General features: G+C 44.9%; 1 protein-coding gene across 1 annotated transcript; it reads left to right on the top strand.

The window, feature by feature from the left end:
* Positions 1 to 5,234: 5,234 nt before the first annotated feature.
* Positions 5,235 to 64,594, top strand: RNPEP (arginyl aminopeptidase). Its single transcript, XM_073666626.1, has 11 exons — positions 5,235 to 5,690; positions 12,925 to 13,065; positions 41,521 to 41,666; positions 41,781 to 41,897; positions 47,238 to 47,473; positions 48,184 to 48,297; positions 51,940 to 52,052; positions 58,431 to 58,539; positions 60,343 to 60,567; positions 62,942 to 63,084; positions 64,239 to 64,594. Exons 1-11 carry the CDS (start codon positions 5,250 to 5,252, stop codon positions 64,386 to 64,388), a joined length of 1,935 nt encoding a protein of 644 aa, XP_073522727.1. The 5' UTR covers positions 5,235 to 5,249; the 3' UTR covers positions 64,389 to 64,594.
* Positions 64,595 to 121,896: the final 57,302 nt, after the last annotated feature.

The following is a 121,896-nucleotide window of genomic DNA, read 5'->3' as shown; positions in this document are numbered from 1 at the left end:
AAAGTTGACGCGCCCCCTGGGCCATATTCTTTAGGGGAATACCCGGAGCCGGATCAGATGGGGGTTGTAGTCTCCGAGTGGCTGTGACCCGGTCCGTGCCCAGGGTGTCAAGCTCAGAGTATGTGGCAGTCCTACAGATGTTACAAAGTTCGTTATGTCGACTATGCCACCCGTTGGATTGCGGTCACTACGGCCGCCGCTGCAGCAGGGTCCGCTGAGGCTGATGGTGTTGGTGCAGCTTTAGATAGTATAACCCCCAACGGGAGGGGTATGGCCTCAGGGGGTCAGGTGCAGAGGATGGGGGTTGTGGTGGTGCAGCGTAGATGATAATTAAAGACAGAGTCGGGTTGTGCAGTTCAGGGTGTTTACTTACTGCAGATATTCCGGTCACTCCGGCCTTGAGTGACCACCCGAGCCGTGCTGCGTTCACCAGGTCCTGGATTCAGCCAACCCCCAAGCAAGTCCGGAGCGTGTCCCTGAGCCCTCCTTCTTGTCCTTTCTTCTGGCCGTCCCCACCAGGGATCCACCTAGGTCCAGCTCCCTCGGGCCTTCTGTTGGGAGACCCTTGGCCTTGGGTTCCCTGACCCTCCACGTGGTTTGCCTTCAGGGTGGATGTGGTGGGTGGCCGTGGCAGATCCTGCCCACGGCCTCCAGTCTCTGGCTGAGGTATGCTTTAGCCCCCACCAGTTTGGGATCCGGTACCCTGTTGCCAACTCTTCACCCTAGGGTTGTACTTGGGTTCTCAGAGTTCCTTCTGTCTCCCCCTCTGGGTCTTTCTTTCTCTCCTCTCTCACTCTTGCTCTGGGGCTGCTCTGCTCTTCTGCTTTCTTCCTCTGACTCTGCAAAAGACTGACTGACCTCTCACAGACTGACTGACCCTGATCTTAGATGGTGCCCACCTTATATACTCCCTCTATGTGTGAGCTCAGGTGACCAGCACCCAATGAGCTCCTATCTTTACCCAGGCTGCTCCCCCTATCTGCCCCTACACTACTGGGATGTACCACCCCCCTCCCACTCCAGCCAGGAACAGACTCGGTCGTACCTGCACATTTCTAAGTGGGAGTACCGTTGGTCTGTTCCTCGGAAATGGGATGTGTGTAGTGCATGCAGCTTTCTGAGCTCAGTTCCACACTCCATCCTTACCCGGGAGTGGAATACCACACCTCTGGGTTGAGGTGCAATACCCCTGTAGCAGCCGAATCCTCAGGGTGCTACATTCCCCCCTGGTAAATCACAGCACGTCCTCGGGCTGTAAGATATAAAACATCATCCAAACATACAAATTTTTTTTTTTCATAAACAACATAATAAAAACATATAAAACATATATATTAGCAGCATCATAAAACTTTTCATATTAACATTCTTGTTTCTGGTTCCTCCTCCGGACACTGTGCAACGTGTGCCCGGGAAAACTGCAACAGTTTCTCTAGAAAACCGGAAGGGGGCGCTTTAGGAAGCGCAACTATATACAAGGGATATGGCCGCTCTCAGTCCTCGGCCAGGTATTAGGAAAGGGATGACCGCTCTCAGTCCTCGGTCAGTGGGAATAGGGACACACGGGATTAACAGTTCAATTCGCTGGTCCCAACGGGGACTATATTAGCAACAGTTCACTGTGCCCCGACGGGCAACTATATACAGCTTGTACTCTGCTGTACTTAACGACGGCGTCCTCCTGCTCTTTCTTTGTGGTTACCTTTAGCTTCAGACCCGTCCGGGTCCTCTTGCTCCTCCTCACACCGCAGCTCCTCCTCTGTCAGGCGATGCACATGGAGGGCGTAGGGTCCTTTGGCACACTTGTGCCGGGTGAAGGTGACCTCGTCCCCTATATACAGGTCACGTCCTCTGTGTCCCTCCGGTAGGTGGGACTCAACGTCTCTCCTGGTCACGAAGACGTCGCCTGGGGTGCGGTGATCCCTGATGAAACCCCACCCATGCTGCAGATTGAACTTTATCACAGTCCCGATGGTACGGGGACCATGCGCTGCACGGGGGTTTCTCCTGGTCCGGCTCTTCTGCTCCGCGCTCCTTATTTGGGCTTGTTGTTCCCGGACCCGCCTCTCTCTCCGCTCCCTCTCAAAGACCTCGAGCTGCTGGCGGCAGCACTCTGCACGCTCCGCTGCGGCTGCCCGAGTCTCCTGAGTGAACCCCATGAAGTCTTCTCCGGTGGGATCCCACTCAAACTGGGTCTCCTCTAGCGGGGGCGAGATCCTTTTTACGGGCTTTGGAACCGGAATCAGGGGCTCGTCTAAGGGTCTCTCTTTCCGGAGTCGGGGATGGTGAAACTCCGGTGGCCATATAAAGGGCTGCCCATCCGGGCACGTATGCTGGGCGAACAGATCTTCTCCCAGATGCGGCACTCTTGGTTTTATGGGCGCGGTGGTGGTGGCGCCCGGGTTGCCCAGGCCTTGCGGCCAGGCCTGGGGCACCTGGAAAGTGAAGGGCACCGTAAGGACGGCGGCGCCCTGGGCTACTTGGCCCTGCGACCAGGCCGGTGGCTCCGCGGAGGTAGGGGGCGCTGTTGGTATTGCGGCGCCCGGGGGTACTAGGCCCTGCGACCAGGCTGGTAGTACTTCCTGCTTGGTCACGCTCGGGGTCGAGGCGTGTGACGTCACAGGGGTCGCGGCTGCGGCTTCCGGTTGAGGCCTGGTCTGTGGCGGTGACGTTGCGGTTACGGGCACGGCAGGGGGTACTTTGGGCTCTGCGACGGGGAGCTGGGGCAGGTACGCGGTTTCCCGGTTTGGGGTAGAGACGTCCCCTTTACCTGCCTCCATTCGTTCGGCTCCCTTCTCGGCGCCGTCTCCGGCCTTCAGTCCTCCTGCGCCATCCTCAGAGGCGGTCTGTCTCCTCGTCTCGGGTGGCGTGCTCCGCTGACGGGTTCTTGTCTGCTGGGCCATCTCACGGCTCCACTCCGCCAACGTCTCCCGCTGTACCCGGGCCATCCTCCGTGCGAGGCCCTCCAGCGCAGTCTGTGCACACTCCCGATCTCGGGGGAGCTGTGTTAGGACCTCCACTAAGCCTAGTGGGGTCGTTGTTTCTAGCAGGCTCCTGACCAACGGGTCGGTGCTGCTCTGCTCTCCTTCCGTTGTCTCCAGCAGGCTCCTGGCCAGCGGGCTCGTGCTGCTCTGCTCTTCTTCCATCTCCGGGTAAGCTTCTTCTCGACTCTGCTCTAGGCTTCTTGTCTCCGGGTGCGCTCTCTCCAGACTGCTCCAGGCGACACCCATCTTTGCTCTCTCCTTCTCAGTCCTCCCACTTCGAGGGCGGTCCCGGGGCCACTTGGTGATTGTCAGCTCCAGGGGCAGTTCTTTCACGCTGACAGACACCTCTAGCATCACAGTCTCTGTTGGTGGGGGCGGTTTCCACTTTTGGCGCCATTTTCGGTCCTGGCCCACGATGGGAGGCGGCCTCTTGCCATCCTCTGGCACGCCCATCATGGCGTCCGCTCTTCCAAGGCGGGAAACCTTTGGAAATGGCGGGAATCGTCTCCCAGTGGCGGGAAACTCTGCAGATGGCGGGAAAAAGCTGTTAATGGCGGACAACCGGCGGGAATCGACCTGTGATGGAGTCCGATGGCGGGGACCCTCCGGAACCGGCAGGAGACTTCTTTTTGAGGTAAACTTGTTCTTTTCTTCAGGCACGCAGTACCCGGGTGTTGCGGGCACGTTATCCTGCCGACTACGCCAAAGTTGACGCGCCCCCTGGGCCATATTCTTTAGGGGAATACCCGGAGCCGGATCAGATGGGGGTTGTAGTCTCCGAGTGGCTGTGACCCGGTCCGTGCCCAGGGTGTCAAGCTCAGAGTATGTGGCAGTCCTACAGATGTTACAAAGTTCGTTATGTCGACTACGCCACCCGTTGGATTGCGGTCACTACGGCCGCCGCTGCAGCAGGGTCCGCTGAGGCTGATGGTGTTGGTGCAGCTTTAGATAGTATAACCCCCAACGGGAGGGGTATGGCCTCAGGGGGTCAGGTGCAGAGGATGGGGGTTGTGGTGGTGCAGCGTAGATGATAATTAAAGACAGAGTCGGGTTGTGCAGTTCAGGGTGTTTACTTACTGCAGATATTCCGGTCACTCCGGCCTTGAGTGACCACCCGAGCCGTGCTGCGTTCACCAGGTCCTGGATTCAGCCAACCCCCAAGCAAGTCCGGAGCGTGTCCCTGAGCCCTCCTTCTTGTCCTTTCTTCTGGCCGTCCCCACCAGGGATCCACCTAGGTCCAGCTCCCTCGGGCCTTCTGTTGGGAGACCCTTGGCCTTGGGTTCCCTGACCCTCCACGTGGTTTGCCTTCAGGGTGGATGTGGTGGGTGGCCGTGGCAGATCCTGCCCACGGCCTCCGGTCTCTGGCTGAGGTATGCTTTAGCCCCCACCAGTTTGGGATCCGGTACCCTGTTGCCAACTCTTCACCCTAGGGTTGTACTTGGGTTCTCAGAGTTCCTTCTGTCTCCCCCTCTGGGTCTTTCTTTCTCTCCTCTCTCACTCTTGCTCTGGGGCTGCTCTGCTCTTCTGCTTTCTTCCTCTGACTCTGCAAAAGACTGACTGACCTCTCACAGACTGACTGACCCTGATCTTAGATGGTGCCCACCTTATATACTCCCTCTATGTGTGAGCTCAGGTGACCAGCACCCAATGAGCTCCTATCTTTACCCAGGCTGCTCCCCCTATCTGCCCCTACACTACTGGGATGTACCACCCCCCTCCCACTCCAGCCAGGAACAGACTCGGTCGTACCTGCACATTTCTAAGTGGGAGTACCGTTGGTCTGTTCCTCGGAAATGGGATGTGTGTAGTGCATGCAGCTTTCTGAGCTCAGTTCCACACTCCATCCTTACCCGGCAGTGGAATACCACACCTCTGGGTTGAGGTGCAATACCCCTGTAGCAGCCGAATCCTCAGGGTGCTACACCTGCACTGCCCCATACACCTTCTTTGAACCCCTCCCCACACACCGCCCTCATATGCCTCCAGTCTACCCCACACCTCTTATGTGCACCCTCGCACTGCCCCTGAACCCATTCTGTAAACCCCCACAATTCTCTCCTGTACCCCACTACCAACGAGGCCCTTCCTCTAAAGCCTCCATTCTAGTCTGCTGTATAGTGTACGGACTCTCACATCCCCATTCCAGCCTGCCCTGCTCTGTAGTGACTCAGCACACTATACTGCTGACTGCAGGAGGTAGAGGAGCGTCCTCTAATGACCCCCTGTAGAGCACACTGTGAAGAGGCAGCGTTAGGACCCAGGAGGATGCAGGGCACGTCTCATGCGGAAGTCATAAGCACAAAGCGCCGAGCATTCCTTCTTATTCCCCTTTCCTCGAGTGGCAGGATGGCCGCGCTGCTGGTGGAAGATGTGGCGACCGCCTCCAGTTACCGCGAGTTCCAGCTGGAGCACTTTCACCTGGACCTGCAGGTGGACATGGAAGCCAAGAAGCTGCTGGGCTGTGAGCGGCTGGAGCTGCGGGTCCTCTCCGAGGCTGCTGAGCTGCGGCTGGACTCCTTCCCGAGCCTGCGGGTGCAGCGTGTGTGGCAGGAGGCGGCTGCCGGGCAGCGGAAGGATCTGTCCTGGGAGGAGAAGCCTTTCACCAGCTATGGCAGCGCGCTGGTCATCAGCCTGCCCGAGCCCGCAGCCGCCGCCGGAGCGCAGCTTGTGGTCGGTGTGGAGTATGAGGTCGGGGACAACCCCGGGGTGAGATTCTTCTGTCCTCAGTGTAATGTGTAGGCCAGTCATGGCAGTCCCGCTGTAGCCACACTGGTTGGCTCCTTTATTCACTGCTTGCACCAGGTGGGGGTCTGCACCTAACCTTTGCCCACTGCATGCACTATGTAGGGTTGGCCTCTACCCTTTGCCCACTGCATGCACTGTGTAGGGCTGGCCTCTACCCGTTGCCCACTGCATGCACTGTGTAGGGCTGGCCTCTACCCGTTGCCCACTGCATGCACTGTGTAGGGCTGGCCTCTACCCGTTGCCCACTGCATGCACTGTGTAGGGCTGGCCTCTACCCGTTGCCCACTGCATGCACTGTGTAGGGTTGGCCTCTACCCGTTGACCACTGCATGCACTGTGTAGGGTTGGCCTCTACCCTTTGCCCACTGCATGCACTGTGTAGGGTTGGCCTCTACCCTTTGCCCACTGCATGCACTGTGTAGGGTTGGCCTCTACCCTTTGCCCACTGCATGCACTGTGTAGGGCTGGCCTCTACCTGTTGCCCACTGCATGCACTGTGTAGGGTTGGCCTCTACCCTTTGCCCACTGCATGCACTGTGTAGGGTTGGCCTCTACCCTTTGCCCACTGCATGCACTGTGTAGGGTTGGCCTCTACCCTTTGCCCACTGCATGCACTGTGTAGGGTTGGCCTCTACCCTTTGCCCACTGCATGCACTGTGTAGGGTTGGCCTCTACCCTTTGCCCACTGCATGCACTGTGTAGGGTTGGCCTCTACCCTTTGCCCACTGCATGCACTGTGTAGGGTTGGCCTCTACCCTTTGCCCACTGCATGCACTGTGTAGGGTTGGCCTCTACCCTTTGCCCACTGCATGCACAGTGTAGGGTTGGCCTCTACCCTTTGCCCACTGCATGCACTGTGTAGGGTTGGCCTCTACCCTTTGCCCACTGCATGCACTGTGTAGGGTTGGCCTCTACCCTTTGCCCACTGCATGCACTGTGTAGGGTTGGCCTCTACCCTTTGCCCACTGCATGCACTGTGTAGGGTTGGCCTTTAACCTTTGCCCCCTTCTTGCGCCATATACATTGACTCTCAGCACTTTTTTGCTGATTTGACTCTTCAGTGAGTTTGTTCCTTATTTCTTACTCATTACAACCTGCCTGTGGAGCGCTGACAAGAAGCTGCAGGGTAGAAATAAACATGTCTTTAGTTATTATCTTCTACTTAAAGAGAACCTGTCTGCAGGATTTAGCCCTATAAACTAAAGGCATGTCTATAATGGCTCTGTGATGCTGATTAATCTGATACCTGATGTGAAGGGATCTGCTCAGTGGCTGTTGTTCACCTTATGAAATTTTCAGATAATTACACCTTCTGTGCTTCGGGGTGGGACGTAGGGGCAGGGTCTTCTTATGGTTCTCTTCACCCACCTACCATACTCCTCTGTTTCTTTAAAATTCTGCACCACCGCTGTCATTATGTGGGCGGTGTCCTGTGTGCACGACTTCAATAAAATGGTGGCGCATGTGCAGATCCAGAGTTCAGCTCAATTCTGAATGAATGAGGCTTTATTTTCTGTTACACTGTAGAAACCTAATAAACAAATGAAGAAAAATAAATAGAAATCTTGCAAAGTTCACACTGGTCACTAAAGCAATTTTAGACTTGTGCCTCCTATTCTTTATAGTAGTATATATGATTTTTTTATAAAAATCGGGGTTACAATGACAACGATACCTCAGTATAGGAAGTACAAGTTAAGAATAGTCCAATGGGTCAGTCTGAAAGTTGTGAGATTTCTTATTTCTTCTTAATACAGAATGTGACATGGAAAAAGAAATTATTATTATTTTTTTAATTTCACTTGAAAGTGAAATGTTATGTTCAGTATCATTCAATGACTTTATTCCCACTTTTTCCCATTACCATATTGCTAACATTCTCAATTAAAGGGTAATTTCTGGAGGACATTTCATATCTTTCTAAATTTTAGAAAATAATTGAGGCAAAAATTAGGGGACAAAATGCCCTTGGGGCTCATTGACTCTTGGGCTGCGTGCCCACGTAGCATCTTTCAAGCGTTTATGCTGCGGAATTTCCGCAGCGGAAACGCTTGTGAAACGCTAGGTAATCCGCACCCCATGGTCCCCAAGGGGATTCCGCATGTTCTATGCACATGCTGCGGATTTTTCCGCAGCGTTTATGCTGCGTACAAAAATCCGCAGCATGTCATTTAATTTTGCGGAAGCGCAGCGGAATTCCCGCCATTGACTTGCATTGAGACGCATAGAAACCGCGACTGTACATTTCTACAAGCGGCTTCTATGCGTTTCTATGTGCGGATGGTACCCAGTTATGGAGGAGAGGAGACTCTCATCCAGACCTGGGTACCATTGTACCTGTAAAAAAAGAATAAAATAACAAATAAAGTTATATTCACCTGTCCGGCGGCTTCTCTCTGAATGCCGGCATCGCTTGAGGACCTGCGGTGACGTCACAGTCATGTGACCGCAGGCCCTTCACCGCTCTGTCTCGCGATATGCCAGCAGCCGGGAACCAGACAGGAACGAGCGCTGCAGCCACGCCGGGGCCTCGGGGGTGAGTATAGCTTTATTTGTTTTATTTTTACGGTCACACTGTATAAATCCATGCTGTTTGCATGGATTTATACAGTGTGACCTAGTTGTCAAGCACTTTCCAAGTGATGCTATCGCCTGGAAAGCGCTTGTCAATCTGCATGCGGAAACGCATGTGGATCCGCATGTATTCTGCAGGAAAAACGCATGCACAATCTGCATGCGTTTTTTCTGCCAGGGAGATGCAGAAATGCTGCAGAAATTTTCTGCATCGTGGGCACATAGCCTTAAATGTAGTCTGCATTTAAAGATGTTCAGGGTGCCAAAGCAGAAATGCCTTTTAAATAATCACTGGTGTTGTCAAAACGCTCATTATTAACCCCTTCCTGACAGGCTGTACCAGGTCGCAACGTGTTTTGTTCTGCTGGTCATGAAGGCACAGGAATCTGTTCCTATAACTTTCTATTTTTACAGAGCTGTACAATTGGTTGTTTTTTTTACATAATGAGCTGTACTTTTTTTGGGTTGCATCCATTAGACTGTTAATCTGCCCCCTTGGGTGGCTTTCATAAAAATATGCACTAAATAAAACTGCCCATTTCTCTGGAACCATTTGCCGGGTTTAAAAAAAACTAAGGGTGCCTTCCCACGTTCAGGATTTCCTGCGGTTTTGACTCTGCGCATTTATTCAGTGTCAGAACTGCAGCGGCCAGATGTTACAGCACGGTTTCTAGAAATCCCATGTTCACTATGCGTCTCTGTGCTCCTGCTGATCACCCGCGGACACTGACATGCGGCTCGTCTTATAGACCCGCAGCATGTCAATTTCTCTTGCGGGTCCGCATGCAGATTATCCCCATACACTAGTTTAGATAAAGAAAATCTGTATGTGTAAAAAAACTAATCTGCATAAAACAGCGTGGACGTTGTGTGACAGTTCTGCAGCATCGGGGGCCGCAGCGGGTCCTGAACGTGGGAACGCACCCTAAGCGGAATACTGAGGAGTAAAAACTGTCCACTTTTATCTTGGAGACAGGTCCTCTTTAAAGATGCCCTCCCGTGAATTTTTTTTCCATTAAAAGGATTTACTCCAACAGCCACTTCTCAATCCGTATGTTTCTCCCTTTTAAAATAACACTTGTTCTCCCCTCTGATGTGGGCGCTGTTCCAGCGGTGTCTGCACGGTGTCTCTTGGCAATTGTGTAAAAATGGCTCTGGAGTTGGTAAGCCAAACCTCCAACTCCCCAATTTCCCTAAATCCAGACTCCACAGCCCGGCCTCACTACTGAGCGTGTACATAAAGTGCAGCACAGATTCATCTCACTGCTGAGCATGTACATAAAGTGCAGCACAGATTCATCTCACTGCCTCACTACTGAGCGTGTACATAAAGTGCAGCACAGATTCATCTCACTGCCTCACTACTGAGCGTGTACATAAAGTGCAGCACAGATTCATCTCACTGCCTCACTACTGAGCATGTACATAAAGTGCAGCACAGATTCATCTCACTGCCTCACCATGTACATAAAGTGCAGCACAGATTCATCTCACTGCCTCACTACTGAGCGTGTACATAAAGTGCAGCACAGATTCATCTCACTGCCTCACTACTGAGCGTGTACATAAAGTGCAGCACAGATTCATCTCACTGCCTCACTACTGAGCGTGTACATAAAGTGCAGCACAGATTCATCTCACTACTGAGCGTGTACATAAAGTGCAGCAGATTCATCTCACTGCCTCACTACTGAGCATGTACATAAAGTGCAGCACAGATTCATCTCACTACTGAGCGTGTACATAAAGTGCAGCACAGATTCATCTCACTGCCTCATTACTGAGCATGTACATAAAGTGCAGCACAGATTCATCTTAACTAAACGCCGAGATCCTTAGATCAGGAGAAGAACAGACATTTACAGGATCTTTCATAACTCTCCCAAATTCTTATGAACAAATTTACAGCACATACTGCATTGTACTAATATACTAACTTATTATATATTTTAGGAGTTGGTCCATTTTATACAGAGTCCACAGCCCTGTTAACAGTGGGATGTCACATGAACCCTGCGGCCAATCAGTGGCTGCTTCACTGTCCCTGCCTTTAAACGAATCCCTTAAATCCGAAAGAAGTGAGTGCTGCTGCTCTTTCTCTGGATGTATGTGATGTGTTCGAAGGCAGGGAGACTGAAGCAGCTGCTGATCGGCTGCAGGGTTTGTGTGACCTCACACTGTTATGCAAGCCCCGGGAGAGACAGTACCGATAGTGCTAGACCAGCATCAGAGATGAGTTATAGGTGTTATTTTAAAAAGGGAAAAATGGATTTAGAAGAGGTTTGTGAATAGTGCTGTGTGAGTGCATAAATATACTCCCATACCACCGCCTTCTCCAGGATCCAGTGCTGCTTCGCTGCTTTTCTCAGTGATGCCATCACACTTCAGACTGTTTGGCTCACTTTATGTTCTATGCGTGAGTCTGAAGTGTTTTACAATGAACCTATGAAGCCTCGTTCTCACGCTCCATGTGCTTATATTTTAAAAGCCACTTCCGGGTCACCGAGTGCAGTGTGATCCAGAGAGTGTGCAGAGTGGTGACGTCACTGAGAAGCGGAGCAGAACGGTGCTGGATCATGGAGAAGGTGGCGGTAGGTGAGTATACAGTATTAAAGAGGTGGTCTGGAGGCAAAGTACATTTAATTCTAAATCTCTGCCTATATAGTGCCATAATCTAAACTATTTTCTATACTTACTTTAAGGCTGCGTGCCCACGATGCGTTTTTCATGCGTTTCCGCAGCGGAAACGCATCAAAAACGCATGGTAATCCGCACCACATGGTCCTCAATGGCATTCCGCAATGTCAGTGCACATGCTGTGGATTATTCCGCAGCGTTTCTGCGGCGCTCAAAAATCTGCAGCATGTTCATTAATTTTGCGGAAGCGCCGCCATTGACTTGCATTGAGACGCATATAATCCGTGTCTCTACATTTGTACTCACTTATTATATGCGATTCAATGTGCGGGGATGGTACCCAGTTCTGGAGGAGAGGAGACTCTCATCCAGACCTGGGTACCATTGTACCTGTGAAAAAAAGAATAAAATAATAAATAAAGTTTATATTCACCTGTCCGGCGGCCCCTGCAGCGCTTCTCCTTCCAGGACCTGAGATGACATCGCAGTCATGTGACCGCAGGCTGTCTCGCGAGAATCCGGCAAGCCAGGAAGGAGCGCGACAGCACACGCGGCGGCATCGGAGGTAAGTATAGCTTTATTTTTTTATTTTCACGGTCACACTATATAAATCCATGCTGGTTGCATGGATTCATACAGTGTGACCTAGTTGTCAAGCACTTTCCAAGTGATGCTATTGCCTGGAAAATGCTTGTCAGTCCGCATGCGGAAACACGTGCGTTAACGCATGTGGATACGCATGTGAATCCGCATGTATTCTGCAGGAAAAATGCATGCACAATCTGCATGCGTTTTTTTCTGCCAGGGAGATGCAGAAATGCTGCAGAAATTTTCTGCTTCATTTCTGCATCGTGGGCACATAGCCTAAAGGAGGTTGTCCAGAAAGCAAGTAGGGGAAAAAAATAGAATGAAAGTGAAATTAGATGGTGTAGTTGGGGAACGGTAGGGAATTTTTAATGCAAGTATAATGGAAAATAGTTTTAGATTATCACACTAAATAGATAGGAATTTAGAATGAAAATTACTTTGCCTTTGGACTACCCCCTTTAATAGTCGGTCTACACATTATACACACTTAAGCTGTGTGCCCACTATGCGTTTTTTAAGCGTTTCTGCAGCGGCAATTCCGCGATTCAATGTGCTGATAGTACCCGGGTCTGGAGAAGAGGAGACCATAGTACCTGTAAAAAAACAAACAAAAACACATTATACTTACCTTCTGATGGCCCCCGGTCTTTTCTCCGCTGCGTCCGGTCTCTTGTACGGCTCGCGGTGGTGTGAAAGGACCTTAAATTATGTAATTTAGTCATGTGACGGGTCACGCGACTGCTGACGTCAGCAGTCGCGTGACCTGTCACATGACGTCATGGAAGGTCCTTTCACACCACCGCGAGCCGGAGAAGGAGACTAGGGGCCATCGGGAGGTGAGTATAATGTTGTTGTGTGGTTTTTTTTTTTTTTTTTTTACCATTTACAAGCACTTTCCAAGTGATGCTAAAATCACTTGGAAAGCGATTGTCAACCCGCATGCGGAAATGCAAGTGAAGAACTCTTCACATCCGCATGTCCCTGGCAGGAAAACGCATGTACAATCCGCATGTACAATCCGCATGCGTTTTTTCTGCCAGGGAGATGCAGAAACGCTCAGGAAAAATCCGGAGCATTTCTGCATCGTGGGCACATAGCCTTAATGAAGAAAATCTGCATGTGAGGGCATCATTAAGTAGTTTTCTCAGTGCTATACATTTGCAGAAGTGTGGTATTAGTTGAAAGCTGCATTCCCACTATAATTGGATAGCATTCTGTAACAATTGTTAAATTCTAATATGGTTCCAGTTAAATGGTGTATATTGTAAAACTGCACTGTATGTCCTGTACCTGGAGATTTGATGCATGTGTTTTTTTTTTTTTTTTTTCAAATTGCAAATTACTATAGTTTCAGGTAACTTGAAGTAATATATATATTTGTTTCTCCTTTTTCTAGGTATGTTGGTTAGAACCTGAACAGACTGCTGGAAAGAAGAAGCCATACTTGTATACACAGGGTCAGGCTGTTTTAAATCGTTGCTTTTTCCCATGTTTTGATACACCTGCTGTTAAAAGCACTTATTCTGCAAACGTCAAGGCAAGTATGTAATGAAAATATTGTAGGCGAATGAACTATTGTTTATATTACTAGATACTTCTATTTCTTTACTCATTCTTATTTTCCCCATATTATTATAAGGGCTCATGCTCAGTGATGTTTAACCCCTTCCCGACATGAGCCGTATATATGGAGCTGCGTTCCCGCAAAGTGCCTTATATATGGCGCCACGATCAAGTGCGGGTGTCTGCTCTGTGTGAGAGCTGACACCCCGCAGCAATGGCCACAATTAGTTCTGGCATCGATGCGATCGTGTTGTGCTGATGGTCTCCATGGTGACCTCCGGTCCCAAGATGGCCGCAGGGTCTTCAGGGAAGGTGACCTGTCAGCGCCTGTTCAGAGAGCAGAAGCTGAGATGCCTCCTTCCTGTCTGTCAGATGCTGATCTGATGCTCTGCAGTGCAGATGCACTGCAAAGTATTAAATCATGGCAGGGAAAGTTGATGTCCCATAAATATAAAAAGTCACAAAATAAATATTAATCCAGTAAATATATTCACCTGTGAAATAAATAAATAAACAGAAAAAGTACACTTTTGGTATCGCCGTGTCCAGAACAACCCGACCTATAAAACTGTCCCACTAGTCAACCCCTTCAGTGGAAAAACAAATAAATGAAAAACAAGGCACAAAACGATGCTTTATCATATTTCCGAACAAAAAGTGGAATACAACGCAATCAAAAAGACTGATATAAGTAAAAATAGTATCTCTGAAAAACGTCATCTTGTCCCACAAAAAACAAGCCGCCATACAGCTCCATCAGTGGAAAAATAAAAAAGTTATAGCTCTCAGAATAAAGCGATGCAAAAATTCTATTTTTTTTTTCTGGAAAATAGTTTTTGTGTAAAAGCGCCAATACATGAAAAACTATATAAATGTGATATTGCTGTAATCGTACTGACCTGAAGTATAAAGCTGCCTTATCAATTTTATCAAACGCGGAACGGCATAAAAAAAATCCCCAAAAAACAATTCTTGAATTGCTGGTTTTTGTTTATCCTGCAAAAATCGGAATAGAAAGCGATCAAAAGATGTCATTTGCACAAAAATGTTGCCAATAAAAATGTTAATTCGTCCTGCGAAAAACAAGCCCTCACATGACTCTTTTAGCAGAAATATGGAAAAATGATAGTTATCAAAATATGGCGATGCAAAAATTTGTTTTTGCAATAAAAAGCGTTTTTTAGTGTGTGACAGCTGTCAAACATAAAAGCACGATAGAAGTCTGGTATCGCTGTAATCGCACAGACCTTATAATAATGACCCTAAGAGTAGCGTAATCTAATCACTTATACCACACGAGGAACCGCGTAAAAAATAAAACCAACTCTTCTGCTGTTGATTTGTTCATTCTGCCTCTCAAAGATCGCAGTAAGGCTCTTCTCACATTTATCCTGGTCTCTACGCTGAGCGCTTACACCGGGATTTCCGTGTAAAGCTCTGAAATGTGTGCTTCAGACCGAAATCCCAGCTGAAGATTCCCTGTTACGAGACAGAGGGAGGCACTGTGGACGCAGTTTGGCCTGTGATCCGGCAGTGTCTGTCTTTTTAGGTGTGCATAAAAGCATGGTCCGCCACAGTTTTGAACAGGACACTGTCTGGCCTCTGTTCAGCGGAGTCCAGAGTAAAGTTGCTGCCTCATCTAGCCATCAAGGGCTTCATCTGAATCACGTCACGCAGAGATTTAGATGGAAACCCCATATAAGTGCTCAGCCTAGAGTGCTGGATAAATGTGATCTAAAATGTTATGTAATATGTTCCCAATAAAAGCTTCAACTCCATTCACAAAAAAAACAAGTCCCCACTTATGTCTCTCATCTGTTCACGGAAATATAGGGGGCTACCACGTTACTAGTAGTACAAAGGCTCTGGAAAAGCGAAATGGCTCCTTGTCCTGCGAATTCTGCGCTCCCAAATTCAAATGTCCCCCTCCCTTCTGAGCTCCGCAGTGTGTCTAAACCACCTTTAGCGTCCACATGTTTGGCATTTCTGTAGTGATGAGAACCCGCCTAACTTATGCGTCCTTGTCTCCAGAAGCACAAGCTGGGCATAACTTACTGGTCACTACTACAGTTTGAAATTTTCACTCGGCAACATCCACTACTACTTGTTTGTGGAAAACACCCATGGAATCAAAATCGTCAATACACCTGTAGATTAATTCCCAAAGGGGTATAATATTCAAAATTTAGTCACTTAAGGGGGGATTCTGCTCTTCTACCACTTAGGAGCTCTGTATATTGAGTTCGCCAACCATTCTAGGAAAATCTGTGCTCCTTCCCTCCCGAGTCTCGCCGTGTGGCTAAGCAGTAATGTACAGCCACATATGGGGTATTTCTACATTCAGCTGAAATTGTAGCACAAATTTTGGTGCCATTTTTACCCATTTCCCAGTGTGAAAATGTAAAATCTGGGGCTAAAACAAAATTTCTCTTTCCCCATGACGGCACCACGGAGAGGGGATCCGCCCTTCAAGGACAGGAAACCTACAGATAAAAAGGGCGGCACCTCTCTCCCGCATCAGTTAGTTTCCTGTCCTTGACAGGGACCTACGGATGAAATCCTGAAGAAAGAAGATTTTACTTACCAGGCCCGACCAGTCCGGCTCAGGCAGCGGGGGTTCCCTGCCTCGGCTGGTGCGGTGTCCTGAAGCGCCACAGCTGGGGTCAGCGGGCCTCTAGGGTGGCAGGGAGACGCGAAGCAAGCCGCGGTCTCCTGTGGCGTCGGGCCCAGGCGGTAAGTATAGAAGGCTCAGGTTGGCCTGAGCCCTGGGTCAGGGTCTGGGCCTTGTGCAGCGCGCGCCCCGCATGCTTGCCGGATAGCGATTCGGCGTTTGGGCGGGTGCGCGCGCTCACCGACGCTCCCCCTCGCGCGCGCGCCGGAAGTGACGCGGGAGGCGCCCGGAAGTGACGCGGCCGCAGGAGCGGCGAATTCAAACGCGTGCGGGAAAGGCCTAACATGGAGGACACAGCGGTGTCCTGGCCAGAGGGGGGCGCTCCCCACAGCGGTGTTGGAGGGGGAGGGGGCGGACACCTGCATAGCTTAAATTGCCAGGGAAGCAAAGGGAAAATGCTTCCTGGCATACGTGAAAATCAGCAGTATGAGTGACCAGGAGCCCCAGGAGGTGCAGTCCCTGCGCCCCCACTCACCATCTCCATCACCATCGCCTCAGAGGAAACGCACGAAAGGACCCTCCAACGGCCCTCCGCGTCAATATAATCAAGGTGACGGAGGAAGCGGTCGGTCCGGCAGGTCTTCTCAGCGTGGCAAAGATTCCGGCACGGCATCAGCCTCGGCGAAAGACCCAGCTACCAGAGCAGGTTCCTCTTCGAATGCGGTATTCCCTCTCTCTCTCTTTCGTATAGGCGGTAAGTGATCTTCGTGAAAGTTCACTTGTAATTTGGACCCTCCCCTCTCTCTGTTCTTCTTAGGGAAGGAAGAGCACGGGGAAGTTTAAAAACAGGGCCTGCGCAATTTGCGCAGCAGGTCTACCCACCACATGGCAAAAGAGACTATGTAGCTCATGCATCGAGCAAACCATCTGTGAGGAGACCCCTAAGTTTGCTACCGAGCTCAGATCCCTGATAAAATCACAAGTCGAAGATGCCTTCAAATCCCTCCAAAAGGGGGGGAAGAAGCATAAAAAAACTAGGCACCTTTCCCCGGAGTCAGAGTCTAGTAAATCAGATGAGGAAGTTGCGGGGTCTGAATCATCCTGTTCATCATCTGCTTCCTCATCTTCAGAGGACGGTGGTCGTAACTGTTTCCCTATAGACGGAACAGATAGCTTAATCAAAGCAGTTAGGGCCACCATGGGGTTTGTAGACCCTCATCCCAAAAAGTCCATCCAAAACATAATGTTCAGTGGCTTAGGTCAGAAAAGAAAGAGATCCTTCCCTCTTAATGATCAGGTTCACAACCTGATTAAGAGAGAATGGAAGAAGCCAGAGAGAAAAGGGTTGTTGACCCCAAAAAGGAAATACCCCTTTGAGGACCCTGTATGCTCTTTCTGGAATAAAGCGCCAAAAATTGACGTGGCGGTAGCCAAAGCCTCTAAAAAATATTCCCTGCCGTTTGAAGACATGGGGGTACTCAAAGACCCTATGGACAAAAAAGCGGACTTCTTTCTGAAAGGAGCCTGGGAAGCGGCAGGGGGGGGGTTAAAACCGGCAGTGGCAGCCACTTGCACAGCCAGATCCTTGATAGTTTGGCTGGACCAGCTGGAATCTCAGCTAAAAGACAAGGCTTCAAGGGAGGATATTATAGGGACCATCCCTGTGATGAAAGGCGCAGCGGCTTTTCTGGCAGACGCCTCAGCCGACTCCGTCAGACTGGCAGCCAGAGCAGGGAGTTTTTCAAATGCAGCTAGGCGGGCCCTATGGCTCAAATGCTGGCCAGGCGACCTCCAAACGAAATCCAAACTGTGCTCCATCCCGTGTGAAGGAGAATTTTTGTTCGGACCTACCCTGGATGACATCCTGGATAAAGCCGGGGATGACAAAGAACGATTCCCGGTCCTCTCCGGTTCATCATTCAGGAAGGGTTTTCGGAGCAAAAAATTAATGCGAAAGAGGCCCCCCAAAGATCAGGACAGGTGGGAAGATAGGAGACAGAAGAAAGCCAAGGGGTTTATGTTCAACAGGCCCCTTAGTGACAGCAAGAAGCCCGCCCAATGAAACGCAGCCCCAGGTGGGGGGAAGGCTGCTCCATTTCCTCCCAGCCTGGGAAAAGATTTCAAATGTGGGCTGGATTTTGGGCCTGATAAAATCAGGGCTAAAACTCCAGTTCCTCTCCACTCCCCGAGGAAATTTCACAGTAACCCCCGTAAGGTCCTCAGCGGTAGAACAGTTGGCTCTAGAACAGGAAGTCCTAGACCTAGTGGACAGAGCAGTCCTGCAGGAGGTCCCAGCTCAGGAAGCAGGCGAGGGGTTTTACTCCCCACTATTCCTCAGGAGAAAACTGGATGGTACACTCAGGACTATCGTGAACCTGAAGAAATTAAACAAGTTTCTAAATATACAACCTTTCAAGATGGAATCAATAAACACTTGTGTGAAATTACTGTTTCCAGGCTGTTTCATGACGGTCTTAGACCTAAAAGACGCCTACTATCATGTCCCCATTCACAGGGACTACCAGAAATTCCTGAGGGTAGCCATACCAATAAGGGGCACAATCAGACACTTCCAGTATGGGGCTCTTCCCTTCGGGTTAGCAATAGCCCCCAGAGTCTTCACGAAAGTGATGTCGGAAGTCATGGCTCATCTGAGGGAGAGGAACATCCTGATAGTCCCATACCTGGACGATCTACTGGTTATAGGCAACTCGTTCAGCCACTGCAAAGACAAGCTAGCAGTAGTCATGGATTCTTTGACAAGTTTGGGATGGCTTTTAAATCTAAAAAAATCGAGTGGAGCCAGTTCAGCTACAGGAATACTTAGGTATCCTGTTAGATTCAAGAAGTCAGGAATGCCGTCTTCCGGAAGAGAAAGTCCAAAATATGATAGCCCGTGTGTCCTATGTGAGGAAGCATCCGGTTATGACACTAAGGGGAGCAATGTCCCTCCTCGGTTCTATGACTGCCTGCATCCCGGGTGTCCGCTGGGCTCAGTTGCACACCAGGGTCTTACAATGGGAGAATTTGAGGGCGGAAAAATCTCTAAGAGGGCACTTAGAAGGGCGACTGACCTTATCCTCAAAAACTTTACTTTCCCTAACATGGTGGACAAAGGAAGAAAATCTAGGCAGGGGCGTCCCATGGACAATACCGTCACCCCAGATTCTGACGACAGATGCAAGCCCCAGGAGGTGGGGGGCTCATCTAGACGACCGAGTGGCTCAGGGAGTCTGGGCAAAGGGGGTGGAAGGTTCTTCCTCCAACATGAAAGAACTTCTGGCGGTGAAGTATGGCCTCTTGGAATTTCTAAACGTGTTAAAGGGTTACCAAGTGAGAGTGTTCTCTGACAACCGAGTAGTGGTGGCATATCTAAATCACCAGGGGGGTACCCGGTCCATCTCCCTTCTTCAGGCGTCAAGCTCCATCCTCCACGTAGCAGAGAGGAATCTAGAGTCCTTATCAGCTCTGCACATAAAAGGGTCAATGAACGTCACGGCGGACTTCCTAAGCCGTACCCAGTTGAGACAGGGCGAATGGGAGTTGAACCAGCTAGTGTTCAAAAAAATCACGAGGGCTTGGGGAATCCCATATATAGACCTATTCGCCAACTGGAAAAACAAAAAGGTGGACACGTTTTGCTCGATCGACCCCAGGGGGAACCCAGTAGCACTAGACGCTTTTTTGATTCCATGGGGCCACCAGCTAGTATATGCCTTTCCTCCGATTGCTCTCATTCCGGCAGTTCTGAAGAAGATCAGGGAAGACGAGGCGAATGCGATCCTGATCGCCCCTTTCTGGCCAAGAAGGCCTTGGTTTTCCTGGCTGAGGATCATGTCCGTCTCCGACCCCTGGGTCCTTCCGGAAGTTCCGGACCTGCTGTCTCAGGGTCCAGTACTACACCCGCAGGTAACAAACCTGCACTTGACAGCTTGGAATTTGAGAGGTCACTCTTGAGGGATAAAGGGTTTTCCCCCAATCTAATCTCTACCTTGCTGCAGAGTAGGAAACCTGTAACTACTAGGCTCTACGGGAAAACTTGGAAGAAATTCCTTTCCTTTGCAGGTACGGATATAGTAGGGGAGGCCCCCGTGGTTACCATTCTGGAGTTCCTTCAGAAGGGGTTGGAACTGGGGTTGGCCACGAGCACGCTGAAGGTTCAGGTGGCAGCTCTGGGAGCCCTGTATAACTGCAACCTGGCAAGGGATAGATGGGTCTCCAGGTTCATCAGAGCATCTCATAGATCCAGGCCCATCCCCTCCCGGAAGGCTCCTCCGTGGGATTTAAATCTTGTCCTTTCAGCCCTGACCAGAGGCCCCTTTGAACCTCTAGGGGAAGCGTCCCTTAAAATCTTGTCCCTTCTGGTAGCCCTCACCTCGGCTCGCCGCGTTAGTGATATCCAAGCACTATCCGCAGGACCCCCTTTTACACAAATACTAGACGACAGAGTGACGCTTAGGACCGACCCTGCGTACCTTCCTAAGGTGGGATCCCTTTTTCACAGGTCACAGGAGGTTACCCTCCCTTCCTTCTGCGCAGCCCCAAAAAACAAGGGGGAAGAGGCCCTTCACACCTTGGACGTCAGGAGGTGCATTATGCAATATTTAGAGGCCACACGGGAGTGTAGGAAGGACAGGGCTCTTTTTGTGTGCTTCCAGGGATCTCGGAAGGGACAGAAAGCTTCCAAAGGAACCCTGGCAAGGTGGATATGGGAAGCCATTTCCCTGGCTTATTCCTCAAGCGGGGAAACAGCGCCGGTGGGCTTAAGGGCGCACTCGACAAGGGCAGTGGCAGCCTCCTGGGCGGAGAAGGCCGGAGCTTCAATCGAACAGATATGTAGAGCGGCGACCTGGTCTTCTCCCTCCACGTTCTTTAAACACTACAGGCTGGATCTAACATAGTCTTCAGATCTTACCTTTGGCAGAAGGGTTCTGGAAGCGGTGGTCCCTCCCTAATCTTCACTGCTCTGCAATCTCTCCGTGGTGCCGTCATGGGGAAAGAGAAAGAGTAGTTACTTACCGGTAACGAAATTTCTCGGAACCCATGACGGCACCCGTACATTCCCTCCCCTTTTTTCTTACACATGGGTGTGCACAATCGTTACTACCTGTTGTTTAGTCACAGGGTGTGTCTGAAAAAAAAAAAAAAAAAAATATATACATATATAGTATATATAATAAAAATGCCATATTTGGTGTTACTAACCTGGCGGTCCTCTCGGTGCTCTGTAAACCAACTGATGCGGGAGAGAGGTGCCGCCCTTTTTATCTGTAGGTTTCCTGTCCTTGAAGGGCGGATCCCCTCTCCGTGGTGCCGTCATGGGTTCCGAGAAATTTCGTTACCGGTAAGTAACCACTCTTTTGGTGGTACATTTAATTATTTTTTCTTCACTGCTCAATGGTATAAAATTCTGTGACACACCTGTGGTATCAACTTGGTCACTGCACCCCTAGATTAATTCATTGAGAGGTGTAGATGGTAAAGTGGGGTCACTTATGGGGGATTTGGCTGATCTGGCATGTCAGGGGCTCTGCCAATGTGACATGGCTCTCTCAAACCAGTCCTACAAAATCTGAACTCTAATATGGTGCTTCTATCCTTCTGAACTTTGTGTTGTGTCTCAAAAGTAGTTTTCACCTGCAGATGGGGAATTTACTTACTCAGGAGAAACTGCACAACAAATTTTGGGGTCCGTTTTCTCCTGTTACCCTTGTGAAAGTGAAAAAAATCGGTCTAAAGTAACATTTTTGTGGTAAAAAAAAAAAAAAAAAGTTACATATTTTTCCTTCCACATTCCATTAATTCCTGTGAAGCACCTGAAGGGTTAATAAACTTCTGGGTATTTTCTGTCATATAGACCACTCAGTTACTTCAAATGTGATGTGGTTTCTTACAAAACCATTTTTTTTTTTAAATTTGTTGTAAAAATGGAAAATTTGCTGGCCAACGTTTAACCCTTATAACTTCCTAACCCAAAAAAAGTTTCCAAAATTGTGCTGATGTAAAGTAGACATGTGGGAAATGTTATTTAAAGAAGTTGTCCAGTACTTTATATTACCCCCCCACCCCCCACCCACCAATGTATCCCCCTGGGGCCCCTAAGGATTTTTGTAAATACCTTACGTTGCTGTTTCTGCCTGTGAGTGGCGCTATCCTTGGCTGCTCACAGGCATCACGTGACCCCACGCTGACGTCACAAGTGAGGCGTGACTCAGCGCTGGGGTCCCCGCGGTGGCTGTTGGGTTGTGGGCGGGGCTACCTCCCGCGTCACACCCGGCATCCACCGCGCGCTTTCCCAATGAATGGGGAGAGGCAGAGTGCGCGATGGATGCCAGGTGTGACACAGGGAATAACCCCGCCCACAACCCAGCAGCCACCGGTGGAAAGCGGAAGAGGGACCCTCGGCTGCAGCCTCGATTTGTCAGGACGTCAGCGGATGTGAGCGCTGGCTGCAACCGGGGGTCACGAGATGCCTGTGAGCTCCAGTGATAGCGCCACTCACAGACAGTATCTGCAACGTAAGGTAATTACAAAAATCCTTAGGGGCCTTGGGGGGGATACATTGGGAGGGAATATAAAGTACTGGACAAACCCTTTAACCATTTTGTGTGACATAACTCTGATTTAAGGGCAAAATTTTTACAATTTTCTCTTAAATTTCCTTTTTTTTTTTTTAATTTCACAAATAAACGCAAGTCAAATCAAAGAAATTTTTACCACTATCATGAAGTACAGTATGTGACGCAAAAACAATCTTAGAATCACTGGGCTCTGTTGAAGTGTTAGTTATTACCTCATGAAGGCCTGGTCATGAAGGTGACAACAGGCTTCACAGTGAAAGGATTAATGGCTCCAAACTAGCAGATTGTGCTGTGCTGCAGTCTGGTGTTCATAGCAGTTTTCGTCTTGCGTCTGAAGCCGTGCAGCACTTTTGTTTTTCCTGTTCATACAAAATGTGACCAAAAAAATAACCTTGTGACTTGATTATGTCTTTTGTCATTCCTTTGTATGTATGCTACACTATCAACCCAGGAAGGGAAATAAAAGTGGGATGCAGAAACCCATAATCATGCAATTAGAGAAAGGTATACACTGCACAAACATGTATGCTGAATATTCTTATATAATGGTTTAATACCGTCTCTGCATGAGAATACGGCCCTGATCAGATTTACTCACATGGAGGGATAAGTAACAACTAAAGCCGTTGTCCCAGTGTTAACATAAGTCTTGTTTGTTTTTTTGTTAAAATGACAAGACATTTCTCCTCTGTTAAATGTTTGTCAGTCTAGTGCTGACGCTGCTGTAGAAGTCCTGCACATGACTGCCGGAGCCAGTTTCTAATCGTGGTTGTAGGTTCCTGTTCTTCTCAGTCCGGAGTGGATGTCTTAACTGTCCTGAAATCTTTCTCCGTTTCTGTAACCCATGCTAACCCTTATCTTGCTACCTTTTTAAAGAGGATCTTTCACCAGTGTGTGCATATTAAACTGACACATCATGGAATAGTGCCTGCAGAGCTGAATAAAATGTCGTTTTTACTTTTTTTTTTCCATCTCCGTTGCAAAGATATTGGCTGGTAGAGATTAGGTTCTAATTTATGTTAAACCCAGCTGGGTGTTACCAGAGCTTTTTCTCTGGGGGGGTGCACTTCACCCCCTGTATGATGTTGACCAATCATAAGCAATCAGCAACATACAGGGAGAAACAAGAACATGTTTCCACATTAGCTGAGAGGTTTTCCCCTTGGTGAGACATGTAGTGACAGTCTGATCTCGCTGCAGAGCGATTACAAGTGCTCAGAGTAGAGATGGGCGAGAATACTTCTTCAGCTTTCATCTCACAGGAGTCAATGTGGGGAAGGGACATTACAGCAGAGCTGTGCTTTGTCTCATTACATATGAAAAAAACTGATGGAAAGCGCTCCTCGAGCAGATCAACAGATATTTGTGAGGGATGTGAGTGCCTTCTCCTTATCTGAATGGGTTGTGCAGCAGCAGGTACCACCCTGGTAATTGCAAAAACGATCCTCCACGGCCACAGTTACGCCCTCTGAACCTCCATAGAAGATCCGAAATGAAAATTTAGGTAAAGAAGCAGCACAAATTGGGCTTCCAAAAGCCATGCTAAGGATGCGAGGAAGAGAAAATATTTTATAAAAAGTAAAAATTTATTGAGCTATGCGTTATGGAACCGTTCCAGCCTCTTCATGGGCCAATAAAAGTCTATGGTCCGTGAAAAACACATACAGCACACGGGTGGCATCAGTGTACAGTCCATGTGCTGTCCATGTTTAACATTGCAAAGGATAGAAGAAGCTTTGTCATTTTATTTTTTTTTATCCATATGTGAAAAACTCTGAAAACACATTGACACCGATATCGTTTTTTGTGTATGTGGAAAAACACGAACGTCCGAACGAGGCCTTAAGCATCTACATTCTAACCTAAACTTCAAATGCTAATATCTATGCAATGGAGAGACCAAATTAAAATAAACAAACTTTTCTCTTTCCCTATGACGGCACCACGGAGAGAGGGGATCCGCCCTTCAAGGACAGGAAACCTACAGATAAAAAGGGCGGCACCTCTCTCCCGCATCAGTTGGTTTCCTGTCCTTGACAGGGACCTACGGATGAAAAATCCTGAAGAAACTAAGAAAGAAGATTTTACTTACCAGGCCCGACCAGTCCGACTCAGGCAGCGGGGGTTCCCTGCCTCGGCTGGTGCGGTGTCCTGAAGCACCACAGCTGGGGTCAGCGGGCCTCCAGGGTGGCAGGGAGACGCAAAGCTGAGCCGCGGTCTCCTGTGGTGTCGGTCCCAGGCGGTAAGTATAGGGGGTCTGGGGCTCGGGTTGGAGTAGGCCTGAGTCCTGGGCCCAGGGTACCTGGGCCTTGTGCAGCGTGCGCCCCGCATGCTTGCCGGGTAGCGATTCGGCGTTTGGGCGGGTGCGCGCGCGCTGAAGCTCCCCCACGCGCGCGCGCCGGAAGTGACGCGGCCGCAGATCCCTATGGGAGCGGCGCGTTCAAACGCGCGCGCGGGAAAGGCCTAACATGTAGGACACAGCGGTGCCCTGGCCAGAGTGGGGCGCTCCCCGCATCGGTGTTGGAGGGGGAGGGGGCGGTCCCCTGCATAGCTTAAATAGCCAGGGAAGCAATGGGAAAATGCTTCCTGGCATACGTTGAGTTCAGCAGTATGAGTGACCAGGAGCCCCAGGAGGTGCCCCTGCGCCCCCACTCACCATCTCCATCACCATCGCCTCAGAGGAAACGCACGAAAGGACCCTCCAGCGGCCCTCCGCGTCAACATACTCAAGGTGACGGAGGAAGCGGTCGGTCCGGCAGGTCTTCTCAGCGTGGCAAAGATTCCGGCATGGCATCAGCCTCGGCGAAAGACCCAGCTACCAGAGCAGGTTCCTCTTCGAATGCGGTATTCCCTCTCTCTTTCGTCTGGGCGGTAAGTGATCTTCGTGAAAGTTCACTTGTAACTTGGGCCCTCCCCCCTCCCTTTTTTCTTCTTAGGGAAGGAAGAGCACGGGGAAGTTTAAACACAGGGCCTGCGCACTTTGCGCAGCTGATCTACCCACCACATGGCAAAAGAGACTATGTAGCTCATGCATCGAGCAAACCATCTGTGAGGAGACCCCTAAGTTTGCTACCGAGCTCAGATCCCTGATAAAATCGCAAGTCGAAGATACCGAAAAACTAGGTACCTTTCCCCGGTGTCAGTCTAGTAAATCAGATGAGGAAGTTGCGGTATCTGAATCATCCTGTTCATCATCTGCTTCCTCATCTTCAGAGGATGGGGGTCGTAACTGTTTCCCTATAGACGGAACAGATAGCTTAATCAAAGCAGTTAGGTCCACCATGGGGTTTGTAGACCCTCACCCCAAAAAGTCCATCCAAGAGATAATGTTCAGTGGCTTAGGTCAGAAAAGAAAGAGATCCTTCCCTCTTAATGATCAGATTAAGAGAGAATGGAAAAAGCCAGAGAGGAAAGGGTTGTTGGCCCCGAAAAGGAAATACCCCTTTGAGGACCCTGTATGCTCTTTCTGGAATAAAGCGCCAAAAATTGACGTGGCGATAGCCAAAGCCTCTAAAAAATATTCCCTGCCGTTTGAAGACATGGGGGTACTCAAAGACCCTATGGACAAAAAAGCGGACTCCTTTCTGAAAGGAGCCTGGGAAGCAGCAGGGGGGGGGGGGGGGGGGGGTTAAAACCTGCAGTGGCAGCCACTTGCACAGCCAGATCCTTGATGGTTTGGCTGGACCAGCTGGAATCTCAGCTAAAAGACAAGGCTTCAAGGGAGGATATTATAGGGGCCATCCCTGTGATGAAAGGCGCAGCGGCTTTTCTGGCAGACGCCTCAGCCGACTCCGTCAGACTGGCAGCCAGAGCAGGGAGTTTTTCAAATGCAGCTAGGCGGGCCCTATGGCTCAAATGCTGGCCAGGCGACCTCCAAACAAAATCCAAACTGTGCTCCATTCGGTGTGAAGGGGAATTTTTGTTCTGCTCTACCCTGGATGACATCCTGGATAAAGCCGGGGATGACAAAAAAGATTCCGGTCCTCTCCGGTTCATCATTCAGGAAGGGTTTTCGGAGCAAAAAATTCATGCGAAGGAGGCCCCCCAAAGATCAGGATAGGTGGGAAGATAGGAGACAGAGGAAGGCCAAGGGGTTTATGTTCAACAGGCCCCTTAGTGACAACATGAAGCCCGCCCAATGAAACGCAGCCCCAGGTGGGGGAAAGACTACTCCATTTCCTCCCAGCCTGGGAAAAGATTTCAAATGTGGGCTGGATTTTGGGCCTGATAAAATCTGGGCTAAAACTCCAGTTCCTCTACACTCCTCGAGGGAAATTTCACAGTAACCCCCGCAAGGTCCTCAGTGGTAGAGCAGTTGTCTCTAGAACAGGAAGTCCTAGACCTAGTGGACAGAGCAGTCCTTCAGGAGGTCCCTGCTCAGGAGGCAGGCGAGGGTTTTTACTCCCCCCTATTCCTCAGGAGAAAACTGGACGGTACACTCAGGACTATCGTGAACCTGAAGAAATTGAACAAGTTCTTGAATATACAACCTTTCAAGATGGAATCAATAAACACTTGTGTGAAATTACTGTTTCCAGGCTGTTTCATGACGGTCTTAGACCTAAAAGACGCCTACTATCATGTCCCCATTCACAGAGACTACCAGAAATTCCTGAGGGTAGCAATACCAATAAAGGGCACAATCACACACTTTCAGTATGCGGCTCTTCACTTCGGGTTAGCAATAGCCCAAAGAGTCTTCACGAAAGTGGTGTCGGAAGACATGGCTCATCTGAGGGAGAGGAACATCCTGATAGTCCCATACCTAGACGATCTACTGGTTATAGGCAACTATTTCAGCCACTGCAAAGACCAGCTAGCAGTAGTCATGGATTCTTTGACGAGTTTGGGATGGCTTCTAAATCTAAAAAAATCCAGATTGGAGCCAGTTCAGCTACAGGAATACTTAGGTATCCTGTTAGATTCAAGGAGTCAGGAATGCCGTCTTCCGGAAGGGAAAGTCCAAAATATGATAGCCCGTGTGTCCTATGTGGAAAAGCATCTGGTTATGACACGAAGGGGAGCAATGTCCCTCCTAGGTTCTATGACTGCCTGCATCCCGGGTGTCCGCTGGGCTCAGTTGCACACCAGGGTCTTACAATGGGAGATCTTGGGGGCGGAAAAATCTCTAAGAGGGCACTTAGAAGGTCGACTGACCTTATCCTCAAAAACTTTACTTTCCCTAACATGGTGGACAAAGGAAGAAAATCTAGGCAGGGGCGTCCCATGGACAATATCGGCACCCCAGATTCTGACGACAGATGCAAGCCCCAGGGGGTGGGGGGGGGCTCATCTAGACGACCGAGTGGCTCAGGGGGTCTGGGCAAAGGGGGTGGAAGGTTCTTCCTCCAACATGAAAGAACTTCTGGTGGTGAAGTATGGCCTCTTGGAATTTCTAAACGTGTTGAAAGGTCACCACGTGAGAGTGTTCTCTGACAACCGGGTAGTGGTGGCATATCTAAATCACCAGGGGGGTACCCAGTCCATCTCCCTTCTTCAGGCGTCAAGCTCCATCCTCCACATAGCAGAGAGAAATTTAGAGTCCTTATCAGCTCTGCACATAAAAGGGTCAATGAACGTCACGTCGGACTTCCTAAGCTGGACCCAGTTGAGACAGGGCGAATGGGAGCTGAACCAGCTAGTGTTCAAAAAGATCACGAGGGCTTGGGGAATCCCATGTATTGACCTATTTGCCAACCTGAAAAACAAAAAGGTGGACACGTTTTGCTCGATAGACCCCAGGAGGAACCCAGTAGCACTAGACGCTTTTTTGATTCCATGGGACCACCAGCTAGTATATGCCTTTCCTCCGATTGCTCTCATTCCGGCAGTTCTGAGGAAGATCAGGGAAGATGAGGCGAATGTGATCCTGATCGCCCCCTTCTGGCCAAGAAGGCCTTGGTTTTCCTGGCTGAGGATCGTTCCGGACCTGCTGTCTCAGGGTCCAGTACTCCACCCGCAGGTAACAAACCTGCACTTGACAGCTTGGAATTTGAGAGGTCACTCTTGAGGGATAAAGGGTTTTCCCCCAATCTAATCTGTACCCTGCTGCAGAGTAGAAAACCTGTAACTACTAGGCTCTACGGGAAAACTTGGAAGAAATTCCTTTCCTTTGCAGGTACGGATATAGTAGGGGAGGCCCCCTTGGTTACCATCCTGGAGTTCCTTCAGAGGGGGTTGGAGCTGGGATTGGCCACGAGCACGCTGAAGGTTCAGGTGGCAGCTCTGGGAGCCCTGTATAACTGCAACCTGGCAAGGGATAGATGGGTCTCCAGGTTCATCAGGGCATCTCATAGATCCAGGCCCATCCTCTCTCGGAAGGCTCCTCCGTGGGATTTAAATCTTGTCCTTTCAGCCCTGACCAGAAGCCCCTTTGAACCAATAGGGGAGGCGTCCCTTAAAATCTTGTCCCTTCTGGTAGCCCTCACCTCGGCTCGCCGCATTAGCGACATCCAAGCATTATCCGCGGGACCCCCCTTTACGCAGATTCTAGATGACAGAGTGACGCTTAGGACCGACCCAGCGTACCTTCCTAAGGTGGGATCCCTTTTTCACAGGTCACAGGAGGTCACCCTCCCTTCCTTCTGCACAGCCCCAAAAAACAAGGGGGAAGAGGCCCTTCACACCTTGGACGTCAGGAGGTGCATTATGCAATATTTAGAGGCCACATGGGAGTGTAGGAAGGACAGGGCTCTTTTTGTGTGCTTCCAGGGATCTCGGAAGGGACAGAAAGCTTCCAAAGGAACCCTGGCGAAGTGGATATGGGAAGCCATTTCCCTGGCTTATTCCTCAAGCGGGGAAACAGCGCCAGTGGGCCTAAGGGCTCACTCGACGAGGGCAGTGGCAGCCTCCTGGGCGGAAAAGGCCGGAGCTTCAATCGAACAGATATGTAGAGCGGCGACCTGGTCTTCTCCCTCCACGTTCTTTAAACACTACAGGCTGGATCTAACATAGTCTTCAGATCTTACCTTTGACAGAAGGGTTCTGGAAGCGGTGGTCCCTCCCTAATCTTCACTGCTCTGCAATCTCTCCGTGGTGCCGTCATGGGGAAAGAGAAAGAGTAGTTACTTACCGGTAACGAAATTTCTCGGAACCCATGACGGCACCCGTACATTCCCTCCCCCTTTTTTCTTACACATGGGTGTGCACAATCGTTATTACCTGTTTGTTTAGTCACAGGGTGTGTCTGAAAAAAAAAAAAATATATATATATATATATATATATCATATTTGGTGTTACTAACCTGGCGGTCCTCTTGGTGCTCTGTAAACCAACTGATGCGGGAGAGAGGTGCCGCCCTTTTTATCTGTAGGTTTCCTGTCCTTGAAGGGCGGATCCCCTCTCTCCGTGGTGCCGTCATGGGTTCCGAGAAATTTCGTTACCGGTAAGTAACTACTCTTTTATTTAGCTTTTCAGCTGCTATTCCATGATGTGACAACGTGCTCAAACTGGTGAAGGTCTGTTCAAAACTGACATCTTACCACTGATTTGTTGTTTCCCTATCTCTGTATTTTCATTGTTGGGCAATGCCCCTTAATACTTTTACTGATGAGTGCTCCATGTAAAAGGCTAACTTTAGTCATTGAATCACAGTAAAATAAAAAAACAACCATTCTGTGAAAGGATTATGGTTGATTGTACTTTCAGAAACAACCATGCTTCAGTACCCCCCTACATCTCCTCCCTTGTCTCAGTCTACCACCCTACATGTGCCCTACATTCTGCCAATGACTTAAAACTAAAATCCTCCATAATCTGAACTTCTCACTCCCGTCTCCAAGATTTCTCGCGTGCTTCGCCAATTCTTTGGAATGCATTACCCAGGACAGTTCGATTAATTCCCAATACCCACAGTTTCAAGAGGACCCTAAAAACCCATTTCTTTAGAGTGGCTTATCGCCTCAACCCACTATCTGTCCGTCCCAGTTTTCCCCCATATTAAAATATTCTTCAATTTCAGGTTCATACCATCCATGTACTTAATAGCCTTGGTCAGGACTGTACACATTCTGGCTGGCGACCAGTCCATGTATTATTATTTATCCTATTTAGTATATCATGGCTGCATTATGCAATATATGTACTTTTTACCTTTTGTGTCTCCCCCATTTCCTCATAGACTGTAAGCTTGCGAGCAGGGCCCTCACTTCTTTTGATTTGAGATATTCTTATTCTGTATTGCTTGTATAAGTATAGGGGGTCTGGGGCTCGGGTTGGAGTAGGCCTGAGTCCTGGGCCCAGGGTACCTGGGCCTTGTGCAGCGTGCGCCCCGCATGCTTGCCGGGTAGCGATTCGGCGTTTGGGCGGGTGCGCGCGCGCTGAAGCTCCCCCACGCGCGCGCGCCGGAAGTGATGCGGCCGCAGATCCCTATGGGAGCGGCGCGTTCAAACGCGCGCGCGGGAAAGGCCTAACATGTAGGACACAGCGGTGCCCTGGCCAGAGTGGGGCGCTCCCCGCATCGGTGTTGGAGGGGGAGGGGGCGGTCCCCTGCATAGCTTAAATAGCCAGGGAAGCAATGGGAAAATGCTTCCTGGCATACGTTGAGTTCAGCAGTATGAGTGACCAGGAGCCCCAGGAGGTGCCCCTGCGCCCCCACTCACCATCTCCATCACCATCGCCTCAGAGGAAACGCACGAAAGGACCCTCCAGCGGCCCTCCGCGTCAACATACTCAAGGTGACGGAGGAAGCGGTCGGTCCGGCAGGTCTTCTCAGCGTGGCAAAGATTCCGGCATGGCATCAGCCTCGGCGAAAGACCCAGCTACCAGAGCAGGTTCCTCTTCGAATGCGGTATTCCCTCTCTCTTTCGTCTGGGCGGTAAGTGATCTTCGTGAAAGTTCACTTGTAACTTGGGCCCTCCCCCCTCCCTTTTTTCTTCTTAGGGAAGGAAGAGCACGGGGAAGTTTAAACACAGGGCCTGCGCACTTTGCGCAGCTGATCTACCCACCACATGGCAAAAGAGACTATGTAGCTCATGCATCGAGCAAACCATCTGTGAGGAGACCCCTAAGTTTGCTACCGAGCTCAGATCCCTGATAAAATCGCAAGTCGAAGATACCGAAAAACTAGGTACCTTTCCCCGGTGTCAGTCTAGTAAATCAGATGAGGAAGTTGCGGTATCTGAATCATCCTGTTCATCATCTGCTTCCTCATCTTCAGAGGATGGGGGTCGTAACTGTTTCCCTATAGACGGAACAGATAGCTTAATCAAAGCAGTTAGGTCCACCATGGGGTTTGTAGACCCTCACCCCAAAAAGTCCATCCAAGAGATAATGTTCAGTGGCTTAGGTCAGAAAAGAAAGAGATCCTTCCCTCTTAATGATCAGATTAAGAGAGAATGGAAAAAGCCAGAGAGGAAAGGGTTGTTGGCCCCGAAAAGGAAATACCCCTTTGAGGACCCTGTATGCTCTTTCTGGAATAAAGCGCCAAAAGTTGACGTGGCGATAGCCAAAGCCTCTAAAAAAATATTCCCTGCCGTTTGAAGACATGGGGGTACTCAAAGACCCTATGGACAAAAAAGCGGACTCCTTTCTGAAAGGAGCCTGGGAAGCGGCAGGGGGGGGGGGGGGGTTAAAACCTGCAGTGGCAGCCACTTGCACAGCCAGATCCTTGATGGTTTGGCTGGACCAGCTGGAATCTCAGCTAAAAGACAAGGCTTCAAGGGAGGATATTATAGGGGCCATCCCTGTGATGAAAGGCGCAGCGGCTTTTCTGGCAGACGCCTCAGCCGACTCCGTCAGACTGGCAGCCAGAGCAGGGAGTTTTTCAAATGCAGCTAGGCGGGCCCTATGGCTCAAATGCTGGCCAGGCGACCTCCAAACAAAATCCAAACTGTGCTCCATTCGGTGTGAAGGGGAATTTTTGTTCTGCTCTACCCTGGATGACATCCTGGATAAAGCCGGGGATGACAAAAAAGATTCCGGTCCTCTCCGGTTCATCATTCAGGAAGGGTTTTCGGAGCAAAAAATTCATGCGAAGGAGGCCCCCCAAAGATCAGGATAGGTGGGAAGATAGGAGACAGAGGAAGGCCAAGGGGTTTATGTTCAACAGGCCCCTTAGTGACAACAAGAAGCCCGCCCAATGAAACGCAGCCCCAGGTGGGGGAAAGACTACTCCATTTCCTCCCAGCCTGGGAAAAGATTTCAAATGTGGGCTGGATTTTGGGCCTGATAAAATCTGGGCTAAAACTCCAGTTCCTCTACACTCCTCGAGGGAAATTTCACAGTAACCCCCGCAAGGTCCTCAGTGGTAGAGCAGTTGTCTCTAGAACAGGAAGTCCTAGACCTAGTGGACAGAGCAGTCCTTCAGGAGGTCCCTGCTCAGGAGGCAGGCGAGGGTTTTTACTCCCCCCTATTCCTCAGGAGAAAACTGGACGGTACACTCAGGACTATCGTGAACCTGAAGAAATTGAACAAGTTCTTGAATATACAACCTTTCAAGATGGAATCAATAAACACTTGTGTGAAATTACTGTTTCCAGGCTGTTTCATGACGGTCTTAGACCTAAAAGACGCCTACTATCATGTCCCCATTCACAGAGACTACCAGAAATTCCTGAGGGTAGCAATACCAATAAAGGGCACAATCACACACTTTCAGTATGCGGCTCTTCACTTCGGGTTAGCAATAGCCCAAAGAGTCTTCACGAAAGTGGTGTCGGAAGACATGGCTCATCTGAGGGAGAGGAACATCCTGATAGTCCCATACCTAGACGATCTACTGGTTATAGGCAACTATTTCAGCCACTGCAAAGACCAGCTAGCAGTAGTCATGGATTCTTTGACGAGTTTGGGATGGCTTCTAAATCTAAAAAAATCCAGATTGGAGCCAGTTCAGCTACAGGAATACTTAGGTATCCTGTTAGATTCAAGGAGTCAGGAATGCCGTCTTCCGGAAGGGAAAGTCCAAAATATGATAGCCCGTGTGTCCTATGTGGAAAAGCATCTGGTTATGACACGAAGGGGAGCAATGTCCCTCCTAGGTTCTATGACTGCCTGCATCCCGGGTGTCCGCTGGGCTCAGTTGCACACCAGGGTCTTACAATGGGAGATCTTGGGGGCGGAAAAATCTCTAAGAGGGCACTTAGAAGGTCGACTGACCTTATCCTCAAAAACTTTACTTTCCCTAACATGGTGGACAAAGGAAGAAAATCTAGGCAGGGGCGTCCCATGGACAATATCGGCACCCCAGATTCTGACGACAGATGCAAGCCCCAGGGGGTGGGGGGGGGCTCATCTAGACGACCGAGTGGCTCAGGGGGTCTGGGCAAAGGGGGTGGAAGGTTCTTCCTCCAACATGAAAGAACTTCTGGTGGTGAAGTATGGCCTCTTGGAATTTCTAAACGTGTTAAAAGGTCACCACGTGAGAGTGTTCTCTGACAACCGGGTAGTGGTGGCATATCTAAATCACCAGGGGGGTACCCAGTCCATCTCCCTTCTTCAGGCGTCAAGCTCCATCCTCCACATAGCAGAGAGAAATTTAGAGTCCTTATCAGCTCTGCACATAAAAGGGTCAATGAACGTCACGTCGGACTTCCTAAGCTGGACCCAGTTGAGACAGGGCGAATGGGAGCTGAACCAGCTAGTGTTCAAAAAGATCACGAGGGCTTGGGGAATCCCATGTATTGACCTATTTGCCAACCTGAAAAACAAAAAGGTGGACACGTTTTGCTCGATAGACCCCAGGAGGAACCCAGTAGCACTAGACGCTTTTTTGATTCCATGGGACCACCAGCTAGTATATGCCTTTCCTCCGATTGCTCTCATTCCGGCAGTTCTGAGGAAGATCAGGGAAGATGAGGCGAATGTGATCCTGATCGCCCCCTTCTGGCCAAGAAGGCCTTGGTTTTCCTGGCTGAGGATCGTTCCGGACCTGCTGTCTCAGGGTCCAGTACTCCACCCGCAGGTAACAAACCTGCACTTGACAGCTTGGAATTTGAGAGGTCACTCTTGAGGGATAAAGGGTTTTCCCCCAATCTAATCTGTACCCTGCTGCAGAGTAGAAAACCTGTAACTACTAGGCTCTACGGGAAAACTTGGAAGAAATTCCTTTCCTTTGCAGGTACGGATATAGTAGGGGAGGCCCCCTTGGTTACCATCCTGGAGTTCCTTCAGAGGGGGTTGGAGCTGGGATTGGCCACGAGCACGCTGAAGGTTCAGGTGGCAGCTCTGGGAGCCCTGTATAACTGCAACCTGGCAAGGGATAGATGGGTCTCCAGGTTCATCAGGGCATCTCATAGATCCAGGCCCATCCTCTCTCGGAAGGCTCCTCCGTGGGATTTAAATCTTGTCCTTTCAGCCCTGACCAGAAGCCCCTTTGAACCAATAGGGGAGGCGTCCCTTAAAATCTTGTCCCTTCTGGTAGCCCTCACCTCGGCTCGCCGCATTAGCGACATCCAAGCATTATCCGCGGGACCCCCCTTTACGCAGATTCTAGATGACAGAGTGACGCTTAGGACCGACCCAGCGTACCTTCCTAAGGTGGGATCCCTTTTTCACAGGTCACAGGAGGTCACCCTCCCTTCCTTCTGCACAGCCCCAAAAAACAAGGGGGAAGAGGCCCTTCACACCTTGGACGTCAGGAGGTGCATTATGCAATATTTAGAGGCCACATGGGAGTGTAGGAAGGACAGGGCTCTTTTTGTGTGCTTCCAGGGATCTCGGAAGGGACAGAAAGCTTCCAAAGGAACCCTGGCGAAGTGGATATGGGAAGCCATTTCCCTGGCTTATTCCTCAAGCGGGGAAACAGCGCCAGTGGGCCTAAGGGCTCACTCGACGAGGGCAGTGGCAGCCTCCTGGGCGGAAAAGGCCGGAGCTTCAATCGAACAGATATGTAGAGCGGCGACCTGGTCTTCTCCCTCCACGTTCTTTAAACACTACAGGCTGGATCTAACATAGTCTTCAGATCTTACCTTTGACAGAAGGGTTCTGGAAGCGGTGGTCCCTCCCTAATCTTCACTGCTCTGCAATCTCTCCGTGGTGCCGTCATGGGGAAAGAGAAAGAGTAGTTACTTACCGGTAACGAAATTTCTCGGAACCCATGACGGCACCCGTACATTCCCTCCCCCTTTTTTCTTACACATGGGTGTGCACAATCGTTATTACCTGTTTGTTTAGTCACAGGGTGTGTCTGAAAAAAAAAAAAATATATATATATATATATATCATATTTGGTGTTACTAACCTGGCGGTCCTCTTGGTGCTCTGTAAACCAACTGATGCGGGAGAGAGGTGCCGCCCTTTTTATCTGTAGGTTTCCTGTCCTTGAAGGGCGGATCCCCTCTCTCCGTGGTGCCGTCATGGGTTCCGAGAAATTTCGTTACCGGTAAGTAACTACTCTTTTATTTAGCTTTTCAGCTGCTATTCCATGATGTGACAACGTGCTCAAACTGGTGAAGGTCTGTTCAAAACTGACATCTTACCACTGATTTGTTGTTTCCCTATCTCTGTATTTTCATTGTTGGGCAATGCCCCTTAATACTTTTACTGATGAGTGCTCCATGTAAAAGGCTAACTTTAGTCATTGAATCACAGTAAAATAAAAAAACAACCATTCTGTGAAAGGATTATGGTTGATTGTACTTTCAGAAACAATTGTATCACACTCAGCCGTAGGTGTGGAAGGACTAAAGATCACCCATACTGTACACCTGACCCCTCAGATATATCAATGTCCCAGGCCATACTCCAAAACTAATTCAGCCCTCCAGATAAACCAAGTAGACAAAAATCAGACACTAGCCCCAACTCTTTCATTTACACCGTATATCCCTGGGCCCCCTTTATTTCCTCTCTGAGCAGTGCTATACTGTAGCTCCTCATGATGACAGTTAACCTCTTTGCTGGCCATGGCTTAAGAGAATATCATTTTTGCAGCTGGGTTGCCATTGACTCCATCCCACGGGGCTGCGATACTCTAGTTAAAAATAATAGGGGAAGCCCAGCACAGGGTACTAGACAGGCAGCCTGTCATGGTTTACTGTAACTCTGAAAAAAAAAAAAAAAAAAAAGCACAAATTGCCACTGAAATAATAATAATAAAATAAAAAGCTTCATCTATAGAAGAATAAAAAAAATGCATATATCTGACATCGCTATGTGCAAAATCACCCTTTTGATAAATCAGGATTCCTAGAGTGTATGTATGTATGTATGTATGTATATATATACATACGCTCATCGTACCGTGAGTACACCCTGTATTATCAGTACATTATATAACTTTACAAACTGATCTATTTCAAGTGTTTTTCTGTTAATGTTGATGATTATGGCTTACAGCCAATGAAAACGCAAAGGTTATTATCTCAGTAAATTAGAATTAACAAAAAACACCTGCAAAGGCTTCCGTTGCGTTTAAAAAGGTCCCTTAGTCTGTTTCAGTAGGCTCTACAATCATGGGGAAGACTGCTGACTTGACAGATGTCCAGAAGGCAGTCACTGACACACTCCACAAGGAGGGTAAGCCACAAAAAATCATTGCTAAAGAAGCTGGCTGTTCGTAGAGTGCTGTATCTAAGCATATTAATGGAAAGTTGAGTGGAAGGAAAAAGTGTGGTAGAAAAAGGTGCACAAGCAACCAGGATAACCACAGCCTTGAAAGGATTGTTAAGAAAAGGCCATTCAGAAAATTGGGGGGAGATTCACAAGGAGTGGACTTTGCTGGAGTCATTGCTTCAAGAGCCACCACACACACAGACGTATCCAGGACATGGGCTACAAGTGTCGCATTCCTTGTGTCAAGCCACTCATGACCAATAGAAAACGCCAGAAGCGTCTTACCTGGGCCAAGGAGAAAAAGACCTGGCCTGTTGCTCAGTGGTCCAAGATGTTGTTTTCAGATGAAAGTAAATTTTGCATTTCATTTAGAATTCAAGGTCCCAGAGTCTGGAGGAAGAGCGGAGAGGCATACAATCCAAGCTGCTTGAGGTCTAGTGTGAAGTTTCCACAATCAGTGATGGTTTGAGGAGCCATGTCATCTGCTGGTGTAGGTCCACTGTGTTTTAGTAACATAGTAACATACATAGTAACGTAGGTTGGATAAAGACCTAGGTCCATCAAGTTCAACCTTTCTCCCCCAATTGTACTCCCCATACCAACACTACACTAACTTACTGGAACTAGGCCTCACAAATGAATTACCATTTGTAGTATTACTGCACTATTACAATAACAAATTAAACCATTTTATAATTTTTTAATTGGTTTTATTTTTGTATTACTGTTATGGTATTACTAAAATCCCTGTACCTAAATCTGAAGGCAAAAACCCCAGGATACATTCAGCCAATTTGCATCACGGGGAAAAATTCTTCTTGACCCCGAAAAAAGGTGATCAGTCCTAGAACCCTGGATCTAATGTACTACTATAGGTGTAACATTTTGTCTAATTTAACTGTAGCCCACAATGTTACCTGTATCGAGGAAATCATGCAGCCCTTTTTTGAACGCTGTTATAGTATCTGCCATTACTACCTCTTGTGGTAGGGAATTCCACAGCCCGACTGCTCTGACTTTATCAAGACTAAAGTCAGCGCAGCTGTCTACCAGGAAATTTTAGAGCACTTCATGCTTCCCTCTGCCAGCAAGTTTTTGGAGATGGAAATTTCATTCTCCAGCAGGACTTGGAACCTGTCCACACTGCCAAAAGTACCAATACCTGGTATTAAAATGTATGTATATGTATAAATTTTATTTATTTTTTTTGTAATGACACACGCAATATAGTTAACATGTCAAGCTAGGCATTCTGCAAGATGAATATTGTGAAAAAGGGGGAAATCAGGTAATATCTTTACAGGGAACCTGCCAGGTCGAGTAAAGCTGTTAATCTGCAGGTTAGTAGCGATATAAAAGTGCCCTGTAATGAAAGTGTGGCACCTGGGAGAATATGAAATATACTTATATAATTTAACGAGTTAAATCTGCGTAGATCTAAGTAGATACGTCCCTATATATGGAGACAGTGAAGGGGCAGCATTTATGCTTGGCTTTTATGCATACTTTATTGTAGTGCCATAGTTTATCAAAGTGCCACGGCAGTTAGATATGGCAGTTGGACAGGGCAGGAGACAGGTAAGACATGCAAGACAATTAAACAAACTTGCTTCCAGGTCATCTGTTTTGCAAACAGTATTCACCATTTGTATTTGTGCCAGTATATCCTGGCTGCTACAATCATCTACATTCACCGTTCTCCCACAAATTCGGCACACTTCATCCATATTAACCCCTCTCTCCTCTCTTCTCCTATGTACAGCTGACATGCTCTCTTCACAATGTTATACCACACAGATCCATTCATTCCCACCATACAACACAGGAAACGCTCTCACAAATCACTCAACCATCTGCTCACTCTCTGTATCTTCATTCTCTTAGTCGCAGGTGATATTTCTCCTAATCCAGGACCCTCCAGTAATAATAACACTAACTCTTTCCCTGGTACATTCAGAAACCCTGCTAATCTCATTAATATTCCATGCATATCTTCTGTCTCATTCAACTGTGCCCTTTGGAATGCGCGCTCAGCATGTAATAAACTCTCTTACATCCATGACTTTTTCCTCTCTAATTCCCTCAACCTTCTGGCTCTCACTGAAACCTGGATCCAGCAGTAAGAACCACCGCCGCTGCAGCTCTCTCCTATGGTGGCCTACACTTCTCTCATACCCCAAGACCTGACAACAGATCAGGTGGAGGTGTTGGTCTGCTTCTTTCAACAAAATGTACTTTTCAGGTTATCCCCCCCCCCAGTACCCTCCCTTATCTTCCCTTCTTTTGAGGCCCACACAGTCACTCTACCGGCCCTTCTCCCTGCGAGTGGCGGTTGTCTATCGCCCTCCAGGTCCCTCCCGTCAGTTCCTGGATCACTTTGCTGTCTGGCTTCCAAATTTTCTATCCTGTGACATCCCCACTCTAATTATGGGAGATTTTAACATCCCAATTGGCGATTCTCTTTCCCCATCTGCCTCTCATATTTTATCCCTAACCTCCTCCTTCGGCCTTTCACAGCTTGCTAATTCTCCTACACATGAAGACGGGAACACATTGGACCTGATCTTCTCCCGGCTTTGCGCAGTACATGACTTTACGAACTCTCCCCTTCCACTCTCTGACCATAATCTTCTTTCATTCTCTGTCAAGAACTGTGACTCTACTCAAGCCCCCCCCCATTTTCCACACTTATAGAAATATACGCGCCATTAACACCCAGAAATTTATGAAAAAGTTGCAATCATCATTGGCTCCAATCTCCTCCCTCTCATGTCCCAACTCTGCATTGAAGCATTATAACGAAATATTGCTATGATCCCTGGATGAAGCCGCACCTCCTACACAAAGAACAATTTGGCATAGACGGCGGTAACCCTGGCACACGCCTCAAACACGTCTTCTCCAGAGGTGCTTCAGGTGCGCTGAACGGCTGTGGAGAAAATCTAATCTGCCCGAAGATTTCCTCCATTATAAATTTATGCTGAAAACATATAACTTTGCCCTTCACCTCTTCAAACATACCTACTTTAACAATCTCATCATCTCCCTTTCCAATAATCCTAACATTGTCTAACATTGTCCTCCCTCTGCCTAAAACTGAATCTGTCAAAAACTGAGCTACTCGTATTTCCTCCCTCCACTAACCTACCTCTGCCCGATATTGCCATTTCCGTTTGTGTCTTGGGGTCATTTTTGATTCAGATCTTTCCTTCACTCCTCACATCAAATCACTTGCTCGTTCATGTCATCTACACCTCAAAAACATCTCAAGAATCAGGACATTTCTCACCTTTGACTCGGCAAAAACTCTTACTGTAGCTCTTCATTCTCGTCTCGACTATTGCAACTCTCTACTAATCGATTTCCCTCTTACTAAACTCTCCCCTCTCCGTCCTTAACACAGCAGCAAGGATCATATTCCTCGCCAACCGCTACACCGATGCCTCTTCCCTGTGCCAGTCATTGCATTGGTTGCCCATCCAATATAGAGTTCAATTTAAACTTACCACGCTTACCCACGAAGCGCTCCATGCTTCAGTACCCCCCTACATCTCCTCCCTTGTCTCAGTCTACCACCCTACATGTGCCCTCCATTCTGCCAATGACTTAAAACTAAAATCCTCCATAATCTGAACTTCTCACTCCCGTCTCCAAGATTTCTCGCGTGCTTCGCCAATTCTTTGGAATGCATTACCCAGGACAGTTCGATTAATTCCCAATACCCACAGTTTCAAGAGGACCCTAAAAACCCATTTCTTTAGAGTGGCTTATCGCCTCAACCCACTATCTGGCCGTCCCAGTTTTCCCCCATATTAAAATATTCTTCAATTTCAGGTTCATACCATCCATGTACTTAATAGCCTCGGTCAGGACTGTACACATTCTGGCTGGCGACCAGTCCATGTATTATTATTTATCCTATTTAGTATATCATGGCTGCATTATACAATATATGTACTTTTTACCCTTTGTGTCTCCCCCATTTCCTCATAGACTGTAAGCTTGCGAGCAGGGCCCTCACTTCTTTTGATTTGAGATATTCTTATTCTGTATTGCTTGTATAACTCCCCCCCCCCCCCCCCCCCCCCTAAAATTGTGAAGTGCTGCGGAATATGTTGGCGCTGTAAAAATAAAAATTATTATTATACCTCCTGGGAGCTTCCGGCTACCAGTCACACAGACGTGCTGGCACGGCTTCAGTCATCAGTCGCTATGTTGGTTTGTAAAGATGAGGAACATGTGGAAATGGCTATACAATTTAGTTTTTACCTGTGAACAATAGAAATATTTTTAACTCTCAACAATACACCACACCTTGGCCACAATGTGTAAACGCAGCCTAAATACTTTAAAAAAACTTATAAATACTTTTAAACTTCTACTTTAAACAACGCAGCCTAAATACGAAAAGACTTCTTCAGCAGGGACTGCTCCCTCTTAAAATTGTGTAATTGGAGATCTCCACAACTGATTTTTCACGCACCAGTCTGTGAATTGAAAGCGGTGGAACAAGCTATTCTTGCGTGATCCCTTGAAACTTGCGAAATGGAGCAAAGAGTAGCCACTACAGAATGTCGGTCTAGTTTTCCAACATTAATATGTTGATAACTGTAAATATTTTTTTCTCTCGCATCTATGTAATATTTAATCTGAAACAGCACTATCTGATTGCCTACTAGTGGTGAGAATTTGATTCTAGCATCAGTTTTGATTTTATTTTTTCATCTATCATTGATCACGTAGGTTCCAGATGGCTTTACAGCAGTCATGAGTGCTGATGTTTGGGATTGTCAAGGTGACACTTCTACTTTTAAAATGACACATCCAATTCCTTCTTACCTTGTGGCCCTTGTTGTTGGGGATATAGTCTCTGCAGAAGTTGGACCAAGGTTAGTAATACCACTTGGGTCATAAAATATGTTTTTGTTTTAATCTGCATTTTTTTTTGCTATCTAATTGTGATCCTTTTTGTGTGTAACTCTTGCAAATCTTTGTGCTGTTAGGAGCAGGGTTTGGGCCGAACCATGTGTAATTCAAGCTGCAAAAAAAGAGTATGACGGTGTAATAGAAGAATTCTTAAGTGTAGGGGAGAAACTCTTTGGACCATATGTTTGGGGAAGGTAAGCTTTGTTCTTTGTTAAGCTTAACGATGAAATGCATAAAAAGGAGGGTACTTCCTAGGGAAATGTTAACAAGAAACAGCCCATAGATTCTTGAAAAAAAAGTAGAAAGATGAACCACTGAATTTATCCTCAATGATGACTTCTAAGGCCACGGCCCCACTATCCGTATTTGGTCAGTATTTTTTTCTCAGGAGTGGGAGCCAAAACTTGGTGAGGAACAATCAGAGAAAAGGTCAAATACTGATAGTGGGGCCGTGCCTGTGGGCATCCAACCTCTGAGACCTCACCTATCACCACAACGGGGCTTTTTTGTCTTCTATCTAAATATAACGGCAGTGCGCATTCTCAATTGGCGCTTCATTCTTTTATTCTCTATTGGACTGCTGGAGGCTCAGAGTACAGTGGTGACCATGTCATCCAACAGGATCAAGGCCTAGAATAACTCCCATGCACAGTAAGTGAGTAAAAATCTTCTGAACCTGCAGATTTCAGGAAAACCAGTGAACTAAGGGTACGTGTATGAGACGTCTTTCTGAGCTTACCTGTCTGAAAGAGCGCTAAATAAACACAAAAATCAATGAATTTATGGAAAGCCAGTTGTTTTTATATTGCAATGCATATGTTGAGAGTTTTTTCAGCATCTTTGGAAAGGTAAAGCAGCTAAAAGACAGGAAACTGTTTAAAGAAGTGACCATTTTTCAAGCTCCTTCTGTTTGGAAGCCGCTCACTATTTTTTATATATACAAAAAAAAAAAAAACACCAAAAGCTACACTAGAAAAGATCCTTGAGTTAAATCACCTAGTGGTTTCCTGAATCGTTTTTCCTTTCTGAAAACACACCGGGTATGCTGGTGTCTAAAAGTTGTTTCGAGCACATCTCCTTACTTGTATGGAGGCCTCTCAACTCTTTCCGTCGTTGGAATTTTCCCTGATTTCTCAATCCAGTTCTGTTTCTCTGCTCCTATATCGGCTTAATGTGCACTAAAAGCTTTCAGCCATAAAATACATGTAACCTCGAGTTATTAGGAATATATCATGTCAAACAAGACAATCTGCCGCATGCCATTAAAGACTTCGCTGATTAGAAATGAACTATTAATAAAACATTGAACATTCAGAGCAGATTTTTCATTGTCAGTTAGATGCTTGGTACAAGGGGTATATGCGGAATTTTGTAAATGGGAAGGCATGGCCATGAGTGACCCATTTCTGTAGTACGTGCATACATACAAAAAAAACACATCTAACCACTGACACACTCACATGGAGCGTTAAATTACATGTCTCACACTGTCTGACGCATACATCCGTAAATATACATATTATTCATACATACACTTAGGTGTCCACTGTGCTGCCAAAACAATTGACCCAGACAAGTTTAGTGTGGAAGAACACTAGTGATCTACACATAATCCTGATGGCAACCTCAATGAACACTTAGGAAAATTTAGCATGCCAGTCGTGAACTAGGACTCTTCTGAGAAAGCTCACAAGATTTCAGGGTGTGGCTATGGGATTTTATGCTCATTCAGCAAATCTTGCCCATTATGTCCACATAGTTTTTCTCATAGAGAATAGACTTCTACAGGAACTCCAGTTTTCCACCGCTCTAAAAAACACTCCTAGGGAATTTAGATTGTGAGATCCATAAGGACAGCGAGTAATGACAATGTTTGTAAAGCTCTGTGGAGTGTGTTGGTACTGTATAAGCAGGCATAATGTATATTGTATATATCTAAGACCAATAGAAGGTTCATATGGATCCAGTTAGTTGTATTCTATTGCACTAATTCTGTGTATGTGTATATATTATACAATGTTCATTTTGGTTTCCCCTTGTTTTCTCTCTGTTTTTATTGTGTTGTTGTGTACTTTAGTAAAACATCTCGTTTGTATAAATTTGTTTTAATTTTTTGTTATTTTGAAATAACCCTTAGATATATATTTCAGAAAGTTCAGATTATATTGACCTGTTTAGATATCTAAGGGGTATCCCCATCTTGTACATTTATGGCATGTCCACAGGATATGCCATGAAAATATAGTATATGCTGATCCCACCACTAAAAACTCCATGTGTCTCGAATGGAGTACGATTGCATGCAGCAATCAATGTGCTGGTGGTCAGAATTCCCATTCAACTAAATCTGTTTTCTTTGTCCCAATAAGATCATGAGATGTATGAGAAAGAATGATGAGAACATAGTTTTATCCTTATTGTTGTATTGTATTCTGAGAGACACCATCAGACTGCTCTGACAGCAGCTTATCTTGACGCTGAACGAAAACATCAGTCTTTGGAAATCCAACATCCCAGATTCTTCTCTGCCAACATTATATTTCAGTTGAGAGTCGTGAGATGCCTCCATACAGACTGTTGGCCGTCCTGACGATAATTGTGTCTCCATTCGACTTTAATGTTTATGGATGGATTTAGAATAAGATTGAAACCAAGATTAGACCAGGAGGTAGTAGAAGCCAGTAGAGGTAGCATAGTGTCCTCCCTTATCTTCTATAGCACCATCCATTATTGCATATTGTTCTTCCTTATTATATATAGAGTATTCCTTCTTTTACTACATTGAGTGAGAATTAAGCACAAACAGTTGCACTGCCCTGTTCTGGCATCCAGTCATCTGTAGTATCGGGACAAGGGCAGTCTTTTTTTTTTTTTTTTTTTTTTCTTTTGCAACCATGATGTTTGGCACCTCTGGCATTTAAACTGGGCCCTGTTATGTCATACGGGCTGAGAATGCAGGCCACAAATGTGATGACTGCCCAGAGGACTGATCTAGATGGCGGACCCCCTTTTTCTCCAACTCCTATTACGTATGTGGGATATATATATACAGTACAGACCAAAAGTTTGGACACACCTTCTCATTTAAAGATTTTTCTGTATTTTCCTGACTATGAAAATTGTACATTCACACTGAAGGCATCAAAACTGTGAATTAACACATGTGGAATTATATACTTAACAAAAAAGTGTGAAACAACTGAAAATATGTCTTATATTCTAGGTTCTTCAAAGTAGCCACCTTTTGCTTTGATGACTGCTTTGCACACTCTTGGCATTCTCTTGATGAGCTTCAAGAGGTAGTCACCGGAAATGGTTTTCACTTCACAGGTGTGTCCTGTCAGGTTTAATAAGTGGGATTTCTTGCCTTATAAATGGGGTTGGGACCATCAGTTGTGTTGTGCAGAAGTCTGGTGGATGCACAGCTGATAGTCCTACTGAATAGACTGTTAGCTGCTTTTTTCTTTCCATAATACAAATTCTAAGTAAAGAAAAACGAGTGGCCATCATTACTTTAACCCTAGAACGCATACCTGGGGCCTTGCAGGCCCACCCTGTTAATTGTTTTCTATTTTCTGCAACATTACTTTAGTTAGAATTTTGAAACTCTAGGTATTCCTCAGGTATATAGTTGTTTGTCATTTTTGTTTGAGTTATTCCATGTTATTTGCACACGGCCCTAAAAGGCCCCAGGTATGTGAAAGTGTAGATTTTTATGGTCATGCGTTCTAGGGTTAAGAAATTAAGGTCAATCAGTGCGAAAAATTGGGCAAACTTTGAAAGTGTCCCTAAGTGCAGTTGCAAAAACCATCAAGCGCTACAAAGAAACTGGCTCACATGAGGACCTCCCCAGGAAAGGAAGACCAAGAGTCACCTCTGCTTCTGAGGATAAGTTTATCTGAGTCTCCAGCCTCAGAAATCGCAGGTTGACAGCGGCTCAGATTAGAGACCAGGTCAATGCCACACAGAGTTCTAGCAGCAGACACCTCTCTACAACAACTGTTAAGAGGAGACTTTGTGCAGCAGGCCTTCATGGTAAAATAGCTGCTAGGAAACCACTGCTTAGGACAGGCAACAAGCAGAAGAGACTTGTTTGAGCTAAAGAACACAAGGAATGGACATTAGACCAGTGGAAATCTGTGCTTTTTATTCTGAGGAGTCCAAATTTGAGATCTTTGGTTCCAACCACCGTGTCTTTGTGCGACGCAGAAAAGGTGAACGGATAAACTCTACATGCCTGGTTCCCACCGTGAAGCATGGAATAGGAGGTGTGATGGTGTGGGGGTGCTTTGCTGGTGACACTGTTGGGGATTTATTCAAAATTGAAGGCATACTGAACCAGCATGGCTACCACAGCACCTTGCAGCGGCATGCTATTCCATCCAGTTTGCGTTTAGTTGGACATCATTTATTTTTCAACAGGACAATGACCCCAAACACACCTCCAGGCTGTGTAAGGGCTATTTTACCAAGATGGAGAGTGATGGGGTGCTACGCCAGATGACCTGGCCTCCCCAGTTACCAGACCTGAACCCAATCGAGATGGTTTGGGGTGAGCTGGACCGCAGAGTGAAAGCAAAAGGGCCAACAAGTGCTAAGCATCTCTGGGAACTCCTTCAAGATTGTTGGAAGACCATTTCCGGTGACTACCTCTTGAAGCTCATCAAGAGAATGCCAAGAGTGTGCAAAGCAGTTATCAAAGCTTAAGGTGGCTACTTTGAAGAACCTATAATATAAGACATATTTTCAGTTGTTTCACACTTTTTTGTTAAGTATATAATTCCACATGTGTGAATTCATAGTTTTGATGCCTTCAGTGTGAATGTACAATTTTCATAGTCAGGAAAATACAGAAAAATCTTTAAATGAGAAGGTGTCTCCAAACTTTTGGTCTGTACTGGTGAGGGCTATATTTGCCTGTATAAAATAATTTTCTGACTATGTAAATGTACTAAGCACTCCCACTTATCAATATTTAAAACATTTTGAAATGGATCTAGGAAAACCCCCTTTAAATTTCTCACTATCTCATTGATAGGGGATAAGCTATTTAACCTGGTACAAAACCTTATAAAAAGGTTGTCAATTACTGGATAACCCCTGCTTAATTCAGAACCCAATTCAAATAAAAACAATGGATACTCTCCTTCTGCAGCGGCACCATTCCTGCGATGTCGGCCTTTGTTCCTGGAGAGTGACATAACATATTGTGTCACTTGCAGGCTGCAGCCAATGAACGGCTGCAGTTTGCTCTGATGAAGCTGTAGTCACACATCTGCCCTGACGGAACATTGATGGGCTGCACACGATACAAGTAATGTTACTCTCCGGGAACAGAGGCGCTGATATCGCTGGAATGGTGCTGCTGCAGAAGGTGCGTATCCATTGTTTTTATTTTACTTTAGGTCCTGAATTTATTAAGCAAGGTTTCCAACAGACTATCCCTTTTTAAGTGTCAGACAATTTTCAAATTCTAGTTTGTAGCACATCTAAATATCTGCTCTCAATTTTTTTTCTTTTTTTTTTCTTTCAAGGTATGATGTTTTGTTCATGCCCCCATCTTTCCCATTTGGTGGTATGGAGAATCCATGTATAACATTTGTCACCCCCTGTCTGCTAGCTGGTGATCGTTCTCTGGCTGATGTCATTATTCACGAAATTTCCCACAGTTGGTTTGGAAACTTGGTGACCAATGCTCATTGGGGCGAGTTTTGGCTAAATGAGGGTTTCACCATGTACGCTCAGCGAAGGATAACCACAGAGCTCTATGGTAATGTAGCTCCTTTTAAAAAAAGTTTCTTATGCTTCGAAATTGTATTTTTCTTGAAGATGTATGTATACTTCATAGTAAGATTTTAATATTCTAAAAATCCCAACTGCCAAGCTGTCTACATGACATAAGTGCCACAGCCAATATTAGATACCAGGAGCAGCAATGGAGACTCAGCGTAGGCTTGGGAGGGTGTGCATAAAGTTGGTTTTTTTGTAACTAACTTCGCCGATGGTGTGGGTTTTTCTAAAAGGGGGGGGGGACTTTAATGGAAGTGTGTCACAGCACAGAATGACTGCTCAAAACCAAGTACAGGTGCTCGGTGCACCCTTGGCATGAACAAACCTTAAGTGCACTTTCCCTTCTATCTCTGGCTCTAGTTAAAACAGTGCCCAGATGGCACTTAAAATGGTTGAATAAGATCAGAAGAATTAAATTGCCGCTTTTATCAGCTAAGTTGGTTCTGATGACTATACACACAGCTCAGCTGACATGTTAGCTCCTGTTGCTGGAAGGTGCACTACAAGACTAGTAAGTACATACCCGTGCACTAAGCCCCTCTTGTTTGAAGGTGGTACCTTGTGATTGAGCACTCTCTCTGCATAAGAGGAAGCAATGGGTGTGGTGGCAGATGGTTGTAGGGAATGGACTTGTATGGTACAGAAAAGAAAATCCATTTGTCTTAAAATTATCTAAAATGTTTTCTCCAGGAGCTGCATACAGTTGTCTAGAAGCAGCGATTGGGAGAGCCCTCCTTCGTCAGCACATGGATGCATCAGGAGAAGATCATGCATTGAACAGACTAAGAGTCAAAATTGAGCCTGGTGCGTTTCTATAAGCATGTATTGTATTGTACTTGCAACGTTTTACATTCTAAAATGAATTAACTCGTATTGAAAATTTAGATTAATGTTCCATTGATTGCAAGGGTTAAAATTATATGAAAAAGAAAAGCATTCAGCAGAACAGAAAGTATTAGAAAGCATAAATCCAGAGCAAAGGGGGAGTGTGCAAGCACCTTGCAGATCCACTTACATTGACAAACCGTATCCGGAAAACCTCTGATGGGAGAAAAGAATAATATTGATTCCCTTTTGCAGGAATTGTTGGCTTAGACGCTACAGGATTTCTTCCGAAATATTATGAAGCCAAGGACCTACACACTATTAGGATATGTTCACACTGCATCTTTTTGCAAAGTTTTTGAAATTCAAAAGAATGAGCATTAATTTCTATATCAAAACGAGTTGCTGTTCATATGCAGTACGTTCAGGCTTTTGAGCTTTTTTAAATGCTCAGGCTTTCAAAAGACACCAAGCATTTTAAAGAAGTAACACATGCATTCTCCAGGGGTTTTCCACTAGGAAAAGGATAGTACTTCTAAAATGGCAAGGCTAAAAAAAACACCCAGAATTCACCTGGGCTTTTTTTTTTTTTTTTTTTTTTCAGTATTTCCACAGTTAAAAAAAAAAACACAAGCATTTTATTAATTTTTTTACAAATATAAAAAAAAAAAATCCGAAAACTGAGCAAAAAATGAAACCCGGGCATAAAAAAAAAACACCGGAAAAAAATGCTCAGGCAATGCCCAAAAACTTCAAACAAAAGACGCTTAAAGGGAAACGAACAGCTTATACATGCTGCTCGATCCATAGGCACCATGTATTAGACAGTGGCTACATAATTTCAGCCACAGACGTTTAACTCTGAAACACTGCGGCGTTTCAGAGAAAAGCATCGTTTTAAAGCTGGGGATGGATCTGCACAAGGCTGGTCAGACAGGTATATCCGCATCGGCTCCCCGTGAGTGACAGTTCTCTCCCTATTCATACATGCAGGGAGTGACCTGTCACTCAAGGAGAGCGGGCAGGGAGAAGCCGCTGGGGCCCTGCCTGTCAGACTAGTCTCTCATGCGGCTCAGTCCCCAGTACCTTTTTTTTTTTTTTCTGAAAAACAGTGCCGCCACACCTGTTAGCATAAGTGTAATATGTAGGTGCACATTCACAATGTGGCAATTAACAGACAAAAACTTAAAACGATGCATTGATACCCTGCAGTAAGTAAATAGTAGTAATACATGTAAAAAACATAGGGTACTTAGTTAACCTTTTTTGAACAAAAAAGCTTAAAAGCCATCTCATTGCAACAAGATGTAACCAATCAGGATGGTCCCTAATTCTAGTAACTCCCCACACTATGTGCCAGCAGGTCTAAAAGTAGATGGAGACAAAGTAGGACTTGGGTCTTAGTTTTACACCTTCCTGTGGAACGTTAAATAGGGATTTAAACAAACCAAAGGAGGGTGGCCGGAGGGGCCAAATATACCAGGGCAAGAAACTAGAGCAAGACCTAAAAACTGGGCCAGAACACTGTTGGCATAAGTGTAATATGTAGGTGCACGTTCACATTGTGGCTATTTAACAGACAAAACCTAGGGTAAAAAACAATGACTAGATACCGTGCAGTAATTAAATAAATGGTAATACATGTAAAAAAAAAACTGGGTACTTGGTTAACATTGATAAGATTAAACACCTCAGCATTTCAGAATTAAACATGTATGTCTGAAATCATACAGGCAGTGTCAGTGTGCTGTCTGCATGATCCAGTACAGAAGAGATGGCGATGGTCCTAGTCATTCCATTGAGTTTGTAGCTAAGTGCTGACAGTCTGTACATTACTCTATTCAGCAGAATGTCGCCATTGGCCTTAGTCTGCCTGCTTCAGGGAAAAAATCGGCTAGGATGACATCTGAGGAAAAAATCGGTCCGTTTTTCTTGAATAGTAACAGTCACAAGGATGTGGGAATGCAGCCTTACTCTTATTCATTTATTCTTTAAGAGTGTATTAAGTGGAATACAAATAAGCTTGTTCTAAGCTATTGTGGGGGCTTTTTCATTTTCCCCTCTCTATATTGCTGCCTGATTATCATTAGTCCATGTTATGAAGGGGTAGCAGTACATGGCTCCAAAGACAAATTTCTGGTAACTCCCAGTTGGGCGTATTCTAAGTTATAACCTAAACTTTGCAAGCTAAAATCTCTGCAATGCAGAGAAAAAAATAAAATATAATCTTTCAAAATTTTTTAGCCGTACAAGCAGGGCTGTGGAGTCGGAGCCCATTTTGGTGGAGTCGGTATAAAATGGACCGATACCGACTCCTAAAATATATAATAAATTGGGTACAGTAGTTCAATGCAGCTTGTGGGGAATATTTTTTCATCAGAATTTGGGAAAATTATGAAATGTCCTATTCCTGATCTAAGGGTCTAGACTTAGCGGAGATGAATCTGTGCTACAGTGAATTTATCACTTACATGAGCCATGTGTGAGGGAGTCTGAGTCATGGAAAATGATGAGTCGGAGGTTTGGCTTACTGACTCCACAGCCCTGCGTACAAGATCAGTGATGGTCTGGGGAGGCATAGGGTTGCACAAATTGCCACATGATAGCCAAAATCTTTTGAGCCATTGCAGTGGGTTTTGGGTACTGCCTGGTGCAGGACTGTGCTTGGCCTCACGAGGCTAAAGTGTATAAACAGTTCTTGGATGACAAAGACTTTGAAACCATTGACTGGCCCTCATTCCCCAGACAATTGAGAACACCGGGACATAATGCTTCAATGCATCTGATGCCGCCAAGTAGAGCCACAGACTGTAGAGTTCACTAACATCCTGATCCAGGTCTGCGAGGAAATTGCCCAGGACTCCATCTGCTGTCTCATCAAGAGCATGTCTAGACATTTTTGGAGTACATATAGGCACATGGGGGGGCTGTACACACTGTATGAGTTGCCATGATAAAATTGGATACACCTGTAATACACCTTTTTGTGATTATTTATTTATTTTTTTCCCTTTTTTTTTTTTTTTCCCCTTTTCAGGTTTGGAATCCTTCCTTCATTGGTCTTAATTGACCATTGATACTTCCTTTTTGTTCTCATTAGGCTATGTGCACACGGTGTCTCTTAGACGTGGTGTACTCTCCTAGTTTTGCTATAGGAAGATGCGTCAAGAAAAGGCTGTTTTTCCTAAAGCATCTTTGTTGTCTTTTCTGGTTTTTTTTTGCTGTCGGCCTATTTATTTTCTGTTTTTATATAATTGCCTTGTATGTAGAACTAGTGCTGGTCTCCCCAGTGGAAGCTGCCTGCAGAATAGTCGCTTCTTTTAACCACTTCACGTCTTTACAAACGTGAAGCAGTTAAAATACTGAAGATAAGCACAGCAAGTTGTTTTTTTGCAGTGCATATGTTCATACTTTTTTACACTTATTGAGTGCTTTTTCACTTGGGTTTCGTTCTGAAAAGGACTCAGTTTGCACATAGCCTTATACTGTCAGTAAAGATCACACAATTAGTACCAGTAAGATATTCAACTTGGACATCTTGTTCATAGAGTCTGATGTGTGTGATAATGGGGATGTAAATGCTCCAAGACTGAAGTGGTTAAAGTATTATTTGCTTCACAGGGGTAAATCCGGATGACACTTACAATGAAACTCCATATGAAAAAGGATTTTGTTTTGTCTCTTACCTCGCCCACCTGGTTGGAGATCAGAAAAAATTTGATGACTTTCTAAAGGTATTATTTAATATATTAATAATTTGGGAACTTATGTTGAAATTGGTGTCTGATCTGCAGTCACAGTGTTATAGAGCTGGAGGAGGTCAGATTGATACACCTTTTTTTTGGGGGGGGGGGGGGTATGTGGAATTCTATAAAACTTGAGAGTAGGACTGTGTGTATGTGTGTGTGGGTGTGTATACAGTACAGACCAAAAGTTTGGACACACCTCATTTTAAGATTTTTCTGCATTTTCATGACTATGAAAATTGTACATTCACACTGAAGGCATCAAAACTATGAATTAACACATGTGGAATTATATACTTAACAAAAAAGTGTGAAACAACTGAAAATATGTCTTATATTCTAGGTTCTTCAAAGTAGCCACCTTTTGCTTTGATGACTGCTGTGCACACTCTTGGCATTCTCTTGATGAGCTTCAAGAGGTACTCACCGGAAATGGTTTTCACTTCACGGGTGTGCCCCGTCAGGTTTAATAAGTGGAATTTCTTGCCTTATAAATGGGGTTGAGACCATCAGTTGTGTTGTGCAGAAGTCAGGTGGATACACAGCTGATAGTCCTACTGAATAGACTGTTAGAATTTGTATTATGGCAAGAAAAAAGCAGTTAAGTAAAGAAAAATGAGTGCCCATCATTACTTTAAGAAATGAAGGTCAGTCAGTCCAAAAAATTGGGAAAACTTTGAAAGTGTCCCCAAGTGCAGTTGCAAAAACCATCAAGCTCTACAAAGAAACTGGCTCACATGAGGACCGCCCCAGGAAAGGAAGACCAAGAGTCACCTCTGCATCTGAGCATAAGTTTATCCGAGTCACCAGCCTCAGAAATCGCAGGTTAACAGCAGCTCAGATTAGAGACCAGGTCAATGCCACACAGCGTTCTAGCAGCAGACACATCTCTTCAACAACTGTTAAGAGGAGACTTTGTGCAGCAGGCCTTCATGGTAAAATAGCTGCTAGGAAACTACTGCTAAGGACAGGCTACAAGCAGAAGAGACAAGTTTGGGCTAAAGAACACAAGGAATGGACATTAGACCAGTGGAAATCTGTGCTTTGGTCTGATGAGTCCAAATTTGAGATCTTTGGTTCCAACCACCGTGTCTTTGTGCGACGCAGAAAAGGTGAACGGATGGACTCTACATGCCTGGTTCCCACCGTGAAGCATGGAGGAGGAGGTGTGATGGTGTGGGGGTGCTTTGCTGGTGACACTGTTGGGGATTTATTCAAAATTGAAGGCATACTGAACCAGCATGACTACCACAGCAACTTGCAGCGGCATGCTATTCCATCCGGTTTGTGTTTAGTTGGACCATCATTTATTTTTCAACAAGACAATGACCCCAAACACACCTCCAGGCTGTGTAAGGGCTATTTGACCAAGAGGGAGAGTGATGGGGTGCTACACCAGATGACCTGGCCTCCGCAGTCACAAGAGCTGAACCCAATCGTGATGGTTTTGGGTGAGCTGGACCGCAGAGTGAAGGCAAAAGGGCCAACAAGTGCTAAGCATCTCTGGGAACTCCTTCAAGATTGTTGGAAGACCATTTCCAGTGACTACCTCTTGAAGCTCATCAAGAGAATGCCAAGAGTGTGCAAAGCAGTCTTCAAAGCAAAAGGTGGCTACTTTGAAGAACCTCGAATATAAGACATATTTTCAGTTGTTTCACACTTTTTTGTTAAGTATATAATTCCATATGTGTTAATTCATAGTTTTGATGCCTTCAGTGTGAATGTACAATTTTCATAGTCATGAAAATACAGAAATTTCTTAAAATGAGAAGGTGTGTCCAAACTTTTGGTCTGTACTGTGTGTGTGTGTGTATGTATGTGTATATGTATGTATGTATGTGTATATATATATATATATATATATTAAACCTGATATTAATTAATGAATTATTGCATCTCTTACAACACACACAATTTTTATTTTTTTCTTTAAATCTTTTTTAATTATCTTTGCAGTCTTGCAAAAAACAATTTAGATAATTTTTTCTATTTATGTGAAATGTTTGTTATAGTTCAAGCTTGTAAAACCTGTAGTCTATGGATAATTCTATCACTATCATGTGTCTTGGTTACTATGAAGATGTAGAGAAACACTTTTGGGATCCATCTCTGCTTCTGATCTTTAATGGCGCCATGATAACTATGTTGATCCGATTAGGTTTAATAGTTGTTGACTGCTTATATTTAACACTTACCTGACCAAGCAATTTTTCATTTTTGCGTTTTTTTCTTCCCTTTCTTCGAAGAGGCTTAATTTTTTTCTGGCAACATATCTGTATGAGGGCCTATTTTGTTGAAGAGGGGATGTGTTATAGTTTGGAAAGACCCTGATTAATTTACCTTTACAAAGTACTGGAAAATAAAAAATCTCAAGTGTGGAGGAATGGTTAAAAAAATGGTAGTTCCCTAATGTTTTTTTGGACTTTTTACAATTTTACTCAGCAATATGATTTTTTTTTATTTAATTTCCTGAAAACCAGAACTTTTAAGTATATGGGCTGTGTGAGGGTGTTTTTATTTATTTATTTAATTAATTTATTATTATAATTATATATTTGTTTCATCTTGAATGGGCAGGTTGGTTTACAACATCTTGATTGCAGACTGCAGCAGATCATTTTGAGGTGCCAAATATTGGACCTCAACCCGCCGATCTCTTACCAATTACCTATCCTTAATTTTCTCTGGCAGTCCCTCAGACAATGAATGGAGTGGAGGTCAAGTATGCACACCACCACTCCATTCAAGACTGGATTCTACAGAGCTCTGATTTCTATTACTGGGGGTCCGACAGTTGGGAACCGACACTATCTGTAAGGGATAGGGGATAACTATAATTAGGAAATAACGCTTCAAAGCGCCACTCCACCGCTTTGTTTTTTTCAGTGCTAGAGTGGCGCTTTAAATGTAAGCCCGCTGCCCCCATTGATATACTCTCCGTCCGGCATCTTCCCCGGTTTTCAGCACCGCTCTGGTCCCATGGTGCCATCTTGTGAGCACAGCTTCTAACAGCTGAAAGTCAGAAGCTCCACTGACAAGCTCTCAGTACAAGTCTATTTAGCGCCAGAATGAGGCTTTCATAGACTTGTATTGAAAAGTGACCTCCGCACAACTCCATGAAACACTGGAGCTGCAATCTGGTCACTTTTCACAGGAGACGGACCGGAGCAACGCTGGAAACCGATGAAGGCGGCGGCAGCTGAGTATCAGACAGGTGGCAGGGGACATTTAAAGCACCACTGCAGCGGTGCAATAAAAAAATGGTGCTTTATCTAAAAGACCCCCATCCTCCAACACCTTTGATGCTAAATTGCTGTTACTATTGATTATAGAATCTAATTTAAGTGTGTGCTTTTTTAGAATGTTTCAGAATAAGCTGTCATGTGTGTACATGAGGAATAACATCTTTCTGGCCATCATATGACTTGTATCATGAATGTGTTAGTCGTTTACACCTCTGAATGCTCTAGTTATTAGAAATTTCCTCAGTTTCTTTGTTTTTATTTCCTTCTAGTTTAAGGGTGTGTGCACACAATGTGTTTTTCAGATGGATTCCGCACAGAACCCACTTGAAAATGCTAGAAAAAAATGGCAAAAAGAATTTACATTATGCACAGCAATGTCAAAGCGAATTGCCTTTCACATGTGCTGGTCTTTTTTGTAACTTCTTTTAATTATTTCAGGTTTCCTTCAAAAACTATGAAGTGGCTAAAAGAAGTAACCAGTCTATTCTTCAGACAGCTTTCGCTTGGAAGTCGCCACTGTTATATACAGTGGGGAAAATAAGTATTTGATACGCTGCCGATTTTTGCAAGTTTTCCCATCTACAAAGAATGGAGAGGTCTGTAATTTTTATCATAGGTACACTTCAACTGTGAGAGACAAAATCTAAAAATAAAAAGCAGAAAATCACATTGTATGATTTTTAAATAAATAAATTGCATTTTATTTCATGAAAGAAGTATTTGATCACTTACCAACCAGCAAGAATTCTGGCTCGCACAGACCTGTTAGTTTTTCTTTAAGAAGCCTTACTGCTCTGCACTCATTATCTGTATTAATTGCACCTGTTTGAACTCGTTACCTCTATAAAAGACACCTGTCCACACACTCACATTCCATCCTCTCCACCATGGCCAAGACCAAAGAGTTTTCTAAGGACACCAGGGACAAAATTGTAGACCTGCAAAAGGCTGGGATCGGCTACAGGACAGTAGACGAGCAGCTCAGTGAGAAGGCAACAACTGTTGGCACAATTATTAGAAAATGGAAGAAACACAAAGATGACTATCAGTCTTTCTCGTTCTGGGGCTCCATTCAAGATCTCTCGTCATGGGGTAAGGATGATTCTGAGAAAGATCAGGAGTCGGCAAAGACCTACACAGGAGGACCTGGTCAATGACCTGAAGAGAGCTGGGGCCACAGTCTCAAACATGATCGCTAGTAACACAATACACTGATCCAGAGGAGGCATGGGAGAAGGTCATGTGGTCAAATGAGACCACTCCACTCGCCGTGTTTGGAGGAAAAAGGTGGAGTACAACCCCAAGATCACGGTCCCAACCATGAAACATTTTGAGGGAAATATATACTTTGGGGGTGCTTTTCTGCAAAGGGGACGGGACAACTGCACTGTATTGAAGGGAGGATGGATGGAGTCATATATCGCAAGATTTTGGCCAACAACCTCCTTCCCTCAGTAAGAGCATTAAAGATGGGTCGTGGCTGGGTCTTCCAGCATGACAGTGACCCGAAACACACAGCCAGGGCAACTAAGGAGTCTCTCCGTAAGAAGCATTTCAAGGTCCTGGAGTGGCCTAGGCAGTCTACAGACCTGAACCCAATAGAAAATCTTTGGAGGGAGCTGAAACTCAATGTTGCCCAGTGACAGCCTCGAAACCTGAAAGATCTGGAGAAGATCTGTATGGAGGAATGGGCCAAAATCCCTGCTGCAGTGTATGTAAACCTGGCCAAGAACTACAGGAAACGTCTGAACCTCTGTAATTGCAAACAAAGGTTTCTGTACCAAATATTAAGTTCTGTTTTTCTATTCTATCAAATACTTAATTCATTTGCATTTTATTGCATGAAATATTTAAAAATCATACAATGATCATACATACAATGTGATTTTCTGTTTTTTTCTTTTTAGATTCTGTCTCTCACAGTTGAATTGTACCTACAATAAAAATTACTGACCTTTCCACTCTATGTAGGTGGGAAAACCTGCAAAATCGGCAGTGTATCAAATACTTATTTTCCCGACTGTATGTAATAAGAAAATAATAATAAAAAAGGCTTCATAGAAAATACTGCTGTTTTCCTGAAGCTGCTTCTGCTTCAAAAACAAAGTGGGTCCACTGGCATCTATAAGACACCATGTGCACACACCCTTTATTCCACTCCCCGCATATCTTTATAGGCAGAAGGTGTAATTCCATATCTCGCTGAAGACATCTGTAGACCGATTTTAGTAGTATTTGAGAGTTAAAGATTAGTGCAGGGAGAAAACACATGAAGAAGGGTGAAATGTGTGCTAAGGCTACAGGGACACGCAGAATACTAGCCATAAATGTAAGTTGTCACAGATTGGCATAGCCCTTGACTCCTGTGACACTTGCTAAACTTATAGGATATCTCCTTTTACAAGTTTATAGTGTCCATAATGTGTCATATGTCCTTGTCCTGTACTTTCATTGGGCTGGTATATTTGATTTGTGTTGTGTCCTTTCTTCCAATATGCTTTTACTTATCCTTGTTTGAATTTATATAATGTATTATCTCTTGATGTTTCAATAAATTATTATATCTTGGGCAGAATATACTTTTGTTTCTGGGCTGTTTTGAAGGTTTGTATATTTAATAGAGTTATCTTGCCCTACTTACATCTAGTGTATCTGTATTGAGAATACTTTGTGTATCACTAATCTGAAAGCAGTGTAATGTAGGGGCAGAGATCCTGATTTCAGCGATGTTTTACTCACTGGTCTGGCTTGGTATATTTTTTTTTATAAAATAACTCTTATCAGTAGGAGATTATCATTAGAAGATTAGTAAACTTGCTACTTTGTAGTACTCCATATTCCTAAAATCTGTTTAACCCTACTCACTGGTAGCTTTCTGCCTATGCAGTGTATGCAGAACGCTGCCAATCAGTGGTGTGGGCGAGGTTATACAGAGCTCAGCATTCAGAGAACTGGTAGATCTAAAGCCGATAAAACAGTGATTTTATCAAAACTGCAGTAAGCAGCCCAGTAATTGATACATCGCTGGAATCCGGGTCTCTGCCCCTAAAGCATGCTGGTCTCTGAGTAGCAAAAATATGGTGATAGATTCCCTTTGAATATCATGTTTTTGTGTCTTTAGGCCTATGTTGACAGATTTAAGTTTCAGAGCATCACTGCTGATGAAGCTTTGGCCTTTTATTTGGATCATTTTCCAGAGCTTAAGGAAAAGGGTGTTGATAAAATAAAGGGTAAGTTTAGAGTAATTAATATGTAACTGTTCTGTAAATATTATACCACCTACTCACGAGTCTATTGCATTGTGTATGTTATAGTTTCATATTTGTAACTTATTTGTGACCTTTTTTGTAGGTCCCTTGTAGCCAATTAGGATAATGTAAATCAGATTCCTAAATTAAACAATGTTAAATCATTTTAATCTATTTATTAATTATTTTGTTGATGAGAAAGTAAAGTCACAGTTTTTGTCGATTTCAACATTTTTCAGGATAATAAAAGTTCAGCTTAATTGTATGTTATTACAGAAAGACCTAGATAAGCTGACCGCATGTGTAAAAACATGATAGATCAATTTTAATGTTGTTAAATGTAAAGCAATGCACCTAGGCTGAATTAATCACATGGCTGTATAGACATTAAATGGCATTAAACTAGGGAAAACGAAGCAAAAAGAACTTGGCTATTCTGGCCACAAGTCAGCAAAGCAGCAGTATTCAATGTCAGGCAGCAGCTACCAAAGCAAATGGGATTTTAAGGTGTATTTCATTAGAGGAAACCCTGTCATCTCAATGTAATATTACCCATTTAGAAATCCTTTTGTAAGAACATATATTGAATATAGGATTTACTTTTGCATTTCACATTCTCAAGAGTATTGGAACACTAGTTTTAAAGGCAAAGGACATCTTTTATAATGGAAGGCAAGAAAAATTGTGCTTTTTTTTTAGCTTAAAAAAAGCATCTTAAGGTGAATTCAATTACATGTATAAATGAGTTATTTCAAAGGGTGAAGAAAACACTGACGGATTATCTTGTAGAATCCTTTATTCAATCTTCATTTCAATTCCATGTACATATTAAGGAAGTGGCCTAATGTTGATGCCTTTTGAACACATGTATTAGTCTTTTATCCGTTTCTAGTTTTAATCGGTAAAAAGGTTTTGCAAGATGTGAACTCCCAGCCTAAGTGTTTTGACTTTTAGTTGAAGTTGACTGAATAGCGTTGAGGGTTCCTGGTTCAACAACACTGTCTGTAGTGTATGGGCGCCTTGCAAAACGTCCCCTCCATGCCGGCATCCTTGGCTCTTCTATTGATTTGTAGTCCTCTCTCAAAATCCCGCATGTATCGGGCTGCAATTATCCATGCGTCGTGTTGCAATAATAACATTGTGCCAGGACAAGAAATCAAGAGGAACTGTGGCTGCTGGCTGGTAAGAGGCGTTTTACAGTGCTGCCGTGAATTAGTTGGCTCATGTCCGACACAGTATCATCTTTGAACTGGGAGAAGATTAACAATAGGGTTCAATAACATCTGCAGTTGCTATGAAGGCACTAGTGATGAGAGAATAAAAAATATACGCCATAACCTCAGCACTGGGCACCTGGGATGTATATAAAAGTATTATGGACTGATGAGCATGCCACCGAGCTATGTGCACAAGTAAGATTCAGTCATGTTGGACGATTAGTGCAAGATCTCAGGAATTATTTCTTTATTGAAATTATTGTGATCGCTGATGAATATAGTCTAATAATATGCTAATGAAGTTCACTTCACTCTGAAATATTGTTGATGGGGAATAATGTTATTCCACTGTACGTGAAACTGCTCTAAAGATCAACATACACTTATCAAACAAGCTGTTGATAATTATTTTCTTACACTTATTGACTTTAACAATAGAAATTTATAGCTAAATTGAGAATTTCTTTTTTTATATTTATTTTCTGCGCTTTGTACAATACACCTAAACTGAGCACTTCGAGCATGTCGATTATTTATTTCCTTATCGAATATGTGATTTCTAAAATAGGCTTTGAATTTGACCATTGGTTGAACACACCTGGCTGGCCACCATTCCTTCCAGATTTATCTTCGGGTATCTCTCTGATGAAGCCATCTGAAGCTTTGGCTGAACTCTGGGCTTCTTCACCGCTTGACTTTGAGTCTATTACTAATGTGGATATCACACAATGGAAAACCTATCAGCTTGTATATTTTTTGGATAGAGTACTTGACAAGTCACCTCTTCCAATGGGTAAGAGATTTAATTAATTAAATCAATAATTATGTTTGACCATTTCACCACCACTTGAACCCTGAAATGGCAAGACTGGTTACATTACATCAATTCTCAGACAAATCATGAGATCAAAAGCACTCATGCAAGTTGTCTGTCTTCCTGTCATACAATTTGAGCTGTAAAAAAATATTTTTTTTAAAAATTTTTTTTTACAGATCTAAATTGACAGGAAGTCGTAGACCACTTGCACGTGTGTGTGTGTGTATATATGTGTATATATATATATATATATATATATATATATATATATATATATATATATATATATATATATATATATATATATATATATATATATATAATTTCAACAGGTTACCATTTAGCCTTAATATCTTATCTTTAATGCATATATTTGCAACAGTCTTGTACAGACTTTTGTGCCAGCAGTGTATGCTTTATGTCATCATATGGGCTTACATACTTGTTATTTATAAATTCATCTGGGTCTCTTGACACGATTTGTATTAGATGTCCACCTGCACTGCTCATGCATTTTACGTGATCTTTCTCCTTTTTTGAGGGTTTAATATTTCCTTATTTAGATACATATCTATATCTCTTGTGCACTTTATTTCTGGTTGACAGATATTCTATATAGGCTATTTTAGTCTTATTTCTTTGCACTTTATAGCACTTACTTTCCTCATTCCAGGATATAGTACTGTTATAACGTATCCCTCTCCCCAGTACGTTGCTATTTGCACTATTATTCATGTGTAATTCTTTGGCATTTATTTGGCCACTTATTTAAACATCTTGCAGACTAATTGATTACATCTAGCACTATAGTGCCGTGGTCTGGTATATTTGTGTCCTAGCCATCTGTGCTTTTTAATTTTGTTTTTAAATGTATTGTTCAGCTTCTTTGTTAACACATTTATTAATATATAATTTTTGGCGATCCTTGTCTTTACATACTTCTTTCCTCATACACACTCGAGACTTGTAGGCCATGCAGTGCTCCTCTGGGATATTAGAGGAGGAGGGCTTGAACGCTAGGCCACTTATTGGATGAAGCAATCCTAAAAGTCCACAGCACCACTCGGCATACAGGCAGCACTTGGATGTTTATAGTCTATGGGCGGTCCAGAAGTAGATACGAATGCTGCCCAATTCTCCTGATATCTGCATTAGTTCCTGCTACTGGCAGGTCCACTTCCTGCTTGGTTATAACACAAGAGAAAGCATATAATATATGACGAGTGCATGGTAGCTAAGCCAGCCCCCTTTCCTGTGATTGCAAAGTAAGTACAGGGTTAGCAAGAGATCTAAGCCAATCAATGAGCCCACTTCTGACACAGCACTAGTCTGGGGCGTACACAGCAAGCAAGAATTGGAACTTCTTTCTTAATTTAAGTATATTATTAAGTTATGTATGTTTTATATATTAAACACACATTGCATGTCTACTTTACTTAACATATACCATAATTTTCAGACTATAAGTCGCACTGGACCATAAGACTGACCTAGGTTTTAGAGGAGGAAAATAGAAAAAATTGAAGCAAAAAATGTGGTCATGACGCACTATTTTATATATATATATATATATATATATATATATATATATATATATATATATATATATATATATATATATATATATATATATATATATATATATATATATATATATATATATATATATATATATATATATATATATATATAATTTGTGGTCCACAATCCAGGAATACATGGCCTCCATCCCATCTCTATCCTGGTATACATGGCCCCCATCACGCCACACACTTAAAAAAAACTTATAATAGTCCCCTCCCTCGCAGTGCTGCGTCCTGTTCTAATGCCAGCAGCTGTGTGGCCGCTATTAAAGAGAATGAATATTCACTGTTCTCCAATCCCATAGCCCCACCCACCACTCGGCGCCACCATCAGTGCATAGAGAAGGGCGGGACTATGGGCGTGAGGAGCAGTGAATGTTCATTTCCTTTAACGGTGGGCACAGTCTTAGCTGCAGCAGCCAGCTCCTGTGACCCGTCCCCCCCGTATACCACCACCCCCCACAGCCACAGCAACAGCCGCACTATAAGGTACATCCGGACTATAAAATATTGGAGGAAAAATCGTCTTATAGTCCGAAAAAACTCGGTAAAGGCAGAATCGCATGTAAGATACTGAAAGAAGAAAGTCAAAAATGGAAGCAGTTTTGTTATGTATTTGGATATCATTAAAAAACAAATTGCCAGCCAACAGACAACCTCTGTTTAAAAAAATAAATAAATAAATAAATATACTTTTCTTTTTTTTTTATTACATTCAAATATAATTTCTAGAAGTAATGAACAGACTATGGTCATTTTTTATGTAGGCAATGTTGAAGAGCTTGGAAAACTGTACACAAAGATTTCTGAAGCAACCAATGCTGAACTGCGACTCCGTTGGGCCCAGATTGTCTTGAAAAATGATTATCAAGATAATTTCCACAAAGTCAGAAATTTCCTGATTAACCAAGTAAGTCAATGGGGATAGTTTACTAGAAAGTTGGGAGAATATTAACCCTTTCCCGACATGGCCAGTTTGTTTTTTCCTCCATAACATTTTTTTTATATATATATTTTGGTCCACTTAGAAGTAAGGGGCTTGTTTATTGCAGGACAAGTTGTAATGACACCATTAATTTTACAACATGTTGTGCAGGAAAACGGGGCAAAAAATTTGAAGTGCAGTGAAATTGCGGAAAAAAAACACAATTTTTACTTTTTTTTTGTGGGGAATGGTTTTTACAGTGTACATTGTGTGGTAAAAATTAACCTGCCAATGTGATTCTCCTCTTCAGTACGATTACGGCGTTACCCCACTTTTCTAGTTTTTTTTTTTTTTTTTTAAATTTCAATAATGAAAAATAAAAAAAAAAAAAAAAAAGAACCTTTTCATTGTGTTGCTATTTTCTGAGACAAGTAACGCTTTAATTTATGGTAGATATGAGTTGTGTGAGGGCTTATATTTTGTTTGGTAAGACCGTGTTTTTACTGATGCCATTTGGGGATAAATATGACATATTGATTGCTTTTTTGCGGTGATGCAGCGACTTAAAAACCCACAATTTTGCTGCTTTGAATTTTTTTCTGGTTACGGTATTTACCGTTCAGCATAATTTTTATATTTTAATAGATTGGACCTTTTTTAGACATGGTGATACCACGTGTTTTTTTTTTTTTTATTATTATTATCTTTATTTTTAATATGAGGAAATTCAAACTTTTTTGTTTTATTTTTAAAACTTTTTTACTGTCTTTATTAGTCCACTCAGGAGTTTTGAACCTGCAACAGTCTGATCGCTTGTGCTATATACAGCAATACCACAGCATTGCTACATATAGTAAAAATGGCGGGTGTTCGTGGCAGGTCCTGGCTGTCTGTTACAGCTATTATCTGCCAAATATGTGTCAGGTTCACCCCGTGAGCCCGCTTCTTACGTGCGCTGTACATGTACAGTGGATGTCAATAAGGGGTTAACTGATGTAAATAAACTATGAACCCTTCTATTATTTAAAGCATTATTACTTTGCGGCATTTTTTGTACATCGACCTAAACCGTTTACATGTGCACACAGTTAATTAACACAACTTTTCGATTTTACTTCCCCTACCTAATATACTTTTAGGGAAAACAAAAGTATACATTGCCGCTGTACCGTGCTATGCAAGCTGGATCAGAGTCTGCTCGGGCTTTAGCGATTGAGACCTTCAAGCAAACATCTTCACAGCTTCACTCTAATGTCCGTAATTACGTGAAAAAGATCATGGGATTGTGAAGAAAAGTCCTATTTTTATTCTGATGAATACTGTATAAGAAAGCATCAGATATTGATTGCATTGTATGTGGCTTTACTAATAGTTTCCAAATATTTCTCCATTTGTGGAGACCTTATTAAATTCTTAACACTTGTCATTTGTTTACCAGAGTTGTGAAATCTGTGATGTGTAATTAACAGAAATAAATGATTCAGAATGCCTTTTATATCCAAGTAGCGTCGCATATTTTACAGGAAAATGCCTTCAGTTCGGGGTTTGTTTTTGTGTAACTATCCTAAACGCTCATGTTTGGTAATGCCAGTGCTGTTCATGATGCTTAATGGAGCCAATTTAGAAAACACTAGCTGCTGATGCTGTAATAATCATTTGCATACATATTAAATATCTTAACAAATATCAAGACAAGACCGTCCCTTCCAAACAGAATACTGGTCTGAACAGGTGCATACGAACAGTAGCCCTCTCCATACATAACTAAGTAGCACTCTGTAGCGCTATAGCATGTAAACATGAAATAAATGAAATTTGAATTGCATTACTGCTCTAGAAAATAGGAAACAACGTAGATACTTGGCACATAATTTGGCCTATTCATGCATGCCCGGCAGCCAACGACAAGGTGATCTTGTCCAGTATTTTGCTTGGAAGTGACGGTCAATCTCTTGATATTTTATACATGGGCTCTGACTGAGCACTCCTTCCATCAGCCTGTGGTGGTTTTAATTACAGAAGCATCCTACCTACCCATATAAGTGTAGGCTATCAGCCCAGGAGAGGAATCACATTAGGATAGGTTCCCAGCTAAAGAAGATCGGCATATCGTTGGCTATTGGGCATGCATGAATTTTGCCAAATTATGTAGTAAGTATCTTCGTTTTTTTCTCTTTTCTAAAGCAGTAATGCAATTCAAATCTCCTATATTTCATGTTTCACTTGTGGGCGTTTCAGCTGTTCTGGCACCTCAGGGGCTCGGCTAACGGAGCCCACAATCTATTAAAATGGAATCCGCGTTCTAAAAGTCAAATAGCGCTCCTTCCCATCCAATCCCTGCTGTGTGCTCAAACAGTAGTTTACAACCACATGTGGGTTATCACTATGTGTTTGGTAAAAATTGCATAGCAAATAATGGGGTCCATTTTCTCCTATTAACCCTCGTGTAAATTATAAGTTTGGTGCTAAAACAGTATTTTAGTAGAAAAAAATAAAAAAATTTGTTTTCTCATCTAAATGTTAGAAAGTTTTGTGAATCGCTTGTTAAATAATACTCAGTGCACCAATAGATGAATTCATTGCTGGATCTATTTTCCAAAATTGGTTTTGTCACCTCAGGGGCTCGGCTAATGGAGCCCACAATCTGTTCAAACAGAATCTGTTGTAAAATGCTGCAGAATATGTTTGGCGCTATAAAAATAAAAAAATTATTATTATTATATCTGTGTTCTAAAAGCCAAGCTGTGCTCATTCCCATCTGATCCCTGCCATGAGCTCAAACAGTAGTGTACAACCACATATGGGGTCCTGGCACATTCGGTAAAAATTGCATAACAAATTATGGGGTCCATTTTCTCCTATTGCCCCTCGTAGAAATTATAAAATTGGTGCTAAAAACAGTATTTTAGTAGAAAAAAAAACACATTTTATTTTGCCATCAAAAACGCTGAAAAAATTTACTTGCATTTTTTTGGTGCGGTTTTTCAGCGTTTTTTTCACCACCCATTACTTTCTATGGGTGAAAAAACGCTGAAAGAAGTGACCTGCTCTATTTTCCAAGAACACAACCAAGGCACAAAATACACAGCAAAAAAAAAACACAAGATGTGGGAACAGAGAATTCTGCTTTCTCATAGACTTTGCTGGTACTGTAAAACGCAGCTGAAAATTAGCATAAAAATCTGCAGCAAAATTCACTGAAAAACCCAACATGTGTGAACATAGCCTAAATGCTATAAAGTTTTGTGAAACACCTGTAGGTTAGAAATGTTCAGTTAATCCCTAGATGAATTCTTTTCAGGGTCTAGTTTCCGAAATGATGTCAATTGTTGGTTTCTGCTGTTTTGTCATGCCAGGGGCTCTGCAAATCGACATGACATTCACAATCTATTCCAGACAAATTTACGCTCCAAAAACAAAATAGTCCTCTTTCCTTTCCGAGCCCTGCCATGTGCCCAAGCAGCAGTTTTTGACCACAAATAGGGTATCCTCACATTCCTATTATCCATTGTGAAAATTACAAATTTGGGGCTAAAACAACATTTTAGCAGAAAAAACATAATTTTCGTTTTCACATCCCCATTTTAAAAAGTTATGTGAAGCACCTAATAGGTTCAACATGATTGGATGAATTCTTTGATGGATCTTGTTTTCAAAATGTGGTTTCTTGTCTGGGTTTCTGCTGTTTTGGTGCTTCAGGGACTCTGTAAATGAGTCATGGTGTCTGCAATCTTTTCCAACCAAATTTACATTCCAAATATCAAATCTTGCTTCTTCCCTTCTGAGCCCTGCCGTGTGTCCAAACAGAAATTTTTGACTACATGTAGAGTACCAACGTGCTCAGAAGAAAGTGGGTAACAAACTGTGGGGTCCATTTTTACATGTTACCGCTTGTAAAAAGGAAAAATGTGGGGCTAAAGCAACATTTTCAATAAGATGACCTAATGTTAGCAAATTCTGTCTCGTACCTGTGGGTTCAAAATGATCACTATACCCCTGGATAAAATCCTTGTGGAGTGTAGTTTCCAAAATGGGGTCACTTGGGGTGGAAGGGGTTCTGTTGTTTAGGCACATAAGGGGTTCTGCAAACGTGACATGTCTCCTGCAGTCTATTTCAGCCAAATTTGTGTTCCAAAATTCAAATGGTGCTCTTCCCTTCTGAACCCTGCCGTTTGTCTAAAAAAAAAAAAAAGTTTATGGCCACTGTCCCTTCTAAAAGTGAAAAATTTGGGGGCTAAAGCAACATTTTATAGGTAATATTTTTTAAAAAAATTTCTACTCCACCATAAGCCCTCTAACATCCTAACAAAATAAAATGTTTGAAAAAATGAACAGCATGACGAACTGGTATAAGGATATACAAATTGAAAATTGTACATTTTTCAAAATTTTTGCCAAGATTCCAACATTTTCACAAACGCAAAACATATCAACCTACATTGTACTTTGTTAGTGGTAAATTTATCACTGTAAAAAAAAGTTTTAAAAGCACTGAGATACTTTGAAGCCTTCCAGAATTGTTACCACAAGAAGTGACAGGTCAGATTTCTTAAATTTGGACTAGTCATTAAGATCAAAATTGTCGCTCTCTAAGGGGTTAAACAGGGTCTATAACACCATACCCAAATACTCGCCTGGTGGCGCAATGGCACTTGGTAAGTGGAACTTGTTTGACAACTCATTTTATGCGTACTATAGGCAGCATGAACCAAGGACATGTATGTTTTAATCTGAAAAGCCACATATTTGATAATTGTGTATACCTGGCTGATGTTTTCAAATAATATATGCAATATAAATGCATTATATAAAATAAATGCATATTATGGAATATGCACGTCATATCTTGTCTCATAACATCAGACACATTTAAAGATAAAATGTTAACTGAATGTATTCAGTACACATATCAATAATATAGCCAGGGATGTGTCCGTCTGTCCGAACCCTCTATGGACTGCGCCTGCGCAGTCTGGCCCCAGACAGAAGGAACACATCCACATACCAGACAGGGATGAAGAGTGTGGCGCCTGAGATCACGGTATGCGTAGGCACTGAATACATACCACGATCTCCGACACCATAAGCAAATACCTGCCCGAGAGAAGTGTGGCTGCGGCGCCTCTGTCCGGGGCTGGGGGAGAAGTGTGGCGTCGGAATCGGCACATGTGCGTAGCGCGCTATCTGGCGCCATTTTAGTGAAGACACATTTGCAGTGTGTCTTCAACAAAATGGCTCCGGACAGCGCGGTATGCTCAGACGCTGAAGCCGGCACCATTTTAGTAAAATAACCCAGGTGACGCGCTGGAGGGTAGCAATAGAAAGGTGAGTAGGAGTGTTTTTTAAATTAATTTATGAATGGATTGGGGAGCATATACCAGGATGGGGGCACAAATAGCAGGATAAGGGAGCGTATATCAGGATGGGGAAGCATATACCTGGGTGGGGGCGCAAATATCAGGATGGGGGAACATATACCAGGATGGGGGCATAAATATTCGGATGGAATGGGCATATACCAGGATGGGGGGGAGGGGCGATATACTAGTATGGAGGAGCATATACCAGGATAGGGGAGCATATACCAATAAAAATGCTCTCCACCGGGGCGTAGAACGGGTTCAATAGCCAGTTCAACTATAAGGGCATACAGATGGATTGTTTTTATCATTGTGTGGTGTCGTTCGTTATCATAAAAACACAATCAATGTAAGACCATGGCCCCACTATCAGTATTTGGTCAGTATTTTTTTCTCAGGAGTGGGAGTCAAAACCAGGGGTGGGTGATAAATGCAGAATTGGTGATTTGTTTCTTTTAGACCTTTTCTCTATTGTTCCTCACCTGGTTTTGGCTCCCAAATACTGAACGAATACTGACCAAATACTGATAGTGGAGCCGTGGCCTACGAGTGTCACTCTAAATAGGGCTGGGATTAAGGGTTGGCTGAAGTTGGCAAGCACGGTGATCACCAGTTTGCAGCATGCATGTGTGATTTCAAACAAAGTCACATGGTGTCCTTATTTTCAACTCTCCATCTCCATCAGACTGGTCCATTGATAGGGATTGTGAGTTTAGGGAGAGGGTGCTTTTTTCTTTTTTTTTTAAATATCCTTCAAAACATTTTCAGCATGAAAAAATTGGTGAAAGGTCTTTAATTTCTATACAGCAGTTAAAGTACTACTCCAACGTTGTTTTGTTTTGTTTTATTTCCAGGCACTTTAAATGTAAGTCCCCTGCCTCCGATCATATACTCACCCTCTGGCGTCTTCACTGTTTTTCGGCTCTGTTCTGGTCCTGCGGCGCCATCTTGTGAATGCCGTTTGACTGGCCGGAAGTCAGAAGCATCGTCACAAGCTCTGAATGCAAGTCTGAGAGTCAGGACAAGGCCCTCATAGAGTTTTATTGAAAAGTTACCTCTGGCACGCTCCATGAAACGCTGGAGCTCCCGGCAGGTCACTTTTTGCTGGGGAACGACGCTGTAAAATGAAGGCGGCGGCGGCAGCAGGTGAGGATCAGACAAGGGGCAGGTGAATTACATTTAAAGCACCACTCTAGTGGTGCAATTAAATAACAAAACACTTGAGTGGTGCTTTAACTACTCACTTCCTCCTCAGCCTCCCACATGCAGCTGATGTTATCAGTACTGCAAAATCACAAGCACCTGACCCCACGTCTCTGCTTCCAGAGCAGTTCTCCAACTTGCTGCTCCTACTTTCAAATGATGGGCTTGTTCAAAGATCCTGTTATTATGTGCAAATATAGTGATTACTGTGTAGCCTTAAGAACAGGTACTGACAGACCTTACTGTGACAGTAGAAGGATACTGGAGAGAACAGTCACTCATGGAAGAGTGCCCGAAGCCCCCCACCACCCTCAACCCACCTCACAACAAGGAAGAGAAAAGACTGGAGAGCTGTGTGTTGCTAGACCACACATTGATAGTTCCCCTTTTAGTCACTTGTATTAAAGTAGATGTTATCCCCTCTTTTCATCTTTTTCAAATATTACTGTCCTGATATGTATTAAAATGTTCCAGAATACGGTGTTTGAGGTGTGGATGTGGCCTGTAATAGAAAGCACAGAATGAGTATGTGTATTCTGGTTTGTTCTGCACTTCCTTTCCACTCCATTATAGCTCTTATGTGACATCTCATGGCTCTCACTGCTTTCTTTTTGCTTCCTTCATGCTCCTTGACATGTCATATAAATGTGAAAGCTCCTTCAGCAATTAACAGATATTTCTTGGATGGAAGCCCCAGATCTTTTCCGGGAGCTGAGTTGAAACCAGTCAGTGGAACATTCATGCAGAAAAGAAAAATTGATGCATTATAGCAAAATAAATGTACATGAAGTTTAAAGGGGTTGTCCGCACCAAACTGATAAATCTTCAGTCACTATGTGTGACTGCAAACTTATGAATCTACCCCAGTGCACGCACTGTGTGCTGCTAAGATTCGCCCGTTTCTGAGCCGGGACTGGAGGGTATGTATGCGTTATCCATATACTTGAGCAAGGCCGTCCCCCATCTAGTGATGGGCTATCCAGTGGGTCTGGCTGACTAGAGGGTACAGTCTTTCTCCGTACAAGTGTATGGAGCAAGGCTGCGCCCACTGGACAGGCTCTGGCTTGGAGTAAACATCTTAACAGGCAAAGTTACATGTTAACAAAGGACCCCTTCTTTGATGTAACCTTTATAATTCTTGAATGTAATGAACTTGTGAGATTTTGGATAGTTTCTGCTTGAATGTCTTTGCAGGATGTCAGAATAGCCTCCTAGAGTTGCTGGTTTTATGTGAACTGCCTCCAACCCTCATAGCTGTTTTGCTTGAGGATTCTCCAAAGATTCTCAATAGGGTTGAGGTTAGGGAAGGAGGGTGACCACCCCATGAGTTTCTGTCACTTTATGCAAATTGTCTCTATAGGAAGTAGTAATCCTAAAAGTCAATATTGACTCTCTAATGAGCCTTGTCACATGACTTAGAATAAAAGCCAGCATCTCAATTTACAGACACTGTGTTTCGGGGTACTGCCCCTTGTCAGTGCAAAGTGTGAGATCTGGTTTGGTTGGGTGAGAGGCGTCTGACCGGGATCCAAGGGGTAACATTTCCCCAGCAGAGAGTGACATGTTAAGCATTAGTGTTGAGCGAGCTTGCTCGACACTGCTCGGTACTCGCCCGAGCATCACGCTACTCGGGATGTTCGGCGAGCACGGAGCATTACCGGGTTACTCGGGCGGGAGCTCGGGTCTCCGCCCTGCATGTTTGGCGCTCTTTACAGAGCCAATGAACATGCAGGGATTGCCAGCCAGTCACTGTAATGCCGCAGCCATGTTGTTTGTGGGCATTACAGTGATTGGCTGGCTGCACAGCGTCACCTCAAGTATTTAAAACCGGGCGCCGCCATCTTGGACACAGTTGCTCCGGATTAGACAGTGTAGGGACAGCGCTGCTGAGCTAGGGAGAGATTTATGTTGTGAAATAGTTAGTGTAGGGTCTGTAAAGACTGCCAGATCAAACAAACAGTCCTTCTAATATCTAATATCCATCCCAGATATCAGGCAGGCAGGCAGGCAGGCTGTATAGGAGACGCAGTGGTTATACCAGCAAACGCTGCATTACAGTCCTGTGTTCTCCTGTTTCTTAAATTGCTGGACTTAGCTCCAGGTCTCGGGGGCCAGTAAAAATCCTTTTTTTTCATCTAAATCCTCTTTTTTTTTCCTCCTTCACACTGTACAAATACCCGTCTTATTAACCTATTGGTGTCCCGTCCACCCCCCCCCCCCCAAAAAAAAAAAAAAAGTGTGTGTCTGATTTTTCAGACACAAATATATCTGTTGAAAAGAGTCTGGTATAGGCCACAGAAGCAGAAGTGTGGTTTTGCAGTTCCACAGGTCAAATCTCTGTAGTATCCAGTTTTGGGCCTTTTGTATCTAAAGAAAAAACAGTTTGAGTGTGTCGCTCACTGTTCAGCCGCAAATCTATATTTTTTAAAAAAGTCTGGTATACACCAGTAAATTAAAACTGTGGTTTTGCTGTTCCACAGTAAAAAATCTCTATTATCCTGTTTTTCGCATTTTTTGCCATAAAAAAACAGTAGTGTCTCCTGACTGTTCAGACACAAAAATATATCTGTTGAAAATAGTCTGTTGTAGGCCCGACAAATCCCAATGTGGTTTTGCAGTTCCAAGGGTCAAATCTCTGTAGTATCCAGTTTTGGGCCTTTGGTATCTAAAAAAAAAACAGTTTGAGTGTGTCGCTCACGGTTCAGCCGCAAATCTATATTTTTAAAAAAGTCTGGTATACACCAGTAAACAATAACTGTGGTTTTGCCATTCCACTGTAAAAAATCTCTATTATTCAGGTTTTGGTATTTTTACCATAAAGAAAAACAGTAATAGTTTCTCCCTGATTGTTCTGATTGTTTAAAAGAGTCGGGTGTAGGCCAGAGAAATAGAACTGTGGTTTTCCTCTTCCACGATTCTAATCTACTTTTTATTACCCTTTTTCCATTGATAGTGCGAGTGTAAGCTATTTTACTTCCTTTACAATGGGCAAGGCGCGTGGCAAGGGATGTGGAACTGGACGTTCTGGTGATGGTGCGTGCAGAGGACGGGGCCGTGGCCAAGGTGAAAATGTGCCACAACCAACAGCCACATCTTCTCGCTCCCACTTCTTAACCGAATTACTAGTGAAGCACAGAACAACACCAGTATTACGAAATGATCAGTGTGATTAATTGGATAGCAGATAATACTTCCAGTTACCTGGGCACCACCACCTCCGGTCTGTCTTCCACACAGTCAACTCTTAGTAGCCATGAGAATCGACCGCATACTCCTCCTCACCTTGATGCTCCTTCCTCCCACCATGCCGAGTGTCGTCAGACAGCAACTGATCCCACACTTGGACAATCTGAAGAGCTGTTCACTGGTCCATTTCCATATTTGTGCCCCTCGCGTGCTCCGCTTGAAGTGGTGGAAGAGGAGATCCCATGTAGCGATGCCCAAATATTTGAACAGCCACGGCCACAGGAAGTCGACGCTGGCAATTTGTCACAGGAGGTGGACGATGACGAGACACAATTTCCAGGAAGTGAGGAGGTGCATCGTGGTGTGCAAGTGGAAGAGGAGGAGGTGGTGGATGATCTAGTAACTGACCCAACGTGGCAGGAGGACATGCAGAGTGAGGCCAGCAGCACACAGGGGGAGGGAGGCAAAGTACCCCAACAGGCAGGAAGAAGCAGTGTGGTGGCCGCAGACAGAAGGCGGGCAACCGTTCCCCGTAACACCAACACGAGGGACGTTGCCAGTACAAGCGGTAGGTCTTCCAGAGTCTGGAATTTTTTTAAACACTCTGCTGATAACCCCAAAAAGGCCATTTGTACCAAATGCCATGCCAGCATCAGAAGGGGTGACAAAACTACCAGCCTGACCACCACCAGCATGATCAGGCACATGGCAGCAAAGCACCTGACTTTGTTGGGCGAACCCCAGGGTCCACGACCAGTGTCAGCGGGTGTCACCACTGCTTCTTCCGCTGTTATGCGTGCAATAGAACCCCCTGTTGTGTGTGCAAGGCAATCCCCTGTCCATACTGCATGTAAAAATGCCCCCTCCTCTCAGTCTTCACGTGTTATGGCAGTTTCTCAAGAAACAGCATCAACGTCCACGTCCCACCGCAGCGTTCAATTGTCCATATCCCAGACCTTTGAACGAAAGCGGAAATTCGCAGCTAACGCCCCACAGGCCACAGTCCTAAATTCGCACATTTCACTACTGCTTGCTTTGTAAATGCTGCCTTTTAGGCTGGTGGAGACGGAATCCTTTTGAAACCTTATGGCGGTGGCCGTCCCTCGGTACTCGGTCCCCAGCCAACACTATTTTGCCCCGGTGTGCCATCCCCGCACTACACAAGCACGTGTCCCAAAACATCTGCCCTGCCCTCAATAACGCAGTTACTGGGAGAGTCCACCTAAAAACTGACACGTGGACAAGTGCTTGTGGCCAGGGTCGGTACATCTCCCTGACGGCACACTGGGTAAACGTAGTGAAAGCCAGTACCCAGTCGGACCTTGGGACGGAACACATCCTCCCCACACCGAGGATTGCGGGCCCTATGTCAGTCAGAGTTGCCCCCACAGTGTACAGCTCCTGCTCATCATCCTCCTCCTCCTCCTCATGTTCAGCCTCCATCTCAGATATCACCACATCAGTTACAAGCTGGAAGCACTGCAGTACTGCCTCCGCCAAGCGGCAACAGGCTGTGCTGAAACTCATAAGCTTAGGTGATAAACCTCACACTACTTGTGAGTTGTGGACAGCTGTGAAAGAGCAGGCAGATCTGTGGCTGAGACCGCTGAACCTACATCCAGGCATGGTCGTGTGTGACAATGGCCGTAACCTGGTGGCGGCTCTGAGGCGAGGCGAGATCACACACGTACCATGCCTGGCTCATGTGCTTAACCTCGTGGTTCAGTGGTTTCTTAAATTGTACCCCGAGTTGCCAGATCTGCTCGTAAAAGTACGCCGCCTGTCAGCTCATTTTCGCAAGTCGGCTACAGCTTCCGCCGCCCTTGCTGTGTTGCAGCAGCGTTTGCAGCTTCCGGCACACTGACTGGTGTGTGATGTCCCCACACGTTGGAACTCTACCCTCCACATGTTGCTAAGGATTTGTGAGCAGAAGAGAGCAGTTGTGGAGTACCAGCTGCAACAAGGCCGTCGATATTCAGGTCAGACTCAACACATAAGACCTCAGGAGTGGACCTGGATGTCTAACATATATACCATCCTGACAAACTTTGAGGAGGCCACCAAGATGGTGAGTGACGATGACGTCATCATTAGTGTCAGCATCCCACTTGTCTGTCTTTTGCAACGCACTCTGCAGAGAATTAAAGAGGAGGCATTGCAGCCAGAGTATGATGAGATGGATCAAGAAGCCGTAGCGGGTGATTACACACAGCCCAGTCTCATCTCATCCCAACGTGCATTGGGGCACAATGAGGGAGAGGAGGAGGAGGAGGAAGAACAGGAGCTGGTATCATGCGCTGTAGACGGTAGTACCTCTACAACTGTCATACTGTCGCTTCAGCGTGGGTGGCCTGAGGACAGGGGGGAGGAGGAGAGCATGGTCAGTCGTCATCTTGGTGAGGACACGGAAATCTTGCTCGTTACCTTACTTGCACGCATGGCTGACTTTATGTTACGCTGCCTTAACCGTGATCCTCGCGTTGTCAAAATGTTGGGTGACAGCCATTACTGGTTGGTGACACTTGTAGACCCCCGCTACAAGGAGAACTTTCACTCTCTTATTCCTGAGGTGGAGAGGTCTACAAAAATGGGGCAGTACCAGAAGGCCCTTGCTGCAGAACTGTTAAAAAAATTCCCATCTGAACACGCTAGCAGCAGAGGTCACAGTTCGTTGCCCAACCAAGGCGTACATGCGAGAGAGACGCAACTCCAATCCAGCAGAGGCAGGGGAACACTGTCAACGTTCTGGGACAGTTTTCTTAGAGCCTCCCTTCGGACAGACCCTGGGTACTCTCACAAGGATTGGAAAGTTTCAAAAGATGGTGAGGGAGTACCTTGCCGACCGTACCAGCGTCCTCCATGATTCCTCTGTGCCTTTTAATTATTGGGTATCCAAGCTGGACACTTGGAATGAACTCGCTCTGTACGACTTGGAGGTCCTGGCCTGCCCTGCCGCTAACGTGTTATCGGAGCGTGTTTTTAGTGCCGCTGGGGGAATTATAACTGATAAGCGCACTCGCCTGTCAACTGACAATGCTGACAAGCTGACCCTTATCAAAATGAACAATGGCTGTATTGGGCCAGACTTCTCATCACCACCAAATGACAGCAGAGTAACATAAAGTCAAATCCACTGTGTTATTTTGGGAGGTGTATTCCCATGCACCGCTTCACACCCACACATGGGTATACGCTTCCTCATTTCAGCTGTTTTATGTTCTTCTCCTTATCCTCAGCCTCCACCACCACTATACCACCAGGGAGACCGTGGTCCATGTTGCCATTATTGAAAGTTCCTCAGTCCTTATTTTTGTCAGCTTTTGCTTGGAAGGCATAAGCAAAGGCTGTGGAAGACCCACTCCCCAATAATGGGAATAATATTTTTAAGATGCTGTACTGTATGGCTCTTCTAAAGGGGCATTAAAAGCGTCTTGCTATACCACTCTGACCTCCACGTCTCTTCTGAGGGGCATTAAAAGCGTCTTGTTATACCACTCTGACCTCCACGTCTCTTGTAAGGGGCATTAAAAGCGTCTTGTTATACCACTCTGACCTCCACGTCTCTTGTAAGGGGCATTAAAACCGTCTTGTTATACCACTCTGACCTCCACGTCTCTTCTGAGGGGCATTAAAAGCGTCTTGTTATACCACTCTGACCTCCACGTCTCTTCTGAGGGGCATTAAAAGCATCTTGTTATACCACTCTGACCTCCACGTCTCTTCTGAGGGGCATTAGAGGCGTCTTGTTATACCACTCTGACCTCCACGTCTCTTGTAAGGGGCATTAAAACCGTCTTGTTATACCACTCTGACCTCCACGTCTCTTCTGAGGGGCATTAAAAGCGTCTTGTTATACCACTCTGACCTCCACGTCTCTTCTGAGGGGCATTAAAAGCATCTTGTTATACCACTCTGACCTCCACGTCTCTTCTGAGGGGCATTAGAGGCGTCTTGTTATACCACTCTGACCTCCACGTTTCTTCTGAGGGGCATTAAAAGTGTCTTGTTATACCACTCTGACCTCCACGTCTCTTGTAAGGGGCATTAAAACCGTCTTGTTATACCACTCTGACCTCCATGTCTCTTGTAAGGGGCATTAAAAGCGTCTTGTTATACCACTCTGACCTCCACATCTCTTGTAAGGGGCATTAAAAGCATCTTGTTATACCACTCTGACCTCCACGTCTCTTGTAAGGGGCATTAAAACCGTCTTGTTATACCACTCTGACCTCCACGTCTCTTCTGAGGGGCATTAAAAGCGTCTTGTTATACCACTCTGACCTCCACGTCTCTTCTGAGGGGCATTAAAAGCATCTTGTTATACCACTCTGACCTCCACGTCTCTTCTGAGGGGCATTAGAGGCGTCTTGTTATACCACTCTGACCTCCACGTCTCTTGTAAGGGGCATTAAAACCGTCTTGTTATACCACTCTGACCTCCACGTCTCTTCTGAGGGGCATTAAAAGCGTCTTGTTATACCACTCTGACCTCCACGTCTCTTCTGAGGGGCATTAAAAGCATCTTGTTATACCACTCTGACCTCCACGTCTCTTCTGAGGGGCATTAGAGGCGTCTTGTTATACCACTCTGACCTCCACGTTTCTTCTGAGGGGCATTAAAAGTGTCTTGTTATACCACTCTGACCTCCACGTCTCTTGTAAGGGGCATTAAAACCGTCTTGTTATACCACTCTGACCTCCACGTCTCTTGTAAGGGGCATTAAAAGCGTCTTGTTATACCACTCTGACCTCCACATCTCTTGTAAGGGGCATTAAAAGCATCTTGTTATACCACTCTGACCTCCACGTCTCTTCTGAGGGGCATTAAAACCGTCTTGTTATACCACTCTGACCTCCATGTCTCTTCTGAGGGGCATTAAAAGCGACTTGTTATACCACTCTGACCTCCACGTCTCTTGTAAGGGGCATTAAAAGCGTCTTGTTATACCACTCTGACCTCCACGTCTCTTGTAAGGGGCATTAAAAGCATCTTGTTATACCACTCTGACCTCCACGTCTCTTCTGAGGGGCATTAAAACCGTCTTGTTATACCACTCTGACCTCCATGTCTCTTCTGAGGGGCATTAAAAGCGACTTGTTATACCACTCTGACCTCCACGTCTCTTGTAAGGGGCATTAAAACCGTCTTGTTATACCACTTTGACCTCCACGTCTCTTGTAAGGGGCATTAAAACCATCTTGTTATACCACTTTGACCTCCACGTCTCTTGTAAGGGGCATTAAAAGCGTCTTGTTATACCACTCTGACTTCCACGTTTCTTGTAAGGGGCATTAAAAGCGTCTTGTTATACCACTCTGACCTCCACGTCTCTTCTGAGGGGCATTAAAAGCGTCTTGTTATACCAGTCTGACCGCCACGTCTCTTCTGAGGGGCATTAAAAGCGTCTTGTTATACCACTCTGACCTCCACATCTCTTGTAAGAGGCATTAAAACCGTCTTGTTATACCACTCTGACCTCCACGTCTCTTCTGAGGGGCATTAAAAGCGTCTTGTTATACCACTCTGACCTCCACGTCTCTTCTGAGGGGCACTAAATGCATCTTGTTATACCACTCTGACCTCCACGTCTCTTGTAAGGGACATTAAAACCGTCTTGTTATACCACTCTGAACTCCACAGCTTTTCCAACGGGCATTGAAATGTTGTTTTTAATTACCTTACCTATAATCTCCACGACTCTTCCAACGGGCATTGCATTTCCTCCTAATTTTAGTCAGCTTTTGCTTTTCAATGCAAAGGCGAAAACTAAGGGAGACACACTCCCCAATAATGGGTAGAAGGCTTTTAGTACGCTGTAATCCACGTCTGTTTCAAGGGGCATTGCAGTTCCTCATAATTTTTGGAAAGCCTTCCATTCACTGCTTAGGCCAACAGTACACAGGAGACCCAGTTGCTATAAAGGGAAAAAAAGGTTTAGTTAAGGCCCTCTGACCTCCATGTAATTTCCAAGGGGCATTGGAGTGCCTCAAAATTTTTGGTAGGCATTGCACTCATGTGTGCCCTATAACTGTGTAGCCGAACCGCTCCTTTTGTTACAGAAACATATCCTACAAGACATATGTGGTTGACTGGCCTGATATTGATGTGAATGGTCCCTGTTCCTCCTGCTCTTTCTCTTTTGCCACTACCTCATCCATCATTTATCACCTGAAGCTTTGTTTTAACGGGAGTCATAGAACTTGGATAGTAGCAGGAAAACATCCAGCAATCCTCGGAGGAGGTAGGATATGCGCCAAAACGCTGACCACCTCAGGCCTAGCCGCTACTACATACATGCGCTTGCATTCCTTGAAAACAAAGCAGATGCTAACTTCTATGATCCTCATCATGCTCCTCACCTTGGCACTCTCAACTCCCCTGATGGAGAAGCCAGGGACCACCAGAGGAGTCTGGATCTCTGGTGGGCTTGTCCAATGCTGCCCTAAAGCAGGCCTGTCTAAGAAAAGTGTGTGGGTCGGTAACAGGAGAAATAGGGGTGGCTGGGGACCGTTTTGGACACCCGGCTGCCCCCATGTGGCTGGGGACTGTGTGTGGACACCCGGCCGCGGGCCGGCTGGGGACTGAGTATGGATAAAAGGGCCGCCGACGCAGCCATGACATGGTGGCCGGCGTCTGCCTCCACATGCCTAAAAGGCCAAATTTCAAGTGCAAGCAAGCTAGCAGTATGGTATTGCAGCCTGGGGGTGGGTGGGTGGCAGGTTGCACACTTACGCTTGCATTCCAACAAAACAAAGCAGATGCTAACTTCTATCATCATCATGCTCCTCACCTTGGTACTCTCAACTCCCCTGATGGAGAAGCCAGGGCCCACCGGAGGAGTCGGGTTCTCTGGTGGGCTCATCCAATGCTGTCCTAAAGCAGGCCAGTCTAAGAAAAGTGTGTGGGTCGGTAACAGGAGAAATAGGGGCGGCTGGGGACCGTTTATGAACACCCGGCTGCCCCCATGCGGCTGGGGACCGTGTGTGGACACCCGGCCGCAGGGCGGCTGGGGACCGAGTGTGGATAAAAGGGCCGCCGACGCAGCCATGACATGGTGGCCGGCGTCTGCCTCCACATGCCTAAAAGGCCAAATTTCAAGTGCAAGCAAGCTAGCAGTATGGTATTGCAGCCTGGGGGTGGGTGGGTGGCAGGTTGCACACTTACGCTTGCATCCCAACAAAACAAAGCAGATGCTAACTTCTATCATCATCATCATGCTCCTCACCTTGGCACTCTCAACTCCCCTGATGGAGAAGCCAGGGCCCACCGGAGGAGTCTGGTTCTCTGGTGGGCTCGTCCAATGCTGCCCTAAAGTAGGCCGGGCTAAGAAAAGTCTGTGGGGATGTTCCAAGGAGAAATAGGGGCGGCTGGGGACCGTTTATGGACACCCGGCTGCCCCCAGGCGGCTGGGAACTGAGTATGGATACCTCGCTGCCGAAGCAGCCATGAGGTAGTGTCCAGCTTCGGCCTCCTCAAAACTAAAAGGCCCCATTTCAAGTGCAAGCTAGCAGTATGGTATTGGAGCCTGGGGGTGGGTGGGTGGTTGGCTGCATATTTGCGCTTGCATTGCAAGGAATGGGGGAGGTACAATTGAACACTGCCCTGGGACAAGGACTTGCACGGGGATAGTTGCAAGTCTGCATCTTCTGATGCGGCAAGGATCACTTCTGATGGGCACACTTTTAGGCAGTGACCTGGGAGTCAGAGATGCTTCCAGGGGTCTTCCCCATGCTGTCCCCATGTCTTTTCAGCACTGTATGCATGTGTCACACAGCACATGGCCAGATAAGGTTGTAAAATGTTAAAATTACATTTCCCGGTGAATGCATTTGTCACAGTTGAAAGCAATACAAAAGTGCAAAAACGCATAAAAAATGCTACTTGTGAACATAGCCCAAGGTGTGGAGAAGTATTTTTGTTTTTTGTTATTTATTTTACCTTATACACAAATCTTTACCCTGGAAAAGAAATTCCTTCACATATTTCACAGGAAAAAAGTTTCACTTTAGTTTTTGAACGTTTTATTATGAGCCTGTAAAAGTGGCTTAATACCTCTGAACACGTTGACAACAGTGACCTTGGGGTCAGAAATGCTTCCTGGGGTGATCCCCATGCTGCGCCCATGTCATTTGAGCACTGTCACTATAGTTTTGGGCACTTTTTAGGCTTTCTACAGACTGCCGGGGGTGCCGCCGCAAAAATGCTCGGGTCTCCCATAGACTAACATTGGGCTCGTTGCTCAGGTCGAGCACCCGAGTATCATGGTGAGCTCGGGCCGATCTTCGAGCACCCGAGCATTTTAGTGCTTGCTCAACACTATTAAGCATGTCAAGAAATAATGCAATAGATAAGACAGGTGACCGAAAGCAGAGTTATTATGGGAGAGATAAACAGTTCTGGCTATAAATATTTTAGCAGTTAATAGATAAGGAGTGTGAAGCTTTTATTGTCCTGTGACTAGGTCCAGTGTTATGATGGCCTCACAAGTCTGAGGGGCACATTCCTTACCTTTCCTAAAAGAAAAAAGAATAGATTTACCTGTAGCCAAGCATTTTTGTTCCCTTGATCACAGCTTAAAAGACATGAAATTACTGGTATTAAAAGGTAACTTCAAATCTCAAAGAGAAAGCAGAATCTCAGAATATAAACTGATGATGACCTTTGACACTTTCAGAGCAGGAATGAATGTGTCGCATGGATTTATGTCATTCTACATCAACTAAGGAATGTGCTCCTCAGAACTGTGGGGTCATCATAACACTGGACCTAGTCACAGGACAATAAAACCTTCACACTCCTTATCTATTAACTGCTAAAATATTCATAGCCAGAACTGTTTATCTCTCCCATAATAACTCTGCTTTCCGTCACCTGTCTTATCTATTGCATTATTTCTGTGTCTTATTGTGCATAAATATGTGACTCTTCAGATTTTGTGTGATACTAGCCTGATGAAGAGACCTGCGTAGTCTCGAAAGCTTGCAACTAGTTACCATCTTTTCAGTTAGCCATTAAAAGGTATCAACCACTGAGGACTCTCCAAACTAAATAATTGTCATTTTTATCAATGAATAATAGTCTTGACACTTCAACATGTAGCCACCAGAGGTCAGTGTTATACCATCCATTGTATGTAGCACCATTTATTACCTAACTACTGGAAGTTGGTATAATGCCATCTAATTCTTATCTTTGCTTTACAGATTTATTACAGAATCCACATTTTATCAACTTATTTTCTAGTAAGGTGCTTGTCAGTTTTTAGCGCCCACTATGTTACTACACTCCCTTCTTCTTGTCTTTTTTTGCTTCATTCTGTGGCTAACTTTTAGCCAACTTTTAGGCTAACTTTTGGAATGTATCTGCATCCCTTACTTATGAACCCCAGTTCCAGTGAGGTCCCACAGAGAATATAACATTTCACTACTCAAAGAGGCAAACTCGGCTCTCATGACTTGATACCTGGAGTTTTCACCCCTTATTTCAAACATAATCCATAAACTATATGTATTGGGAAGTGTTTTGTTTGGAAAATACATGCTAAACCATAATGGGGTGACAGACACCAATGGAAATCACTGCACAGACTACCATACATTATAAGACTAGCTATTAATTATCTATTTTTGTTATACATAATGTGAGCCCGTTCCTAATTTGCTATATCTCCATATAGTTTTTGATACACTTCATCATAGCCATTTATAGGTATAAATGCTTATATTTTCTTTATATTTTGTGTCCATCTTGTTTTTCAATGTATTTTTTCTTCATATAAAGCATATACAAGTTCAGTTATGCTTTTCAGTATATTTTTTATGCTTATTGGTTGTTAGTTACATAAAATACTGGTCAAAACTTTGAACAAACCCGTTCTTGCAATGGTTTTCCTAGTTATTATTGGAATGTTCACACTGTAGATTAAGACTAAAGGAAGGAAAATCACAAATGACACATATACAAAACATGAAGAAACGCATGTGAAATAAACCAGAATATATACAGTATTATTCCTCAAAGTACCCTCCTTTTGGTCTGATAGCAGCTTTGCCCCCTTTTGCCATTCTCTCAAGCAACTTTATCAGGTAGTAAAATGGAATGTTTTTCCAACAAACTTGAAGGAGATTCCAGAGGAACCTGGAACTTGTTGGCTTCTTTGCCTCAACTCTGCAGTAGGGACGTGCTGGGCCAAGGAGCAGGGGGACATTTGTTCCCCCAGGCTGGTCCTTCTGTTGGTCTTAAGGGTCGGAAGGACTGCATATAAATGGTTTGGGCGGCTGCACGGGGCCCAAGACTACTGGAAAGCTTTTAGCTGCCTATAACACTCACCAGTGGATAGCCACATCCACAGTAAACACACTTGGAGGCGGGCTGGGAGGACTGACATGTTGGTCATGGAGCTACACTTCAAATTAACTGCTGATTACCATCTGACTTCTTGTCCCTTCTCTCCGCTGAGGCTGGGCTCTCCACTGCTTGTTCAGGCTTGCTTTAAGGGATGTATATGTGACACCCCAGGGGTCTGGTTGCCACAGTGATAGAGATATTATGTCTGAGAGCAGGTGGGAGGTCCTTTGGTCAGGGATCCTGTGCATGCCACACCTCCTGCCCAGTCTTGGGAGGGGAAGAACTTCCCCTATATAAACCCGGGGCTGAAGCAGGGTTAGCAGTCAAGGAGAGTAGAGACAGAGAAGCAGCATAGGAAGAAACAGCAGAAGCTCAGTGGGAGCAATATTACTACGAGTCAGGGGCTGGCAGCTGCAGAGCTCGCCCTGACTGAGAAGCTTTCTTACCGGACCCGGCGTCCGAGGCTGTGGGGACTAAATCTTACCCAGCAGCAGAAGCCGACCGGCAGGGGATTTCAGGTCCTCAGGCCCAGAAACCCGAAGGCACGGTCACACGCGTGGGACCAGCACCGCCATCGTGGAGCGGAAGCCATTAGAAGGCCCCGAGTCACCGGCCATACGGGTGAGCACCACACGGTACACTCAGGGACGTGGGCTACTTATATCCGCTTCTAGCAAGGTAGCCAGAAGAGTACAGTCAGTTTGGGAGGCCTACAACTCCGCCTGGCCAGGGGAGATCCCATCTGCTCAAGGACTGACCAGGCCCCGTTCACTAGCAAGTACTCCGGGAGGGTCTATCGTTGTTACCAGTAAAGACCCTGAATTACACTGCACCGTCTCTGAGTGGTCCCTGCTACCCCCATCATCCACATCTGCTGCCCTGAGGCCATACCCCTCCCGTTGGGGGTTATACCATCTACGCTGCACCATCCATCCACCGGCCTCAGCGGACTGTCTTGCAGCGGCAGCTCCATAGCTGCATTCAACGGGTGGCGTAGTCGTCCTACATCTACCGCTGTTACATCGCCGCTCAGTTTGACTCCCTGGGCACGGACCGGGTCACCGCCACGAGACTACAACCCTCAAGAGATCCGGCTCCGGGTAAGCTCCCGCGTGCGCAACGCAGCGCGACACAGGCCCAGGGGCGCGTCAACTTTGGCGTAGTCGGCAGGATTTCGTGCCCGCAACCACCGGGTACTGCGTGCCTGAAAAAGAGACTTTTCAAACTTACCTGTGGTGAAGATTCCCGCCATCCGGCGCCATCTTCAGCCTTCTTCCCGCCATCGGTGAAGTTTCCCGCCATCCGGCGCCATCTTCTGCCTTCTTCCCGCCATCCGTGGAGTTTTCCCGCCATTGGACGCCATCTTGAGGACGCCGTGCGGGAAGAAGAGGGGCGTGGACTCCGAAAGCGCACGAGAACTGAAGCCCCGCCTCACGTCCGGACGTTGCGTAAGGTCCTGGAAGGAGCCCAGCAGACGCCGACGTCACAGGAGCGCGACGGAAGGTCCTCAACCCTGACGATCCACTGCGGAGCCGCGGCCTACGGAAGAGGATCATCGCAAGGTAGGCCACGGTCCACTAGGGGGGAGGAAGATGTCGGATACGGAGGAGAGCTTCACTGCCTCAACCCCCCCAAGCGCTACCGCTGCTGCAGTTATGCCCTTCACCATGCCCTATATCCCGGGAGCAGCTTGGCTACCCCAGTACTCAGGGGAGTCACATACCCTGCATGACTTTAGAGAAAAGCTGGATAGCCTCTTCCAGGTGTACCCCCTCACAGAAGAGCAAAAAGTGAGCATCCTGGTGGCCCAACTAACCGGGGCAGCCAAAAGGGAAGCAAAATCCTGGCCACCTGGGAGGAAGACTGTCGCAGGGATACTAACCCGGCTGAAGGACACCTTTGATACCCGCACCTCAGCCGAGATTAAGCTTAGATTCTACGGGTGCAAGCAGCGAGCGCATGAGAGTATAAGGGACTATGCACTAAACCTACAAGAGGCCCTGAGGGCCATTAAGCAGACCGACCCTGATGGAGTGGGAAACAAGGACAGGCTGTTGACCGAACAGTTTATAGAGGGACTGTATTGTAATACCCACCGAACCCAGTTGCGGGCAATGGCCTTACAGGATCCCCATCTGGGCTTTGCACAGTTCAAGGACAGAGCCATCCGGGTGCTCCGAGAACCGGCACCGGGTGGCGTTGTGACCCACAAGCGCCCTGCTATCACTTACCACCAGGAGGCGGCGCCCTTGTCGGCAGGGCCTGTGGGAGCTGATGCGCAGGCTTTGGACAATGACCCGGCTCCAGACCTACACCATCAGGTCCAAGAGCTAGCTAAGAGCGTTGCTGCGCTAACCCGAACTGTGCAGTCTTTACAGGCTTCCACCCCAGGGAAGATCCAGCTGGCATCCGGACCGGAGGACATCCCGTGGCGTCGACCAAGGAGGACCCCACCGGCCAGAGGAAGACCCAGTGACCGATACAGCGAGGACGGACGACCCATCTGCCGCCGCTGCAATCAACCTGGACATATGGCAAGGTACTGTTCTTTAAACGGGCACAACCTGGGGTAGAGGGCCAACCCCCAGGAAAAAGATCACCAGGCCCATCGAACTGGCGCGACAGATATGTGGGAGGACGTCCAGTCTTGCCTGTGGTGCTGGATGGCATTCCCATGAGTGCCCTACTGGACACCGGGTCACAGGTCACCACCATCCCGTACGTGCTCTTTAAGCAGTACTGGAATGACTCGGATATTACCCGCTACCCTGATGACGACTTGAGTATCATCGCCAGCAATGGCCAGCCCGTGCCACAGATCGGATTTAAAGAGGTGACCATCAAAATCGGTAGAGTCGAACTGGCAGCACAGGGACTGATCATTGTAGATATTGACAAACATGAGAGTCACCCAAAAATAACTCTAGGAACTAATGTAATTGAAAATTGTCTTGCAGAGGTGATTTTCCTTTTACAGCAGGTTGCCAAGAACGCCAGCTCCGGCGAGCAGCGGGTGCTCCAGAAAGAGATCCGGGCACTGATGCGACGGCAACAGGTGGAACTCTCCGGCGGTGAGATTGGTAGCGTAAGAATGTGTGACCCTTTTCCTATTGACATGCCCCCAAAAAGTGAAATGATGATTTGGTGCCGGGCAGCTATTGGTCTGAGAGGTAGAGATTACCAGGCAATGGTAGAACCAGTTTACTCGGACAGTAGGCCCACCATTTTGACAGCACGGGGGGTGGTTGATGTACGCCATGGGAGGGTGCCCGTTCGCATAATAAATATCGGGGAGAGGGAAGTGTACCTGCCCCGGTATGCCACGCTAGCCAAATTATATACCATTAACCAAAATTCTATACAATCTGTGGAACCCTTGCCTCCATCTCACCCGGAGGAAGGTAACGGCTCTAAGAAAAACATGGAGGACTGGTGTCAGCAACTACATCTGGGTACTGACTCCACTCCCGCACACCAGAAACAAGGAGTCTATCGGGTGGTTCAGGAGTACGAGAGAGTGTTCAGTAAACACCCGTTAGACTTCGGGCGAGTCAAGGGGGTAGAACACCACATCCCCACGGGAGACCATCCTCCTATAAAAGAGAGGTATCGACCCGTACCCCCTGCCCACTACCAACACGCCAAGGGGATGCTTAGAGACATGAAGGAGGCTGGGGTGATCAGGGATAGCTGTAGCCCCTGGGCAGCTCCACTAGTCTTAGTCCGAAAGAAAGACAACACCATGAGGATGTGTGTAGATTACCGGAAAATCAATCGTATCACACACAAGGATGCGTACCCCTTACCAAGGATAGAGGAGTCATTGGCTGCTTTAAGATCTGCTAACTTCTTCTCTACCTTGGATCTCACTAGCGGGTACTGGCAGGTTCCTGTAGCAGAGGCGGACCGGGAGAAGACCGCATTCACCACCCCGATGGGACTTAGCGAGTTCACCTGCATGCCGTTCGGACTCTGCAACGCACCGGGAACCTTCCAACGACTAATGGAGTGTTGTCTGGGCCACAGAAACTTCGAGACGGTCCTGTTGTACCTGGACGATGTCATCGTATATTCCAAGACGTATGAGGACCACCTGAAACACCTGGCGGAAGTGTTCGAAGCTCTGGCAAGTTACGGCCTAAAGGTGAAACCCTCCAAGTGTCACCTCCTGAAACCAAAGGTGCAGTACCTGGGACACGTGGTGAGCGCTGACGGAGTGGCTCCCGACCCTGATAAGATCACCGCAATTAAGGAATGGCCAAGCCCCTCCAGCGTAAAAGAAGTGCGGCAGTTCCTCGGGTTGGTAGGCTACTACCGAAGGTTTATTCCCGGTTTCACCAAAAAGGCAGCACCTATGCAGGACCTCCTGATAGGCCAGTCCCGGAAGGCCAAGAACCAGAAGCCGCCCTTCAAATGGGAGGAGCTGGAAGAAGAGTCCTTCCGCCAGCTGAAGATGGCCCTCACGGGGGACGAAATCCTGGCGTACCCGGATTATAGCCAGCCCTTTATCCTCTACACCGACGCCAGTAACATCGGGCTAGGAGCCGTACTGTCCCAGATCCAGCAGGGGAAGGAACGAGTAATCGCCTACGACAGCCGAAAACTGCGACCCACCGAAAGGAACCCCGAGAATTACAGCTCATTTAAGCTAGAGTTCCTGGCCGTAGTATGGGCAGTCACCGAGCGCTTTAAGCATTACCTCACTTCTTCCCGGTTCACCGTGTACACGGATAACAACCCGTTGACACACCTGGACACGGCAAGACTCGGTGCCCTGGAGCAGAGGTGGATGGCCCGTCTGTCTAACTACGAGTTCACAATCAAATACCGGGCAGGACGCTCCAATACCAACGCGGACGCCCTGTCCAGGATGCCCAACCTGCCGGACGGAGGAGAAGATCCGGAGGGACTGGAAGAAGTTGAACTCCCTGCGTTCCACCGTCATGGGACTATCCAGTATTCCCACTGGGTAAGGAGTAAGCAGGCTGCTACGTTGAACCCCTTACCCCACTACAACTGGGCGGAAACGCAAGACAGCGACCCTGCCGTCCGACTGGTGAAGGAGATGCTGACTCGGCCGGAGGCTCGCCTTGAACCAGACGCTCCGGAGGAAGCCAAACAACTATGGGCAGAGAAGAGTCGACTGTTCCTTTACAAAGGGAAGTTGTGCCGCAGAATGGTTAACTCCCGGACGCATGAATTACTCTGGCAAGTAGTGGTGCCACGAAGAGACGCAGCCATGGTGATGGAGGCATACCACGACGGAGCTGGACACTTCGGGTGGAAGAAGCTGGAGTTCCTGCTGCGCGAGCGGTTCCACTGGGTAGGCATGAGGGGAACCATCGAGAAGTGGTGCAGAGACTGTGGCCCGTGCAACCTGAGAAGGAAGGACCGTGCCAGCCAGAAGACTCCCCTGCAGTCCATCGTCACCCGGCAACCGTTGGAACTGGTAGCCTTGGATCATGTAAAACTGACCCCAAGCAGAAGTGGCTACGTCTACGCGTTAACCATCGTGGATCATTACTCCCGGTTTCTGGTTGTCGTCCCCGTCAAGGACTTAACGGCTCAAACAGCAGCTAGAGCCTTCCAGCAGCACTTTTGCCGTCCACACGGGTATCCGGACCAAGTGCTGACGGACCAGGGACCTGCCTTTGAAGCGGAGGTCTTCCAGGAATTCTGCAATCTGTATGGCTGCCGGAAGATAAGGACGACACCCTACCATCCGCAAACTAATGGACTTTGTGAGAAAATGAACCAGGTGGTAATGGATCTTCTAAAAACGTTGCCCCTGGAAGAACGCAGTCTGTGGCCTGAGAAGTTGCCCGATCTGGTGGACCTATACAACCACATCCCGGTAGGTTCCACCAACTGTACCCCGGCTTACCTAATGAGGGCAAGACCTGGTAAGTTACCTGTTGACCTGGAAATGGGAGTCCTGACACCCGAGGACACTTCACCAGAAACAGACTGGGACACAGAGAGGCAGCAGCAGTACCGGAGAGTACAGGAGAGCGTGGAGCGAAGTCTCTGTCAGGCTAGGGAAAGACAAGAGAAAACTTACAACCAGTATGCTCCCGCTGTTCCCCTGGTACCCGGAGAGCAGGTCTTGAAGAGGAAGAGACGGCTCCACAAGTTGGACGACCAGTGGGAGAAGGACCCGTACACCGTTTTGCCCTCAAGCCACGAGAACCCGAAGGTTTGTACCATCAGTAAAGACGGAGGGGAAACCACAGCCATTGTATCCCGGGACCACCTGAAGAAGTGTCCCGAACAACTGAGGAACCCTGACGAGGAACAAGAAGACCATCGACCCGTAGAGGAAAGGGAAGATATGGTTAGTACTGTGCTCGGGGACTTCCCTCGGTCTTGGACTCAAGTCAATGGTGCAGTTGTGGTACCCGTACTCACCTTCCTCCAACCAGCATCCCAAGCACCTACGGAGCAACAGGTAGAGCTGGAAGAACAGCCGGTCCAGGAGGCAGAAGATTCCACACAAGCAGAACAGGAGGATCAACCCTCTGCTTATAGTGAGCCTGCCGTACCCCTAGTGAGACAAAGAGCCGGTAGACCGCTGCCCAGTTTACCCTTGACAGCTCCTACACCCTGTAGTTCAGGGCCAGACAGTCAGCTCCGTAGGTCCACTAGGGCCACTAGAGGCCAGTTACCCGCACGCTGGAGGATTTGAAGTGTATAAATTGTTTTATTTATGTTTATCTGTGTATTGTTGCTTGTGTATAATTTTGTGTTTCCAGTTATTTTTAGGAATCCTTGGTGGATCTACCGGGAATCCTTGTACAATTAGTTGGAGCGTAACCCAGGATGGACTAGAGACTGTTAAGGACTCGGGGTAGGACAGACCCCTACCTGGTTACGTCTCCCTGTTTTGGTGAAATGGACACCTTGCTTTCTTCAAAGACTGCACCCGGTTACGGACATGCCGTGACCACCTTTATGTGTTTCTTATTGTATTGTTATTGTTATATCTTGTTATGTTTTTCTAAAATATGTTTAGTCCCGGAGTACTAAATTTCACTAGGGGGGAATGTGACACCCCAGGGGTCTGGTTGCCACAGTGATAGAGATATTATGTCTGAGAGCAGGTGGGAGGTCCTTTGGTCAGGGATCCTGTGCATGCCACACCTCCTGCCCAGTCTTGGGAGGGGAAGAACTTCCCCTATATAAACCCGGGGCTGAAGCAGGGTTAGCAGTCAAGGAGAGTAGAGACAGAGAAGCAGCATAGGAAGAAACAGCAGAAGCTCAGTGGGAGCAATATTACTACGAGTCAGGGGCTGGCAGCTGCAGAGCTCGCCCTGACTGAGAAGCTTTCTTACCGGACCCGGCGTCCGAGGCTGTGGGGACTAACTCTTACCCAGCAGCAGAAGCCGACCGGCAGGGGATTTCAGGTCCTCAGGCCCAGAAACCCGAAGGCACGGTCACACGCGTGGGACCAGCACCGCCATCGTGGAGCGGAAGCCATTAGAAGGCCCCGAGTTACCGGCCATACGGGTGAGCACCACACGGTACACTCAGGGACGTGGGCTACTTATATCCGCTTCTAGCAAGGTAGCCAGAAGAGTACAGTCAGTTTGGGAGGCCTACAACTCCGCCTGGCCAGGGGAGATCCCATCTGCTCAAGGACTGACCAGGCCCCGTTCACTAGCAAGTACTCCGGGAGGGTCTATCGTTGTTACCAGTAAAGACCCTGAATTACACCGCACCGTCTCTGAGTGGTCCCTGCTACCCCCATCATCCACATCTGCTGCCCTGAGGCCATACCCCTCCCGTTGGGGGTTATACCATCTACGCTGCACCATCCATCCACCGGCCTCAGCGGACTGTCTTGCAGCGGCAGCTCCATAGCTGCATTCAACGGGTGGCGTAGTCGTCCTACATCTACCGCTGTTACATCGCCGCTCAGTTTGACTCCCTGGGCACGGACCGGGTCACCGCCACGAGACTACAACCCTCAAGAGATCCGGCTCCGGGTAAGCTCCCGCGTGCGCAACGCAGCGCGACACAGGCCCAGGGGCACGTCATATACATACTTGGTACAGTGTGTCTGTGTATAAGCCATGTAATATGTAATTGTAAGGACTCTTGCACACTATTTTTTTTTTTATTGCCAAAGCATACCGGACCAGCACCACTATGACTTAGAGCTAAAATCCTGCCTTCCTTGCAAGTTCCTTAAATTTCAGTCTCTCATCGTTTGCAAATTACCTACGACTAGTACTACAGGATGTCTCTTCATTCAGAGCAGTCCAGGCTCAGACCCTTTAATCAGATCCTCCTCACACTCACTCTCCTGAAGTTGATTGATCACCTCTAGTGATGAGCGAACGTGCTCACCACTGCTCGGTACTCGCCCGAGCATCTCACTGCTCGAGATGCTCGGCGAGTATTTCCAGGATGCTCAGGCGGGAGCTCTGGTCCCCACCCTGCATGTTTGGCGCTCTAGAGAGAGCCAATGAACATGCAGGGATTGCTTGCCACGCACTGTAATGCCATAGCCATGTTGGTTGTGGCATTACTGTGATTGGCTGGCAGCATATCGTCATCGGGTCTATATAAGAGCTGGTGCCCCTATGCTCATCACAGTCTAACTCAGAAACAGGCAGAGTAGGGAGAGGTGTTGCTGTGTGAGGGACAGAATTGGTGGTGTAATAGTTAGGTATAGATATTCCACACCAAGATACATATTCATCTGAACTAACAGTCCTTCTGAGGACTGATCCAGCCACGTATATTCAGTGGTGACAGCAGGAGTTAGGTAGGCAGAGAAATTTGTGAACACTATACAGCACAATAGGGTCCATTGCACGTTCTGTCTGCTCCTGCTGTTACTGATATCCGTAGACATACCCCAGATATCAGGCGCCAGGGCTAATTTTTTTTATCTTAATCCTGATTATTTTCTAAAAAATTAATAGAGTCCAACACTTTACTGCTCCATTTGCTTTTTAGCACAGCAGAATAGAGCCAGATCTTTTTCATCATCATACGTGATCCCATATTACAGCGATAAAAATCTAGAAATTTGTAGGGAACGTGGAAAACATTGTCCTCCATTTGCAGTTTGGCAGCAGCATGTCAGTGATGCTATTCACATGTGGTCGCTGGCAATAATAGGAAACTGCAAGGCCGCTATTTAAAACCATGGGCATCCGTCACACGTATCAGATATTACTGTGGTACAAATCCAGCAATTTGTAGTGGACATTCAAGATATTATACTCCATTTACAGTTTGTCAGCAGTGTGGTACTGAACCTATTCACACGTGGTTGCTGAGCAATACTAAACGAGAAGGGCAGTGCTTAAAACCGTGGGCGTCCCATCACACGTATCAGATATTACTACGGTACAAATGCAGCAATTTGTAGGGGACATTCAAAATATTATACTCCATTTAAAATGGGCAAGGTGCGTGACAAGGGTCGAGGAAGTGGATGTGATGGTGATGGTGCATGCAGAAGCCAAGGCTGTGGGCAAGCTGAAATTGTGCCACAACAAGCACCATATCATGTTGCCCTACCTTCCTGTCCCAATCACTAGGGGACCGATGCACACCACTATTGAACCCAGAGCAGTGTCAAAAGGTTGTTAGTTGGATAGCAGATAATGCTTCCAGTCACTTTGCCACCACCACCACCACTCTGTCTTCCACAAAGTCAAGCCTCAGTAGCCGTGAGTCTGGACTGCATATTCCTCACCCTGATCCTCCTTCCTCCCACCATGCCGAGTGCCCGGAGACAACTGATCCCACACTTGGACACTCTGATGAGCTGTTCACTTTTCCATTTATAGATTCGGGCCTCTTGCCCGGCCAGCTTCAAGCAGGGCAAGAGGAGAACACGTATAGCGATGCCCAAATATTTGAGCAGCCACGGTCACACAAAGGCAATGGTGGGAATGTGCATTTACTGTAGCACGAGGGGGATCGCGGGTCACCGATGGGTTGGCATGACAACCCGGGGTCTGCAGCAGACCCCTGTGGTTGTCATGTCTCACTTGCTATGAGCGCCACCCAGTGGTCAGCGCTCATAGCAAGTGAGCATTTCTACTGCATACCGTCGATCTGCTCATCGCTTGTATGCAACAGAAGCAATCAGAAACAAGAAGCAATCAGAAACAAGCTGCTTCTAGTCTCCTATGGAGACTATTGAAGCAAGCAAAAAAGTGTAAAAAAAAAATGTTTTTAAAAATATAAAAAAAATAAAAAATATATAAAAGTTTAAATCACCCCCCTTTCGCCCCATTCAAAATAAAATAATTAAAAAAAAACCACATACACATACTTGGTATCGCCGCATTCAGGATCGCCTGATCTATCAAAATAAGAAAAGATTTAATCCGATCGGTAAATGGCGTAACGAGAAAAAATTCTAAACGCCAGAATTACGTTTTTTTGGTTGTCGCAACATTACAATAAAATGCAATAACGGGCGATCAAAACATTGGATTTATCCAAAAATGGTATAAATAAAAATGTCAGCTCGGCACGCAACAAATAAGCCCTCACCCGGCCCCAGATCCCGAAAAATGGAGACGCTACGGGTCTCGTAAAATTGCGCCATTTTTTTTTTCTTTTAGCAAACTTTGGATTTTTTTTCAACACTTAAATAAAAAAGAACCTATACATGTTCTTTCAGTGAATGTTGTAAAAAAAAAAAACAACAACCGTGGAATTTAATTTTTTTTGCAATTTCATCGCACTTGGATTTTTTTTCCCGTTTTCCAGTACACGATATGGTAAAACCAGTTATGGCGTTTAAAAGTACAACTTGTCCTGCAAAAAATAAGCCCTCACATGGCCATATTTACCGAAAAATAAAAATGGGGAGCAAAATGCAACATGGTGTCCGCTAACAAATTGAATGGAAAATCGGCTCAAATTGTTAGCGGACACCATGTTGCGTTTGGAGAGCCCCTGTGTGCCTAAACATTGGAGCTCCCCCACAAGTGACCCCATTTTGGAAACTAGACCACCCAAGGCACCTATCTAGATGCATAGTGAGCACTTGGAACCCCCAGGTGCTTCACAAATTGATTCGGAAAAATGAAAAAGTGTTATTTTTCCCACTTTTTCATTTTTGCGAATCAATTTGTGAAGCAACTGGGGGTTCCAAGTGCTCACTATGCATCTAGATAGGTGCCTTGGGTGGTCTAGTTTCCAAAATGGGGTCACTTGTGGGGGAGCTCCAATGTTTAGGCAGACAGGGGCTCTCCAAACGCGACATGGTTCCAATTTGTTAGTGGACACCATGTCGCGTTTGGAGAGCTCCTGTGTGCCTAAACATTGGAGCTCCCCCACAAGTGACCCCATTTTGGAAACTAGACCACCCAAGGCACCTATCTAGATGCATAGTGAGCACTTGGAACCCCCAGGTGCTTCACAAATTGATTCGGAAAAATGAAAAACTGTTTCTTTTCCCACTTTTTCATTTTTGCGAATCAATTTGTGAAGCACCTGGGGGTTCCAAGTGCTCACTATGCATCTAGATAGGTGCCTTGGGTGGTCTAGTTTCCAAAATGGGGTCACTTGTGGGGGAGCTCCAATGTTTAGGCACACAGAGGCTCTCCAAACCCAACATGGCGTCTGCTAACAATTTGAGCCGATTTTCCATTCAATTTGTTAGCGGACTTGTGTCACTATACCCCTTAATAAAATCCTTGAAGGGGTATAGTTTCCAAAATGGGGTCACTTGTGGGGGAGCTCCAATGTTTAGGCAGACAGGGGCTCTCCAAACGCGACATGGTTCCAATTTGTTAGCGGACACCATGTCGCGTTTGGAGAGCCGCTGATGTGCCTAAACAGTGGAGCTCCCCCAAAAGTGACCCCATTTTGGAAACTATACCCCTCAAGGATTTTATTAAGGGGTATAGTGAACATTTTGAACCCAGAGGTATGACACAGAATTTGATAACATTAGGTCATCATATTGAATAAGTTGTCATTAGTCTTGAGCGCAAGTGCTCGCTACTTGAGTTTGCATCGGGTACTCAGGTATGCACCATGTACTGCATGGGGTGCTCTGGTATGCATTGAATATCGTGGGTATTTGAGTGACATGCTCGAGTCCCTGCCCCGCATGTTTCACGGTTATTAGACACCCAAAAAAAACCATGCGGGGATCGCTCGTGCGTGGCAGGCAATCCCCGCAAAGTTTTTTTGCCCGCGAAGCATATGGGGTGGAGACTCGAGCATGTCACTCAAATACCCACGATACTCAATGCATACCAGAGCACCCCATGCAAACTCAAGTAGCGAGCACTTGCGCTCAACGCTAGTCGCCATATCGTCATCTTTTTTTCTTACTTTTGAAAAAAATCCCAACCCCATCACAACCCTAACCCCAAACCTAACCCCAACCCCAGCACTAACCCTAGCCCAACCCTAACCCTAGCACAAACCTAACCCGAGAGTTTATTTTTTACGCCGTTCCTCGTGCGGTATAAGTGATTAGACGACCTTATTCTTTGGGTCGGTGCGACTACAGCGATACCAGAATCATATGGGGTTTTTATGATTGACAGCTGTCACACACTAAAAGACGCATTTTTTGTAAAATCTAGTTTTTGCATCGCCATATTTTGAGAGCAATAGTTTTTCCAGATTTTAGCCAACAGAGTCATGTGATGGCTTGTTTTTGCGGGATGAGTTGACGTTGTTATTGGTGCCATTTTCAGGCACGTGACATTTTTTGATCGCTTTCTATTCCGATTTTTGGGAGGCAGAATAAACAAAAACCAACAATTCAGGAATTGTTTTTTTTGTTTTTGTTTTTTTTTTTATGCCGTTCCGCTGATAAGGCAGCTTTATTCTTTGGGTCAGTACGTTTACAGCGGTACCACATTTATATCGTTTTTCTATGTTTTGCACTTTTACATAATAAAAGCAATTTTATAGAAAAAAATATTTTTTAGCATCGCTTTATTCTGAGAGCTATAACTTTTTACTTTTCGGCTGATGGAGCTTTATGGTGGCTTGTTTTTTGCGGGACGAGATGACGTTTTCAGCGGTACCATTTTTATTTATATTCGTCTTTTTGATCGCGTGTTATTCCATTTTTTGTTTGGCAGTATGGTGATAAAGCATTGTTTTTTGCTTCGTTTTTTATTTATTTTTTTTACCGTGTTCACTGAAGGGGTTAACTAGTGGGACAGTTTTATAGGTCAGGTCGTTCCGGACGCGGCAATACCAAATATGTGTACTTTTATTGTTTTTTTTGTTTTTTTTCTAATAATATTTATTGATGGGTACATTATATTTTTATTTTTGGTGGATTATTTTTTTTTTAATATTTTTACAATTTTTTTTTACTTTTTTTTTTCACTTTATGACACTTTTTTACTTTGTCCCACTATGGAACTTTCACTTTTTTTTCTCTGATTGCATGCATGGCACAGGAATGCAGCACCATCCCTGTGCCATGCAGGCTGTCAGCGCTGGGCAGGGAGAAGATAGTTTGGAAATGCACTGCGCATGTCCAAAAAATCTTCCTGCTGTCTGGTGACCCGGATGTTGTCATGACGACATCGGGTCGTCATGGCAACATCCTGGAAGCCGCGGCAGACAGCGCTGGAGGCCGGAAGAGGAGGTGAGTATCGGCGATCACCTCCCCTTGCCACCGCAATGCTGCGATCGACTGCGATCGACTTCGATCACAGCATTGCGGGGGTTAATGTGCCGGGAGCGGTGCGGGACCGCTCCCTGCACATAGCACCGGGTGTCAGGCTGCTCTCAGATGAGTAGATATCAGTTAACTCAGTCCTAGTCTGATAAAAAGTCAGAGACCAAGTACGTTCAGCAAATTAAAGATATTTATTAATTAGAATAAACAAACAAACACCATAGCGACAATAAAAGACATCTCCAACTGTGAAGGATCCAAAAAATACTACGGGAGCCCAAGATTGTAAATTGAACATAGTACCTATACTGATATGTAATATGAGCTTGCACTCAATGAGTAAAAATAACCCTAATAGTGCAGATATACATAGACAGTATTAAAGCATGGTAAACATACCTATAGATAGTAAAAGAAATGGGCAGCCGTATCGTGCAAGATCCTTCTACCCCAATGTACATTTCATCATTGTGACTTACTCAGGGGGTATTGAGAGAGAGAGGGAGAAGTCATCTTTTATGTGTGAAGCTATCCTATCATATGGGAGTCACAAGGTAGGTACGAAAATTAATTGCAGCTGTGTATGGCGCGTGAGTAACCCCTGCCGTGCTTCCTTGTAACGAGACTTCCGACATCCGGCCAGTGGAGCCGGACTGTCTGAAATCTGAAGCACCAAGCGTAAGGGCGCATGCGCACTAGCTGCAGGAGTATGTGTAGATGGAATAACAATCAAGGTGAAACTACGTGAGAAACTAAGCTGTAATCCCTCATACGGTAATTAACTAGATTCATATAACCAGTGTCTCAAGGTAGAGGCTGGAATATTTTTGTAAAGTGACAGTGTGCTAATTGCAGTGACAGTGAGGTCAATCATTCTGTGAAGAAACAGGTGTGAATCAGGTGGCCCTTATTTAAAGGTGAAGCCAGCACATGTTGTACATGCATTTCTCCTTGAAAGCCTGAGAAATATGGGTTGTTCAAGACATTGTTCATAAGAACAGCGTACTTTGATTAAAAAGTTAATTGGAGAAGGTAAAACTTATAAATAAGTGCAGACAATGATAGGCTTTTCAGCTAAAGTGATCTCCAGTGCTTTAAAATGGAAAGCAAAACCAGAGAGACGTGGAAGAAAATAGAAGACTACCATTCAAGCCACAGTACACTCTGAAGACAGTGAAGCATGGTGGTGCGCGCAAAAATCATGATATGGAATGTTTCTCTTACTATGGTGCCAGACCTATTTACCGCATACAAGGGATCATGGACCAGTTTGCATATATTAAAATACTTGAAAAGGTTATGTTCCCTTATGCTGAAGAGGATATGCCCTTGAAATGAGTGTTTCAACGAGACAAAGACCCTAAACACACCAGTAAACAAGCAATATCTTGGTTCCAGTCCAACAAAATTGAGGTTATGGAGTGGCCAGTCCAATCCCCGGACCTTAATCCGATAGAACACTTGTGGAGTGACATAAAAATGCCGTTTTTGGTGCAAAGCCAACAAATGCCAAAATATTGTGGGATGTAGTCAAAGCATCCTGGGCTGGAATAACAGTTGACAGGTGCCAGAAGTTGGTTGACTCTATGCAACATAGATGTGAAGCAGTTCTAAAAAACTGTGGGTATACAACTAAATATTAGGTTAGTGATTCACAGGGATTCTATATCCTCAAAAAAAGAATACATATTGGGAGTTTGTAAAGACAAGTGCAGACACTGCTATTATTTTGATCAGCCCAATGTTCATTTTGTGTTATTTTCTGTAAAGTAGTTAAAACATATATACATTTCCCTTCATGTTTTGAATTAGAAAGCAATGTGCAATGTTCCCAATGCATGGAAATAAAAACTAGTACAACGATTTTGTTCTTAACTCATGTTTTTGAACACACTGCTATTACTTTGAACACTACTGTATGTAATAATTATATATCAAGAGGAGACAGAGTTTTAAAGGCTAAAAAATACATATTTTATTATAGACACAAAAAATGCAATTAAAATGGAAAAAATACATAGAAGAAAATGACAACAGCAGGTGTGCAGCAGCTCAATCCATTAGCCCAAAAAGATTACCTGATGAAAAGTTCATTTAGAAATGGCTGCCCACAAATCATAAAGTGCAGCACAAGTAAGGCAAAAGCCAAACATTTATGGTAAGAACATGCCTAAATGAACTGTGTCCAAGACATCAGTGCTCCTATTAACCATTAGTTAGGCGTAATATCACAAAGTGGCAGTCTTACCAAATATAAGGGCTATGGGGCAGGTATGCGGCACACCAGGAGCGGTGGTTTTAACCCCGACGCATGTTCCGCGGCATACACAGCCGCTTTCTCAAGGTGCAGTCAATGTATGTAAGAAGTTTGGTTGTGACACCACATCTATACAATAAGCTTCTGATGTGGTATATCTGCAGAAATCTTGGGTCTGTCATGGTATGTTTGTTAATAGGCTTGGTTCTGGTACCATAGCTACATAGTGAGTTTAGGTCTGTTACATTATTTATGTAGTAACTTAGGGCCATAATCAATATCTATACATTAAAGTGAACCTGTCATGTGCAAAAAAAAACTGTATTTACCTGCAGATATTGGTTAATCTGTAGGTATATAGCGTTACAATGCTGCCTGACCGCAGATTAAAGGGAATCTGTCACCAGGTTTTTGCTACCTCATCTGAGAGCAGCCAGTATTTCCTTCTCTGCCCTCTTCAGTAGTAGCTACCTTGTAGCAATTTGCCAATAAAGGCCTGCTTCTTTTTTTGAACAGTTGATTTTGAGACGAGTCTGCTACTTGATACCTATGAATCATTTGTGAGTTTTATTATATGAAGTACTGTCAATTTGGCAGTATCAGCTGAACTTATTCTCTGGTAACTCTGAAGAACTTATGCTCTGCAGCAGAGATAATTTTTGGTTTTCCTTTCCTGGGGCTGTCCTCATGAGAGTCAGTATCATATATCGATTGATGGTTTTCATGATTGCACTTGAGGATACCTTCAAGGTTCTAGCATTTTTTTGCATTGACTGAACTTTATGTATTAAAGTAATAATGGACTATTCTTTCTGCTTGCTTACACAAATGAACTCTTGATGAGACCTGTTCATTGGAAGCCATTCCCAGAAACTACTTGATGAAACTGCTTGAGAGAGAATGGCAAGGGATTGAAAAGCTATGGGGGCACTTAATCTAAGGAATCTAAGGATTCAACACACTCTGGGTTGTTTCACATGTGTTTATCTACTCCTTGTTTCTATCTGTTCCTTCTTGATTTTACTGCCTTCAGTCTGGATCTACAATGTTCTCATTCCAATAAGATCAAGGAAAGTCATTGCATAAACATGTGTCTGAATGTTTTGATGGTACTGTATGTTGAAAAATGACATATCACTATCAAGTTCAACATTTCTCCATTAAATTATCATCAATTATGCATTATCTGTCACTATATTAACTATATTAAACAGTAAATTGGTAGTTATAGGGAGTAGGGAGAGGGAGATTTGAGAACTTACCATGTTGCCACAGCCATATCCATCTTACAGCTAGAGTCCGTCCTGTGGGTGCCGCACCCGCTGGTGATAGCAGACAATATGTGAAAGAAGGAGAGTTGAATGTGGCACATCCGACCAAGAAATACGTAAAAAATATACTTTATTGGAAAATAGAGTTAAAACATGGTAAAAGAAAACCTCGGGAAAACCTGACGCGTTTCTGGTGCATCCGAGCACCCTTATTCATAGGATAAAGAAGTAGAGCAAAGTATACTAACATTTATAATGAGCTTGCACCAATTAACATAGACAACTAGTTAGGGTGAAACAAAAGCATCAGGTGTTGAATTAATGCAGCATTAGTATCTACAAATGAAAAGAAAACTGAAAAATAATTGTATATGAACATATAGCAATCATAGTGAAAATAAACAGATTAATAGCAGAATTCTGAGTGTATATAGCATCACAATAAACCTGGGAAGCAGCAATACATACAATTATATATTGTATTTGTTATTTAATGAAATAATATAATAATATAATAAGCTCTGGAAGCAAATGTCCAACGATAGAAGTTTGCACATATAATGTATTAACCTTTGTGGTTATGTACAGCACTTATGCACTTTATTATTGTAATTGATTTGTAATGGATGTACTAATAAATAGTCTGTCTGTTCATTCTTACACTGCTTGAGAAAGGCTCACATTTGGAGCCGAAACGTTGCTGAAGCCCCCAAGGGCTATTAAATCACGATTTACATTTTTTCAAAGAGTAGTGCTGACTTCATTTTTTCTACTCTATCTATCTACCGTATTTTTCGGACTATAAGACGCACTTTTTTCCTCCAAAATTTTGGATGAAAATGGGGGGTGCGTCTTATAGTCTGAATATTGCTGGGGGGTACATATATACAGTATATATATATATATATATATATATATATATATATATATATATATACTGTGCTGGGGGAGCGGTTGTGGCGGAGGAACAGGGCACAGGAGGCAGCAGCCACCTGCTGCAGCCTACACTGTCCCCGCTGCTAAAGAAAATGAATATTCACTGCTCCCCACACCCATAGGCGTGGGGAGCACTGAATCTTCATGCTGCTTAATAACAGCACACAGTGCCCATGGGCGTGGGGAGGGGGTGAATATTCATGCCCTTTAACAGCGGGAGCTGCACTGCAGCTACGCTGTGTGCTGGCTATTAAGGAGCATGAAGTCACTGCTCCCTGTGCACACAGTCCCAGTGTGGGTAGCAGTGACTTCCGGCAGCTGATCTCACTTTGTGAGCTGCGCGTGGCAGTGACGCCATGCGCGGCTCACGTGTAGAGATCAGTGCAGGCCGACAGGATGCAGCGCTGGAGGAGAGAGAAGAAAGGTGAGTAGGAGTGTTTATTTTTTTTATGTGTAGCCTGATGGGGATTAGGGGGACCATGCATACTAGGATAAGGATGAGAGGGCCATATATACCAGGATAAGGATGAGGGGGCCATGCATACCAGGGTAAGAATGAGGAGTGCCATGCATACCAGGATAAGGATGAGGGGGCCATGCATACCAGGATAAGGATGAGGGGGCCATGCATACCAGGATAAGGATGAAGGGTGCCATGCATACCAGGATAGGGATGAGGGGTGCCATGCATACTAGGATAAGGATGAGGGGACCATGCATACCAGGATAGGGATGAGGGGTGCCATGCATACCAGGATAGGGATTAGGGGTTCCATGCATACCAGGATAGGGATGAGGGGTGCCATGCATACCAGGATAGGGATTAGGTGTGCCATGCATACCAGGATAGGGATGAGGGGTGCCATGCATACCAGGATAGGGATGAGGGGTGCCATGCATGCCAGGATAGGGATGAGGGGTGCCATGCATACCAGGATAGGGATCAGGGGTGCCATGCATACCAGGATAAGGATGCGGGGTTGCCATGCATATCAGGATGGAGGGGTGCCATGCATATCAGGATGGGGATGGGAGTCACGTATAATACGAAGGGAGGGCATATCTACCAGGATGGGGGATATTATCAGACACCTATTACAGTGTCAGCAGCAGACCCGCTCCCCCTTAACAGTGCATCATGACCACATTTTTGCTTACATTTTTTTTTTATTTTCCTCCTCTAAAACCTAGGTGCGTCTTATGGTCCTATCACACTGAAATACAGTGATTTTGGTGCCAACGATGTCTGAACAGTTTTATATTACGTTTATGGTGCTGATTAAGAGTATGATTTCGGTTTTGCCAGACTGACTCTGGCTTCTATAATATTTAATAGTTAATTAATTAAGGTAGAACTCTGGCTTCAAAAAGTCACTCTGATAGCATTGTAAGCCTGCAAATTGAAATACAAAATAATTATATGGGATATTTCATTACCTAAGACACTGTTAGAGTCAAAAGACAGACCAAAATCTATTGCATTTGTTATCACACACAAGTTGCTTTGGGGGAATGCAATATTTTCATGGATGAATTATCTCAAAGACTAGAACTAATTCAGTAAAAGTAATGGGATTTCTGAATTCAGCACCCTCAAAATACCCTAAATACATCCAAAAAACCTTGGCACCTGAAAAAATATATAATTTTGTACACCTGTGCAATCTATCTATCTATCTATCTATCTATCTATCTATCTATCTATCTATCTATCTATCTATCTACAGTGAAGGAAATAATTATTTGATCCCTTGCTGTGTTTGGTAAGTTTGCCCACTAACAAAGACATGAACAGTCTATAATTTTAAGGGTCGATTAATTTGAACATTGAGAGATAGAATATCCCCCAAAAAATCAAGAAAATCACATTGTATAAATTAGATACATTTATTTGCATTTTGCAGTGAAAAATAAGCAAACAACACCTAATACTTGGTGTCCATAGCACCGAGAAAAGACCCTGCCCTCAGGCCAGCCCTGATTCACGATCATATGATTGCAGGAGAACGTCAAACAAAGATTATACAAAAACCACAAAATGGATTTCTTCACCACAGGTATCATTTTAATCAGTATTACAGCGCCAATATGACCATGTCTGTACTTTTTCTTTGCAAAATCCTGCTGACTGGTTCTCTTTAAGTTTGATACTCTTTGTACAAGAAGTACTGTGCCAGAAATCACAGAAGTTATTCATGTCAGCAAAGACACCAGATAGGAGCAGATGGATGCCATGGCTTATTCTCCTGCAGAAAATGTTTCAGTAGCAAAGGAGTCAGCTGTGCTGCCAGGGATTAGCGGTGATCCTGCAGAATGATGTTACAAGAGATATTGTGGCTGTCGATGGCTTTAACCAAAATGTGGAAGCTGACTTATCCAGATCAAGTCAGCTTGGCACCATGTACAGACTGCTGACAAAAAATATGTTTGAAAAGAGAAAGGACATAAAAAACACTCCCCTACCTGGTATATTCGGAATGTACAGGACGATTTTTTGTGCCACATGTTGATTATTTGGCAAAACAGCTACAGCTGTTCATTGGGAAAGCGCCCCGGGGATGCTGGGCTGTGACGGGCGGGCGGGGATGCTGGGCTGTGACGGGCGGGGAAACCCCACCCGGGCGGGGAAACCCCACCCACAGTCCATCAATCAGCGGGGAGTGTGTCACTGTGTCACGCCCTGCTGCAGCTGGAACTTGACATGACATCAGCGGATGCCGGAGCCGCCTGCTGCCGGGGGCCAGGCGATGCCTGTGAGAGGTCAGCGATAGCGCCACTCACAGGCAATATTGACAGTGCAAGATATTTGCTAAAAGTCTTATTTCCACCATTTACATTGATGTGGGGCATGTTCTATAGTAGTGGACAACTTCTTTAAAATGAACTATTGATCTGCAAAAGGCCCACATACTGTTCTTGGACAGGGGTCCTATTCTATGTCTGGCTGCCCCTGATTGGCAAAATAAATACAATGCTTACTTAAGAACTATCTTGTGAAATAAACCATTGGGAAAATGTTTTGAAAATAATTGTGTCTGTTGTGGGTTCACGATTTGCACAAAAGCATGCCTTCAGAGAGAGTGATGACCTCTTTAGTTTCAAATATAATGGGAACTTTAAAACGCTTCTGGAAGACTCTTTCCTGATTAACCACATTACTCACTAAAGGAACCCAGGTAAAGTCTAGATGGCAGCATGGTGGCTCAGTGTTTAGCACTGTTGCATTGCAAGCACTTGTGTCCTGGGTTCAAATGCAACCAAGGACAACATCAGCCTGGGGTTTGTGTGGGTTTCCTCCAATGAGGACAGTGATGACAATATCTGTAAAGCGCTGTAAAATATGATGGTGCTATATGTTAGCATAATAATAATACTTATCTTTTACCACATGTGAGGATTGGAATTCATCAATGCGATGGCTTATAAAGTTGCAAAAAAATATCAACGGATTCAAACGGAATTAACTTTGATTCTTTTTGAAAATTGCAAAATTTTCAAAATTTACACCACATTTATGATTTTTTTTAAAAAATAAACGCCAGCCAGCCAGATCAAATAAATGTTACCACTATCATGAAGTACAATATGTCACAAAAAAAAAATCTCCGAATCAGTGGGATCCGTTGAAGCGTTCCAGAGTAATTACCTCATAAAATGACAGTGGTCAGAATTGTAAAAATTGGCCTGGTCATTAACGTGCAAACCACCCTGAGGAGTAAAGGGGTTAAATAATGGAGTTCAACCAAAATGAAAAGTAAGTACATGAAAATGTTAGGATGCGAAGTTGTTACATGAAGGTTCACGGCCGGTAACAAATACGTGACAACAACTACAGTATGGTAGTAGTGTGTACGATATTTAGAATAGACAATTAAAACAGGTATTCCAAAAATAACAATACTTCTTATATTAAAGTTGAAGAAAAAAAAAGTCCACGTGCCTTTACAAATCGGATGGGACCATAAAATGCAAGCACATACAGCTGGCTGTTGTACTCAGGTGGCATATGTACATGTCTAAAATAAGACGAATTGAAGCAATGAAGATGGCTCAACAAATTATTTCAAACAGTATGTACACTTTAGTAGGTGAACACTTAAGTGTTTAGGTTTCAGGATTATGTAAATTTCTCTCTTTAAAATAAAATTAAATAAAAAAATGTTTAAAAAAATCTAAGTGCCTTTACCAAATAGGATGGAACCAGGATGGAATCAAGGTAGAATCATATACCAATAGCAAGCACGCATAACTGGCTGCTGTATTCAGGTGGTGTGTGTAGTAATATTAGACTATTGGAGCACTGAAGCGGGCCCAAAAAAATATTTTAAACAACACATACACTTGGTAAGTGAACACTTGTGTTTAAATTTCAGGATTTGTGAGATTTCCCTTTAAAAAAATGTTACTGAAATAGTACATCTCTGCTTTACACTGCTTGTACAGATGCTCCAACATATGCAGCATCCAATTCCAACAGGTTGTGATGTCGCAAAACATGTTTGATGTTTTTGCAAAGCCTAGGGGACGTGCTTCTCCACATAAAAATTTTTTAAAATGAGCAGACACTTTTTTTCATCTATCCACCACTTTTTTCAATAGATTATATTTCCTTAAAGGGGTTTTACCACAAAGTTAAGTTTAATCAACATTTTAATCAATAGATATTTGAATAATAATAAGTTCCACATTTAGATGTGCTTAAAAAATGTTCCCGTGCTGAGATAATCTTATAAATGTGACCCTGGTATGTACTGTATAATGGCTGTGTCTAACAGTACAGGGACATGGTCTGGTCATACCACAGCTCCTGGCCAGCTGAGAAAGCAAAAGACAGGATGCAGACAGGACAGCACGGGATCACAGCTAATTCTTTCTGTGAGGTAAAACATTGCTTAAAAACAGTTGGGTAATGTTTTACCTCACAAAAAGAATAATCTGTGGTCCCATGCTGTCCTTTCTGTAGCCTCCCTTTTCCTTCCTACCCTGCCTAGGAGATGTGGTATGATCAGACCATGTTCCTGTACGGTCAGACACACAGGCATTACACGGTACATAGCAAAGGCACATTTATAAGATTATCTCAGCACAGGAACATCATTTTTTAATACATCCAATTGTGGAACTTATATTTATTCCAAGATCTATTAATTTAAATGTACTTTGTTCAAGGGGAAACTCCTTTAAGAAATATTATATTATTGCAATTAGGATGTGCGCCATGCAGGGAGCATTAGTTGCTTTGTCCAAATGTAAGACAGTCAGAATGTTCTGGGCATTGTCACTCAACAGCAACCATTTGTCTGCTGTATGGCTTTTGTCACCCATGCTCTCAAGCCATAAAAGAAATTATCAGTGCTTTTGACTTGCATTAATGAAAAGAATGAGAGGTGGTGGGTGGAATCAATGATGTGTACTGTTGCTGTTGGGAATGAGGTAATGTTTGTTGAAAAGAATGAGTAGGAGGTGTAGGAGGATACAGATAATCACTGCCTGGCAGTGCAAGCAGCTGTGGAGTCCAATCATGGAGGCTTCTCTATGTGCCATGTTGTGGTCTTGCATCACTACCACTCAAAACATTCACCCATTAGGCAGTGAAACTCATGTATTGACCCTGCCCAGAGTTGATTCAAATGTCTACTGTGTAGTGCACTTTGAAACTTAAAGACAAGTGAAGAGAACTTTCCACATTCTCCTGCACATAAGAGCACAGAATGCACCACTATCTGTGAGAAAGAATGGCAGCTTGGTATCTTTCAGTGGGGCCGAATGCATGCAATCATTCCTCAAAGGGTAACCGACTGCAATAGGTGGCTCAGCAACGACTGCCACCAGAAACTTGAACATGTTTCATTGACACACAATCAGGGATGGGAGGAGGACAACTTAAGGCTTGTTCTGATTTCTAACCAACTTACTTGTTATTCCCAAATGAGCACATCATATAATTTCATATGTTAACAAGGAGCAGTATTTCCTAGTCTATTCGAGCCTAGACGTCCATGGCTTATTTTTCTACTGCCGAGCCAGTACAATGACAAAGATTCGTCTGAAAAAGAACTACCACATGTTCCAGATGCGGTCACACACGGCTCATCACCAACAAGACCAAAGCTCTCAGGAGCTCTCCTCCACCATCTATACATGTGCCATCATATGCTTCCGAGCTGAACACAGAAAAAGCTAATTTTGCCTCAGCGGATCTTTTAACTGTAAGTCACCTCCTCTGCATATAGCAAACAATCTCTTCCTCTAATTACATAAGCCCCACAACACTCTTATCTGGTTCCCAGGTCATGTCCAACACAGGATCATCATCATCAACATCATCCCTAACTTGTCAGACAGTTTTCACTTGTGTGGGAAATGTGCCAAGCTCCTTGCCCCCACCTGATTACCATAGGAATATTTGCCCTAGCTCAGAGTGGCACTTCTACTAGCAGTTCCCTACCACCAAGGCTTGCAGAACCAGCAATACAGTTAAGCTTTTGAATCTTCTCCACCTTTCCTTCCAGCCACATGTCATTAGTGTACAATGGCTGACTGTTCACCTCTTCCAATAAATAACTGAAAGATGTTGTTATGGTGAAATTTCTTTCGTAGCCCCTGGAGTACTATGGCTAAGTTCATTATGTAAATCATTTGGTGCTATGGCAGTGGAGAAGGTAGATTGAGAAAAGCTGCCTGAAGCTAGCTGTGTCACTTTTAGAGCTAACATCATCCTGTTGTGACTGAGGCAAGTGATGTACGTATCATATGTTCCATTATGGCCTCTACTTTTTCCCCACTAATATGCTTGCCAGAAGCAAAGTAGGGCAATAGTGATCTGTGTTTCGTAGTACAACTGTCATGATAGCTGGTGTCAGCAGGGTCAGTGGTGCTGCTACTGGCTCCCATATTATTAGCTATAGTGTAAGTTTTATCTCTTGCAGTAGCATTTCAGAATCTTACCCTTAGTATTTTTAAGGTGTGTATATGTTTCCAGTTTTACAAGTTAAACAGATGGGAATTTTTTTTTGTTGTTAAGCTAGTTGAAACCTCCTGCCCAAAACTGATGATATTAAAACAAATGCCGAGAAGATGACACAACTGAAAGTCAGGAAGACAAATGTGGCAACAGCCCGCAGTTTAGTTGAGGTTGTGTGATTGGCAAATTGGTCTTGAAAAACAGGTATGCAATAAGTAAAACGTGCGTATTATTTCCAAGAATTATTTTTTTTATTTGAATCACTCTTCTCCCCCAGGCAACAAGTCGTAACCTAGAATTCTATGTTAATAGGTACATTGGTGCTTTAAACGTGGTAGACTTTCAAAATTTTCCATGTTTCTGCATAAATTTGACCTAAAAACTACATCAGATTTGCACAAGTCCCAAAGAAGATAAAAAGAACACTCTTCTTTCCCCTGACAATAAGCCATAAACAAGAATTATATGTTTGTAGGTAGGTACACGCCCGGAATTGGCAAATAAGCCTACAGTATTGTTGTGGGGTGGATGGGTGCTAGAATAGACAAGTAAAACAGTTATGCAAAAATGTAAAACGTGTATTGTTATTTATTTTTTAATTTTAAAAACCCTTCTCACCTCCCTCCCCTATAACAGCTCATAACCAAGAATGCTGCAATGGTAGCTTCAAGGGTTCTTGAAAGTTTGTGAACTCTTCAGAATTTTCCATGTATATGTAAGGAGACAAACATTGTGGAACCAGAACAGCAAAGAAGTGTAGCAGAGGGGACAAGATTAATTAGAACTCCGAGTCGAGTGTTTCAGGGAAACCAGCTCAGGAGAAAAACAACTCATGGGCATGCTCTGAAGTTATTTTGGTGCCAAGGAGAGAGATGGGAGGAGACACAGCAGCATCCAGAGCTCCAGTAAGGAAGAAAAGTGCAACGCATCTGCCCAGCGCAGACGTTGACGGTCAAGCCCCAAAGATCCGAGGGACGCCAGTCAAGGTTCCTCACTTGGGTGACGTCGGTTGACAGGACGGAGGCTGGTTGCGGCAGCATGGTTCTCAGAAGTGTGTGCCAGTGGCAGGATGTCGCAGAAGCTCTGTAGGTGTCAGATCGGAGATTCACGGTCGGGCCGGCGACCAGGAAGGACGCGCGATACGGGCCGTTACCTCTGACAGGGACATAGGCACGGATAGAGGGAAAGACAGTAGTCGTCAGATGGAGACCAGCAGACGCCAAAGCGGCATCGCGAAAGTGGATAGAGAGTGACAGAGGGAATGGGCAGCGATTTGTGATAGGAACAGAGTATTGCCAAAGCTTTAAAAGATTGCCCCACGCCCCGTATAGTTAATGACAGTCTAGTTCCCCTTCCCTCCAGTAGAGCATTTTAAACTGCCAGCCCTTGAATTCTAGTGTATTATCATAGTTTAGTTTGTTGTGCAAATCCCTTCTTATTTTACTGTCAAACATTGTGAATATTGTTACTGTATTATACGTTTTTTATAATTAATATTAGGTTGTTAAATAAAATAAATATACTGTTGTTCCATTCTGATCTCTGTTTACATATAAATTTGACCTAATTAGATTTTTGTCCAAGTCCTAGATAGTCATAGATAAAGAGAGCCAAATAAAACAAATGAGTCAAAATATTAGACTTTTTCATTTTTTATCCAACATCTCATGCATGTGAGTAGCAAAAGTATATGAACTCTTAGTAACTGGAGATAATTTATAGGTGAAATTTGAGCTGAGATGTTTTCATGAATGCAGCAAAATCTGATCTCCAAAACACATTGTGGAAGTGTATCATGGCACAAACAAAGGAGATTTCTGAGGACCTTAGAAGAAGCAATTTTTTGATGACCAGGCTGGAAAAACCATCTCTACAACACCATCTCTAAAGTTTGGACTCCATCAATACACAGTCACATACACTGTGTACAAATGGAGAAAATTCCAGATGATTATTACCTTCCCAATGAGTTGTCAACTAGCAAATTTGGACTTTTAATATGAATGTGCCAAAAAATGTAAAATGCACACTTTGTGAGACGGACAGTTGCATTTAAATGTCTGGAATGTTGGGAAGTTTCTTTCGTCTATAAAAAAAAAAAAAAAAAAGAGAAACAAATAATTACAAAAACAAATGCAAAAAGATGTCACTTATCTCTTGTCAGTCTCACAAGCCAGAAAACACAATTTCTCAGACTACCCTAGTTTCATCATTTTTATTCAGTATGAAAAATTGCTTTGAGGGTAAGGGGAATTAAACTGTTATCCTAGAGAAAAAAAATGAAACAAAAAAATCGGTGTAATTAAATTTACAAGTAGCTGGAAAAGGTGATGTACTGGAGTGTATCATGGATAAATTAATACACAGTCATACAGCTCATGCATCTCTCCAGTCCCTATCTACCTCTATTACTGGAATCTATTTTTATTATTCATAGACGGTATGAATTTCCATGTTCTCTACCCATGCTGCACTACGCTTTGTTTTAGTAGTAGTGATGAGTGAGCACTAAAATTCTCGGGTCAAGCAAATCGTAATGCTCAGGTGCTCGACCGAAGCAATGAGCCCAATGTAAGTCAATGGGAAACGCAAGCATTTTTCCGGCAGCCCCCCCCCCCCGGAGGTCTGGAAGGGGCCTAAAAATTGGCTGAATCGATGGGAACAGTGCTCAAATGACATGGGAACAGCATTGGGAAGACCCCTGGAAGTATCTCTGACTCCCAGGTCACTGCTGTGAACAATGTTGTCAGAGTATTGCACCACTTTTACGGACTCACAATAAAACATACAAAAACAAAACCAAAATGGATTTTCCTGGTAAATGCGTTTTTGCACTTTTGCATTGCTTTCAACAGTGACAAATACATTCACTGTAAATATAATTTAAACATTTTACTACCTTATCTGGCCATTTGGTGTGTGAGATATGATCAGACACATCCATACAGTGCTGAAAAGACATGGGAGCAGCAAGAAAACCCCTGAAAGCATCTCTTATTCCCAGGTCACTGCCTAAAATCGTGGTCATTAGACGTGATCCTATATTACTGTGGTAATAATACAGACATTTTTGGCAGCGTGACAAATATTAATCTCCATTTAAAATGGGCAAGGGACGGGGAAGTGGACGTGATGGTGATGGTGCATGCAGAGGTCGAGGCCATGGGCAAGATAAAACTGTGCCTGCTGAGGGAGCACATCAAGCACCCACATCATGTCGACCTAGCTTCCTGTCCCACTTTTTAGGGGGCCACAAAATACCACTCTTGAAGCCAGACCTGTGTGAAAAGGTTGTTGGTTGGATAGCAAATAAATAGATAATGCTTCCAGTCAGTTTGCAACCACCACCACACTGTCTTCCACACGGTCTTGTCTCAGTAGCCGTGAGTCTGGACCACATTGTTATTATTATTTGTTATTATAGCGCCTTACATGTGAAAAAGGGGTATACATAGCAAAAACAATTACAATAATCTTGAACAAAAACGTGATGGCGACTGGTACAGGAGGAGAGAGGACTCTGCCCGCGAGGGCTCACAATCTACAAGGGATGGGTGATGCCCCTAGGAAGAATCAGGTGCAAAACGCGCATTGGGGCTTCCACCTACCCAGTGGCTGTGACTACCCCAGGTACTTACCTTACATATATTCATAGGCACTTCTGCTTTAATATACAGTATATACACACTGCTTGTGTCTAATCTCTCCAACTTGTCAGTTGCCATATTCATTGCACGCAATGTCCTGACTAACTTGGATTGTGCTACTTATTTTGGTTTCTCTACTTTATATATATCACATTGCAGTACAGACTATATAAAAATCATGTGGTATAATCACGTGCTGTATCTTGTATTATCCACTAGGTGGCTGTACTATATTCACTTGTTCAATTTATCCTGTGTACGGTGTGAATATTTTGTAATCATAATATACTTAAGGGTGTCGTTTACCATTGATCTTACCAACACTGGGTTAGGTGTCACTCTGTTCTATATCCTTTACCCTGTTTTAATATGCATTGCCTATTTTAATGTAATCAATAAAAATTATATTTTTTACTGTATTGGGTTTGTACACTTCCGCTCTTTTTGGATATATGGGTGAAGATACAGTAGGTGAGGGTAGAGCTGGTCGTGCAGCGTTAGTGGAGTGCGGGTTACTGCAGGTTGTAAGCTTGTTGGAAGAGGGGGTTCTTCAGATTCCTTTTGAAGGTTTCCATGATAGGTAAGAACCTGATATGTTGGGGTAGAAAGTTCCACAGTGGGGGGGAAGCACAGGAGAAATCTTGTATGCGATTGTGGGAAGAGGAGATAAGAGGGGAGTAGAGAAGGAGATCTTATGAGGATCGGAGTTGCGTGAAGGTAAGGGAGCCTACGTCACAGATGTGTGGAGGAGACAGGTTGTGGATGGCTTTGCATGCCAAGGTTAGGGTTTTGAACTTGTTGTCTCTGGGCAATGGGGAGCCAGTGAAGGGATTGAAAGAGAGGAGAGGCTGGGAAATAGCAGGGAGACAAGTGGATTAGTGATGCAGCAGAGTTTAGGATAGATTGGAGGGGTGCAAGAGTGTTAGAAGGGAGGCCGCAGAGCAGGAGGTTGCAGTAGTCGAGGCAGGAGATGATGAGGGCATGCACAATTGTTTTTGCAGATTCTTGTTTGAGGAATGTGTGGATCCGGGAGATTTTTTTTACTTGGAGTCGGCATATTCCTCAGTTTTCCCTCAGCGTTCAGTTGTCCCTACCCCAGTCCTTGGAATGCAAGCGCAAATACGCAGATGACTCACCCCCTGGGCCGTGGGGCACCCGGAACCGGGCTTCGGTGCAATGTTGGGGGTAGTAGTGGCAACCCGATCCCGTGGCTCAGGGCGGTCAGACCAAATGCTGTGGCAGTCTATTTGTAGGGTTTTGAATGTCCGACTACGCCACCCGTGGATTGCGGTCAGGGATGACCGCCTCTGCAAGGCTGACCGCTGAGGCTGATGTTGGTATGCAGCACAGGGATAGGATAACTCCCCACGGGAAGAGTGTAGCCTCAGGGCAGTGTAATAGGATGTTGGGGGTGATGGTGCAAGCCGCAATAATAAGGGTTCAGAATCTGCTTCAAACAGTCCAGGGTCTTTATTGTAGTTAGTAATAATGACCCAACAGGCGTACAGGGTAGGAATGGGCCTGGGTGTCTGAGAGCATTCGGGCGAGCCCCACTGGTCAGGGTAAGTGTGAAGGCCTACCGTTCTCTCTCTGCCCTTGCTGACTATCCCCCTTTTCGTGGTGTGATAGCCCACGTCCCTGAGCTGGCCGTGTACTACGCCTGTATGGCTTGCGACTCGGGCCTTAGGTACCTGTTGCTTCTCCGTGCTGTACCGGTCCCTCTGTGTGGCGGAGCCTCCAGGCTTCTCAGGCCAAGGGACCTGAAATCCCTCGCGGGTTGGTTATCTGCTGCCGGGCTTGCAACCCTGACAGCCTCGGACCCCAGTGTCCGGTTGTGTAGTTCTCTCTCAGCCAGGACCGGCTCTCGTCGCCTCTGTCCCTGGCTTGCTGTTCCTCCTCTGCCTCCCGGACTCCTCAGCTGCTGCTGACCTGTCCCTTTCCTCTGGGAACCCTTCTGGATGCTTCAGAAGTGGGTCCTGGTCTCTCTAACCCTGCCCTCAGTTCCAGCTCCCCCTACTGGCCTGGGACAGGAGGTGCTGCATGCTAATGGTCCCTGACCAGGGAACCTCCCTCCTGCTCTCAGACACAGCCTTTAATATTTGTGGCATCCAGGCCTGGGGTGACACACAGACATCCACCCACCCACAGGCCACAATACTAAACTGCCACTTTTCTCAACTGCTTGCGCTAGAAATTTTGCCTTTTAGGTTCGTGGAGGCGGAAGCTTTCCACAACCTCATAATGGCGGCTGTCCCTTGGTACTCTGTTCCCAGTCGCCACTATTTTTCCCGGTGAGCCGTACCCACCTTATACAAGCACGGGTCCCAGAACACTACTCATACTCTCACCAATGCAGTTACTGGGAAGGACCACCTAACCACAGACACGTGGACAAGTGCTTGTGGCCAGGGACGGTACATCTCACTGACGGTACACTGGGTTAATATTGTGGATGCCAGGACCCAGTCGGACATTGGGACGGAACACGTCCCCCCGATGCATAGGATTGCGGGCTCTGGGTCAATCAAGCTTCAACACTATAGCTTCAACACAATGTTCACAAAGTAGACAACAGCGGTGGTCAGTCTCCTAGACAACAAGAAAACTCCTTCATGATGAAAGAGGCCACCATCTCCTTAGCTTGCTGGTTGTCACAAATAATTTAGAGATTCGTGGCAGCTCTGGTTATGCTGTAATTTAAATGTATTTTTTTCCTTTGGGTCCAGCAAGTTTTAATGTTAGTCTCTTATAGGCAGCCTTTTGTTAATGGTCAGCTGATGTTGGTTGGTGCCACTCCCACCTCCCTTTAAATAGCCACATGATCCATCAGTTGACCGCTGGTTATAGTTCATTCTATGCTGATCTCTTTGAAGGAGCCAGTCTCTGTAGAAGCTGTGGTGTTTGTTGCTATTGCAGCAGTGACATTTTCTGTTGGAGAGATAAGTGTATTTTATGCTGTTATCTTCCAATTGTTTTTCTTCCCTTCCTTGTGTTGTCCTATTGTAGTGGTGAGACTAGTGTCTCACTGACCTGTGCACTAGCCAGGTTAAGTCCAGGGCCAGCGAGGGCTTAGGTACGTGATCGCGCACGGGGGCAAGGACCAGTCTAGGGACGATAGGGGAGCTTAGGGACAGACACAGGTTGGTGTCAGGAGGTGTCCCTTCCCTTGTTCCCTACCGATAGGGCCCTCCTTCCCCCGCTATCTCCCATTGCATCCGAGTGTTGTGCTGTCTGCCGGACATCCCCTTGTCATTCCATGACACTAGTACTTTTCTGTGGGAATGAGCTTGTCTCCAACCAGCCAGGAATATCCAGTGAATTATGGCACACTATGGTTTGGTATTAGCACTCAGTACCTGAAGCGAAGCCATCTACAATTTCCATCTCAGGAATGTTATTTGGTAGACTGGCTGCCCAAACATTCGTTTCTCACAAAGGAGCTGAAGACACTGAGTGGCAGTAGGTGCAAGTTTCTCCAGCATGACGTCTTTGTCAGATATCAGAGGGAGAACAGAATTGGGCTTTGCCAAGGTGCCATATTGAAGATCTTAAGTCTTAAAGATTGCTGGAGCCAGTCCACAGTAAAAAAGCAGCCATAGAGTGTCCGGGAACCTTCATACAGACTTTTCTTAGCCAGGGCTGCTTCTCTTTGAGAGTTGTATTTCAAAACAGACATATTCTTCAGGTCGGTGAAAGGACTGGCATAGAAGGAAACCATATCTACTCTGGCTGTTATTTCTCCCAGGAAGTCCTCTAATGCAGCTTATTCCATAAGCAATGGCAGCCTGTCCAACATCAGCTCACATTTCTGGGTGCTTCAAAACACAAAGATCTTCAGCAAACCCTGCTGAAGCACAACCAGGGTGGCGGAAGCTGTAGTTTTCCAAAATGGGCACACATGCGGAGTACTTTCACAAGCAGCTCTGGCAGATCTGGGTAGGTTTTGAGAAACTGCTGAACCACTAAGTTGAACACATGGGCGAGCCATTGTACGTGTGCGAGGTTGCCAAACCTCAGAGCAGCCACCAGGTTCCAGCCATTGCTACACACGATCATACCTGGCTGTATGTTCAGCGGGGAAAGCCACAGATCTGCCTGCTCTGTTACAGCTTTCAACAACTCTGCAGCGGTGTGCGGTTTGTCACCTAAGCATAGTATCTACAGCACAGCCTGTTGCTGCTTGACCGAGGCAGTGCTGCAGTGCTTCCAGCTTGCGACTGATGTGGTCATTTCGGAGATGGAGGCCGAGGAGAAGGAGGTGCAGGAGCTGTAGAATGTGATTACATTGAGGTTACATTGGCGAGCCTGGTTTTTATACTAAAGATCCTGCTGTGTTTATATATATAAATATATATATATATATATATATATATATATACAGTTAGGTCCATATATATATGGACAGAGACAACATTTTTCTAATTTTGGTTCTAGACATTACCACAATGAATTTTAAACAAAACAATTCAGATGCAGTTGAAGTTCAGACTTTCAGCTTTTATTTGAGGGTATCCACATTAAAATTGGATGAAGGGTTTAGGAGTTTCAGCTCCTTAACATGTGCCACCCTGTTTTTAAAGGGACCAAAAGTAATTAGACAGATTAAATAATTGTAAATAAAATGTTCATTTCTAGTACTTGGTTGAAAACCCTTCGTTGGCAATGACTGCCTGAAGTCTTGAACTCATGGACATCACCAGACGCTGTGTTTCCTCCTTTTTGATGCTCTGCCAGGCCTTCACTGCGGTGGTTTTCAGTTGCTGTTTGTTTGGATGAAGGGTTTAGGAGTTTCAGCTCCTTAACATGTGCCGCCCTGTTTTTAAAGGGACCAAAAGTAATTGGACAATTGACTCCAAGGCTATTTCATGGACAGGTGTGGGTAATCCCTTCATTATGTCATTCCCAATTAAGCAGATTCAAGGCCTGGAGTTGATTTGAGGTGTGGTGCTTGCATTTGGAAGGTTTTGCTGTGAAGTAAATATGCGGTCAAAGGAGCTCTCCATGCAGGTGAAACAAGCCATCCTTAAACTGCAGAAACAGAAAAAAAACATCCGAGAAATTGCTACAATATTAGGAATGGCAAAATCTACAGTTTGGTACATCCTGAGAAAAAAAGAAAGCACTGGTGAACTCATCAATGCAAAAAGACCTGGGCGCCCACGGAAGACAACAGTGGTGGATGATCGCAGAATAATCTCCATGGTGAAGAAAAACCCCATCACAACAGCCAACCAAGTGAACGACACTCTCCAGGAGGTAGGCGTATCAATATCCAAATCTACCATAAAGAGAAGACTGCATGAAAGTAAATACAGAGGGTTCACTGCACAGTGCAAGCCACTCATAAGCATCAAGAATAAAAAAGCTAGACTGGACTTTGCTAAAAAAACATCTAAAAAAGCCAGCATAGTTCTGGAAGAACATTCTTTGGACAGATGAAACCAAGATCAACCTCTACCAGAATGATGGAAAGAGAAAAGTATGGTGAAGGCGTGGTACAGCTCATGATCCAAAGCATACCACATCATCTATAAAACACGGCGGAGGCAGTGTGATGGCTTGGGCATGCATGGCTGCCAGTGGCACTGGGTCACTAGTGTTTATTGATGATGTGACACAGGACAGAAGCAGCCGAATGAATTCTGATGTATTCAGAGACATACTGTGTGCTCAGATCCATCCAAATGCAGCCAAACTGATTGGTCGTCATTTCATAGTACAGATGGACAATGACCCAAAACATAAAGCTAAAGCAACCCAGGAGTTTATTAAAGCAAAGAAGTGGAATATTCTTGAATGGCCAAGTCAGTCACCTGATCTCAACCCAATTGAGCATGCATTTCACTTGTTAAAGACTAAACTTCAGACAGAAAGGCCCACAAACAAACAGCAACTGAAAACCACCGCAGTGAAGGCCTGGCAGAGCATCGAAAAGGAGGAAACACAGCGTCTGGTGATGTCCATGAGTTCAAGACTTCAGGCAGTCATTGCCAACGAAGGGTTTTCAACCAAGTACTAGAAATGGAACATTTTATTTACAATTATTTAATCTGTCCAATTACTTTTGGTCCCTTTAAAAACAGGGTGGCACATATTAAGGAGCTGAAACTCCTAAACCCTTCATCCAATTTTAATGTGTATACCCTCAAATAAAAGCTGAAAGTCTGAACTTCAACTGCATCTGAATTGTTTTGTTTAAAATTCATTGTGGTAATGTCTAGAACCAAAATAAGAAAAATTTTGTCTCTGTTCAAATATATATGGACCTAACTGTATATATATACAGTACAGACCAAAAGTTTGGACACACCTTCTCATTTAAAGATTTTTCTGTATTTTCATGACTATGAAAATTGTACATTCACACTGAAGGCATCAAAACTATGAATTAACACATGTGGAATTATATACTTAACAAAAAAGTGTGAAACAACTGAAAATTTGTCTTATATTCTAGGTTCTTCAAAGTAGCCACCTTTTGCTTTGATGACTGCTTTGCACACTCTTGGCATTCTCTTGATGAGCTTCAAGTGGTAGTCACCGGAAATGGTCTTCCAACAATCTTGAAGGAGTTCCCAGAGATCCTTAGCACTTGTTGGCCCTTTCGCCTTCACTCTGCGGTCCAGCTCACCCCAAACCATCTCGATTGGGTTCAGGTCTGGTGACTGTGGAGGCCAGGTCATCTGGCATAGCACCCCATCACTCTCCCTCTTGGTCAAATAGCCCTTACACAGCCTGGAGGTGTGTTTGAGGTCATTGTCCTGTTGAAAAATAAATGATGGTCCAACTAAACGCAAACCGGATGGAATAGCATGCCGCTGCAAGATGCTGTGGTAGCCATGCTGGTTCAGTATGCCTTCAATTTTGAATAAATGCCCAACAGTGTCACCAGCAAAGCACCCCCACACCATCACACCTCCTCCTACATGCTTCACGGTGGGAACTAGGCATGTAGAGTCCATCCGTTCACCTTTTCTGCATCGCACAAAGACACGGTGGTTGGAACCAAAGATCTCAAATTTGGACTCATCAGACCAAAGCACAGATTTCCACTGGTCTAATGTCCATTCCTAGTGTTCTTTAGCCCAAACAAGTCTCTTCTGCTTGTTGCCTGTCCTTAGCAGTGGTTTCCTAGCAGCTACTTTACCATGAAGGCCTGCTGCACAAAGTCTCCTCTTAACAGTTGTTGAAGAGATGTGTCTGCTGCTAGAACTCTGTGTGGCATTGACCTGGTCTCTAATCTGAGCTGCTGTTAACCTGCAATTTCTGAAGCTGGTGACTCGGATAAACTTATCCTCAGAAGCAGAGGTGACTCTTGGTATTCCTTTCCTGGGGCGGTCCTCATGTGAGCCAGTTTCTTTGTAGCGCTTGATGGTTTTTGCAACTGCACTTGGGGACACTTTCAAAGTTTTCCCAATTTTTCGGACTGACTGACCTTCATTTCTTAAAGTAATGATGGCCACTCATTTTTCTTTACTTAGCTGCTTTTTTCTTGCCATAATACGAATTCTAACAGTCTATTCAGTAGAACTATCAGCTGTGTATCCACCAGACTTCTGCACAACACAACTGATGGTCCCAACCCCATTTATAAGGCAAGAAATCCCACTTATTAAACCTGACAGGGCACACTTGTGAAGTGAAAACCATTTCCGGTGACTACCTCTTGAAGCTCATCAAGAGAATGCCAAGAGTGTGCAAAGCAGTCATCAAAGCAAAAGGTGGCTACTTTGAAGAACCTAGAATATAAGACATACTTTCAGTTGTTTCAAACTTTTTTGTTAAGTATATAATTCCACATGTGTTAATTCATAGTTTTGATGCCTTCAGTGTGAATGTACAATTTTCAAAGTCATGAAAATACAGAAAAATCTTTAAATGAGAAGGTGTGTCCAAACTTTTGGTCTGTACTGTATATATATATATATATATATATATATATATATATATATAAATATACATACAGGGTGGTCCAAAAGTAGGTGGCCAGTAAATAATAACGTTTATTTTGATTTACATATAAAATTCCATTTACTAACACAAGCATAACATTGACAATTACATTTTATTCTGAACAATAATACAAAAGCCCTTAAATTTTATCAATGCAGGTGCTCAAACTGTTTTCCATTACAATTTGCACAGCTTTGAAGTCTGCCTCTTACGCTTCGACAAACTTTTTTGCACAAGTCTCTTTGGGTATTAATTTCTTGAAATGCAATTCTTATGTAATTTTTCAAATCACTGACACTTTTTGGTTTTCGACTATAAACTTTGTCCTTGAGTACTCCCCAAAAGAAAAAATCCATTGGGGTCAAGTCTGGTGAACGCGCCAGCCAATCAAGTGGGCCTCTTCGGCCAATACATTTATTAGGAAATGTTTCATCAAGATACTCGCGGACTACTATTGAAAAATGTCGAGGGGCCCCATCTTGTTGGAAATAAAGGTCATTTGAATTAGGCTGTTGCTGTAACTGGGGAACAACTTGATTCATGAGTGTTTCGAGATACTTATCTCCTGTGACTGTTCCATCAAAAAATATTGGTCCTAAAACACCAAAACTTGAAATACCACCCCAAACATTGACACCAGGCTCATTTAGTTGTTGCTCTAATGTTAAATGCATGTTCTCATTATACCAGTAAATACAATTATGTCTGTTAATATGGCTGGATAATTTGAAAGAAGCTTCATCACTCCACATAATGTTAATCTAAAATTACTGGATTTTCTTCAATTTCGTTAAGCATAATCTCACTAAATTGCAGCTACCTGTCTGGATCATCCTCCAATAAACCATGAATTAGACATGGACGATAAGCTTTCCACCCAATAGATTTCAGGATTCGCATGATAGAAGCTCGTGAAATTCAGAATTCCAAAGAGGCTCTTCTGGTGGACTTTTTTGGACTCTGAACAAATGTTTCAGCAACAAGTTGTTTATTATCTTCTGTACAGACTGATTTGGGTCGACCAGTTTTTGGAGCATTAAGGATTGAGCCAGTGGCATTGAATTTGTCACGAATGCGGTAAATGGTTTGTCTCTTTGGGGCTTGAGTACCAAATGTTTCAACCCAATTTGCTCTAACGGTTTCAGCATTTTGAGATTTCCAATACTCTGTTAAAATCCATTTTCTTTGACCTGTATTTAAATTATTTGCCATTATGTGTTATCTGAATTATCTGAAAAGAAAACAGATTTGGGGGAGATCTATCTGTGAAAACTAGACCTGTGAAACTGGCTCACTTTACGCCATGTTTGATAAATCTCCCCCTTCATGACCTTATTACAATTTCTGTCCACCTACACTGTGTGCAGAATTACTAGGCAAGTTGTATTTTAGAGGATTATTTTTATTATTGATCAACAACTATGTTCTCAGTCAACCCAAAAGACTCATAAATATCCAAGCTTAATATTTTTGGAAGTTGGAGTGGGTTTTTTTTAGATTTGGCTATCTTAGGAGGATATCTGTTTGTGCAGGTAACTATTACTGTGCAGAATTATTAGGCGACTTAATATAAACCAAATATAATCCCATCTCACTTGTTTATTTTCACCAGTTAAACCAATATCAGTGCACAAAATTTAGAAATAAACATTTCTGACATGCAAAAACAAAAACCAAAAAAAATAGTGATGAATATAGCCACCTTTCTTTATGATGACACTCAACAGCCTTCCATCTATAGATTCTGTCAGTTGCTTGATCTGTTTTCGATCAACATTGCGTGCAGCAGCCATCACAGCCTCCCAGACACTGTTCTGAGAGGTGTACTGTTTTCCCTCCCTGTAGATCTCACATTTTATGATGGACCACAGGTTCTCTATGGGGTTCAGATCAGGTGAACAAGGTGGCCATGTCATTATTTTTTCTTCTTTTAGACCTTTACGCTGTGGAGTAGTTGGATGCATGAAATGGAGCATTGTCCTGCCTGAAAATCATGTTTTTCTTGAACGATACCGACTTCTTCTTGTACCACTGCTTGA

The sequence above is a fragment of the Phyllobates terribilis genome, unplaced genomic scaffold, assembly GCF_046119375.1.
Source record: "Phyllobates terribilis strain yellow unplaced genomic scaffold, ASM4611937v1 Scaffold_2__4_contigs__length_985480577, whole genome shotgun sequence".
Lineage (NCBI taxonomy): Eukaryota > Metazoa > Chordata > Amphibia > Anura > Dendrobatidae > Phyllobates > Phyllobates terribilis.
This window is presented reverse-complemented; position numbering and strand designations above follow the sequence as displayed.

Bases quoted from the DNA above. Each gene is read 5' to 3' on its own strand.
- RNPEP (XM_073666626.1), top strand. From the start codon at position 5,250: ATGCAGGGCACGTCTCATGCGGAAGTCATAAGCACAAAGCGCCGAGCA. The intron at 47,474-48,183 runs GTAATGTAGCTC...TGTTTTCTCCAG, and splicing joins GATAACCACAGAGCTCTATG to GAGCTGCATACAGTTGTCTA. The intron at 63,085-64,238 runs GTAAGTCAATGG...ATATACTTTTAG, and splicing joins GAAATTTCCTGATTAACCAA to GGAAAACAAAAGTATACATT.